Genomic DNA, 144,179 nt, shown 5'->3' with positions numbered 1-144,179 from the left:
TCTAGCAGGGGCTGAGCAAGCACAGTATCAGCCCAGGCCCTTGGTTCAGGCGGGGCACCAAACACAAGTCTAGTTAGCTCTGGCCCTCTGGATCAGGACAGAGCAGTGGCAATAGGCAGGAAGAGGGGGAGTCTGCCACCCGGTTGCGGGTGGCAGGGGGAACGCAGGCCCTCCCACTCCACTGCGTTCCAGCCCTGGGCCCTAGCAGCGGTCAAGACCCGCTGCGGTCAGTGGGGATCCTGGCTGCAACACACTGACATGGGTTCAGGCTCTTCAGGAGCCAAACCAGGGTTGGCTATCCCCGGGCTACTTCCAACCTCCCCCTCTCTGGGTACTTGGTCCTTGCTAACATCATCTGGGGGGTCCCAGAGCATGGGCTCCTCCGGGTACCGGTCGTGGGGAAGCTCAGGCCACTCCTCAGGGCATCGGGTACACGGCAGGTCAGGCCAACATTCCTCCGGGTACCAGATCTGAGGCAGGTCCAGCCAGCGCTCCTCCGGGTAGTGGGCGCGGGGCAGGTCCAGCCAGCGCTCCTCCGGGTAGTGGGCGCGGGGCAGGTCCGGCCAGCACTCCTCCAGGTAGTGGGCGCGGGGCAGGCTAGGCCTGGCAGGAGCCCAGGCACCAGTATCTGTCCTCTCCAGCAGCCTACACCCAACTGAGTGCTGGGGCCGGGCTTTTATACTTCCTGTCCCGCCCCTTGACTTCCGGGGGGCGGGGAAAGGCAGTGCTGGCTCCGCCCACTGAGGCACCTGCTCTGGCTCATCCCTCTCAGGCGTGGCGGGGAGCCAGGGCGCCTCCTTACAGGCCCCTTCTGATTATTTAGAGGAGGGGGTTTTATGAAGTGACCATGTCCTGAATGCCAGTTTCATGTTTACCCATCACAGGAAAGGGTAATGACTTCCATGTGAGAGGTGAGCCTGGTCCTTCCAAGATATCTTGTCCAGCCCTGCAGATCCTGCATCACAGGGCAGATATGCCAGCCAGCACAAAGGCAGGGAATAAATCAGCAGCAACACCTAGGACACTCAGTGTACTTGTGGTCAGAGCAGTACAGCTGCAGGTACACAGCAAGTTTCCCTAAAGATTTATTTCAAATCTACATCACAAGAATAACCACCACAATTTGTAGGTTTGTTGGCAGTCTCATCTTAGAAACCAAAGATTTGAATAAGTATGGAAAGGGAATTATGCTTCCACTCCAAGGCATGGACCCTCCAGGTGAAGGCTGAGACTCTGACATAAACATGGTCTGCACTGGAACTTGAAGAGTTACTTACACAGTGTATCCAAGGCAACCCAGGGTTGCACTTTCCCCAGCACCTGGCTGGAAACTACTTCTAAAAAGTAGCCTGGAGCTCCTGCTGCCTGTGACTTGCTAGTGGGAGTCTGGAGCTGGAGACCACACCAGCGAGAGCCTAGTTTCTATGACTTGCTGAGTTGGTGGTAGGAGAGAAAGGGGAAAAACTGTGATATCCTAATCCAGGGTTAGAGCCCAAAACTAATTCTTTCCTTCCTGAGGATACCAGAGACTTAAACTTTTGAGTGTGTGGGGGGAGACAGTTAAATTCTCAGTTGACTCAAACAGCTGCAGATCTTATGTGAAATATTTTCTTTATTTATCTCTGGCAAGGTGCAGTTGCTGTGTGTAATAGAAATCCAGCTCAGAGGAGTTTATTTCCTTAGACTCCATTTTAACTGAGGTAAGGGATGCAGTTTCAGGTCAAAATGATCTAGAATTTTATGTAAACATATCTAATTCTTAATAGGGCCCTACAAGGAACAGGGGAGACCATCATTTTTCTCTATCTGCTTCAAGCTCAACTTTTCCCTTGCAGGGGAAGTAGCTATATACTGAACATGGCTATATACTTACAAGTATTGCAGTTGTTTGTGGGTATGTACATATGAGACAGTGGTGGGACACAGTGAAGCAGGTGTGTCTAGTCCTTTTGCAATGGACAGAATTTATCTTATTTTAAGGAGCTCATCAAGAGATTCTCTCCTCATTTTCTTGTCAATGACCAGGAAAATTGCTGAGATCATCAAACAATGTATAGTTTTAAATTTACAGACTCTTACTGTCCAGCTTTAAATCCTTATATCTGGCTGAAGGTGCACCACAATACAAAAAGGTCAAGATGTAAAATAATTAATTTGTATTGTTATGAAAAACCCAGTAAAGCTAATACAAACCTAAAAAAGATAGATTGATCATTAAGTGCCATTCTTCCTTTTTGGATTGTTGAAGCCATTGAAATTCAAATGATTTAAAAATACGTAAAGAAGCTATAACTAGAACAATATAATAAACACTTCTAGCTGTATATGCATAAGAAATGAACAGGGTAAAAACAGATTTTTTTAAATCTTGGCTTATGTTGTTCAAAACAGCATAGATTGGGATTGATACCGTTTTTAAAATCTAATTTAGTGTTCCCCATACCTGCTCTTTGTCTTTCACATTTCATTCAGCTTAGACAATGAAACCAGACAAATCCAAGACACTTTCTGGTTCTACTGCATCAGTACAACACAATAGACCCTACCTTCAATAGGGTTTAAGTGCATGTTTCAAGTGCTTTCATGTTCAGGGCTATAGTTTTCCAGGCTTCAGTAAAGAAGGAGCATGTAAAGGGCAAGAAGCATGGTCTAGTAGGTTGGGGTTGGACTTTCACTCTGAAGATTTAGATTCAGTTCCTCTCTTAACTAAGAGCTCCTGTGTAGCACTAGGAAAGTCACTTAATCTACAAAAAGAACAGGAGTACTTGTGGCACTTTAGAGACTAACACACTTATTTGGGCATAAGCTTTCGTGGGCTACAGCCCATTTCATTGGATGCATGTAGTGGAAAATACAGTAGGACGATAGATATATACATAGAGAACATGAAACAATGGGTGTTACCATACACACTATAAGGAGAGTGATCAGTTAAGGTGAGCTATTATCAGCAGGAGAGAATAAGAACTGTTTGTAGTGGTAATTAAAAAGGCCCATTTCCAGCAATTGACAAGGAGATGTGAGGAACTGTAAGAGGGCTGGGGGGGGAATAAACATGGGAAAATAGTTTTACTTTATGTAATGGCCCATCCACTCCCAGTCTTTATTCAAGCCTAGTTTGATGGTGTCCAAGTTGCAAATTAATTCCAATTCAGCAGTCTCTCACTGGAGTCTCTTTTTGAAGTTTTTTTGTTGTAATATTGTGACTTTTAGGTCTGTAATCAAGTGGCCAGAGAGATTGAAGTGTTCTCCAACTGGTTTTTGAAAGTTATAATTTTTGACATCTGATTTGTGTCCATTTATTCTTTTACATAGAGACTGTCCGATGTACATGGCAGAGGGGCATTGCTGGCACATGATGGCATATATCACATTGGTAGATGTGCAGGTGAACGAGCCTCTGATAGTGTGGCTGATGTGATTAGGTCCTATGATGGTATCCCCTGAACAGGTATGTGAACAGAGTTGGCAACGGGCTTTGTTGCAAGGATAGGTTCCTGGGTTAGTGTTTTTGTTGTGTGGTATGTGGTTTCTGGTGCGTATTTGCTTCAGGTTGAGGGGCTGTCTGTAAGCAAGGACTGGCCTGTCTCCCAAGATTTGTGAGAGTGAGCGATCATCCTTCAGGATAGATTGTAGATCCTTGATGATGCGCTGGAGAGGGGGCTGAAGGTGATGGCTAGTGGAGTTCTGTTACTTTCTGTTAAGGTGCCACAGGTACTCCTTGTTCTTTTTGCTGATACAGACTAACACGGCTAACACTCTGAAACTTAATTTACAGTGTGCCTCAGTCTTCCATCAGGGAGGATAAAATCCTTTAATGATCATGAGAAGCTCCAATGATGGAGGGGGCATATAAGGGCCGAGTGACAAACTTTAAATCAAATACACTGTTTTCTAACAAAAATTAATCCACTTCTGTTTGTAATTGACTTGGTTCATCCCTTTTTCTTTTCAAAATAAAAATTAAAATGTGGTCTTGACAGCTTGGCAAAGACCCCTGAAATACAAGATTAGTGATTGTTGAATTTCCCACTCTTGACCATGAATGAATTTGAAAAACATAAATAGAAGACATGAACATTGAAATAAAAATTGCTCTCAAGTCTTAGGTAAAATAAAACAATTATTTGGCAATTATTTAATTGCCAGTTAATCTACAGGTTGGTTCCAGAATAATAAAATATAGAGAGATTTAGTCCATGAATTAGATTAGTCCAGCAAATACAGTTTGCTTCTTACTCCAACTTCTGTTCCAGACAGCAATTTAACACAACTATTTTTATGTGAGGATGCCCTCTTGGGATAGTACAGTGAATCTAGCCAGTTGCAAAAATGAATGCTTTTATTCTTCAAGTAAAATAGTGTCATGGATCTTTCAATCCTCCCTGCAGACAGAAGCTTGATTCAAAATGTCATCTAAGAGATCACATCATGAGAAGCACATATTATTTCCTAGCTCAGTGCTTGGCAAAATGCAATAAAGGCTTCTCAGCCATGACATGAAGGTAGATACTATGGGACCTGAGGCAGATCTCATGTTCCATCATTGCTTCACAATACTTGGGCATTTGATCCACAAAATATAAGGGTATAGGACCAGGTCCTGCATTCTTTGGACCATGATTACAGGATGGTCACCATCCAATGTACTGATCTATTATCAGAGGGATAGCCATGTTAGTCTGTATTCACAAAAACAAGGAGTCCAGTGGCACCTTAAAGACTAACAGATTTATTAGGGCATAAGCTTTTGTGGGTAAAAAACCCACTTCTACAGATGCATGGAGTGAAAATACAGATACAGGCATAAATATGACTTATGCTCTAGTAAATCTGTTAGTCTTTAAGGTGTCACTGGACTCCTTGTTGTTTTTGTGAATTTATCTATGCTATTTGATATAAATCTTCTTTTATAAAGAGATAATAAAGCTGAAGCCTTCATAATGCAGCATTTACTAAACTTTTTGATAATGTAATTTAATTTTCCCCATAAACAAAGTGACTTTCAGCTAAAGTTAGTATTAATATTTCAAGTGTAAAGTTCCTTAAGTAGATAGCTCTCTTAATTATTTACATGCGCCCCCCTCCCCTTCAGAACACCCTTCTCTAATGAGTCCAACAAACCCTAGTTTCTCCACACTAAGGCCCCATTCAGCCAGGGACTTAAGTTCATGCCTAACTTTAAGCATGCCAGTAGCGCTGTTGACATCAATAGAACTACTCATATGCTTGATGTTAAGCAAGCTTCAGCCCCCTTGCTGAACTGGAGCCTAAAGAACTTTGACAAAATGTATTTTGAGTGGGGTAAAAAAATCAAAGAGGTTGTGGGCTCAGTAAGATGCCAAAGGTTACTTGCATTTCTCCATCCCGTCCTTCTACTGCTCATTGTCTATTAAGAGACTAAGCACTTCAGGGCAAGGCCTTTGTCCTCACATGTCTCTGTAAAATGCCATAGTACACATTTGGAACTGTATAAACAATAGTATTTCATTATTTGTACAATGCCGGCAGTGCGTAGATTCTAGTGTCTGCTTGGCGCTGTATAGGTCACAAAGAAGGGCTCTGCCTTGAGAAGATAATAAGATAAATGCAGAAAACCCAAATCAAATGCAGAATTCATTGGGCAAGGGAGGGAATTCTAGCCATAGGGAGCAAGATGGAAAAAGGACAGAGTTTGAGGAGGAGATGAAGGGAGAGGCAAGGCAAGCATCATGGATGGAGAAATGGAGTCAAAAAGGATGGTAATAAGAAATTAGGCCAGAGATGTAGGTGAAGACTAGATGTTTGATCTTCATGTTGAAAATGAGAGGAAACCAGTGGAGAATTCAAAGATAGTGGCAAAACTAGTCTGAATGAACATCAGAAAACTAGCTAGCTAGCTGTTGGCTGTGTGGGATTGAGGATGGGTGAACTGGAGCGGACGTATTCAAAACACAGAAAACATGAAACGTTTGCTGTGCCTCTGCATTCTGGCTTCAGGCCTGTCTGCCAGTTGAAATACTACGAGAAATAGCTGTTTGCTGTATTTCTGATCTGCAAGCCCTGCAAAATCTCCTGAGAGAGACACTTCTTTCTGTGTTTCCAGTCCAATTTCTTGACACTCTGGGAAGGGATGTATCTTGTTATGGTGGGTTGGGTGAACCTTAGGGGGCAAAGTAGGGGGAGTGGGGGAGAGAGAGAGTGTGTGTGTGTGAGTGAGTGAGTGACTGGTCACTTCATAGGCAGCAATGTGCGGGGGGGGGGAAGTAGGCATATCCTGGGGGAAACAGTTCTTTGTGTTTGCAGCCTGGTATATTATTGTGACCCAGCACATTGGTGGGGAGTGACTCAGAGTTGCTCAGTTGGTAAGTAGTTCACAGATGAAAAATTTGAATGCTACTTAGTGACTTGTAAGTAAACTTCCCATCTATGGGAAATTGGCAGGGTTGGAATGAATAGGGTACATGTTCATTTACACTTGCAAACATGCTAAACAGTTTTTAAGGCTGGTCAATTTCCATCCCCTGCTGTTTCTCAGGATTTTTCATGTTAGGCAGATCACACTGCCCAGCCCTGATATTAGCTTAACAAATTCTGGAATTACAATATTAAAAATAGCTTTAGTTTTAGCACATAAATCTCTGCTATAGTGTAGAAATACACTGACACACACACACACACCTGCCCCCACTCCCATCCCTCCACACACACATTAAACAATCTTAGTCCTGAACTTTGCAGCAGATATTCATGGCTCCTTGCCCTATCTGAGGTGAATGTTTTTTTTAGATCAAATTCTTTTTCTGTTCAATGCATTCATGTTCCTTTCTCCCCCTTCCCCCTTTTCTCTTTCTCTGGTAATCTGGTATTTTTAACACTAGGTCAGGAGTACTCACTTAGCACATGGCCTCAGGGTCGCATGTGCTCTGTAAAGGCTTCTCAGGTGACCTGCAGAGATGTTTTAATGAAATAACTAAGCTGTTTCAGAGCATTTTCCTCCAGTTCTGATCTGCAGTGATTTGCTAAAAGGAAGGCAAAAAATAAAAACGAGGAAGAGATGAAAGCTAAGGCAGTTATTTCTGGTAATATTGAGGAAGAAGAGCTGGGAGGAAAGCTAGCTGATCTGACGGAATATTAAGACCATTCTTCCAAATTTTTATCATTTTAAAAGAGATGGTATTGGCTTGGCAATGGTTCCATCAGGCATAGGTAGTAGGCTGATTGTCCCTTGAGCAACTTTGAGGTGAATACCAGTGTACTAAATCACTGTGGTGTTCATATGCACTGACCACTATCATTACTAAATGTAAGCAAGAACTGGGGGTGAAGGATGGGGTCAGGAAACTAATGATTAAATCAGAGCAACAAAATTAGGGTGCAGACTGCAGTAGTAAGTTCAATTCTGATTCTGTTCTCACATATTTCTTGGGAAATGACTACACACTGCAGGCAGAACTTGCTGTCCACGATCAGAAAACAAGTTTGATTTACCCCCTGTATTCCTGAATGCACGGTTGTGCTGAAATACAGCACTCATTTTAAATTGACTACGGTGAAATAGAAGGCTTTGAGAAAACAAACTCCCTCCAAACCAATCCTTAACTTCATTTCCTCTGATGGCTCTGCTTATTTCTGAACTGGGTTTCATAGGTCACTGGGGGGGAGGTTCTTCTAATTTTAATTTTTGTCCCATCAGGGGTTGTTCCTTTATAGAATCTCTACCATGAATTCTCACATGGAGATAAGGGTCAAGAAGGGTACCTGGCTACCTTTTAAGTTGCAGGATCCTAAAATATTCCATATTTTATTCATTTAGGAAGTTTCTCTGACATAACTCTCCTGGAGCAATGAGATCACACTAGAAAAGTATATTATGGGCATCTTCTGGTTTTTTGAAGAAGATAACACACTTTTTTTAATGAACTTGGTTTTCACCAAACATCATTCCTATTGAAATGTAACAATTGTAATGCCAAATCTTTATCAATGTTCCAAAAATGCAAGCAGATAATCCTTTATGAATAGTTTATTTCTCAAATAAGTATACTTAGTGTATTTTTCTGGTTGCTGAATAATAAAAGTTGTGGAATATATTTATGAAATAACCTGGATATAGCATGGAAACAATTGTGAAATGTCAAGGACATAGGAGTTTTGCCAGAATAACGGCTGCAGAATCAAGCCCTGTATATTTTTTTTTAAATTGTCCAAACAATCAGACACAAAGAATGTGTATGAAATGACAAACTGCCCTTTACTCTCCTACATTTCCTCCATCTTCACTAGATCAGGCATTCACAGACCGAGGTGACCCAGATGCTAATTTGCTTAATCTGCTTTTCCTGTCTCAGAATCTTGCTCCCTGGATTCTGCCAACACTTGCTGTAGGTTTTAGAGTTGGTTTTCATATGGGCTTGTCTACATCAGAAAGTTGCAGCGCTGGTGAGGGAGTTACAGCGCTGCAACTTAGGAGGTGTACACATCTGCAGGGCACCACCAGCGCTGCAACTCCCTGTTTGCAGCGCTGGCCGTACTCCCGTTTTGTCTCGGGTGTAGAGGATCCAGCGCTGGTGATCCAGCGCTGGTAATCAAGTATAGACACTTACCAGCGCTTTTCTTGACCTCCATGGATAAGCAGGTATCCCAGCATACCTGAGGAAGCCTCTGGTAATCAAGCTGGTCTCCTTCCCCGGCTTGCTCTCGCGTTCCCCGAACCCCGAGCAAGCAGGTCTCCTTCCCTGAGGTTTGCTGGGTGGTTCCGGGAACGCGAGAGCAAACCGCGGCGAAGCTGGTCTCCTTTCCCGGTTTGCTCTCTCGTTCCCCGAACCCCCGAGCAAGCAGGTCTCCTTCCCTGCGGTTTGCAGGGTGGTTCGGGGAACGCGAGAGCAAACCGCGGTGAAGCTGGTCTCCTTTCCCGGTTTGCTCTCGCGTTCCCCGAACCCCCCTTGAAGCCGCCCAGCAGCGCTGCAGTGTGGCCACATCTAACACCACTTGCAGCGCTGGTTGCTGTAAGTGTGGCCACTCTGCAGCGCTGGCCCTATACAGCTGTACTAATACAGCTGTAACAACCAGCGCTGCAAAATTTTAGATGTAGACATGGCCATAGACACTCAGCTTGCTTAGCACGGGCTTAGTTATAAGGCAATGGGATAAATCATTCCCTGCCATAAGTGCATTGCCATAAATAGGGTATTTTGGGCCCAGGCTCTCAGGTGATGTAAACTGAGATAGCTCCATTGAATTCAGTTGAATGGAATAAACGGTTGGGAAACTGAAAGACTCAGCATCTCCTCTTCCCTCAGACGAAAGCTGCAGTTCACATTTCTGCCTTTTACAGCATGTCTCAACCTGCAGCTCCAGTCTTGCCAAGAGTCCTTTAGCGAAACCAAGGACATTTGTTTCTATTATAGAACACCAATAACCAAAACATTAAGTAAGATGAAGTTTTGAGGCTTTCCTCCTGCATCATAAAGAAGCAGTAAAGGGGGCAAACTTGTCCCATTTGCAGTTTACCTTTAACTTTTTTGTGCTTTAGTTCCCCCATCTATACATAGGCATATCCTCCATTTTAATAAAGTGTTCTGAGGTCCCCAGATTGAAAGGTGACACAGGAGTGCACAGTGTTCTCACTGTGGAGCAGGATTGTCCTCTCAGATGCACTAGAGCTGGGGCAGTTATATTACAACAATTATGCACTGCATTCATTTGTGAAAGATGTGGCATATAAGAAGCCTCCTTCCTGCCTGAAAGAGGAAATGGGATTGCTTCATTGTGCTCCTAATATCTTCTGCATAAATATGATGGTTGGCTGGATTAGGTTTGCTATAACTCAGACAGTGCCCTGGGAAATGTAGTGCCCTTTTTCCTTATGATCCTTTTTCATTTGACTGCCAAACACCCTGTCTTCCCATTCCTGCCGCTGCTTGCAATTAACTTATTGATACGACTTCTGTCTGGTTTCCTTCACTTGCAGCTGACTGCATCATTTTTTGAGCTTTCATGCATCAGAGGAATCAACTTTCAGGCTGTTCAGACTTCTAAATACAGCTTTGAAGCCTGGACATATCCTGGAGGCAGAACAGAAGCTCTGCAAATGAATGAATGCAAGAGGCAGAAACACTGACTATAAGGGCACAGGATTTAGTAGATTTTGCCAAAACTTCCCAAACCTGGCTAACCCAGAGTGCCAGCTACTTCACCCATGTCCTAGAGTTCACTCTGTGCTAGCCTTAGAAAAACTTAGGGAGTGATTTTGGTCTACTAATCAAGAGTAAAATCTGCAGCCTTCCTTGATTGCAGCTACCCATTGTTTGATTTTTCACATACTAATGCAATTTTGCTCTGAATTAATCTGGCCCGCTGAGTTGATGGAGAGAACATTTTTTCTAGTAAGTTTTCATTTGGTGCACACGCAGCCTGTCACCATGAAAGTTAGAACTGGAAACTGTATTCGTTGGATGGCTAAAGGAAAAACACATGATTAACTAACCAACCACTGGGTGCCACTATTGCTCTACGTAAATGAAGCTGAAAGAGTAAAATAAACTAAAGATTTTTGAACTGTCACTTTGGACACATTCAGCGTCTCCACCATGTTTAAAATGATTTAGAAAATTCTAGGTTACAACTAAGTTTGTCCAAAAGTGACACGTGCCATTACAAAGAGGAATATCCCGCTCCCACACACACACCTTTACTACATGATCACCAGACTTGCTGAAAAGTTCACGGAGGCCCACTTACCTTACAAACTCATCCCCCAACATGTTATATTGTCAACGCAAAACACTGCTGATTCAGTTTCTCCATGGTATGTATATTAGAGGTGGAGGATGTGAAAAGCTATTGGCTTTGTGTAATTGAGACCAGTTGGCGTAATTGATGGTAGAAAGATAGACTTCTTCTCCAAGCTCCAGTCTGTCAAGAGTCTGTTGGTAAATATATTGGAACTCTATTAATAATACTTAGCACTTAAATAAAAAAAATCTGTCAACCTGAAAGTACTGTACGAAAGGCGAGAGATCCCTATTTTACAGTCTGGGAGACTGAGGCACAAACAGGTGAATTTGCCCAAGATTCTATAATGTCATGGTGGGACCAGGAACAGAATCCACATTGCCTGAGTCTGACTCTAGTACCCTATCTAGTGAACAACACTATCTCCCGCACTGTGTTATAGTGAAGTTTTAGCTCAGAACAACTGAGAGGAGGTTCACTATAACAAAATTGCAGTTTGAAAGAACTGTTGAAACAATAGAAAAACCATCCTGTGGTAAAGACACTGGACTGGACAGCAGACGATCTGAGTTCTATTTCGTCTGTCCCACTGACATCCTCCATTACCCTGGGCAAGTCCACTAACTACTCTGTGTCTCAGTTATCCATCTGTAAAATGAGGATAAAAACAGTTCCTGACATTGAGGATAAATTAAAGAATGTTTGTGATGCATTTAGCTACTAGTAGTCTTGGAAAGATTAGATTTTATCGGTAAATGTTAATAAATGTCAATTTCACCCTAGACACACAGGAAAGTATTTTCATTGATAATTAAAATTTAAAGGCAAAGTAAGAAATGCTGCTTGAGAACTTATGAGAGTCTGATTTAGGGATAATTACTGTGTACATTTTGACATGTGATGACATTTTGTGTTCTAACAATTATGCTTTAGCTTTTTGAATCTCAACATCTATCAGTAAATAATTAGTCTGGTCCGTCTGTCTCCTCCTCCCCCACTGCCTGACTGCCCCATAATTTCCTGCAACTGTGAAAATTCAAATAGATAAAAATTGAAAAAATGCTTAAAACTCACAATTTTTGAACAATAGTGAAAATTTAAATTAATAAATACCAGAAAAAGGTTTAAAAATAAACAGAGATATTATCCATCAAAATTATTTTAAAAAATCTAATTCTGCCAAGCCTAACTATTAGTGAGGCCCATTGAAGTACATAGATATGTACACCTCTAACTGTTTCTATTACTTCACTGTCTACCAATGTGATATATGTCATCATGTGCCAGCAATGTCCCTCTGCCATGTACATTGGCCAAACCAGACAGTCTTTATGCAAAAGAATAAATGGACACAAATCTGACACCAGGAATCATAACATTCAACCAGTAGGAGAACACTTCAATCTCTCTGGTCACTCAAGAACAAACCTAAAAGTGGCAATTCTTCAACAAAAAAACTTCAAAAACAGACTCCAACGTGAAGCTGCAGAACTGGAATTAATTTGCAAACTGGACACCATCAGATTAGGCCTGAATAAAGACTGGGAGTGGTTGGGTCATTACAAAACCTAACCTAATTTCCTCCTACTGTTACTCACACCTTCTTGTCAACTGTCTGAAATAGGCCACTCTCATTACCACTTCAAAAGTTATTTTTTCTCCCTTGATGTCCTGCTGTCAATTGAATTGTCTCGTTAGATTGACTTCACACTTGGTAAGGCAAATCACATCTTTTCCTGTATTTATACCTGTTCCTGTGTTTTCCACTCCATGCATCTGATGAAGTGGGCTCTAGCCCACGAAAGCTTATGAACAAATAAATTTGTAAGTCTCTACGGTGCCACAAGTACTCCTCATTGTTATTATTTCACTATAAATGTTGCTGTACTATATGAATTCACCATAAGTGTTTCAATTTCACATGTTATCCTTTGATCATATATGTATAACAATAATAATTTGCACTCAAGCCTTCCATGTAAGGATCTTTAAGCACGATGCAAACATTAATCCCTATTTTCATGCCCATAATATAGGTATTATCCCCACTTTACAGAGAAGAAAATGGAGGCACAGACATGTTAAATGACTTTGCCCACGGTCACACAGAAAGTCTGGGGCAAAGCCAGGAGTACAGTCTAGATTTTCAGACCTGTGCTTTAACCACAAAGCTATGTTCCCTAGTTGAGGGGGCTGATATGATACAACAAGGCAATATGCATCAGATGATGGCAGTCAAGGTTGGTGGTTCATATTTGTTTGAGTTCTCACATTTGAAAGTTGAGGATTCTTACACTATGGCTACATGTGATGGGGCATCTGCCCCACACTGGCCCATCAGGGGTTAATAGAGCCCTAGGGGGGCTGTGCAGGAGGCAACCAATTAGATAGGAGCTGCAAGGAACTGCCAATCAGGGCCAAGTTGGCCCATATAAGAAGGGCTGCGGAGCAGCTTCAGTTGCCCCTTGGAGCTTGAGGAGGGAGAATTGGCTGCCTTGCAGGAGGAGAAAGATAGCACCTTGGACAGAGCCGTGCTGGGCAGGATCCGGGGCCTGAGAGCGAGCGCCTGGCTGACTGCTGATACTGGCATGCTGAGGCCCTGAGATAAGGGCAGAGATGGTGCTGGGGCTGTGGGGAAGTGGCCCAGGGAAGTAGACTGAGGGGTTGGAGGGGATGCAGCATGTGGCTGCCATCTACAGGGTCCCTGGGCCAGGACCCAGAGTAGTGGGCAGGACCAGGACCTCACCCCCATTTGCCACTGAGGGAAGTGACTGGAATGAGGGACTGTGATGCTGTCCCTCAGAAGGGGGAGCACAGAGTGCAGGAGAGCTGGAGGGCTGTGTCCTGAAGAGGATGCTGCAGTCCTTGGAGCGACACGAGTCCAGGAGCAGAAGTGACAGTGGGCGAGACACCACCAGCAGAAGGTGCACTGGCTACCAGAGCTAATCTCCATGACAACTGGCAGGAGACAGTGCAGGAGACGGTGCAGTGATGAATCACACCCTGTTACACTACACTACAGAGATTGCAGCTGCACCAATTGTAGCACTGCTAGTGCAAATGTTCTAGGCCAGAGGTTGGCAACCTTCAGCACACGGCCCATCAGGGTAATCTGCTGACGGGCCATGAGACAGTTTGTTTACGTTGACTGTCCGCAGGCGCGGCCCCCCACAGTTCCCAGTGGCCACGGTTCGCTGTTCCTGGCCAATGAGAGCTGTGGGAAGCGGCAGGCCGCAGGAACGTACCGGCAACCACTTCCTGCAGTTCCCATTGGATGGGAACGGTGAACTGCAGCCACTGGGAGCTGCGGGGGGCTGTGCCTGCAGATGGTCAATGTAAACAAACTGTCTCACAGCCCGCCAGCGGGTATCACCCTGGTGGGCTGCATGCCAAAGGTTGCTGACCCCTGCTCTAAGCCCACAAGAGAGCTCTCTTATCAATTTAAATACCCCAGCTCCTGCAAGCAGCAGTAGCTATGCCGGTGGGAGAAGCTCTCCCACCAACATAGCGCTGTCCACAGCAGCAAAGTCAGTGAAACTTGCATCGCTCAGGGGGTGCTTTATTCACATCCCTGAGTAACATAATTTATACCAACTTAAGCTGTACTGTGTACATAGGCTTAGATCCATCTTTAAAATAGCAACAACCCAAAAAACCTGTCTCAGGTGTTGAAGCCCTTTTAATTTAGTGGCATTCTTTTATGGGGTCACGTTCTCAATGGCCAATTGGGTTCATTTGTCATCCTGGTAACTTTACTTATTGCAAAGTGAAGTTTGTTGGGTTCAAAGGACTTTAAAAATATCTGTTGTGGATTGGGGAGCATCAAAATAATCCTGTATATACATGGACATCTTTCCACATTACTTTGTTTTTTAAGTGGGAAACAATGGGTGGGTTACCTAGGGAGGTGGTGAGAATCTCCATCTGTACAGGTTTTTAAGGCCTGGCTTGACAAAGCCCTGGCTGGGATGATTTAGTTGGTGTTGGTCCTACTTTGAGCAGGGGGTTACACCAGATGACCTCCTGAGGTCTCTTCCAACCCTAATCTTCTATGATTCTATGAATACAGTTTAGAAATTGTCAACTACGGACACAAGATATTGGCAGGAGTAGCCTGGCAATATATTATTTCAAAGTTGGTAAAACAACTTTTTAGGATTAAGCATTTTTAATAAATATATTAGAATAAACGTCAAAAATATGAACTAAGTTAAATTCCTTTTGGCATTTGCCATGCATTTATAGCTGGAGTACAGTAATGTCCTGTAAACACTAAGGATTAAGATTAGCTACTACATTTACATGGATAGTTTTCCTTCTAAGGAAAAGTATAAACAAAAGCGTAGTCATGAATCCATGTGTGTAGCCTTCAGATTGAAAATTTATTGAAAAAATTCACTTCTGTGACAAACAGGGGCAGCTCTAGGAATTTTGCCTCCCCAAGCATGGCAGGCAGGCTGCCTTCGGCAGCTTGCCTGCAGAGCATCTGCTGGTCCCGCGGCTTCGGCGGACCTCCTACAGGCGGCTGCGGGACCAGCGGACCCTCTGCAGGCAAGCCGCCAAAGGCAGCCTGCCTGCCGCCCTCATGGCGCAGGCAAAGCACCCCCCGTGGCTTGCTGACCCAAGCACGTGCTTGGTATGCTGGGGCCTGGAGCCGCCACTGGTGACAAAGGCCTCATAATCTAAGAGTGAACACCCAATATACTACATCTTCTGAGAACCTTAGGGAGTCTCTTCTTTACCACATAATTCACACTGCAATGAAACTTCCCTGTGCCATCATGCCCATAGTTTAACATATGTGTTTTTCTCATGTTGCTTTTACCTTATTCAGACATGAGGCTTGACTCTCATTGATTTTGATGGGCTTTGGATCAGGCCTTCGGTGGTTTAAAAGATGACTTATTGAAGGAAATGTTTTACAGACTTCTCACAGAGCTCTCAGGCCTTCTTTCAGTATAACATTTTTGTCCAATTTACAATGGCACACAAGTGAAGATTACATAAATGATGTGTCTTTCAGTTCAAAGTAATGTGGAGTACATTGGATTTGATATGGTGTAAAATTAACCTCCGTTTAAACCTCATGTCAGAGGATGTTCTCTAAAGAAAATGTTCTGTCTTCAATCTCTCTCATCACCTTTCTCTTAAAATTATTTTCCAAATAATTGTTTGTAAATTAAATCAGTGGTCTCCAAACTTTTTTGATCGTGCACCCCTATCAGTAAAATAAAATTTGAGCATGCACCCCCTGCCACGCCAGCACTATCATTATTGGCAAAGCGCAAAAAAAATAGGCGCTCACTCCCGCCCGACAAAGCAAAAAAAAGCACTCCTCCTGCCACGCACCCCCAAGGATCCTCTTGCGCACCGCACTTTGGAGACCACTGAATTAAATGATGCATCCATCTGGGATACAGACAGATATATCCTCATGGGCCAGAAACTACACTTCCTGCAAAGAAAAGTTTAGCCTGCTCAGTTGCGTCAAGCATTGCGGTAAAAGGAGTCATCCAGAGAATGGAATCACCTGTGCAGGGGTTCCTGCAAATTAAAAGGTCTAGATCCTGCCATCAATCTGTGTGCAGAACTCCCTGCTGAAATCAACGAGGAGCTGTACTTGAAAATCAGTGGCAAGCTTTGGCTCTATCAGAGGATCTCCAAAAGCTGTTTTAAAGGCCTCGGAAGCACTTGCTTGGAAAACTCGTTAAACTAGTGGATGTTTATTTGCATATGCAAAATTGCCTTTTATTGCACTGGCCACCTGAATTTTTCTCTTAATTATTAATAATCTTGTATATAGCTCTGAAAATTAACACAGTGCTTTACAGACCAAATGCCCTGATTCTGCTTTCATTGAAGTCAGTGGGAGTTTTGCCATTATTTACATGGGAATATGATTCAGCCCAAAGAATAAAACAGGTTTTTGCCTCCAAGGAGTTTATAATTGTATGTGAAATAATAATGTGATGTGGAATATGTGCATTAATACTGACCAGCTGATGCTTAGCAACGCGGGCTGAATAGCATTTGTGTAACCAAATATTCAGGAAATACTGGGAAAGATTTCGGTTATAAGCAAACCAAAAATGTAGCCCTCTTTTATTTTTAGATAATTGGAATCTTTCCTAATACTGCTGAATGTTTTAAGTATTCTCTGAATAATTTGGACAAATAATTTTCATCAACTGCTCATGCTCACTATTTGTTACTGCATTTATTGGTCATATATTTTAATACTTCCTGACTGAATGAGATTTCTCCCAACAGGAGAGGAATGGACACTGAATCCCAAACAAGCAATAGTGTATTTCAAATGCAAATTATTAAGTTTACCAGATTTGTAAACATTTCCGTGGCAATCCAAGGTCTTCTGAGTACTTTGTGACTAGTATATAGTATGACCCCATGTATACCAGCAAATTGAATTTGAATTGTTTATTCACAAATGTAATAGTGAAGCTATTTAGCCAGCTCTGTTATTTAGGCAGAACTTAGCAGTGGAATTTTTGTTTCAGCTGGTTATGTTTTAACCACACACTTGATCCATGCCAGGTCGATGCAGATTTGAAGATATAGTCTAACATAGTTCCATGTTAGAATGAGCTACTTTTATCTCCTTCCTTTGTCTTTCTCAAAATAACATTGAAAGATAAGGTTATACATTCGTTCTTTGATCATTAAGCTCCTTGTCTTAAACAGTGACCACAAAGGATAAGTATATATTGAACAAAAGATCTAATGGTCAGCACGTGGTACTGTTTCCAGGAGTGAGAAAACCTTTTTAAATTTTTTTTTAAAAAAGAGTATAAGTACTTTGAAAAATCAGCATGAGGGCAATAAAACAAATACAGTATGTGCATTTTCTTCTGCATATTTCTATTTTCACAATATATCATATTGCCAAATTAGTCTAATTGGAAAATCGTAGTTTCAAGTTGTAAACTCTGAGAGGCAGGAGTTGTCTCTTAGTTTGTATAGCGTCTAACACATGGGGTTCAGACCCTAGATGTTACCTTAATACAGATAAATAATCATAATAAGGTTGAACAGTGTAGCAGCAAGTCATGAGGATGAAGCAATAATGATACAGCCTAGTGCAGGGGTCGGCAACCTTTCAGAAGTGGTGTGCCGCGTCTGCAATTATTCACTCTAATTTAAGGTTTTGCGTGCCAGTAATACATTTTAACGTTTTTAGAAGGTCTCTTTCTCTAAGTCCATAATATATAACTAAACTGTTGTATGTAAAGTAAATAAGATTTTTAAAATGTTTAAGAAGCTTCATTTACAATTAAATTAAAATGCAGAGCTCCCTTCCAGACTGGTGCCCAGGACCCGGGCAATGTGAGTGCCACTGAAAATCAGCTTGCATGCCACCTTTGGCATGCATGCCATAGGTTGCCTACCCCTGGCCTAGTGTAACACAGGATATAAAGACTACATTCTATTTTTATAATTATATATCTTTATAAATTATATACTTCTACAGTAAAGATAACTTTTTTTCACACCAGATAATGTATTGCATCACAGCAGGAAACCCCATTGTTGAGTCACCATGTCCAATCTCAGATTTCTTCAAAAGTTTGTGTTTTTTCTATGCAACGTTACTATCCTAATGATAACTAATAAATACCGATATAAAATTCATATCTAAATAACCTAAACAACATATAACTGCAGATTTTTCCATGTGATGGGGACTCTAGCTAAACTGGCATTCATACTAAATTATATTTAATTTACTCTTCCCCATAGCAAGAATGTTTCTCCCCTGTCAACCCTAAAGTCAGCAAGTCTGATAGTGTTTCTATTGAAGTCAATGGGAGTTTTGCTATTGACTTCACTACATGCAAATTCATGCCCACTGATTAGACTGAATATGAAAAATCACATTCAAGAATCTGCTGATTTATATATTAATAGCAATCTTTATGCGCCTGATTTAATGTCCACTGAAATCAGTAAAAAGTTTCTCATTGACCTCAGTGGGCTTTGGAACCAAAGTTATATTCTCAGCTCGCCAGACCTTAATATTCTCTTGCATATGCCATCTACCCAGTTAGTCTTTCTAAAGAGCAGGACAACAGAGATCCTTCTTTTTCGAAGGACACAGTAATTGCTTTATTATCCAATCTTTTGTATAGCAACTATGCACACTAAAAGATAAAAGCGCGGATAATGGAAGCCAGCATGTCAAATGGCCATTCCTCCCTTCACAATTTAAGGAACAGGTCCTAACAAGATACATCCATCTTGCAAGAATGAAGGCAAAAATCTCTGGAGCAATGCTCACTTTAGAGAAACAGTTCAGAAGATAAAACTGTAAAAGAAATAAGAGACAAATATGCTTGACTCAATAATAGAACATTAACACCTATTTTCCCAGTAGTTGTATTCGTTTGGGCCCTGGTCCAACAAGGCACTAAAGCACATGCTCAACTTTGGACATGTGACTAGTTTCAGTGAAATCAATAGAATCGTGCATATGCGTAACGTTACACCAGTGCTTAAGTGCTGTGCTGGATCATGATCTTAAGAAACAGAGGAGTCTGTCAGATGAGTGATGAGGAGGGAGATAGTATCCTTATTTCAAGGCATTAACATCCAGGGTTTTGTTTTTAATGTGACATTATTTAAAAAACACAACAACATTCACTTTCCCTGAATGTATAAACTGTCTTGTAAAGCTGACTGGGTAAAGTTCTTTCTACAAAGCTTTTCTAAGGATACAAGAAGTTTATGGCCCAGATTACCTGCTGATATAATTCCATTGACTTCAGCCAGCAGACATTTAGCTTTTCTCAGAAAGGCATTTGAGATTAGATTTTTGTCATTGAAAAATTAGAAGAAATTCTGAATTTCATTTTGTTGGGAACTGAATTAGCCCAAGAAAAGAAAAAAGTGTTCTGTTTGTGAGTACTTGGGGGTATAAAGAGCATTCAAAGTACATGGAGAAAGGGTGCCAGTACATATGCCATATTTAAATGAGGGAATATCCAGAAATCATTCCTTAAGGGAAACTTGACAGACAAATCTCATTAACATCACTTGAAGAGAAGATGCTCTTAAATTTGTATCCTCAATAAAGGAGACATTTCCCAAGCTGCAATGGGAATAGGACAGAGTTTGGGTCCACTGCACAGGATAAAATAATGGTAATATAAAATTCCACATTCTGTCTTTTGTCAACTTTTCTTTTCCTCCCTACTGTTAATGCTGCTCAAACAGATCTCTGTCTGATCCATAGATCTCAATCCATCATAAGGTAAGAGGACAGTCTCATTTCTATGTACTACTATATATTTTCCACCATGCAGCACAGAGAAGCTTCTTCAATTAACTCTTCCATAGTTTCAGGAGGTTGGCTTTCTAGGCTTCATATGGAATTGCATATTCTGGCTACTCCTGGGGAAAATCTGAACCACTGCACAATGCAAATATTGCAGAAATTGATGGGCGTGCAGAATTTCCTTTTTTCTCCACAGAAATGGGCTGCAGAGATGCTGGCCACCACAGGGGACCGCTGGACCCAGCAGAGCCCTGCATGCAAATAGAAGACACTGCTGGGGGGAGAGGGAGGTAGCTCAAGGTTTTCCAGAAGCTGTAGTTCCCAGCATTCCCTGAAGAAAGGAGGTGGCAGTGCACAGGAAACTCTCTGCAAGGCTGGTACCCAGCATCAGGCTGTTTCTCCCTCTGGATCCCTGGGGTCTAGGAGGGTAGGGTCTGTAGGGGTATGTCTACATCTACAATTTTGCAGCGCTGGTTGTTACAGCTGTATTAGTACAGCTGTATAGAGCCAGCACTGCAGAGTGGCCACACTTACAGCACTGCAGCGCTGTTGGGCGGCTTCAAAGGGGGTTCGGGGAACGCGAGAGCAAACCGGGGGAGGAGACCAGCTTCGCCGCGGTTTGCTCTCGCGTTCCCCGAACCCCCCTGCAAACCGCAGGGAAGGAGACCTGCTTGCAGGGGGGTTCGGGGAACGCGAGAGCAAACCGGGGAAGGAGACCAACTTCGCCGCGGTTTGCTCTCGCGTTCCCCGAACCCCCCTGCAAACCAGGGAAGGAGACCTGCTTGATTACCAGACGCTTCCTCAGGTATGCTGGGATACCTGCTTATTCCACGGAGGTCAAGAAAAGCGCTGGTAAGTGTCTACACTTGATTACCAGCGCTGGATCCTCTACACCGGAGACAAAACGGGAGTACGGCCAGCGCTGCAAACAGGGAGTTGCAGCGCTGGTGATGCCCTGCAGATGTGTACACCTCCTAAGTTGCAGCGCTGTAACCCCCTCACCAGCGCTGCAACTTTGTGATGTAGACAAGCCCTGAGTGTCTGGGCTTGAGGGGGTTGCAGCTGGAGGGTGGAGGTGCCTGGGCTCTGGGGAACAGGGGGTGTGAGTGTCTGGGCTGGGGGGCCCTGCGGCTGGGCTTGGGGGGTGGGGGAACAGGAGTGTGTGTCTAGCGCCCCCGACTGTGTTCTGGGGCAGAAGAGGCAGAGAAGCAGGAACTGGGCCGTAGCAGGGTTTTCTTTAACTCTCTACTCCTGAGGGAATTTCTGTATACGTCTGTATTATTACAGATATACTTGCTGACAGGTATTTTGAAATAAATTACCAAAATAATTGAAACTGGTGTGATTATACAATATTATTCTGACAAATAAAATGTGCAGAATTTTAAAATATGGGATGCAGAATTTTTAATTTTTTGGTACAGAATTTTCCCAGGAGTATCTGGCACAGGCCAGTGGTGATAACAGTTCTTTTGTATGATCTAGCCTCCACACTATGGGAATTAAGTTTCTGTCCAAAATACCTTTTCGGAAGCAAAAATCATGTTGGGGGATGCACCGTCAAGCTTTACATTCTACTACCTGCAGGTATAAGTACCTCACCACCTTAACCATCATTCAGTTCCTCTTTACTGCAGTTTCACTGGCCGGTGGATAGAGATCTTTGTCTTCCCACTATATAGCTAGCTTATTGTTTGCTCATAGCATTAGTATAGCATTAGTTGTTAGTTTGTAATTGTAGGAAAGGGACTACCCCCAATTTGTTAGTTTTTTAAATACCAGACAAGACAAATTTTGTGCAAAGATTATTACAATAGTGTGTCAGGTGTGAATACAGGGTTGCTTGGAGTCACAGTACCTAGTGCATGTTAACATAGTTTGAAACAGGACTGCATTGTGAACTAAGTGTGCCTCACCTTTTAGTTAGCTCTTTGAGGGTCTATACAGGGTGGTTACAGCAAAGTGCAGCATGCTAGTGTGCTCTGCAATTCACACACCCCCCATAGTCTGAACTGCAGAGCCATGTAGACATGGCTTAAATCCCACTTTCAGAAGTGATGTAGGCACTTAAGAGATGAAGTCTCACTGCAATTCAAAAGGATGTAGCCTCATAAGCACCTACATCCCTTTTGAAATGGGATTTAGACTCAGTCATATAAGTACTTTTGAAAATGTTACCAAAGATCAGGGATATTCTGGATCTGTGACTTTTTTTATCCCAAGCCAGGGATGAGAAGAGCCCCAGCCTCCTGTTTTTCCAAATACAGGAGACTCTACTGGTTCATGGATCTGCTTAGGAATTCTCTTGAAAGGAAGATTGAGTCCTGGCAGGTCTGATCCATCCTGACGTCGTCTTTGGTTGCTATGTCTACTCTTATTAGGAAATGTTATACTTCTAAGTGGAAGTAGATCCAGAGATTTATTTAAGCCAAAAGGAATTGACCTTATTTTTTAAACTCTCATTCTTCTCATATTGTAATTATTTTATTGGTGAAGTCTTCAAAATTATCTTTATCTAAATGGTCCTCTGAATATATACCTTTCAATTCCCAATCTTTGTGCTAGGATACAACAGTGTAGAGGCATGTCTGCAGGGTGGGGAATGCAGTAGCCCATCATGGGGGAAACCTGTACTCAATATTATCAAATAAGGTTCTGTAAATCAACTGAATCTAGAAGAGAAACTCTGATTTCAAATCTGAGCAGTCCAAGTTCATTGCCTTGGGAAGACAAGCAGATTAGGGCGGGGTCACCCAGAGGATTCAGGGGACCTGGGATAGGTCTGGGTTTTCGGCAGCAATTCAGTGGCGGGTCCCTCTCAGAGGGAAGGATCCACTGCCGAATTTCTGCCAAAGAATGAAGCGGCGGCAGTAGAGCAGCCTAAGTGCTGCCGATCACGACTTCTCCCTCTCCCCCACCCCCCCGCTGCTAGCGGTGCTTGTACTCAACGGGCGGCTCTTCAAGGCTTCAGCAGCACTTCAGTGTCGGGTCCTTCTCTCGCTCTGAGTCTTCCGCTGCACTGAAGGACCCGCCGCTGATGACTCAGAGCGAGTGATGGGCCCGCCACCGAAGTGCTGCCGAAAACACGACCTGGCTTGCAGGGCCCCAGCTCTGGGGAAAATTGCCCCACTTGTCCCCCCCCCTGGGTGGCCCTGTTTAAGTGAGATGAAACTTGGGGATACTCAAGACAAATCAAACTTCTGAAAGGGATATAGTAGTCTGGAAAGTTTAGAGCCATTGGTATAGTTGTCATATCGGAGCCCAGTCACGTTAACTATGGCCCAATTTCCACTGTAGGTGAGTCTGAGATTAGTGTCATTTTAAGTTATGTGGTATGTAAAATGCTGCTTGCATTTTGGGATAGGTTTTGAAATCCTAGCCTTAATGTTTGGCTAGCTAGGGTTTTGAATGAACCAATTAGTTTTGTTAGATAAAAGATATTTGTTCAACTTTAGTTCTGTGAATGTAATGGCTTTGCAGATCCAAACTGTATGAGACAAACTAGCAGTAATATTCCTCAGGAGGTGGTCTGAGAGCCTATACTTAAAATAAGAATCAAGCACTGTTCTCCTGAAATAGCATCTGATCTTGTGAGAAATGAGCAGAGAGAGAGATCTGTAAAGCTATAAACTGAACTCCATCTGCAGGCTATAGATTTCAGATAAAGGCAAGTTGAATGAGCCTTAAGGCTTTCAGGTACAGAAACCTTGGGCAGTTTATAAGGCTAAAATGCATAATCTGATCCACCTCTAGGTCAAAATAGCCTGACCTTTAGATTTTCCTCCAAAGCTCTTGAATAATGTATTACATTTCCCAAAAAGCTGAGTTCTAGCGAGGCAATAACTGACAGCTCTCTTGACATTGACTAACTGTGTAAGCTGGCCTCTCCTGGAAGGTTATGAAGTTCTGAGGTGAAAAAAACAACACAGGCAGAAAGAATGACTAATGTAAATGGAAGCCAGAAATCATCTTGGTTGGGAATTAGGAAGCAGGTCTGAGCCCTATCTTGTCTTTATACACAATGATAATAAAACGGGTTTGCAAATAACATTTGCAGTTCTGAGATTCTCCTGGCTAAATAGTTAGCAGGGAACAAACATCAGGAATTGATGATGATAGCAAGAATTGTTGACTCAAAGAGCCCTTCCACAAAAGTAGTTTATATAGTCCATAGATTAGGAGGTTTGTGAATTTCTTCTTCTCATCCCAAAGCATCTTTCAGACATACATGGGGAGCAGTACAGTGTTACCATTCATTCCTGTCTATGGATTGTTCCTTTATTAAGGCCTGCCTGATCATGCCCCTACATAAAATGTCCCACCATCTAGTCGGTGGCTGGCCCCTAGAGGGGACTAACCGTTGGTTGTGTTTGCATTATTTTATTTGGCATCCTGTATTCTGTTTGTCTTTGACAGTGTCCTCACCATCCTAATCTTTTCATTTGCAGCCAGTCCCATACTGTGATTTCACATCCTGCTCTCCTTTTAACTTTGTCTTACAATCATTCCACTTTACAGCTACCTCTTCCGAAGAACTCTCCTCTCTACTGCCTCCAGACATCTGATATCTACTTCATTTAAGGTAGCTGTTTCCAGACCATAGTACTCTGGTTTGATACATTTTCACTTTGGTATCAAAACACATTTGTTTTTATCAGTCAATTCTTTCGTCAACTTCTGGGGCGATCTTGTAGCTAAAGTGCATCTCCTTTAAAATATCCTCAGTGGAACCACTGGCACTGATCAAGCTTCCAAGGTACACACAAAATTACTTGTTCTACGATTTCACTGCTGCTGCATTTCAACAGTTTATCTATTGTCCCTTTCCCAAGGTGCAACCACTTCGTCTTCCTTGACTACATCAGTTTTAGCGAAGAGTAGAATCATTAATTCAAATGTATCTACCAGTTGCACAATGTCATCTCCATGAGCTAAGGAACTTAATTCTAGATCACCCAGTAACACACTTACCAACTTGTCTGCCGTTCTTCACATCCAAGATAAGACTATGATGAAAAGCAATGGCAATTCCATGCCCCCTTGTCTTACACCAAACTTTGACTTGAACCAGTTCTCAATTTTCCACCAATTCTAAATGTCACTACAGAAGCCTTCATATATAACTTTTTATAATTGCAGTTATCCTATCTGGAACACCATATGATTTTATTACTTTCTGTAATGCTTCCCTCCAAAATCGAATCAAATGCCATTGTGAAGTCAATGAAACAATCAACATCTTTAATCCTCATTCTCGCTATTTCCCCCACTCCTCCTCCATCAACTGTCAGAGTGTGACTATGCAACTTCAGTCCGGTGTGAAGCCACACCGTTCCTCGCCCACTACTTCATGGATTTTCCCAGTACTGGTAATTATTCAGATTGAGCAGAATCTCCTTTTTTCAGGATTGGTGCAACTGTTTCCTTTAGCCAGTCATCTGATACCTTCTCTTGCTCTCACACCTTATATATATTTTTCCTAATGCTTTGACAGAACTTGTCCCTCTCTGGCTCTTAGCAGCTCAGCTGTTATATAAAACAGTTACTCACCTTCTCATAATTGTTGTTCTTCCAGATGTGTCACTCAGATCCATTCCAATTAGGTGTGTGCGTGCCGTGTGCATGGCCGTCGGAAAGTTTTTCCCCTAGTAGAACCCATCAGGTCAGCTGTGCTGCCCCCTGGAGTGGCGCTTTCATGGCACTCAATGTATGACCCTGCTGACCCAGTGCCTCCTCAGTTCCTTCTTGCCTGTAACTCTGACAGAGGGGAAGGCAGGTGGGTTTGGAATGGATATAAGCAACACATCTCAAAGAACAACGGTTATGAGGTGAGTAACCGTTTTTTCTTCTTGAAGTGATTACTCATATTGATTCCAATTAGATGACTCCCAAGCCTTACCTAGCCGGTGGGGTCAGAGTTATGGAATTGCAGATTGGAGCACCACTCTGCTGAAAGCGGCATCATCTCTGGCACGCTGGATGATGGCATAATGAGAGGAGAACATAGGACCAAGTTGCTGCCCTGCAGATTTCTTGTATCAGGACCTGGGCCAGGAATGCCACTGATGAAGCTTGAGCCCCTGTAGAGTGTGCTGTAAGTGCCAGGGTTGGTATTTTGGCCAGCTTGTAACACATGTGGATGCATGACATGATCCAGGAGGATATTCTTTGAAATGAGACCAGGAGTTCTTTCATCCGGTCTGCCACCGCTATGAACAACTGGTTCAACTTCCTGAATGGCTTAGTGCGCTCGACATAAAAGGCTAGTGCTCGCCAAACATCCAGAGAGTGCAGCCTCTGCTCATGGCTACTGGCCTGAGGCTTAGAGTAAAAAGCAGGCAGGAAAATGGCCTGACTAGTGTGGAAGTATGACACCACCTTGGTGAGAAAGGCCGGGTGAGGTCTGAGTTGCAGCTTATCCCTGTGGAAAACCATATAAGGTGGGTTTGAGGTAAGGGCCTTTCACTCAGACACCTTCCTTGTAGATGTAATGGCGACCAGAAAGGCTATCTTCTGCGACAGATAGAAAAGGGAGCAAGTTGCCAGTGGTTCAAATGGGGGCCCATTAGCCTGGAGAGAATCAGGTTAAGGTTCCACATGGGAACAGGCTGTCTGATTTGGGGATGTAGGCATTCCAGACCCTTGAGGAACCGACCAAACATAGGGTTGGTGAAGACTGAGCATCCAGATGCTCCAGAGTGGAAAGCCAAGATAGCAGCGAGGTGTACCTTTATGGAGGATGCTGCCAGGCCTTGCTGTTTCAGGTGCAGAAGATACTCTAGGATGAGAGGTATAGGTGCTGGAGAGGGGGTGTGAAATGCTGGTTACACCAACAGTAAATCTTTTCCATTTTGCCAGATATGTGGCTGTAGTGAAGGGCTTCCAGCTGCCAAGTAGGACCTCCTTTACTTGTTCTGAGCACAGAAACTCCATGGGGTTCAGCTATGAATCTTTCAAACCATGGGTTAGAGGGACTGGAGCTTGGGGTGATGAAGACGACCATGGTCCTGAGTGATTAGGTCGGGGCAAAGAGGCACCATGACTGGGGCATCCACTGACAGTTCTAGGAGCATGGTGTACCAATGTTGTCGAGGCCACGCTGGTGCCAACCAGAATTATCCCTGCCCCTTTCCTGTGGACCTTGTGTACAAGAGGGAACAGGGAAAAGGTGTAGAGCAGGCGGCCTCCTCAGGGTAGGAGGAATGCGTCTGGGATTGAGCCTGTGCTGTGTCTCTGGAAGGAGCAGAACACTGGGCACTTTCTGTTGCTTTGGATGACGAACAGATCGACCTGGAGAAACTCCCACTTTTGGAAGATGAAGTGTATGACATCCGTCTGGATTGCGGAAGGACTTGCTGAGATGGTCAGCCAGCATATTCTGAACTCCTGGTAGATAGGATACTTCCAGGTGAATGGAGTGGGCTACGTAGAACTCCCACAGCCGGAGGGCTTCCTGACATAGGGAACGGGCTCCACCCTGCTTGTTGATGTAAAACATGGTCATGGTGTTGTCTATCAAAACTGCTACCCATTGACCTTGTAGTCAGGCCTGAAAGGTCTGGCATGCTAGTCACACTGCCCTCAGCTCCTTGATATTGATATGCAGGGAGAGCTCATCCTGTGACCAAAGGCCTTGCGTTTGGAGGTCTCCCAAATGCACACCTCATTCCAGAGCTCATGCATCCATTACTAGGGACGAGGAGAGCTGAGGACTGCTGAAGGGGACTCCTTCCCACAGTGTCGGAGGGTCAAGCCACTATTGAAGGGATCCGAGCCCCAGCACTGTGACCACTGAATTCAGGCTGTCGTGTCCTGGGTGAAGCGAGCCACTCCTGTAGGGGCCCGAGTCTCAGTCTGGAACGCCACGTCACATAAGTGCAGGCTGCCACGTGGCTGAGGAGACTCAGGAATCCCCTGATGATGGTCGGGAATTGCCTGAGGCCTTGAATGATGTCCATCTTGGCTTGGAATTGTGACTCTGGCAAAAGTGCTCTTGCCTGAACCAAGTCCAACCCCGCCCCAATGAATTCTATTCTTTGTGTCAGTGCCAAGGTTGACTTTGGCAAGTTTGAGGAGGAGACCCAGTCTCTCGAATGAGGATCTGACCAATCAGACTTGAGACTCCACCTGTCCCCTGGTGTGGCCCCTGAGCAGCCAGTCGTCGAGGTAGGGGTATACTTGCACCTGCCTCTGATGAAGGAAAGTGGCCATGACTGACACACATTTGGTGAACACTCAAGGAGCTGTTGAGAGGCCGAATGGAAGGACAGTAAATTGATAATGTTTGTGGTCAACCATGAACCGTAGGAATCGCCTATGTGTCGGGCGAATAGCTATATGGAAGTACGCGTCTCATGTCAAGGGAAACGTACCAGTCTCCCGAATCCATAGAGGGAATAATGGTGCCCAGGGAGACCATGCAGAACTTCAACTTTGCCACGAACTTGTTGAGTTCTCGCAGATCTAGAATGGGTCTGAGACCCCCCTTGGCTTTGGGGATTAGGAAGTATTGGGAATAGAATCTCTTGCCCCGAGCTCCTGAGGACCCTCCTCTATTGCTCCCATGGCGAGGAGTGCCTCCACCTCCTGGATAAGGAGTTGCTCATGAGAGGGGTCCCTGAAGAGGGACAAGGGTGGGAGGGAGGGCAGGATCAGAACTGGAGAAAATATCCCACTTCTACTGTATGGAGAAACCAGCTGTCTGAAGTTATTTGGAACCAAGCACAGTAGAAGTGAGATAGACAATTCAAGAAAGACAGGTCCTGCATGGTCCGTTGAACCTTGGGCAGGAGTCCCAAGGCCTGCAGCCATAATCTACGCCTCATGGTGATACCAGAGGATAAGGTGCACGCTGCCAAGTCCGCAGTGTCCAGTGAGGCCTGTAAAGAGGTCCATGCCACCGCTTTGCCCTCCTCCTCCAAACTCCTCCCTGGACTCTGTTGGCACCAGCTCCTTAAACTTGAGCATCAAGTTCCAGAAGTTGTAGCTATACCTACTCAGAATTGCCTTCTGGGTGCATAGTGAGCCAACTGCTCGCACTCCCCCAAACCCGGCTCCGCCTCGACTCCACCTCTGCCCTGCCCCCTACCGCCCCTGCTCTGCCCCCATTCCAACCCCTTCCCCAAAGTCCCCACCCCAACTCTGCCTCCTCCCTGCACCTATTGGACCCTTTCCCCAAATCCCAGCCACCTCTTCCCTGCCTCCTCCCCTGAGCATGCCACGTTTCCACTCCTCCCCACTCTCCCACAGCTTGTTATGCCGCGACACAGCTGTTTTGTGGTGGCAAGTTGGGGAGGAGAAGCAGGGACGTGGTGTGCTCAAGGGAGGAGGTGGAGGTGAGCTGGCGAGAGGAGATGGAGAGGGGAGCTTGGCTACACCCACCACTTTTTCCTCGTGGGTGCTCCAGCCCTGGAGTCGATGCCTATGTCTGGTTGGCAATCCTGAGTTGCAAATTCCTTCCTCCCATGAAATACTCTTTGTACTCAAATAAATCTAGGCACTTGGCATCCTTGTACTTAGGTGCTGAGGCTTGTTGTCCTTGCCTCTCCTTTTCATTTACTGCAGCCATTACCAAAGAGCAAGGCTGCAAGTGTGTGAAGAGGTATTCATACCCCTTGGATGGAATGACATACTTCCTCTCCACACTCTTTGTGGTGAGAGCGATAGAGGCCAGGGTCTGCCAAATGGTCTTAGTGTAGGCCTGTATAGTCTGGATGAAGGAAAGAGCCATCCTCAATGGGTCTTCCGGGGCCAGGATGTCGACCTTCAGGTCCTCCGACTCCACCACCTCCTCAGCCTGCAAGTCCATATTCCGCGCCACCCTGTGAAGGAGGTCCTGGTGGGCATGGCTGTCTAGGGGAGGTGGTTCAGAGATGGAGGTGCCTGCAACTGCCTTGTCCGGGGAGGATGACAAGGAGGGTAATGGGGGAACAGGGTCCTCCTGACCCTCTTGGTCTGCAGGGGCATCCTGTCCCGCCTCTCTGTTGGGGCCAACCACACCTGGATCAGGCTCAGGAACTGGGGTTGGTTCCAGGGGAGGTAGTGTGACCGGTACCTTCTCAGCACCCCAGGGGTGGGGTAACTGGCTGATGCCTTTGGCACCTGCAGTTTAGAGGTCACCGAACAGAAACCTTTGGATTGGGTGCCCTGGGCCTGGTGGTATGGCCACGGGGTCCAAAATGGCCACTGCACAGGACATGGCTCTGCCCCCACCTCAGGCCTTCCACAGTCTGACTGCTGCTGGCCCGCTCTGAGTATCTAGAACCTGTCTCTGAGTCCAAAGACTGGGACTGGGACTGCCAGGGCACTGCTGAGCAGCTCAGCAAGGCTGGGGAGCGGCTCCACGAGGCTGGGGAGCAACGCCACAATTGGGATCTGTGCAGGGACACTGATCGGTGCTGGGATGACCGGTGCCGGGAGCAGGACCTGCTGTGCGATGGGGATTGGTGTGCGGATTAGTGTTGCAATCGGGAGCGCTAGTGCGACCTAGAGTGGTGCTGCGAGTGTGACCAGTGCCGTGAGTGCAAGCAATGCTGGGACTCTGAGCGGCGGTGCTGAGGGACAGAGCATCACCAGTTTGCCTCAAGATGGTGCCACACATTGCGGTACCGGAGGCTTGGCTTGAAAGACTGAGGACCACGATGCCATAATGGTGATGAGGTCCCTTTCAGCCTCAAAGGTGTCCAGTATGGATGGCAATTCCACCTGCTCAGTGACCTGTCTCGGAGAGTCCAACGGCACCGGACTCAGTGGTCCCCTTTGTGGGGCCAAAGTTGACCGTGCCAGTTCCAAAGTCTTTGGCCCTGGGTGCTGCTCTCTGGGATGTGCCCCATTGGTTGGCTCCAAAGAGGTGGGTCTCTGAGTCACATATCCACTCCTCTCCTGCTTCCGGTGCTGCTTCTGCACTGGGGAATGGGACCGGTGCTGGGTTGATCCTGCCAGTTTCGGTGCCGGGGAGCAGTGGTGCTGCGGGTCTCTTCTAGAGTCCTTCTGCAGTGCCACTTCTACCACTGCCGCTGGGGCGCTGCGCACTGATGAGCTTGGTGCTGCATCTTGCCGCGCCGATGTAGGTTGTGGTTTAAGTGCTGCCTCCATAAGGAGCTGCTTGAGGCAAAAGTCTCACTCCTTTTTTGTTCTGGGGTGAAACCCTTTACAAAGCCTGCACTTGTCTGCTTGGTGTGCTTCCCCTAGACACTTTAAACAAGTGTTGTGGGGGTTGCCTCTTGACATGGGCTTGTTGCAGGACTTGGAGGGTTTGGGACTTAGGCATACCCCAAGTCCCAATGGGGAACGTGGTCAGGGTGATCGGGAAGACCCCCTACACTTCCAACACTGTCTGCTGTAACAACCGAAAGCACTAAAACTAAACTTACCCAGGCTAGGAATAACAGTGAACTAAACACAACTGAAAAGTTAGGGAAACCAGGAGAACTTGCTAAACAAGTCACCACAGTTCCAATGACCATCACTGGTGGTAAGAAGGAACTGAGGAGGCACTGGGTCTGCGGAGTCATATATTGAGCACCATGAAGGTGTCACTCCAGAGGGCTCCACAGCCGACCCGACAGGTGCTGCTAGGGGAAAAACTTTCCGATGACTGTCCGCGCAGCACACACACACCTAATGGGAATCGATATGAGCAATCACTCGAAAGAAGGTCTATTCCTGCAGCTTTCCCATTTTTTAACTGCTTCACTACTCTTTCTATTTCTTCTTCTGATGTGATTAGTGCTGATATCCCTTCTTCCTGCAAGATGCCCTGTTCATCTCTATCCGATCTATAATGCTTGCATCTGGATGAACTACAAGGCTCAGCATTTTATCAAAATGCTCCTTCCATACTTCCAGCACCTCTTCAGCATTTGTTGTCAGTTCACTGGTAGCCTCTCTTACTGCTTGCATTGCTGGCCTGATTGTCTCCATACAACTTGTAAAATGATTTTTCATATCTTGTTTTCTTCATGCCTCCTCCTTGTTGAGCCTTTACTTTCCAGAACTTCTGTTTGTCCAGTCTTGGTGATTTCTTCACTGCTTTGTGAACACTTTTACTTCTTTCCCTTTCTCAATAGTCTTGGCTTGTTTACACTTCTCCTGTTTTGTTCTTGTTTCGTTGCTTGTCCAGCTTTTCCTTGTTTGCCTATGCCTTGAAATAATGCCCTCTACTGTATGTTGTGCTGTATTCCATTCAGTCTAGAGTGACATTTCTTCATCACAGCAAATTAATTGCCTGAAGTACCCTGCAAGCATTACCTTGTATGTCTCCCTCACAAAAGAAGGGCCACGAAAGCTCATGCTCAAATAAATTTGTTAGTCGCTAAGGTGCCACAAGTACTCCTGTTCTTTTTGTGGATACAGACTAACACAGCTGCAACTCTGAATCCCTCACAAAGCTATCCTTTAACTCAGGGGTCTCAAACTCAATTTACCTTAGGGCCAGCGCCAGTCCTCAAATCCTCCCAGTGGGCCAATGTCACTCATGTCGCCCAGAACCTGCCCCCCAAAACTCTGCCCCCCACCTGCCTAAGGCTCTGGGATGAAGTTTGGGTGCAGGAGGAGGTCTGGGGTAGGGAATTGGGGTGCAGGCTCTGGGAAGGAGTTTGGAGGTTGGGGGGTGTGGGGATGGAGTGCAGGCTCTGGGAGGGAGTTTGGGAGTGGGAGGCGGTGTGGCTCTGGGATGGAGTTTGGGGGCTGGGTGTGTGGGAGGATGGGGTGCAGGCTCTGGGAGGGAGTTTGGGAGTGGGAGGGGGTGTGTGTGGGAAGTTGGTGCAGGCTCTGGGAGGGAGTTTGGGGGCTGGCGAGGGTGTGTGGAGAGGGTGTGTAGGCTCTGAGAGGATGTTGAGGGTTCAGCGCTTACCTGGGGCTCCAAGGAGGGGCAAGCTGGGGGGCCTCTGTGCGCTGCTGCCCCCAGGCACCCCCCCCAGTGTCCCATTGGCCACAGGGGCACTCAGGGCAGGGTCAGCACACGGAGGCACAGCCCCACCCGGCGGCCACAGGGAGTGGCCGGTAGCCACTGGAGCAAGCAGGAAGATGCTGCTCAGCTCTGCTGTGCTGCCGGGGCCCCTGAGAGGGAGGCACCCGGGGGCAGCAGGTGGGGCCAAGGAAGAGACCTGGTCCGAAAACTGCTGGAGCCCCATGGGCTGGGAGTTTGAGACCCCTGCTTTAATTTATCAAGATAAAATTTGGCTACAGTTGCACCCACCCTTTTCTTGGAATTTAAATTAATCTTTCCCATTAGAAGTTAATGATTATTGCCACACTCAGCACTTCTATACTCTCATCATTCAGCAGTGATGGTCTATGCCTTTTACATATAATAATTTGACTAATATGGTTTTTGGTTTGACCATCTGATGAATTCCATATAAACCTTGTGCGTATCTTTGTGAGAAAACCAAGTACTGCCAATAATCAAACTGTGCATCTCACTGCAAGTTCTTAACCTTTCCCCATTATTGTTTGCTGTCCCAATATCATTGGGTCAAACAGTATTCATTTGCTTATCATGTTCGCTATCAAGCTTTGCGTTCATGTGATTTTGGTAATGGGAACTATCGTGATCAGGAACCTCATCTACAATGCTACCAATTGTTGATAGAATCTGTCCTTCTCTTCCACTTCTGCTGGTGAGTAAGAGCAGATCACAGTTAGCCATAGTGCATTGTAGGCAGTAGTAAACTTGGTTATAACAATCTTCTCAGACTCTAGTTTCCAGCTGTTTATTTTCATCTTGTCCACTGCCATAGCAACCCCATACCTGTGCTTTGCCTGTCCATTTGAAAGTCTGGAATAAAGGAAAGTATAATTTCCAACAGAGAACTTCCTTGTAGCTGGCGAATGTGTCTCCTATATGGCAGCAAAAGAAACTTGTAACTTCTTTAACTCTTCCGCTAATAACTCAGTCTGACAGACCTGGGCTGAAACCATATTAGTCAGTCTGGCTTACTGTACTGTTTGCATAACAAGTAAATTTCAGATGTAATAGCTTGTTAAGCCAATTCTCCCTATGCAGCTCATGGGCATGCCATGTTGGCCTGCAAGGAACAGGTATTAGTGGTTCCACCCTAAACCAGGGCCGCCCAGAGGGGGCGGGGGCAAGTGGGGCAATTTGCCCCAGGCCCTGGGCCCAGCAAGGGCCCCGCGAGCCACTTCAGGTTTTCGGCAGCACTTCGGCGGTGGGCCCATCACTCGCTCTGAGTCTTCAGCCGCGGGTCCTTCAGTGCAGTGGAAGACTCGGAGCGAGAGAAGGACCCGACACTGAAGTGCTGCTGAAGCCTTGGAGAGTACAAGAGCCGCTAGCAGCAGGGGGGCAGAGGGGGAAGCCGTGATAGGCAGCACTTAGGCTGCTCTACTGCCACCGCTTCATTCTTTGGTGGAAATTCAGCGGCGGGTCCTTCCCTCTGAGAGGGACCCGGCACTGAATTGCTGCCGAAGACCCAGCACTGCCCCAGGCCCCCTGAATCCTCTGGGCGGCCCCACACTTAAAATCTACTTGCTTACAAAATCAGACATAAAAATACAAAAGTGTCACAACACACTTCTACTGAAAAATTGCATACTTTTATTTTATAATTATTTGATAAAAATGAAAATCAATTGGAATACATGTAAGTACAATATTTTTCAGTACAGAGAGCAGTGTAAACAAGTCATTGTCTGTATGAAATTATACTTTGTACTGACTTCACTAGTGCTTTTTATGTAGCTTGTTATAAAACTAGGCAAATATCTAAATGAGTTGATATATCTTCTGGAAGACCTCTGCATACCCCCAGGGGCACTTGTACCCTTGCTTGAGAACCACTGATCTACCACTGCCATGCTTTAGTGCCTTCATAAACCATCATTTCCTATTCCCCACCTCAAAAAGCGATTTGAACTGTGAAATGTGTTGGCCTGTCCACAACAAGAAAGTTGCCCAAGTGTGTTTGGAATAGTATATTCTGGAAAAATCTGGGCAGCAATCCCATGCTGCTTAAGATGTTGTTGTCAGGAGCAGAGAATTTTGGATGTTTTTCTGAGACACACGCTTTCCCATGAGTGAACAATATTCTGGGATTTTTGTTTTAGAAGTCCCAGACTGTATCACCCTCACTAGGCATACTTTCCATCAATATCCACAATATCCTTAAAAGGAAAATGTGAACATCTAAAATGCATAAAATGTTTCCACTTCATAAGCAAAATGTTAGAGAGACGCTTTCATAGTTATGTATTAAGCTATACCAAAGTGAGATACAAATGTAACTCCAAGAATTAAGATTCAGTCTAATGGGGATTCCAAAAAACACTCAGGAAGGAGGAAAATGGGAGGGAGACTGGCTCCAGATTATCATCACAACTAATTATTAGAAAATATTGCCTGCATACCAGATGCATAGAACCTCAATACCTCCAAAAGCATCAACATAATCTTCAGCCACTTTGACTGTCCATGTTGTTGTAGTGGGGAAGGCACCCTTCTTTACCTGTTTGAAGCATGCCCACATTTAGGCTTTTTTAGATCAGTGCTTCTCAAAGTGGTGGTCTGCGGACTGGCGAGTTTCTTCATAAGAGCATCGAATAGGATAATAATATGGCACCGGTCCCTGGCACATTGGAAAAAAAAACTGCTGGTCCCTCACATCAGATAGCTTGAGAAGCACTGTTTTAGATCACATCAATTAAAAAAAATTAATATCCTTCCAGATCCAAAGCTATGGATTTCTTGCTCTATATGGACTATGTATGCACAAACAGGAAAAGGTAAGAGGAAGTTCATACACATCAGATCACTACCCACAACAAATAACATGTATGCTATTATGTCCTTTGCTTCTACTGGAGGAATACCTGTGAGCAGTTGGCAGTTTCCTCAGATTTAGTTGTTTGAGAAATGTATTTAACTCTCTACATTGACCATAGACTGTACTTGTCAAATTTTGTGGTTTGAGCTGTGTTGTGTTCTGTTCTTTATAGTTCTTACAATGTGCTTGTCATTGTGGCATCTGAGTACCTTTAGTAGTTAGTCAAGTTCCTTATTACACATTTGTCACTTGTGGTTTGGTCTTTCATCCTCTACCCTAGGGGAGAAGTGTACAGTGGAGTGTAGGATCATAGGCATGTGCAGAACATTTCATTAGGGTGTGCACCCAGGGATTTTTTTTTTAAAGGCGAACATTATTGAATACTCAATCATAAAGGCCATTATTTTTTTAAATTAACAATTAAACTTTACTTAAAAAAAGACACAAAATACCAAATTTTTGCTGTAGTGATAACCAAGCATATACAAAGATACAGTCAATTTTCATGATCTTTAACCAGATAATGAGCAAAACAGATTAAAGTTTCTTCATCTTCCTGTCCTAGAGAATGAGATGTCACTCACCAGGTGTTATGGACTTAAATTCCCCAATCACATCTTTGTAATTAATTGACTAAACCAATTCTTGTTCAATGTACAAAATTATGAGTGAGTTGAGTTACTGTTGGGACATTGTACTTCTCAGTTTGTTTTTTACACGTGCTAGTTTCGAAAAGGCTCTTTCACATGAACAGCTTGTAACAGGTAACACTGCAAAGCATTGAATAGATTTGTAAAAGGCCTGGAACATGGAAGACCAATCCAATTCCTTTAGCCAATCAAGCCACTCTCTGGTGGTGTTCGTAGTGCTACCTTTAGGAACAGATCCATCATAACCCCGAAGCAATCTGACTTCAGCTTCCAACTCATCCAAGGACACTTTAAAGTTGTTGGCAATGATTCCCATATCGTCCCTGCAAATGTTTAAGCTGAGCAGTTTTCCTATTGCAGTCACAAATTTACAAGTCTCCTGTTCAAATTGCTGGTCAATGCTGGTAATCATTGAGTCTAAGAGCGGGTAAAATGAAGTTATTCTCTCTTGCTCCTCTTTTGTATCAAAATGATGCTGGGACTCAAATGTGTCATCAATACGAGTGGACGTTTTTCTCTTCTTAACTGGGGGAATCGATATATCATTCTCTACACACATTTTCACACTGTCATTGAAAATAGATTGAAAATATTCTGGGCCACTTCTCATTGCAGCCAAAAAGTTATGCAAGCTTTTCACCCCTGTTATTGCAGTAAGTAAGTTGAGATCTGGAGCATGAAGAGTCTTACTCACTTTTACCACTATCTGGAGAATAGGGTGGATCATGTGAAGGGCAAAGATGAACTTGAATGAATTTAGTTCATGGATAAGGCCCCTGGCTTTTATTTTAGCATCAGCAAGGTGAGTTGTTTCGATAATCTCTTGTAAAGCTTGTAAAATGATGGAGTAGTTTTGTTTTACAGCAGCCACTGCTTCTGCTCTGCATGCCCATCTTGTATTTTATAGTGACTTCAAAGTCTTAAACTGGTATCCTACTTCTTGTGAAATCTTCTCCATTCCTGCATGTCGCACAGGACTCCCCTCCATGAAAGCATAAAGAGTCTGAATAACACCAAAAAAATCAAAGACAGTTCTGTTTTGTTTACTTGAAGTGCATGCATCTACTAGGACAAGGTTCAAACAAACAATGTGCATGGCAGTGTTCATAGAGTATTTCACTGTTTCTTTCTTTACATTTCATTTGAACTCTCACAGTACATCCAGACATAGTAGATGTGCCATCAAAACAGACAGACATCACTGATGACCAGTAAATTTTAAGAATGCCAAGGATGTCATTTAAGTGGTCAGAAATAGACTGAGCACCAACTAAAGTGACTCGGGGTGGCAGCAGCATGCTCCCTATCTGCCTGCCCTGGCCCCATGCCGTGCCACTCACCACGTCCCTGCACAGCCCCTGGGGGACGGGGGACACAGGGCTCTGCGCACTGCCCTTGCCATGCCTCCAGGTACCTCACCCAAAGCTCCCACTGGCCATGGTTCCCCGTTCCCAGCCAATGGGAGCTGCGGGGGGCGGTGCCTGGAGCAACACACAGAGCTCTCTGCCCCTCTCCCCACCCCGGGGCGCCAGGGACATGGTGCTGGCCACTTCTGAGAGTGGTGCGGGGCCTGCGGCACCATGGAGGGTAAGGTATGATTTGTAATAGTCCTTGGTGCCTGTGGGAGTTCATGCCACAGTCTTGGACTGGCCCCTGAGAAAGTTCTGCCTCCCACACAGACGAGCTTTATCCATATTGTAGAGAGTTCCATGGTGCCAGAAGAGCATAGCTGTCAACCATGGTCTTCATCCTGGAGACTTGGGTGGTCTTTTAAGATATCCTGGGACCACGTTGTGGAAAGTTTTGAAGATCAGGAAACTTGATTCAGTATTCTATGGGAAGCCAGTGTAGAGAAAGGAAGACAGACTTCATGCACTCTCAGTAGCCTGTGTTGCTGAGGAGACATGCTGCAGTTCTGCACCAGTTGGAGTTTCCTAAAGGCTGATGGCTTCACATCAATGTATATTGCATTGCTGTAGTCCCACTGAAAACTGACAAAAGTGTGAATAACTGAAGCAAGGGCATTGTCCGCTGAGTCTCCTAGCCAACAGAAGAGGATAGAGAGCACTAATCATGGATGCTGCTGTGTGGAAGCAGCAAGGAATCCAAGAGTACTCCTAGATCAGATTGAATTGAGCAATTGTGGATGTGTACCTTCTACCAGCAGAGACTGCACTCTGGCTGCAAACTCTTCAAAATGCTTTCCTCTGACCACCAGCTACTTGTTGTGCATCCATGAGCTGATTTCATCCAAGCACAGGGCCATCTTGTTGGTAGTGGTGTGGTTGTACCTGGTGAAGGATAGGTAGAGTTGAATCATTTGCATATTACTAGTACTTGAGTTCATGTTGTCTGACCAGTTCACTTAGTGGTCATATGTAGATGATGAAAAGGACCAGAGAGAGAATTGATCCCCATGGGACTCTACAAGTGAGGATTCTAATGGTAAAGGGCCAGTTTCCCATCACTGGCCATTGGTATCTACCTCTATTTTAGCTCAGTACTATGGATCCCTGCTACCTCTCTTGTGTGAGACAGCAGTAACTCAGTGTTGGTTAATTGTCATTGGTCTGCATACCCTTTTTGGCCTGTGTGGTTAGCCAACATTTGGGGCCTTGCCAAGTTGTTTCTATTAGGAGTACAAATTGATAATACGAGCCAGGTATTTTTTGGTGCAATTCTATCTGATTACAAAGAATGTATACCATGTCATATTTCCCCGAATACAGTAGGCACTAGAAAAAAAGAGGGTTTGGGGTTTTTTTTAGAAATCCAACTGTGCCTTTCCAATGAGTACTGTTCCGAAAGATGTTCTGTCTTTTGGCTTGCTCCTACTGCCATATTCATCCCTGCTTCTCTTGCCATCTACTGGCTTTCTCTCGCTTTCTGGTTGTTTCTGGCCTCTCTAACACAGCTGCAACAAATCAGTACCCCACCCCCTGTATTTGCAATCAGTCTCCTGGGAAACCCCTCGGCCCACATGGCTCAGCTTCTCCTCAGGCCTTTCCATGTGGGCAATGCCTTGGATGGTGACTTCTGCTTCAGTTGTCACTACTCAAAAGGGCATTTAATTCTCTTTCCATTTAGCCTGAATGAAGGGTGCTTAATATACCCACTGACTTTAACCAGGTCTGTGATTGATCCATGGAATAAAGACTCACTTAATGGCACCCATTAGGATCTTCCAGCATAGCAGTCTGGTTAGTTTGGATTGGTCAACAGGTAACATGGCATTGTTTCTTTTTTTCCTGATGTACAAGCTTATCCCTATCCCTGCCCCATGGTGGGGGGACAGGAAGGACAACCACAGCTTCACATACATGGACCCATGAGAGCCACAGTTGCGGTAGATGCAGGTAAAATGGACATGTACCTTCTTTCCCTTTGTTAAGTTCTGTTCCACTAATTAAGTTTTTAATGTATTTGTTTTTAACTTGCACAACTTCTTCTTTGCCCTGGTTATAAAATTCTATAGTTTGGAAAATAAATTAATCTTTATTAGTTCCCACCATATGCTGTAGAGTACCTAGTGGTACTGAAACCACCCACTTACTTGTTATTGTAAAGTGTGACACAAGTCATCGGATCAGTGAATGTAATAATCACAAATGTACAGCAAGCACCACAAAATTAATAGATGCACTGATAGTGTTATATTCACAGATATATACCAAGCAGCACACAATTCCTAACAGGCCCCAAAACATCAGAACCAGCTAGATCACTGTGGTTCACTGTCTTTCAAGGCCTCTCTAATAGCCCTTGTGTCTGGCTGTTCAAACTTAGCAGACAGCTACTCCACCTCCATCCTCCACCACCCCAGCAGCAATTTTTCCTCATTTGCTTCACAGTTATCATGCAGGATAGAGCAGATAGCTATAACTATTGGGATGCTTTTTTACTGAGATCCAATATTTTGAGTAAACAATGCTGGCATCCCTTCAGTCTACCAAAAGCACATTCAACTGTCATTCTGCACCTGCTGAGTGGGTTGTCAAATCTTTCCTTGGTCCTGTTGAAATGGCTTGTGTGTGGCTTCTTGGGACCAGGGAGCAAGAGGTATGGTGGGTTCCCAGGATCACTGTTGGCATTTCCACATCGCCAATGATAATCTGCCAGTCAGGAAATGAAAAACCCCTGTCTGTAGCTTTCTGAACAGTCCTGTGTTGTTTAAAGATGTGAGCATCATGCACCTTCCCTCACCAGCCAACAGAGATGACAGTGAAGCATCCTTAGTGATCCACCAATGCTTGCGTAACCCTAGGAAAAATAGCCCTTTCTGTTGAACTCTGGGGCAAGGTAGTCTGGTGCCAAAACAGGGCTGTGTGTGTGACGGGATCCCAGGGGTGCAACCTGAACTGTGGGACTGCTGAGCCCTCCGACTCACCAGCCTGGGATCCCTCTCACACTGTGATGCTGTATCAAGCTGCAAATCTCTGGCAGGTGCAGCTCATATGCAGATATCTACAGGAAGGGACACACACAACTGAGTTACATGAATGATCTCCCAGCCAATCATGAACTAACAATAGGGAAGCTTCAGCCACTTCCTCCAAGCTCCTCAACCTTGTACCCATGCACTATACCATCTTGCCCTGGTCAGAAGCTTGGCCAGTGTAAGTTTATTATCCAGTATGCCCCTCCCTCAATACGGAAAGGACATGCACCAACCTTGTAAACTGAGCTGAGATTTCCCAAGCACTTCAAGCAAGATATACTGTTTTAGGTAAAGCATTAAACAGATTTATTAACTACAAAAGGATAGGTTATAAGTGATATGCATAAAAGATCAGAGAAAGTTACCAAAGAAAACAAAATCTTAAACCTTCTTACACTAGGCAGTATTTAGATCAGCAATTTTCTCACCCCACTGGATGTTACATTTCTTAATCCACAGGCTTCTTCTTAAACTTGGACCATTCTCCTCAGATGACCTTTGTCATCTCGGTATTCCTGTTGCTTCCAGTGTAGGTGGGGGAGGAGAAAGCAAAAGCATGCAGCAAATGTTCCCTGTTCTATATCCTTAGTCCAGGTGCCTAGAAAACACCAACGTGGTGTTGGGGGTGCTGTCTTGAAGTGGATTCCATTATATACAGGGTTTAGAGTTTAATTCAATGGCTCTCAGTATCCCTGCTATACAAATTGGTCCAGCACCATTGCTTGCCCAGATATGTCCTGGTGGGCTTTGCTGAGTCACTCGGTTGAGCAATCTCCCTGGTGTAGTCTTGTGCAACTGAGTCATAGAGTTGAACAGTCCCCATTATGTGGTGCTTGGGAAGCTATCATTGAATTGTAAATCTCTTGATTACAACTCCCCTGCTGATTAATGATCGTTGAACACCTCCTAGAAGGGGTCCTTTGTATGTCATTAGCAAATTTACAGCATATTTCAGTAACAACCATACAACAAAATCCCATAACTTTATACACACTAATGATATGCATATTTGGACAGAATAATGGGTTTCAGCAGATCACGACCATTCATGTACTATCTTATATGGCGTGCTTTGTATGAAATATCACAACTATATGTGAATGATGAATGAGTGTTACTGGGTGCCATTCTGAGGTACAGCATGTCACAGTGTACCATCTATTGCCCCACTGCAGTTCAGGAACCCCATTGCTGCAAATCCATCCATATGTCCTGCAAGAGTCACAATCCTGCATAGCAGGAGACTATTCATAGCCCTGCACACTTGTATGACAATGGCCCTCACAGTGGATTTTCCAACTCCAAAATGATTTCCCACTGACCAGTAGCGATCTGGCATTGCAAGTTTCCACAGTGTCAATGCCGTTCACTTCTCCACTGTTATTGTATTATCCCAAAAAGAGTTTTAGGGCACTGATACACTAACCTACCTATTGCCTCTTTAATCTGTTCTTTCCAAAGTACAAGTTCTCAGGGTTGCTAAGGAAACACTGAAGGACACAAATATAACCTTTTGATACAGTAATTGACACAGGCATTATTCTCCTCACAATAATGTATCTTTTTATTAAAGTAACTAATAATCCCTAATACAGTATATCCTAATAAGCCTAAATAAGGTACAAAATCCCTGAGACAAATCCCTTTTTGCAAGTTAAAGAGCATGTAAACTACAATAGCATGCAGTTTAAATGATTCAAAGTGAAGCAATTTATTGCAAGGGGCCAGTTTGCAACAAATTGCTGATAGCAGATCTTAAATTGCTTTCAAGTTTACATAGATATGGTGCAATTAATAACAGAATTGTATTCATTCTTATCAACACAAACACACAATCCTATATATTCTCCTAAACTATACTTATATTGAACTATAATTAGAATAATATTAAGGTGTGATGCATGACCAGAAAGGGTTAAGCATCCTTCAGGATAAATGATCTAAATTCAACCCTTAAAGACATTGTGGTAGATAATGTTTGTGTTTTTGTGTATTTACATATATAGTGTTAAAGGTTAACAATGTAATCAAACAGTCCCTGTCTATGCTGTATTCTGTTAATTCAGAGATCAAAAGGATATATTAACATTTAGATGAACTGTAAACAGAGGATATCACTTTATTCATCTTTGAAATGTATAGCAAATCACCTCAGAATGATGGAAAACAGGCAATTGCCTTATGTTAATCTGTGTAGATAATTACCAGTGATGCTTAGGAAATGGATCTACTTCAATTGTCTATTGTTTGCTGAAGGACTCCGAGCTGTCACAAGAAGGCCTGAAACTATATAAAGATGTTTGGGTCCCAATCCTTTTTATCTCAGATCTGCTTGAAGCTTCATGCAGGGGAAGCCTAAGCCATAAGGACTGAGATCCCAGTCCTGACTGGACCACCCTGAATATAAACATTGGACTATAACCTAAGAACTATTTCTGAAAGAGCTCTTTGCAACTTCAAAGCTCACCATCTCTGCTATGAATCTAAATCTCAAGATTGTACTCATGTCTGTATGTACACTGATCTTTTAACCAAGACACTCTCTTTTCTTTTAAAATAAATTTTAGTTTAGTTAATAAGGATTGGCTGTAAGCCTGTATTTGGGTAAGATCTGAAATATTCATTAACCTGGGAGGTAATGTGTCTGATCCTTTGAGATTGGTAGAACTTTTTTATATGATGAAAAAGATTTTCAGTAAACCGCCTCATATTTGACTTGGGAGTCTGGGTGGAGGCCTGAGGCTGGATTACTTTAAAAGAACTATGTTGTTGGCTTCTGGTAACCAGTGAGGTATTATAGAGGCTGTTTTCTGCTGGCTAAATCTAAGTATTGGAATATCCACCAGCTTTTTGGAGATTGGCTGCCTCTGGTCTTATTGGAAACCCCCGGGGCGGGGGGGGGGGGGGGTGTGTGTGCCTGCCTGTGGTGGGGCAGCTGCCCCACTCCTGGAGAACAGGGGAAAAGCAGTCAAGCAAGGCTGATTGGGGAAGCAGCCACAGCTGGGACCACACCCAATCAGGGTCCAGCTGGCCCTGATAAGAGGGCTGGGGGCCAGGAGCTGAGGATCCTCTCTCTAGCTGTGGGAAGAGAAGGACCTGACTGCTTGGGAGTGCAGGGAATAGATCAGTGCTGGGGAGCACCAGCCTGGTAATTCCCTAGGCTGCAGGCCTTGGGAAAGGCCAAACCAGGTACTGGGGCTGCAGAAGCAGCTGGGCCGACCTCCTTGCCAATCATGAGTGGCCTTTACAGATTGCAGTTTGCCCCAGTGAGTGGGGGCTAGAGGACGACTGGCAGTAGCTACTGACACAAGGTGGGGGAGAGGGTTCCCCTGGGAGGAAAGACCCAGAGCCAGGTGGGGTACTTCTGGGGCAGAACCCTGAGGTATAGGGCACTGGGGTCCGGGAGAGACACGGAGCCAGCGGCAAGTGAGACACTGGCCTGCAGAGGGTGCTATGCATGCTGGAAAAGAGCTAATTCCCAGACAAACAGCAGGAGGCTCTGCATGGGTGAGTCTCAACCTTGCTACACTGCCCAATTCTTTGCAGTTCACTCTAACTGAGTGGGCTCCCCTGGAACCCCAATCACATAAGCTTACTCTATAAATCCGTTGCTGCTTTCTTCTAAAAATCACATCCCTGCTGCTGTTCAGCTCCTAGTCCGTCAGCTCTGCCCTGCTCCAGCTTTCTTTTCTCTCTTTGCTGCAGCTTTTCTTTGCTTTTCTTACTGTCTCTCCGGCTCTTCCTGCACGCCTATCTCCTTTTCGGATGCAGCCTCTGCACTCCAAAACTGTTGCTGACAAAGGGCCTTTTATGCTCTTTCTTTATCCAGCTTCCTATTCTTAGAAACAGTTACTAACTCACACATGCACAGTCTTGACCATTATATCAGAATTCTGATTGGCAGCTCTGACCTTTACAACAAGCTGTGACTGGTATGAGTGGGTTCTGACCAGCTAGCTGCTTCTCTGACTGACCTGTCACCCCTTACTGCCCATGCTCAATAGTTGCCATTATTGCATATGCTCACTGTTGGCCTTTAACTCAAAGCTGTGATTCTGCCAAGCCACACCCATACCCACTTGGCTCATAGACTCATAGACTTTAGGGTCAGAAGGGACCAATATGATCATCTAGTCTGACCTCCTGCACAAAGCAGGCCACAGAACCCTACCCATCCACTTCTATAACAAACCCCTAACCTATGTCTGAGTTATTGAAGTCTTCAAATTGTGGTTTGAAGACCTCAAACTGCTGTGCCAGGGCACTTTATTTTTTTCTTTTAAAGAAATCCTATGTTCTCACTGAGCATTCTCAGGGTCAGCAGTGTCCAACCCCCAGTGGAGTGATTTTTGTTTATTCAGAATAGGGATCAAAAATACAAAGTAAAGACTGGAGATTTTTCTCTGGTAATAAGTGCTGCTCTTGTTCTGGTGTTCATGCACTGCAGGGCTGGGGACAGTTTAGTACACACATCCAGAAATGTGGCCTTGCTCATCCAAAAGTTCTGCAGCCCAAGCCTGCGTTATGATAGGATCCCACCAGTTAATGCCCTTTTCTCAGGCCCAGACGTGGTGCTACATCATCTGTAGCTGCTCTTTGAACACTATCAACAACCTTGAATTGGGTCTGGCTATGTCCCACAGCCATCTGTCCTCCATGAAACTGTCATTTTCTGCACTGATTCGGTGGTTCTTGCAGCTCTGCAAATACCAGATGATTGTGTGTCCTGTGCTTACAACGCTCATGACAATCAATAGTGCAGAGGTGTGCAGGCTCCATACTTCTGACAGAGATGGAAGACAGCAAGGAGGGCCATGGAGGTTCATGGGGAATTTTAGCAAAGGTGTGAGAATTATGGGATATACAGGACATTATGGAATGGAGAAAGTTGCATGCTGGGAAGTTGATCCCTTGTTCCCAGTCATCCCTGTGAGTCTTGTTTCTGCCCCTACCCCCATCCATTGCCACAACTTATAATAAGACAATGCACTGCACGGTGGCAAATTGCATGCTGGGTTACCTACTCATGGCGCACCACACACTGTACATCAACACAAGCTCTCCTGGTGAGCACACACAGCGCCGATGCAAGGAGCCAAAGCATATTCACAAGTGATGTACAAACTGTGGTGGCTTTATGCCAACATATGTTGTGGGGGCAAAAGTTTGTAATGTAGAGCTGGCCTTGATCTAGTTACCCAGCACAGCTCTTCATGGCCTATGTCTCAGATGGAAGCTGCATTTTGCATTCCTTACACTCCTCAGATTGCACGAGAGATGATGCCATTGTCATCACCAAACTGTGATGGGCGAGCTGCAAAATTAACCTAGAGAACAAGAAATTCAGGGATACTGTGTCTAAACACTTTCACCTGACTCAATTCTTCTTAAAGCCCGTCAGGAACCATAGTAACAAACTGCACTGTCTATTGACTAAGGGCTAAATTATCCCTTAGGAAAGGAAAAGCCATAAATGGCCTAGAAGGGATTTAGGATGGAAACACAGGGAAAACAGTACAACACCATGGCTAGCAATTATCTGACATTCTGAGGTGTGGGCTAGATTTTGGTTCTATTGAAATCAATGGCAAAACTCCCATTGATTCCATTAGGGTCAGACTTTGGCTGTTAGTAAAGGCAATACAAACAAAAACTGCTTCGACTAAGTTATTAAAAAAGCAGCCTGTCTAGTGAAAAAGAGCGGAGCCAGAGGGAAAGGATGGAATATGAGATTATTTCCAATGGCTCACACAGAAGTATTTACGTAAGACTTCATCTAAATTAATGTTGGCAGAAATTACTTCAACAGGGTTTAATGTGCAACCGATAATCTGCCACATACTTCAGTGAGGTAATATCTTTTATTGGACCAACTTCTATCTCTCTCACCAACAAAAGTTGGTCCAATAAAAGATATTACCTCACCCACCTTGTCTCCCTAATATCCTGGGACTTACATGGCTGGAGCACTGTAAGATACTTCTGCAGTCCTTAATGCCTTGAAATGCTACTATTCCTTCAAATGGTGCTGAGGTGGAATTTGGATATATAGCTTTGTCATCACAGTTGCAAGTGTGGGGGACCCCTACCTCCAAACACAGTGGATTTATTGGGCTTCAGTAATTTCTACTACTGCTCTTGGGCTTTTTGCAATATATCTTATGGGGTTTTTGACAAATTTCACTCTTCAAACAATGGGGTCAAGACCACAGATTTTTCTTCCACTAACTTTAGTCCCCTAGTGAGGCTTTTCCATCCAATAGAATCTGGGCCTATATAATATAACCCAGTATAATGTACAACTTGTGGGAATTACTGTATAATCATTTATTTTAATGCAAAAGAAGTTGCCTGCATATTCCTATTAAAATTATTGTCACGCTCCTTGCAGAGGGCTCTACAAGGCCAGAGCTGCTACTTTCCTGATGATAAAAATAATCACTGCAAATTAATCTTTAATGATTTTTCAGCTCACTAAATAGAGCAAAAAAAATTTACCTTGAATATATCCAGTTCTACAACATACTCTTATTTTGCTATACAGGAAAAGAATGTGGTGCCTACGGCACAACTTCCCAGTGAATTCCCCATGTGTCTTCTCTCTGGTTAATGGCAGAGATTGGCATCTAATCTATATATAGTGTAGCATAGCACAATAAAAACAATACCTGCATTCAGCACATATAGTTGATGTCAGCAGTTGATATTTCATGGCATCATGGGAATTGGGAAGAGAAAGAAATGGAGAAGAAAGAGAGAAGAGGCCCATTGCCCCCTCACTTCACATAACTTCCTTTGCTGCCAGATGGGAAAGCATGGGAATCCTTCCCCTGAATCTTGAGATCTCCATTCTCAGATCCTGGCATAGTCACATCTGTTTCCCTGATTTCCTGCTTTCCTTCACCTGCACTATACCCACTGTCTCTGTAAAGCTTCCTGAGATGCAGCTTCTGCCATTTGATTTTGCTTTGTGATTCAAAGCTCTCTCCTTCCTCATGATTACTACTGATTTGCAATACCACCCAAAAGATGCTAGGCACTTTTAAAACACAGAGCAAGACAGTCTCTCTCCTGTAAAGCCCTCACAAGCTACTTAGCAGTTTTTGTTTCAAAAACAACCCTCCTCCCACACGCACACACAGCTATCCTTAAAGTTACTGGATAATAGAAGGGTCTGTTGGATTTTACATAACCCCAGCTCTCTCTTTTAAATAAAATAGATACAAACAATCTGTAGTGCGCTAGCAGATAAATTTATTTTTCCTTTGAAAGGAAAGGCTATTTCTTCTTTGTGAATGGTGTAATCGATCAGTTATAGTTTCCCAAGATTGAAACTTGCAGCTGTGACCAGATAGCTGATGTCCTGGATCAGTAGCTGTAAAGTTTGCTTGAATGGGGAAGCACTGTCTTTCTTTAATGTTCTTTCACCTGAAATGTATATCTACAGCCCCCTACATTTTCAGAAAGTTTCCCTTTGTTTTTTCAAATAGCCTAGTTATATCTCCCATGCCAGGCCCAATCAAGGTGTTTCAGAATAGGAATATGGAATGATTTTATACCACTATTCCTGTTTGCATTTCTGTACACAAATTAAAAACACAAGAAACAGATGTTTAATATCTTTCCTAAGAACAAGTGTATACATATGTGCTTAAAACCTGGGCCAAATCATTCACTTCAAGGGAGCTACACAAATTTATACCCATTGAGGATCTGGCCCTTATGTTTTGGAAATCATACATACCATACAAAAAGTTTTGTACTGTACATGAGTATCCTAGATTATTAGTGTTAGAAGCAACCTCAGGAAATCATCTAGTCCAACCCCCTGCTCAAAGCAGGGCCAATCCCCAAATGGCCCCCTCAGGGATTGAACTCACAACCCTGCGTTTAAGCAGGCCAATGCTCAAACCACTAAGCTATCCCTCCCCCAAGAGAACTTTGTGCTTAAGACAGGTGAAAGCACAGGTCTGAGAGCTAGTAATTGGAGATACACCTATCTCCTAGAACTGGAAGGGACCTTGAGAGGTCATCAAGTCCAGCCCCCTGCCTTCACTAGCAGGACAAAGTACAGATTTTTTGCCCCAGATCCCTACGTGGCCCCCTCAAGGATTGAACTCACAACCTTGGGTTTAAGCAAGCTAATGCTCAAACCACTGAGCTATCCCTCCCCGATATAATTCCTTTTGAAATCTCTGTCATAAAGGGAAACCATGCTGCCCACTCCGGAAAAATAGTATTGAGGGGACACTGCCTGAGCAGGATTGCCTTGCAACACGGCTCCTTTGGAACCAAACTGTCAGGAAACTGAATCAGGGGCCAGGAGAAGGACTGACAGCCAGGGCCTCTACTCAGTTCACCCTGTATCTCCAGAAAACCTCTGGAGATCCCTGGGACTCAGGGGTGGAACCCCTTGCATGGGTGTAAATACCTCACCTCATTCCCTCCTCAAACAGGAATCTGGAGGAAACTCTACAAGACTAACCTTGCAAAAACTTCTCTCAGTCCCCTTTTTCTACAGGAGCCTGATACTATAAGATTACACCAGAAGACTTCAGAAAACTTCAGCTAACGCAATATGTGGCTCTCTGTTTATTAAGCAGTATTTCACTTAATGAGCACGTTACATTTATGTGCACTAGACTGCACTGGCTTCCAGTTGAAGTTTAAGGTGTTGTTTTTGACCTATAAATCTTTAAATGCTTTTGGACCTGATTATCTCAGAGACTATACCTCTAAGAGTATATCTGTGCTGCAGAGTTAATTTAGCTCACTCTACATTCAAGTTATTCCCCTCAAGTTGGCCTACCTCAAACGTAAGCAGCCAGACTGTGAAATAATTAGGTGAGGAAGGATAATTGAAATTTAGAACTTATTAAAATTTGATTTAAGGACATTTACTTTGTATATTTTGATATGTGATACTGACAACTTGTGTTTTAATGGCTATAAAGCTTTCCCTCTTTGAATCAACATCTTTCATTAAATAATTATTGTCTAACTCTCCCCTCATGATTTTCAGCAACTGTGAAAATTTAAATCGATAAAATAAAAATTACTTAAAATCCAATTTTGTGCAACTGAAAATCTAAATTGATAAAAATTGAAACAAATACTTGAAAATAAATATAGATATCTGTCAAAATTATTTAAAAAAAATCAAATTCTGACAAGCCTAGAAATAACACTCAGGTTGCTACATCCACACTCACCTCTGTGTGGCACTAAGACTTCTGGAGGCACATCCCATGATTGTTAGCATAGCAGTAAGCTGATCTGCACTGAATTCTTTCACAGTGCATTATGGGAGAATTAGTCTGGGCACACGGGGGTGGGAGGGAACAGTGGGAAGGCTTTGGAGGAGTAGCAGCACTTAGTAGAACTAGTCTGGATTCACACTGTGGTGTGTGGATATGTTGGCAGCTGATAAGCTGTATTAACTCACTGCTTTAGCCCATAGCCCCTGATTGGGAAGCCAATTTGAGTTTAAAGCACCACCACACTCAAGTTAAGGATTTGTGTGTATGAATAGGAGATAAGTTAGTGGCACATTTGAGTTATAACTTGAGTTAACTGTGCAATGAAAGCAATCCCTAAGTGGGATACCATAGCAGTTTCAATCTCCTGGAGTGCTTCAGTTGATAGCCACCTCTGGTCCCCTCCCCCTACCCCATGCACTTTAAACACCAGGGGGCTGGCAGCAATACATTTTCAATTATAAGCCCTCAGTGCTGGAACCTGCTCTCACCTGCTGCCTGCCAAAAGCCTGGATTTCTTGACTTTCATGGTATGTTACAAGGCCTATCTGTTCTCCCAGCCTTTTCTTGAAGTGAACTGAAATGTGGGTTGATTGACATAGAGGGAGAGATCTTATTTGGGGTGACTGTGATGTTTGTTGAGTGAGGGGGGAGTGACATGAAGGGGGCAAAGTTTATTTGGGGATGGGCTTGGAAGCTTTTAAATATTAATCTAGTGGCATTTTTGTATGCATTTTATAAATTGTGAATGGCATCTAGTCAGTGGGACTGTGCGCAGTTGGTATTTGAAAACCAGGCCACTTATTTAGGAATCTAGATCTTAATTTAGCCATACTTATCTTTAGGCACCCAAATTTGAAAAGTGTGGTGGATTAAGTGATTTTCCCAAGGCAAATCACTGGTAGGTCCAGGATTAGAATGTAAGGAGTTCCCCAGCTCCTAGCTTTGAGCATAATTTGGAGAGGTAATGGCTACAGTGCAGTCACCTGGGATTAAAGCCAGTGCAGGTGTTCAGTTTAACAGGATGCTCAGTTTGATCACAGGTACATAGTAAGTATTAGAGAGGTTATATAAGAGGAAATTGTGACAACAGAAATGCACTCAGTGTTAGAGATATCTGGGAACAGAGGGGATAGAAGTCCTTGTGAAATTAACTCACAATACATTCTCAGCACTGGATGGCACTCATTTGACAGTTCTGAGGGACTTTCTGAAGCATTAAAAAAAATCTGTATTTTCTCTCTCTCTCCCAGATTGTGTGTATCTCTCCCCACCACACACACAGTAGTAGCAGAGCTGGATGGTGACCAATGTTGTTTTCATGTTTGAAAAAGGTGCTCCAGCTGATTCAGACATTACAGCCCAGTGAGCCCTTTAGAACACACACAAATGCAGGCTGTTCACTTGCAGGAGACAAGAAACTGAGATTCTTCTCATTAAATTCCCTACGTGTTCTTAAGGGGAGCAAAGTTTTACTCTCCATGGAAGAGAGGAAAGGGAAGATTAATCACTAAAGCCAGTTGATTTTAAGGGACAAAGACATCAGCCACCTGGATGAAGGCCCTGTCTCTCTGGACTGGCCCCTCTCTGCCAAGTCAGTATGACTTGCACAGGGGCTATTCTGAAACAGGCTCCCTGCTGGCCCCTGAAGGGTGCAGAGGGGGAAGGTGAATATGCTAACTTACTCTCCACAAAAGTTCCATAGACTCGGTGTGGGGGAAAAGGCTCTGCCTCTCCAGCCATCTCTCTTTCCCAGCTTGCAGCCTAGCTCTTTCCCACAAACAGATCCCAAAGCCCACTAAATCCACCATAGAGTCTTGGGGACTTGGATAAATCATGCTGAGTAGACAGTTCCTGCAGATTCAGGAGAATTATGTTGTGTAGGCAGCACTTGCCATTTATGTGCCCCTTAAGTCAGGATCCACTGGAGCTTATAAGGTAACTGGAAAGTCACTTATGGAAGTATCGCAGAGAAATATAGAGAAAGTTGGGGATATTACTGTACTTGCTCATGGATGGATATGTAGCTGAGCAAGAATCAGTGTACCGATGGGGAAATCTTGTACTTTCTTAGCTGACACAGTAAATTTGGAATCTGGAGTCACTTTAGCAGTTGTGAGGATCAAGCCAGAAAGAGCTCAAACCAGAATTGGTTTGGCTGGATTTAGATGGTGCAACTGGGACGATCAGTTGTTCAAATGGTGTGCAAGCCAAGCAGAAACCAGATACTTTTCATGATATTGTGCACTGTATCCACCACAACCATATGCCTGCTATTTTGGATCTCAAAAATATTATCCCTGTTTAGAGTTAATTTTGAAATATGGTGTAAATTTTTATTATTTAAATCCCAAAAGATGATGCCAACTTTGAGCTCTTGCTGAGGTCTTTGGAAACAGATATTTGGATTTAACCACCAAATATATTTGGTTGTTATAGCATTGAAGGAAATGATAAAAAGCTATGAGTTGTCTGTCACTTATTTGTAATACAGTGAGTCAGGGGCATTCTTAAGGGGATCAAGACAGGCAGGTTTGTGGGCACATTGTGTTTCATGATGGACTTATTCTCCAGGACAGGATCTCCTAGAAGCTAGAAACTATTATACTAGAACTCAAAGCAGTGAAAGGCAAGCCTGCCTTTTATGTCTACAATCTTATCTCCATGGATAGATAATATGAAGGGGTAAACGTTTCTGAGTCTTTGGAGATAGAGAAGCAAAAAAACAAAAACAAAACCAATCAAAACCAAAAAAATCAGTATGCTTGTAGATGTATAGAGATCAGATTCCCAGGCTACAGCAATTACCATTCACATGGTTTCGGTGCTTTGACTCTATATACTGTCTTGTTGCTAAAATAAGAATTGGTCCAGTATGGCAGTGTACAAATCAACAATCGGCTGGACTGCTTTACATAGGTGTTGAAGGAGGAGGAAAAGGAGAGCTCCCTATATCAGTGATTGCCTCTAAAATTACAGTTAAATGCCACCAAATCCATAACAAATTACAGTGCACATTCATGTTTACAAAAGCTTTTAACCAGCAGGTAATCTGCCTTTCAGGATGTATTAGAATACAATAATAATTGTCCTGTAACACTGCAGTGTTAGAACATGGGCTTTCCATGATGACATTAATCAAAACAAGCCTCCGCATATATTAGCAAAAGCATACTCCAAGATGTTATGCAGATTCTAGTGAACAGCTCACGTGCAGTTGCTTTCCAGCCCCATCATGCTATTCTCCACCGGTTTGAAGAGGGAACGGAACACAACATTCATAGATAGAGTTATGATGAGCACGGGGAGACAGCACAAATGGAGGACTAGACAAGTGCTATTGTCCATTCAGTTGGAAATCTATATCTGACATTAATATTGTTTAGGTATTAGAATTTGTACTTTAATTCAAAATAAATTATTACATAGTTTAAATTCTAACTCATGGTCTCAGATTAGCATTGGTAATGATGTTTTAATTTATATTTAAGTCAGGACAAAATATAATTTAAGACCAAGTGTGAGTCAAACACATTAAAAAGAAAAAAAAAAAGGGAGGTGGGACACTGGCACAATAGTCTAAAAGAGAATTAGAAGAATGCAGAGAAACATCTTTAGACAAACACAGAAGCATCAATATTTCATTTTAGCTTACAGAAGAGAATGAGACTGTGTCCTGAAAATTAGGATAATTTTCATAAGCAAATTTTAATTACCTGCCCATGAAAAAATTAATAGAAAAATGTTTCCAATCCTGTTTTCTACCCATGAAAGTGGAGGTTCTTAAGCTGCAGCCATCATCTTTAGACTATTACATCCCCTTTTGCAAGATGAGGGTTTTAGTGAACAGTAGATGATTTAACACATTAGGGGGAGGAAATGTTTTTAAACGTAACAAAATTTGCTGATTCAAAAATGTAAGGGCAAGCATGTTCAGCAGAAAAATCCATTAAGCTATTAACTGTGCAGTTAAAGATAGATGAGGTGTATATGAATGATCAGTTAGCTAATACTGGAGTGTGGATCTCACCACTTTTAGAACTAAATGCAAAACTAAGTTTAGCTTTACTTCAATATTTTTTGTACTCAAAATAAAAACCCATCCTTAATCAAAACAAGCAACTTGCTCTGATCTTTAAAGGGTGAGGGGGAGATACAATTTCAATTTAAAAAAAATTGTAGATGTTCAGCTCTGAAGGTGATGATTGTAGCATAAGAAACACTATAGATAGCTAATTGTTTACAGCAGTTTAACAGCTCTGTTGCTGAAACAGGAAGAAACAGTGTGCTGTAAAGCTTAGAAGGTTTAGCACAAATGCAGTGGATCTTGTAAGTGTTGAGGAGTTTACAGAATGTGTGTGTAACACCGGGACCCTATTAGAGGCACTTGGAGCATGGAGGAGGCAAAATTCTTTGTTCAAGTTTGTTAGCTGAAAAAGCTAAATAGTGTCAACGTGCAAAGCATGGGTGTAAGCTGTACATGGAAATAGTCCACCTTGGAAATTCTGTCTGATTAGATGACTATTTCTGAATGAAGAAGCTGACAAGATCCACTGAGGAAGCTGGTGGAAGCTCTTATCTGAGCAACCAAGTGACCATGTTAGCAAGTGTTAGCTGTTTGGTGAGCCAGTGCACCTTGCAGTATGAATCAGTTAACTAGCGCTACATTAAACAGAACAAGCTCCCCAGTAGTAGAGTCCTCTGGTGGTCCAGTAGACCTAAGCTTGTTCAAATTTTGGGGGAGACAACTGACTTTCAGATAACAGAATTCTGGTCAACCAGACTTCAGATAATAGAGGTTTGACTGTGGCACAATGATTTTGTAATCTCTCCTGGTCAAGCCTATAGTGTGTTTAACCTGTACACAATTGATAGCTCAACATTTTTCCTTTTATTCCTTTGGGTGAAACAAAACAAACAACAACAACAAAATGGATGTCTTCTGCAGTATTAACTCAACAACATTGGACATTTGTATATGTAGTATAAATGTATATAGCATCAGGAAGTGTGCTAGGTCCTTTATAAATATGACAAATCTCTGCTCTGAAGATATTACAATCTAGGGCCATGATCCTGTACTGCAGTGGAAACATTCGGGCCTATACATAGATTAATGCACGTGAGCAGTCCCATTGATGTTACAGCCCATTCCCATAGTCTGATCTGTATGTGTGGACTTTTATGTTCTCAGGGAGTCCCACTCTTGTCAATGCAACTGTGCAAGAGAAAGGGTCCTCATTTTGCAAATCTCTTTGCAGCATCTAGGACCATACAGAGTAAAGCCCCTGTTCTCCAAATACTTAAACATGTGCTTACTTCTTGGCACAAAAGGAAAGCATGTGCATAAATATTTGCAGGACAGAGCTAAGAGGAGGGGGAATGACCTACAATCTGTTTATCCTGTTTTTCTTTTTCCTATTTTGCTCATTTATTTCATTAGCTTTTGCCTTTTAGCTGTTTGTTTCATACCCTGTTTATGTCATGATTTGACAGTTTCAGTACTTTCCTAATATTTTCATTTATATATTTGTACCCTTTTTGGCTTTGTAGCTCATTTCTAACTCTAACCCTACCTCATTTTCATTTTTTAAAATCTCATCAGTATTTTGTTTCCCTTATTATTGGTAAAACATTATGTATCTTTTCATGTCTGGTGCATTAAGCACACCATATATACAGAGGACAAGCAATCTAGCTGAGTTAACAGTGAAGCAGCAACTTTAACTCTTGGAATTTCCTGCCTTTTGAGAGCTTGGTTAAAAAACTAAACTTTTATTTAATTTTTTTTGGGTGCAATCTGTATATTACATTAAGGCTAGTTTTGTGTATTTACTTATCTTCTTAAAGAGCTCTTAAATACTAATTCTAGAATCCTTTCACCCACCCCTTATATTTTGATACAGGATTCCTTGTTGTTTTAATTTTAAACTGGACCACAGGTATGGGGTTTAGTCAAAAAATAGTTGCCCAGGACATAACAAAAGGGGTTATTTAAACTGAGTGATTTAAGGCTTTGAACTATATTTTAATTAGATGTTTTCAAAATGTAATCAAAGTTGTATAATTGTCCTCTCCATAGCTTTTAATATCTAGTCGCTCCTTCTTTACAATTGAGAATCACATGATTACACGTATAAAAGACAAAAAGTAAAATAATCACAATTAATATATATAAACATATCTCGCAGTTATAGGACTAATTAATATAAAGACTAATTAATTAGAAGACTTAAAATACTATAAGCAGCCCTCGTAGTCTTAAAAAGCCGAATTACTAGAAGATTCAGGAATCCACGGCTGCTAGGGAAAGAGGCAGTACAGAAAAGCCAGCACTAGTAAGAGGGTTAATGTTTCCTGTTTGCCTTTAAACCCCCCTCCCCCTAGCCACCCCCTCAGAGCTCAGGCGGAAGTGAGTTCGCTCCTTTGGAGATTAAAAGGATTCCGAACTCTGATCAGTTTCAATAACAGGCGTCCAGAGAGAGGGAAAAGGAGAGTGCGCGTACCCAGAGCCCCTGCAAACGCCATGCTCTCAAACTCAACCTGAGGAGAAAGCAACTACCCCAAGCCCCACCGCGACAAAGAGGGGAAGGGGAGAAGCCACCCATTTCCCCCCCCCCTCCCCCGTGCGATGGCTCTGCTGGAATCCAACATTATCTGTATCACTTGGGATTCTGCTGCTGCTGCTGAGTGAGTAATTGCTATTGCTGCCGCTGTTGCTAATTCAAACCCGGTGCCAATTGCTAGTGGATTTGGTTGTGCAAATTGCGGGGGAAGTGTTTTTTACTTTTGTTTCTTAATAAAACACTACACGAAGAGGCGAGATGACAAAGGAAATGTGATCCCAGTCGTTGCAGAGGCTCAGGCGAGCGAGCACCGGAGAGGACGAGGGGGGTGAGCGTGGGACTCTCAGATAGCATTGCACAGCGGCTCCAATTTGTGCAAGCGAATATAATACACCCTCCATGAATAATTCAGGGCGGCCGGCGGGGACCTGCCGCTGCTACTCTACCCGGCGGCTACGGCTGCTGCTACAGCGTGTGCGAGCCACCCCGAGCCTGCCCGGGCTGCGAGTCTAGAGGGGAGACCGCGTGCTGGAGCGAGCCGGTCTGGGGCTGACCCGGAGCGGGAGTGGAGCCAGCCCAGGAGGGCGTGCGGGCAGCAGCTCAGAGCGATCCAGGGCTGGGGAGAACGTGCCCACCAGGACCGGGGAGCACCGAAACGACCCCCGCTCGCTGCAGTGCTGGGTGTCTCTCTTTATTGCATCCCACCAGCCTAAGTGTCTCGGGGGGGGGGGGTCCGGCACCAACACCGCCCTCCATCCCCATCCCCCAGTCATGCGGTGGTGGAGCAGGCGTCGGCGGGGGAGGACTGGAGCCGGAGGAGTCTGCTTGGCCACTGTGTTTCAGTGTCTCTGCCTCTCCTAGAGCTGGACTGAGCCGCCAAAGGGGGAAAACAACAACATTTTTTTTTCTCCCCACCCCTAACTTGGAAGCCCTTTGCCTCGCCGCCCAGCAGGCCCTCGGGGTCAGAGGGGAGCTTGCCCGGCAGACCCCCCGGCGCTATTCTGCTGCTGCTGAGGAAATCGGAGCCGAACCTCCCGCAGCGCTAGGTCCAGTTCACACTGGATTGAGGGCGGGGGGGGGGGAGGTTACAGGAGTGGCGCCCATGCACTTGAAGAGAAGCATAGTCACCAACCACGTTGTAGAAGTGCCGACCCCAGGGGGAACCAAGCAGACTCTGTGTCAGCCAGTGACTAGTTTTGAGGAATCGATACAATTTGTCCAATGCCGACCGGGATCGGAAGCTAAGTACGGGGAGGGAAGGCAGACTCCATTGGCCAGCAGCGAACGGGACAACCGCACCCAGCGCTCTCCACCTCTCCTCGGGGGCGAGGCGCTCCGAAGATCCGGCTGCCTGCAGCCACCGACTAATAATCGATGCCAAGCGATTTGCAACCCGGCTTCTCCATGAGTCTCTGCTGCTGAGGCGCTTGCACCCCGCGGCTCGTGCCCCCCTCCCCCCGGCAGCCAGGCCGCTTGCAAATGGCTTCGTTTCCCGAGGCGGACTTCCAGCTATGCCCGCTGTGCAAGGAGATGTGCGGCTCGCCGGCTCCCATCTCCTCCAACTCCTCCACCTCCTCCTCCTCTTCGCAGACCTCCAACTCCTCCTCGGCGGGGGGTTCGTCCTGCGCCCCGTCCCGCCGCCTGCACGTCCTGCCCTGCCTGCACGCCTTCTGCCGCCAGTGCCTGGAGGCGCAGCGCCAGCACCCGGGCGCGGGGGACGCGCTCAAGCTGCGCTGCCCCATCTGCGACCAGAAGGTGGTGATCTCGGAGCCCTCGGGCATGGACGCGCTGCCCTCCTCCAACTTCCTCCTCAGCAACCTGCTGGACGTGGTGGTGGTGGCGGCCGCCGCCGCCGAGGAGCAGAAGAACAACGGCCGGGGAGGGGGAGGCGGCGGCGGCGGCAGCAACAACCGGCACCATCAGCCCCGCCCGCAGCAGCAACAGCAGCAGCACCGCGCGGCCGGCAGCGGCTCGTCCCCCGCCGCCGCCTCTGCGGCCGCCCAGTCCCCGTCCTCCTCCGGCGGGGGCGGCTCGGCCTCGCTGCTGCTCCGGCGGCCGCACAGCCGGCAGGGCGAGCCCCGCTGCAGCTCCTGCGACGAGGGCAACGCGGCCAGCTCGCGCTGCCTGGACTGCCAGGAGCACCTGTGCGACAACTGCGTGCGGGCGCACCAGCGCGTCCGCCTCACCAAGGACCACTTCATCGAGCGCTTCGGAGGGGCGCCCGGCGCCGCCGCCGCCGCCCCCGGGCCGGCCGCCCAGCTCGCCCTCGGCCAGCCCTACCCCGCCGCGCCCTACAGCATCCTCGCCTCCGTCTTCCCGGACCGGACCAGCTACTGCCAGCACCACGACGACGAGGTGAGCCGCCCCCCCGCGTCCCCTGCCGCCCCCCCCCGCCTCTGGGCGGCTCCGGCGCCTTTGGCAGCGCTGGGCTGGAGCCCGCGGGATTTCACTCCCTCGGGGCTGCCCCGTCCCTGCGCTCGTGGAGCTGTCCGCGCTCACCCGACTGAGCCGCCTTAGAAACCTTCCTCCGGGGAACGCCGGGCTCAAGCGTGCGCCGGCCGCCTGCGCCGAGCTGCCCGCTCGCCCTTCTGCCTCGGGCCCCTTTCCCCAGCTCTCCTCGTTGGGTGCCACGGAGGCCCACCCTGAGCCCTTCTGGGGCTCCAGGTTCCCGCCGGCTGCTACTTTGCCTGGACTCTGTTCGCCCCGGCCAGCGGGTCCCCTTGATTCCTTTCCCTCCGGCTGGCTAGCCCTGTAAGCCCGTGGAAACCTAGTCGGGACTGTTCAAGGGGGTTGGGGGGAGCTGGTTAGAGGGGCTTCATTTTCCCGTCAGAAACATCAGTGTCACAACAAAGCGTCTCTCGTGTAACGCTGGCTACGGCAAACGGGGAGAGGATATTTGCGTTCAGAACAAGCACTTCCGAATGGGCCTGAAAGCCAGATGAGCCTTAAGTTCTTCCTCAGAAACGTGTTTACTGGTGGGCAGGGGGAATGTGCTGATTCGCTTTAGACTGCTGTATGGGAGGCTTCCCATCTCAACTGCACCCTCCTGCCTTAATCAAAGACCGAGGAAGAGAGGAATTCTAAACCTTCTTCCACTTCCATTTGGTTTCACTTGGAGATGGGCTCATTGTTTCTAGTCCCCATGAGTGTGGTTTCGTGTTTTTTTTTTGTTTGTTTTTTTTGTTCGATTTGTTTAAGAGCGCTATCTATGAACTCTTATCGTTTCATTGGCTCCGAACTGCTAGAAGACCCACCAATGTTCTTAACAGTTCACTTGGTATTGTAAATATAAATATTTCAGAGGAAGAAGTATTGACTTTAGGGCTCTAACATCTATTTTTGCTAACCTAAAAGTAGATGAAAGTTGTCATTGGGTCCCATTGCTTATTTCAAAAGATTGGTGGTGCATTTTTAAAAGTTTTGTTTTTATGGTGGGGAAATTAGTACACATAAGCAAGGAGTATGATTGTGAATCTGCCTTCTGGTCAGACCTGTGAGATGGGGAATGTGTATAGGTTTTTTTTTTTTTTTTAAATATGTAGTGTTGTAGCCCTGTGGGTCCCAAGATATTAGAGACACAAGGTGAGTGAGAGAGTTTTATTGGGCCAACTTCTGTTGGTCTCTCTCTCCCACCTTGTCTCATTTATTTATTTGTGGAGGAGGGGGCTGGTTGGGGATAGTGTGTGTGGAGAATGTATCCTTTCCACAGCACAAACTGCTTTTATAGGCTTAAATGGTTTGGGTAATGGATTTCCCCTAAAACTTGAAAGTGCATATAGTGAAATTAGAAACAGGGTCTTAAGAGTCTCTGAATCTCATGTTTATAGCTGATCAAAATTTTAGAATACATGGTAAGATGGCTTGAAGGGATGGGGAATCATACACTTGGTTTTCCAAAAGTTTAAAAACCACATAGCATGTAGAACTGCATTTTTAAAATCTGGACAGATTTGTTGGAATGTAGAGAATATTTAGTCAAATTTACTGTATTTAACTCCAGGAGTAAGATTCCGTACTGTCAAGACTTAACACCTTCAAAATGGATACTTAACAGTAAAGACAACAGACTTGTCTACAAGATATTGATGTTGCATTAGCAAGACTATGAATACTCCACTGCAGAAGCAGAAAACCATTAAAAGGTATTGGGAGAAGAGAATGTGATGCAGCAGGAAAAACAAGCTTTCAAAGGAAGTAATCAGTTTTGGCAAATGTATTCATACTTGTCTACAAACTCCTGGTTAAGATTATAGCCATATCTTTATAATAGGAGATAGGAGTTTGGTAATATCAAACTCTTGCTTAATCTAGTCTAATCTTCTTTTTTTAAATTATCTCCTTGTATTATAATTTTTGGTGGCTATATTTTCTTTCTTAAAGGCGTTAGTTGAAGGCAAACATTTTCAACATACAACTGAATGTCTATGCCTGTTCTAAAATAGTAGCAATGTGTTGGCTTGGACTGACTGAATTTAAAAATGGAAAATGGCACTCCTCTCTTTTCCTTCCCTCTTTGGAGCTTCGCATGATGCCTCAGTGGAATTTTCCTTTAACTTCATTGTTCAGAATGATTTACTCCCTTCTAGTTTTTTTTGTTGATTCTGTACTACTTTTGGAGATAAGATCCCTGCCTGAAGACTGAATGAGTGCAGAAAAATTCCATGGACGCTGCTGAGTAAATATCTTTTCAATTGGTTGAAAAACTGGATGCGTTAGGAAGTGTTAGTTCTATTTAGTAGAGACAGCTAGGATACTAGAGTTTATGCCAAATCAGTTCTAACTGATTTATTCTCTAGTTCCAGTTCTTTGCTCCTATGACAACCTTATTTAAAAAAGAACAGAGCATTTAAATTTAATAGAATGAGTGTTTTTTAAAAAAGGCATATTTTGGAGAAGGGGGAGGGCCAATGAGAGGAAATGCAAAAATCTTCTCATTAGCACTTGGACCTCCTGTAGTGCTTGCAAAATTCCTCTCTGCCTACTAGTGGATGTCCTAAATAACTATCAGTGTAAAATCCAGAATGGGGTAGCTGATGATTACTCTTTGAAACAATACTTGTTCAGTGTTAAGGGCCAGATAATTTCCTTCCTTTTAAAAATTGGCCCATAGTGCTTTAGTTCAGACCAGACTTATTGGAAGTGTGATAATAACTGTAGTGAAATTCATTCACTCTTTTAAGTGTTCTAAGTTCTTTGTCACAATTTTCCTACCAAAGAACAACCACATGCAGTAAGACTATGAAAAGAGTGGCTTTACAGCTTGCAAAGGGAGTGCTCCATACTGTCCAGGAACAGGCTAAGGGCAGTTCAGGAGCTCGAGCTCCCACTTGGTTAAATTCCAAGGGAGGAGTAAGCCATTTTGCATTCGTCTTATTTTTATTTTAGATGTATATCTCTTCTACATAAAAACATTTTCTGGGGTACTTTTAGAAGTTTATTACGTAAGCAATGGAACTCCTCCTGTGATGGTCATCCTCTTCTATAAAACGTCACTTTGACTTTTTTGTAAAATGTCAAATGTTTCATTTACTTTACAGCTTCAAATGTAGGAATATGGATCTATGAAATTAGTAGTATGTTTGTAGCATTTCATTATTGAACAACTAATTGATTAGCTAGATGGGGGGGGTGGTATATTAACTAGTGTACATGTGGTGTCTGATAAATGGAATAATTAGAACTTTGAAAATACTAAGACCATCCTATGGAAGAAACCTCGTAATCATTCTACAGAAATATAACTGACCAAGAACTAAAAATATACGGTAGCAGAACTATACTGCATGGGGAAGAGTGGCTGAGAAATGGTGATAATTGTCATGTTAACAAAATACATTGTTAAATGAGGGTTTTTCTTTTGGTAGCCTCTAATGGCAAAACAGCCTTCGGAGACCACTATTTAAACAATCACTTAAAAGAAAATATTCAGATAACTAATGACGTAACTAACAAAAGTCAGGAAACTCCAAAGGAAGACTAGAGTGGCAGCCTCATCTTGGAATATTCTTGCTCTAGCAGTGGTTTTAAAATATAATACACATGCATTAGAGTTAGGATAGAGGTGAGTATTATGGATAGTTACATGTTTCGTTTCAGAATTGAAGTACCCAGGTTCCTTTTGACTGGAAGTTAAAGTTACAAGATCAACATAGTCATTCAGCCTTTTACTGTAGATACGTGAAGTTTCTTGTAGTCTGTTTGGGAGGGTCTCCTTAGATAAGTTGGGTTTTGTTCTGCTCTGTGCTGTTGATGCACAGAAGACTACACGGTTGTGTTGTGTACTATGACTATTTCTAAACAGTTATTGATAGGGCCCTACCAAACGTATGGCCATGGAAAATGCTTCATGGACTCTGAAATCTGGTCTTGTGTGTTTTTTACCTTATACTATACATATTTCACGGGGGAGATCAGTGTTTCTCAAATTGGGGGACCTCACCCAAAAAGGCATTGCAGGGGGATTACAAGGTTTTCTTTTAGGGGGGAGGCATTGTGCTATTGCCATTGTACTTCTGTGCTGCCTTCAGAGCTGGGCAGCTAGAGGGTGGTAGCTGCTGACTGAGGTCCCAGCACTGCAGGCAGCAGCACAGAAGTAGGGGTGGCAATATCATACCATGTCATTCTTATTTCTGGTCTGCTGCACTCTGCTCTGAAGGCAGCGCCGCCGCTAGCAGCAGCACAGATGTAAGGGTAGCAGTACTGCAAAAAACACCCCCCCCCCATGCTTGTGACCACCACACCATTCCCTTTTGCGTCAGGACCCTTACAATTACAACACTGTGAAACTTCAGATTTAAATAGCTGAAATTATTAAATTTAGTATTTTAAAAATCCTGTGATTGTGAAATTGCCCAAAATGGACTGATTTTGGTAGGGCTCTAGTTATTGACAATTCAATGAGACTTTATGGCAACACTGAAAATTGCTTAGAGCCCCATTTTCTTAATGTTTTAATGTGATGTACTGAAGAAAAATAAAGCAAACTGGGCTTTAATCTCATTTACATAGACTGTTTGTGTTCAGGACTAAGGGTGTGTCTAGACATGAAGTTAAGCCAAATTAACTACAGGTGTGAATTTAAAGTGCCTCAAATCCCTGTGTGGATGCCCTCATTAAAAGTAAAATGGCCTTTGTTTAGCTTCATTCACAGGTGAACTAAAACCACTTTATTTCAGAATAAAGTGTTCACGTAGGGGCTTAATGTGCTTTGCTTTGAAAAATGCCTTGATTTGTGGCTGAAAGATGCTATGTAAAAACCCAATATGAAGCAAAATTTAGTGTCTGGGTTTGCTGACAATATCAAATTTTGAAGAATTTCTTGGCTATAGTAGTTTTGGCCATTATTATAATTTTAAGCACTGCACACAGACGCATGCTTTTTAAACATGGCTCTACTTCAAGAAGTAACTTTTTAACAATGCACTGTGGGGTTCAGTGTTTGGGTCCCAATGATAACTGTATCAGGTGAGCTCAGCTGATATTCCTTAGTTGGCCTACTATTTAGGAGACCTTTTAAATTTTTTCCCCCACATAATTGACAGTTGTTAAAGTTCTTCACCTCAGATCAGAATCTTGGCTATACTTCAGCTCTCCATTGTCTCCTAGGGTTTGCAGAGGGCTAACTAATTGTCACTTAAACCATTCTCATGAAGCACAAAATTGAAGTGGTAACCACACCTCACCCGTAAAGGATATTTACACCAGTGTTGTTTCTGTTTCATGCACAAAATTTTTAATCACTACTACCATCTACCATGAGTTCAGAGGTGTTGCTGGTAAGGATTGGTGGGTTAGTGTAGAGACAATACCATCAATTGCCAGGAGCCATCTACATTAGTGTCCCTGTTATTACTGGCTTTGTTGCTCTCACTGGCTTAGCTCCATCTGAAAATGGGTCTGGGAGAGAGAGGGGGAAGCCCAGTTTAGTCAAGGTCTTTGCAATTTTGGCTCTTTGATGATCACAGGTGCCTTAAGTATTGTCAAACAAACAAAAAATAGCAATATGATTATTACTCAAAAAAATCCATTTTTCTTTTATCAGAAGATCCTATTTTAAATTTGAACTGGAACCCCCACCCCTTACTTTCTGTAGTCTTATGTTTTTCCTTATTTTAAGACTTTCTTTTCCCCAATGTTTCACGTGGGAAGTTACTCCAAATTAACTGAAGATGTGACTTTTAAGCACATTTAAACCCTCGTGTGAACAGTTACTTTCAGAAGAAAGTATGTTTGTGGGTTTTTTTGTTTTGTTTTTTTGTTCACTTCAGCTCAATTCACAAAGGCCACCTTCATTTTGAATCAGGGCATCCACATAAGTGTGGTGGTGTTTTTTTTAAATTCACCCCTGGAGTTCATTCAGCTTGTCTTCCTGTGTAGACATGCCCTTAGTCCTGAACAGAAATATTTTACATAACACGATTGTAATCCACTAGGGGCAAATTTTTGTTTATTACTCAGTATGTACTTCAATATAGAAGAATATTAAATCCGGACACTGTAGCCTATTCTCTCTCCTCCCAGTGCACATGTTTAGAGCAGTGCTACCCTCTTCATTTTACAAGTGTAGAAGTAAATAACTTTGGCTGCCCACTTTTGTAACATAATGCACAAATTTTACTCATTGCAGAATAGTGCTCTGATATTACCGTGAAAGAATCCTCTGTTTCTGAGGATTAGATGGATATGTATTGGACTGCTGTGTTGCTTGCTGATTCTTCCAGAAGTTTCTCTGCTCCCAAACTTTTTTCATACCTAACATACAATGACTTCAAATAAATCTTGTGTTTTAAACATCAGAGGGGTAGCTGTGTTAGTCTGTATCCACATAAACGAGTAGTCCGGTGGCACCTTAAAGACGAACAGATTTATTTGGGCATAAGCTTTTTGTGGGTAAAAATCCCACTTCTTCAGATGCATGCTCCATACTGTTTTTGTTTGAAACGTAATTTTTCCTCTTTCATGCTTCGTCACACTGAGATTCTTACTTTTTACTAGTAAAATGTGGCTTTTTTTTTGTTTGTTTTTAACATGACTAGTTTGCTTTCCTTGTTATGGTAGCAAGCACCATATGGTCTTTGTCCAAACATTCCTACAGTAATTCTCAGCATTTTTGGCTAAACAAACTGGAAATCTTATTATTCTGGTGTCAGTAAATTCTGATATCACTACTTTATTTGCCTAATTAAGCATGACTTCAGACAGTTTCCACTGAAACAAAACTTGAAGAAACTGTCCCTGAAACTGTTTAGATAAGTGGTGGGTGGGTGGGTTTTTTTTTGTTTGTGTGTTGGTTTTATTTTATTTTTTTTATATATATATATATATATATATATATATATATATTTTTTAAAACTGAGTGTCTCTTTTAGAAGCTGGCAACACTGGCTAGAAATTGTATGCAGGCTAGAAATTGTATGCAGACTAAACTACAAATTGCTGAGTATGTAATAGATGTGCATGTACAAGTCGCTCATTGGTGTATATTGAAGTTTTTGCTGCTCTGGCAATGCTTAAATTCTGCACATCTCAAGAGATCAAAAATCCTGCGTCAGCCTCCCTCTCCCCCCTTCCCCAATCATGTTAAAGAAAATTATATTGTGGGTTTTTTAGTCTCTTGAATTTTTTAAAAAATTCTATTTGGTGTATGCTAGAGAGTTAGTGTTGCTCTTCTCTCAAGTGTATTGGGAAAGGTGGGTTGTGTGTGGTTGTTTTTTGGCTCTGCTGCAGGAGCTCTCATCCTCACATCTGCCCATTCCCTGACCAGCAATTAATCGTGGCCGCCATTCTCTCTCAGTTCAGCCCCAAGCCTCGTCGCTCCTCCTCTTAAAGTTCTTTTGGTGGAGAAGGAGAGGCACTGTTCTGAGGCACTGTCCTGTCCATGTTTCTCTAAGTAGGGGAAGAGGGAGTGGAGCTGTGCTGAGCTGCTGGTTTGTTCTCCCAAGAGGGAGCAAAGAATGAGCAATGGGGAGAGACTGCCAGCTTCCAGCAGGGCTGAATTTCGTGGGGAGATCAACTCCTGCACCCTCTGAAATTCTGCTGTTTGCAGGAGTTGGCAGCGCTACGTATTTACCACACTCATCAAAACCAATGGCTTGCAGTACAAGTCCTACGCTAGATGGACAATGCATGGTGACATCAAGACTGATGCGTATATGTGTAAGATGTAAGGGATCATCTACTATCTGGGCCTCAGTATGGCATGAGTATGCAAGCTGTTTTTAATACAATATTAATTATTTAGAATCTTTGTTTTAAAAAAAATCAATGTGTTTATAAAATGTTTTTTAAATATTCTACTTTTTTACAGATTATGCAATGACAAATCAAATGTTTAAAATAAAATTAATGTAATCATAACTGCAAATAGCTAGGTGTAATTTTATTCTTGTTTCCCTGGGCGCTCCCACAGCTTCCTTTCTCCTGCTGCCATGACCCCTCTGCTCCGTACATAGGGATGAAGGCAGGGCAGTGGCAAGGACAGGTCTGGTCCTCCACAGGGTCTCTTGCCCCACAGCTGTGCACCTCTGTTTTCATACTAACTCTGAAAATCACAGGAGCAAAGGAGCTATTTGCATCTTCACAAGAACTCCTGCTGCAGGCTCCAAAACTGTGTGACTCATAATTAATTTGCAAGAGTTGGCAACATTAATATCAACACTGAACTTCTGTCTGATTCAGTACTGTTTAACATTAAAACCTGTGAGTTCAGATGCCTTTGTTACAATTGTTTTTTCTTCTCTTCAAAAGAGAAATGAAGAGATGTCAGAACTGTGGATTTTGCGAGGGTTAGGTTTCTTTTGCTGTAGCAGTTAATCTTATATTGCGTTACGGCAGGGGTAGGCAACCTATGACACGTGTGCCGAATCTGGCACGCAAGCTGATTTTTCAGTGGCACTCGCACTGCCCGGGTCCTGGCCACCAGTCTGGGAGGTTCTGCATTTTAATTTAAGTTTCTTAAAATTTTTAAAAAACTTATTTTACATTCAATAGTAGTTTAGTTATATATTAGACTTATAGAAAGATCTTCTAAAAATGTTAAAATGTATTACTGGCACGCGAAACCTTAAATTAGAATGAATAAATGAAGACTCGACACACCGCTTCTGAAAGGTTGCCAACCCCTGCATTACAGTTTACCTTTTTAAAGGTTGTTTTCATACATAACTAGAAAACTCAAATGTATCTGCATCTGCTACATTAACAGCTTAACATCTTTTAAAATTATGTCAGCTGGTTGTGTGGTGTAACTTGGGCTCCCCCTAGGACATGCTAGAACCAGATAGCTTATGTTAAACTATGCCTATACTAGGTGCTAAGTTGTTTCAAATTTAACTTGAGTTAAATACATTTTTATGTAGGCTAGGAAAAAAAAGTTTTTAATGTCAAGAGTGTATGATCTTCAAATGGCTTGCTATGTTGCTGTTATGTAGGCTTGGCAGTATTCAATTTTTTTTATTTTTTATTATTTTGATGGATAATAGAGACTTCTTATTAAGCAATTAAAAAAAAATCTCTTAAATTCACAGTTGCAGGAAATTATGGAGGGGGCAGACAATTTAATGATAGACATTGAGATTCAAAAAGTTAAAGCTTCATACATCCATTATAATGCAAATTTGTCCACATCACATGACAAAATTTACAAAGTAAATATCCTAAACTCAACAAATCATACCTGTTCTACTATTAATTCACTGGTCCATTTCGAACCAGCCTAATTCAAAAGTCTACATCACTGGATTTTGACTAAGTTCTGAAGCAGCATTTTTTTGTCTACATTTCTGTTTCAATGTGTGTGTACAGTGAAATTGATGAGTACCAATTAAAAATATGTAATCCTTCCAAGCCTACTGTTACTGCTTTCCTACCAGATCCATTGCTTATCTTTTTTCAAAAACAATGCGCACACATGCTGATGAACTGCAGAAACTGTTGCAGGTTTTTTTGTTTTTTTTCACCCCTGCTGTTGAATATGCAAAGAAACCGTGTCTTGGGATTTTTGCCTAGGGTGGCAGGCTGATGCAGGTAGCCTTTTTCTTTTTACCCCTTCTATTTAGTTTTTAGTTTTCTGCTATCTAACACTATTCGAGTTAATATAGCTACAAAGATTAATATTTCCCCCCAGAAAGTAGCTTTAAAAATAAATATATATATTTAACACCCCATCACCCAAGCAATCTTCAGAATATGCTGCACTAGAGAACCACTTATTTGTCTCTGAAACATAAATTATGACTACATAATACAACCTACTATCATGTCAAGGGACCTGGTAACATTGTTTTCTTACCATATGTTTCATTTAGTAGTATGGATGAATTATGAGTAGCCATTGGACTAGTCAGTATTGGTCTCTATAATGGGACAAGCTTAATATTAATCTTTTGTGATCTTGATCCATGTCATGTCAGGTAACTGGGTGCGGAGTGTCAAGATAAAGACCTTCTAGCACTTCTGTGTTACAACTTTTACATGATACTGGAAGTAAACTATATGCTTACAAATAATAGAGCAAATGAAGCCACATGAATCTCTCACTGTGGAAGGGAACTTGTTAGAGCTAGTCTATATCGAATTTTAATATGCCCATTGCTAGGGCCCTACCAAATTCACAGCCATGAAAAACACTTCACGGACTGTGAAATCTGTATAGTATAAAGCACATACAAAGACCAGATTTCACGGGAGAGACCACAGTTTTTTCAGATTGGTGGTCCTGACACACAAGGGAGTTGCAGGGGCGTCACAAAGTTATTTTAGAGGGATTGCGGTATTGCCAGCCTTCCTTCTGCACTGCTTTCAAAGCTGGGGGTGAGGGTAGAGAGTGGTGGCTGTTGGCTGAGTGACCAGCTATGAAGGCAGTGCCATGCCAGCAGCAACTCGGATGTAAGGGTGGCAATACCATACCATGTCACCCTTGCTTTTGCGCTGCTGCTTTTAGAGCTGGAGAGCCATAGAGTGGCGAATGAGGGCTCAGCTTTGCAGGCAGCAGTACAGAAGTAAGGGTACCAATACCATACCATGCCATCCTTACTTCTGTGCTGCTGCTGGCGGCGGCTCTGCCTTCAGAGCTGGGCTCCCAGCCAGTAGCTGCTGCTCTCCGGCTCCCCAGCTCTGAAGGCAGCGCAGCTTCCAGCAGCAGTGCAGAAGTAAGGGTAGCATTACCACAACTCTATTCTTGCTGCCTCCCAATAACCTTGTAAACCCCACCACAACTCCTTTTTGGGTCAGGATCCCTACAACTACAGCATCATGAAATTTCAGATTTAGATATCTGAAATAATGAAATTTGTGAATTTTAAAATCCTATGACCGTGAAATTGACCAAACAAAGCCGTGAATTTGGTGGGGCCCCTACTCGTCACAGGGATGCTGCCTCTGATAGTAAAGAATCAGTCTGAAAACAGCAGTAACTACAGGAAACGATGCAAAATAATTACTGAAACCATGAGAGCCGTGAAACTCTTAGTCCAAAGTTGGCACCAATCTAATTTTAAATAGGAATGATTACAAGTGTCTTAATACTTGACTATTTTTGCTTTCCTTTGTAGTAAGTGTGACCTTCAGTGGCTTTGCCACATGGGCAAAAAGGTGGTGGCTATTGACAAACCTTCAATAAGAAGTAGCAGAATATATCTAATTCATTAGAAATTCAGGTCATCTATCCTGATCTCCGTCTTTGATGCTCCTATGTGTACTTAGTTTGTGGTGGGTTTTCTTTCTCCTGGCTCCTAAGCTACTGGTTTCCTTTTTAGGGACTGTACAGAGATTCTTAGGGTATTTCTACACTGCAGTTCGACACCTGTGGCAGGCCCTTGCCAGCTGACTCCGGCTCATGGAAGTTGGGCTGTGGGGCTCTTTAATTGCAGTGTAGACATCTGAATTCAGGCTGGAGCCCAGGTTCTAGGATAGGGGTCGGCAACCTTTCAGAAGTGGTGTGCCGAGTCTTCATTTATTTACTCTAATTAAAGATTTTGCATGCTGATCATACATTTTAATGGTTTTTAGAAGGTCTCTCTCTACAAGTCTATATGTTATGTAACTAAACTAGTGTTGTATTGTAAAATAAACAAGGTTTTCAAAATGTTTAAGAAGCTTAATTTAAAATTAAACTAAAATCTTGATCTTACGCCACCGGCGCGCTCAGCCTGCTGTTGGTCTGGGGTTCTGTTCACCTAGGCCTGCAATGGGCTGAGTGAGGCCTGCAGCTGGGAAGGGTCTGGCAGCCACAACCCCAGACCAACAGCAGGCTGTGTGGGGCTAGCAGCCGGGACCCCAGACCGGCAGTGGGCTGCGTGGCTCAGCCTACAGCCACTCAGAGGTTCCATCTTCCGGCTCCTGCCAGCCAGGATCCCAGCTGCCAGACCTGCTCAGCCCGGTGCCGGTCTGGGGTCCCAGCCCTGCCCACATAGAGTGGGTACCTACCTTCTCCCTGGTTCTGGCCCATTCTCTTCCTCTGTCTGCACTGAGCTGAGAGTGGGAGTGGACTGAGCACAGGGCTAGGGGTGAAGGGTCTGACCAGGAGCTAGAATGAGGGAGGGGGCTCAGGGTTGGGGCAGGAGGTTTGGGTGTGAGGGCACTCACCTGGGCAGCTCCCATTTGGTGTGAGGGGTGCAGGGGCTCCTGTTTGGTGCTCAGGATGGGGATGTGGTGGGACTGGGGATGTGGGGGATGCAAGAGTTAGGGCAGAGGGCTGGGGGCATGTGAGGAGGGTGCAGGTGTCAGGGTAGTGGGGCTGAGTATGTGTGGGGGTGCCAGTCAGGGCTGGGGTCAGGTGGTGGTGGTGGTGGTGAAGGAGTCAGAGGGCTGGGTGGTACAGGGCTCAGGGCAGGGGTCTGGGTGACTGCCCCCCACTCCTTGTCCCAACTACTCCCTCCTGGGACCCTTGCCTCCCATCCCCTGACTGCTTCCTTAGGACCCTACCCCCTATCTGTCCCCTAACTGCCCCAACCCTTATCCACACCCCAGCACCCAGATAAGCATGGGAGTCCAGGGGGTCTATCTAACTGCTCCCCACCACCTGACAGGACCCCCAAACTCTGGATCCATACAACCCCCCTCATGCTTCTTGCCTGCCCCAACCCCTCTCCACACCCCTACCTCTGGACAGTCCCCCCCCCCCAGAACTCCCAACTCATCCAACCCCCCCCAGCTCCTTGTCTCCTGACCACCCCCTCCAGAGACCCCCCTCCCCTCCCACACACACCTTAACTGCTCCCCCAGGACCCTCCTTGCTCCCTGACCCCTATCCACCTCCTAACAGACCCCAGGACTCCCATGCCCCATCCAATCTCCCCCACTCCCTGACTGCCCCCTTGAGAGACAACCACGCCCCCCCCGGGATCCCGCCCACCCTACTCCCTGTCCCTTGACTGCCCCCACCCCCCCACCGGGCCCAGACCTGGCCCCCTTACCATGAGGCTCCCTGCTCATCCGGAGCCCTGCCCCGCTCCTCAGAGCGCTATGTGTGTGGCAGCAGGGCTCCGGATGAGTGGGGAGCGTCTTTCCCTCCCCACAGAGCCAAACGCTGCCCCACTGGAGCGCCCAGCCCCAGAGCGCTGCGCCTGCATGGCAGAGCTCTAGGGGAAGGCAAGGGAGGGGGTGCTGGGACTGCGGACCCCGCAGCTTGCTGCGTTGGCAAGATTTTTAATGGCATGTGGAGTTCCAGTAGGCAGCCACGTGCCATTGGTTGCCGACCCCTGTTCTAGGACCTTGCAAAGTGGGAGGGCCACTGAGCTTGGGCTGCAGTCTGAGACCAGAAGCCTACACTGCAAACAGACAGCCCTGCAGTCTGAGTCATCTGGCATGGGCCAGCCACAGGGTTTTTTTATTGCAGTGTAGACGTAACCTCAGTGTAGAGAGGTGCTGATGAATGGCTGCAGGCAAGCTCATTTGGTTGGCGAAGGCTTCATTCAGGTCTCTTAGATGTTGTCATTATCTACTAAAATGAGTAATATTTCATCATCAAACTGTATCCATTACAGGGCTTACTTCAGGAGTGATGAAGTCGGTCTTCCCTCTCCATACATGCCAAACAGCAGGGTGTAGTGACTTTGAGTCAGATTTTTCAAAGATATTTAGATGACTAAAGATATGGATACGTGCCTAGTGGGACTTTTAAGAAGTGCTTAACACCAATCTGAGTTACACTTGTAGGTGCTTCTGAAAATCCCATCTTCCTCTTTAGGCACCTAAAATGCCTTTGAAAATCTGGCCATTTGTTCCTGAAATGGTAAGTAGTCTGAAATGAAATAGACTGCTTGAGAGAAAGTTCAGTCAGCAGAACGTAAAAAAAATGAGTGAAAAATTCTTGAGAATCTTTAGATGAGGCTTAACCAGGAAAAACTATTAATCTCACTGGAGAAGGAATTCATTTACCTTCCTTCCTGGTGGACAGAGGTGACTTGAGATCTTTTGGAGGTTGAACTCCTAGTTCCCTATTCTAGCAACCATTGGCAACAATCAGTCAACCACTGGTGCCCCTCACAGATTATCTATCAGTCTGAGGGCTTGTCTACATCAGAAAGTTGCAGCGCTGGTGAGGGAGTTACAGCGCTGCAACTTTGAAGGTGTACACATCTGCAGGGCATCACCAGCGCTGCAACTCCCTGTTTGCAGCGCTGGCCGTACTCCCGTTTTGTCTCGGGTGTAGAGGATCCAGCGCTGGTGATCCAGCGCTGGTAATCCAATGTAGACACTTACCAGCGCTTTTCTTGACCTCCGTGGAAGGAGAAAGCCTCTGGTAATCAAGCTGGTCTCCTTTCCCGGTTTGCTCTCTCGTTCCCGGAACCCCGAGCAAGCAGGTCTCCTTCCCTGCGGTTTGCAGGGTGGCTCCGGGAACGAGAGAGCAAACCGCGGCGAAGCTGGTCTCCTTCCCCGGTTTGCTCTCTCGTTCCCGGAGCCACCCTTGAAGCCGCCCAACAGCGCTGCAGTGTGGCCACATCTAACACCACTTGCAGCGCTGGTTGCTGTAAGTGTGGCCACTCTGCAGCGCTGGCCCTATACAGCTGTACTAATACAGCTGTAACAACCAGCGCTGCAAAATTTTAGATGTAGACATGGCCTGAAAAAAGTTAAAGAACATTGGCTGCATGTCTGATAAAATGCTTAGCAGTCACATAATTACTGGTGCTGACATTTTATATTGTCGTCATTCGACTTCAGAGTTAAAATGAATGGGAGTACTCCAGGACTAAAACAATATTCCAAGAGGTAATTTGTAGACATGAGCAGATGGGATAGCAGCAGTCAACAGTCTGAAAGTTATGTTCTTGGGCTTGAAAGCTTAATTTTGTAAATGAGAGCTTCCGATGAGACATTCTGCTTACTGTTCTGTGGCAGGATAATTACAAGGAATGTAGGCCCATTGCCCATCTTGGTATGGGCCTTATGGCATTGGCTGCATATTGGTGAGTTCAACATGTGCAACCTAAATAATGCTTTGTGGTTGGCCACTGAAATTTGTAGCGACATGCTGTACACAAGGGTTTGGACTGGTTCCAAAGACTTTTTTTTTTCTTACACTTATCCGTTCTTTCATCATCGTGTCATGTCCATGATGGCCGGTGATGTGAGATGTCAGATTGCTCACAATATATACTGGTATTCTGACTTTATATTCCTTGAAATAGCCACACTGAGAGTTGTAGATCTTTTTGGTGTAAGAAAGGGGGAACCGTGTGTGTGTGTGTGTGTGTGTGTGTGTGTATATGTATGTGTATATATAATATAAGCTTAATGTTGCATCAAAATGAAAAATGTATTACACTTTGAACTAGGCTTAAACAATTAGACTAATGAATATTCTAGTTTTCATATCACAATTCTGTTCATTAATCATGCATGTGGCAGAGTAATTGCATACTGCATTGTATTAAATGGACCCTTCTGTTTGTTATAGTCTGTTGCATTTGGAGGTCATTCAGGGTGTCAAAACTGCTTTCTAGCTTTTTCATTACAAATGTGATTCCAGCTGTTGCTTCAAGCCCATACTTATACAGAGCAACACAGCTAGAACCAAGACCTAAGACATAGTAAACAATAAATTTCTTGAGAACCTATGTTTAATTCTGGCTTCTCCAAATCAAATATAGTTACTCACAAAAAGCTTCATTTTGTAAAAACTAGTGTCCATGCTTAAATCTATAGTGTAACCCTTTGATTGCGTCTTTTCCAAACTGAAAAGTCGTAGAAAAGAGGAGACTAGGTGGGATATGATAAAGGTATATAAAATCATGAGTGGTGTGGAGAAAGTGAATGAGGAAGTTATTTACTTCTTTCCAGAATATAAGAACTAGTGGTCACCAAATGAAATTAATGGGCAGCAGGTTTAAAACAAATAAAAGGAAGTTCTTCGCACAGTGCACAATCAACCTGTGGAACTCCTTGCCTGAGGAGGTTGTGAAGGCTAGGACTATAACATGGTTTAAAAGAGAACTAGATAAATTCATGGAGGTTAAGTCCATTAATGGCTGTTAGCCAGAATGGGTAAGGAATGGTGTTCCTAGTCTCTGTTTGTTTGTCAGAGGGTGGAGATGGCTGGCAGGAAAGAGATCACTTGATCATTACCTGTTAGGTTTACTCCCTCTGGGACACCTGGCATTGGTCACTGTCAGTAGATAGGATACTGGGCTGAATGGACCTTTGGTCTGACCCAGTATGGCCATTCTTATGTTCTTCTTAACTGGCCTGATTTTCCTAGCCAGTTCTCCCCTGTTACATTTACCCAATGGGGAGCAAAGGGAGCAACTGCAGAACTAAAGCTGAGGGAATCTCAGTTTGAAGACTAGGTGAGGAAAAAAGATAAAGTGCAGGATTCAGACAGGAAGCTGAAACTAACTGACAAATGTCTCTGAGCAAGAAAACGTTTTGCTTGCTTTGATTGCTATATAAAATAAAAGGTAAAGGTACCAAACTATAGTTTCCTTCCTCTTGTTCACCTCTTCTCCCCATCCCCCAAATTGAAACCTAGTCCCGAAGGCCAGGAGAAGGGAGTAAATGACTCCTCTATTCTGAAATAATTTTTAGACAAAGGAGCCATAGCTTCCATTTTTCTGTCATCCTTTTTCTTTTTTTTGTGTGGGGAGGCATATTACTTTATGGGATCAGAAATCAATCAGCAGAAAGTCTACTTGATCTTTACTGAGGGCTTGGCTACACTGGAGAGTTGCAACACTGGTGGTGGGTTTACAGCGCTGCAACTTAGTAACTGTCCACACCTGCAAGGCACATCCAGTGCTGCAACTCCCTGGCTGCAGTGCTGGCTGTACACCTGGTCTGCTTGGGGTGTAACAATTGCAGCGCTGGTGATGCAGCGCTGCTCATCAAGTGTGGCCACCAAAAGCGCTGTTATTGGCCTCCAGGGTATTAGGAGGTATCCCAGAATTCCTGTCCACAACAAACCGGAAGAATGGCTAAACTCCAGCTCCCCGGAGCTACTTATCTAAACAAACACAGCTGCTCTTTGCTCCAGTGAGCAACGAGCAGAGGCAGGGGAGTTGCTTTGGAATGTTCACAGCTGTTTGCTTGAGGAGAGAGGGGAGTCCGTGTTGAGCAGCTGCTTATGTGGTCTGAAGGCTATTTAGGAGTACATAATTTGCATTTAGTGAATAAGTGTGGGTGGGGGAAGGGGTCAAAACTTTTAAAATGATTGAAGGTAGGTGCTGTGTATCTTCCAGTCCTTAGAACTTGCAAGGCCTGGAGCTGAGAACAGTGTCAGCTCCAAAAATCCACACTCTGTCTCCCCCACGCTCCCTGTCACACTCCACCCCACCCCCTGTTTTGAAAAGCATGTTGCGGCCACTCGAACGCTGGGATAGCTGCCCACAATGCACCACTCCCAACAGCGCTGCAAATGTGGCCACGCTGCAGCGCTGGTAGCTGTCAGTGTGGCCACACTGCAGTGCTTTCCCTACACAGCTGTACGAAGACAGCTGTAACTCCCAGCGCTGTACAACTGTAAGTGTAGCCATACCCTGAGTATTTTGTTACTTCTGTGTCCTCCTTGCTTGAGCAAATGACTGGAAAGATTTGCTTAGTGTATTAGAAGCTTCAGTCATGGACCAGGTCTTCATTGCACTAGGCTGTGTCTACACAAACCATGCATGTTCCCTCTCTCTCTTTAACCCCAGTTATCTTTCCATCCCAGCTATCCCTCCTCCCCCCACCTCGCAGCCCAAACACAAGATGTCAGCTCAGACAGAGGCCTCCAAGAGGCTCTGGAAGTCCTACTGTGACCCGTATTGTGGGGTTAGGGATCAATGGTACCCTGCTGGGGCCAGTATCTGTTCCCTTATATACCTACCCCCTGGCCACATGTGGGCCCAGGGAATCTATACTTTTGGGACCCAGACTATGAGAACCCTGGGCACTGTCGTCCAAAGATCACCTCCAAGGGAGGAGTCTCAGCCCTCTGTTGCTTACCAACTGTTGTTGTTGTCAGATTCACTGACAGCATCTTCATTGTCGTGTGAGGTGGTGGCATCAGTCTCTCCTCTCTCCTAGATGATTATAGACATGCCAGGAGCTCTTGAGGAGGATTATAGAAAGCCTCCAGATCCCATTGGAAAATGTTCAGGCTCCTTCCACCCATAAACTTCTAGACATTCTCCCAGGGCCGCCCAGAGGATTCAGGGGGCCTAGGGCAAAGCGGGGGAGCTGTGGTGCTTGTACTCACCCAACGGTGGTCTGGGTCTAGGCCTTTGGCAGCACCGAAGGGCCCCCCGCTGCCAAAGACCCAGACTGCCACTGGTCGAGGGCTCGCGGGACCCCTGTGGGGCCCAGGGGAAATTGCCCCACTTGCACTCTCCCCTCCCCCTGGGCAGCCCTGCATTCTCCACTCTATGGCTGCTTCTGAAGTGGTGCTCACAGTCAATGAATCCATGTGGGACCTTGCTAAAGCTGTTTAGCACACACCGGTCACCTGTGCCCTGTTGCTAAAGAGGGCTGAGAAGAAGTACTTTGTGCCCTCTAAAGGGACTGAATTCTTGTTCTCTCACTCTATCCTGAGCTACCTTGTGGTCCAGGCTGTAATGGAGCGACAGTGGCTGTACCAGTCCAGTCCCGCTCCCTTGGTCCATGTGACAGTTGAAGATCTCCCCTTTGAGGGTAACAGCCTGTTTCGTGGAAAGACTGTGTTGCTTCACTCTCTCTCTCTCTCTCTCTCTCTCTCAAGGACTCTCATGCCATGCTCTGCTCCTTGGGAACATACATCCTGGTACCTTGCAGGAAAAATTCTAAGCTGCCACCTCATAGGTACTGACCAGCCCCCAAGGACATGCCAGACATCTCACACCATCACAGTTCCCTCTTCAGATCCCAGCCCTGCCTATCAAGAAGGCATTTTGACAGGGCACTTGAGCCATCAACCAGTCCTTGCACAACCAGTCTCCTATGTCCCCTTTGGTGTCTCCCTGATCTGTGTTCTTCTAATGTGGCAGCATATAACTTCATGCAGAGCAGTCTTGTACATTTATTTTAATCAGCTACACAATCAAATTCCTGTCTCTCTTCAGGGACCCCACTCATGAGACGATTCCCAAACAGGAGGCGGGCTCCTTAATCCAGCTGTGAGCAACAGAGCCTGTATAGCCTCAACACAGGCAGAAGGGCCCTTAATTCAAATACTTCCTAATCCCGAAAAGGAAGGGGATCAGGAGACCTAACCTGGACCTAAGCAGCCGGATATCTTAATCCATCATTCAGGATGGTTACCCTGGCTCCTATAATTCCTTTCCTGAATGAACACAATTGGTATGCAATCCTTGGTTTGGAGGATACTCGCCCAGTGCACAGGAGATTCTTCTGCTTTATGGTGGACCTGGAACCCTTCAGCCTATGGACTGCCCCTAGAGTCTTTCCAAAGGGTCCAGCTGTGGTAGTGAAGCACCAGCTCTGACAATGCAAACCAATATTTCCTTGCCCAGCTGACTGGCTCTTCAGAGGATGGTTGTATCAGAAGTCTCCTCCTTACTTGACCTATTTCACTCCTTGGGACTCTAGATAAATCCAGAAACGTCCCCTTTAACCCCTACAAGAGTTTTATAGACTTTATTTGGCATGAATCTGTTCTCAATTGAGCTAGGGCATACTAGCCTCAACCGATTCCTCTCCATGAGTGACCTCATTACTCAACTTGAACTCAGTCTTCAATGAGAGTTTGGTCCTACTGAGCCATGTGGCCTGGTGCACTGACCCCCTTTGCAAGGCACTGTCTCCAGTGCCTCTAGGCATGGGAAAGGTCTAGGCCCCAAGCAACGACCCCTCTGGAAAAATGGGTCTTTGAACATCTGTCATCACTAACCTGAGGGGAAATACAGAACAATGTCTGCATCGGGGTTCCTTTTGTTACTGTTCCACCCATAAAGAGCGTTATGACGGATGCCTCCTCACTGGGTTGGGGAGTGCACCTGGACAACCATACACCTCAGGGTTCCTGGCTGCACAAGAGTCTGCACAGCCAGATTTCTGCCCTTCATCAGGTCCTCTCATGTCCAGGTACTATCAGACATTTTGACCACTGTTTTGTTATAAACAGGTTGGGTAGGGATGCAAAACCATGTTCTGAAGTGTCCCTAGCCTCTGTTTGAAAGCTGGGAATGGGTAATAGGGGATGGATCATTTGATGATTACCTGTTCTGTTCATTCCCTCTGAAGTACCTGGCATTGGCTACTGTTGGAACACAGGATACTGGGCTAGATGGACCTTTTGGTCTGATCCTCAGTATGGCTGTTCTTATTATATAAACAAATAAGGGGCAGCACCCCTCTCTGTAGAGAAACAATGAAGTTCTGTAATTCTGTGTCCAGCATCAGAGCCCCTTTTTCTGCAGTGAATGCTGTGACAGACAACCTCTGCAGATACTTTCATGAAGATCGCAAGTGGGAGCTCTGTTCTTTTCGTGGTCCAATAGAACTTTTGGACAGTGGGCATTCCCATTATGGGACCTCTTTGCAACCTAGGGAAACAGGAAATGCCTGGCCTATTGCTCTTGGAACACCTGGAGCAAAATTCCAGAGGGGATGCCTTCCTAGTGCAGTGGCTGGACTTGTTGACGTACATCTTCCCTCCCACTCCCCTGCTACCTCACGTCCTTCAGAAGATCAAGCAGGACATGGTGCTATCAGGATTACAGCTGCCACAGTGGCAGAAACTGTTTTGGTTCTTCACTATCCTGCAGATATCTTCTTACCTGTGCATACACCTACAGGCCTTCCTGAGTCTGTCCCAGAACAGAGGCAGAACAAACCATCCCTACCTGGTGTCCCTCCATCTGGTAGGCCTAGTTTTTTGGATGGGCAAAGGCCTTGTCTTGCTCAGAGGAGGTTCAATCCATCTTCTCAATAGGGGGAAATCCTCTAAAAGGAAGTGCTATGTTGCCAGGTAGAAGAGGTTTTCGCTGTGGCCTCAGCAGCATCGCTTCCCTCCTATTCTGGACTATCTCCTCTCCTTGAAGTCACAGGGCCTATCCATCAGTTCACTGCAGGTACATTTATCAGCAATTAATATTAATCCTTTCTATCTGTCAGTGGGAAAACTGCTCGGTTTTCACCCATTCCGCAGTGGTGATGGTCTTAAAAGGCATCATCAGAACATTCCTGCTGGCATTGAAACCTACACCTGTCTGGGACCTGAACCTGGTGCATGACCCCTCCATTTAAGCCCTTAGCCTCCTGGTCTGTCTTACACTTATCATTGTTTTGTTTTAAGGTAGCCTTCCTAACCCCTATTACCTTGGCCAGGTGAGTTTGGGGCCCTTGTGACAGACCTGCCTTATGTTTTCTTTCATAGAGCTGCCTGAGATTATACCCCAAGGCTTAAAAAGACTCCTTTTGATGTTTTTTCACTAGAACCAAACAGATGACCTCCTAGTATTCGACCCAAAACCTCAAAGTAGTAAAGACAGGAGCCTCCATTCCTTGGATATATGCAGAGCTCTGGCCTTCTATCTGACCGGGACAAAGGCCTTTCAAAGATCTGAGGCTGTTTATCTCTCTGAGAGAATGAAAGGGGAAGCAGTCTCTTCCCAAAGACTTCCAAAATGGATTTCCAACTGCATCCTCCTCTGCAATGAATTTAAGGAAGTCATTCTTCCCCACTACCTCTCTTGCCGCTGGTTGGGAGCATAAGGATGCAAAGAGTGCAGGCACGGACCAACAACTGATGCTGCTGTTGAAGAGTTTTCAGTCTCAAGTGTGTGCACACCCACAGTGAGTACCCCGCGGGATCATACATCTCAAAGAACTCCAGTTAGTATGATGTAAATAACCTTCTCTTTTTGGAAACTGATTTAGCAATTTTCCAGTTAATTGTGTAGCAGGCTGTGCTGTGAGTGTTAATGATCTAATAGCAGCACCTATGCTAGCTCTCATTGGAGGAGGTAGAAGAAATGTCCATGGTTACTTCTAAGGTATGGGTCCAAAAACCAATTTTTTTAAAGTTTTTTAATTTAAATTATTACATGTAAGTCCTTTTTAAGCAAAAAATGGATTCATGGCCCTGAAGGGGTGGGTGCAGGGAAAGAAGAATACTACTTTTGTTTAGTTTTTAAACGAATTGAGAACTAGGAAAAGCAAGTGATCAATATCTAATGCTCTTAGCACTTGCTTGACAGTGCTGCCTGCTGCCATGTGGCTAGACAACAGGAAGGCTGGTTTTTGCCTACAGAAGTACTGCACAGCTTTCAGTTGTGTGCTCTCTCATGTTCCAGGGGGTTGGGGGTGGGAGAGAGAAAGTAGTTTTAAGTTCTTGCTGAACATGAGCAGTGTAACTCTGAGTTACTATAGCAAACTTTTGTGGTTCTCTTTCCTTTTTCTGAGCATGTAAGGTAGAACTTTTTGAATGGAAGCCTGCCCATTTTGAACACACTTTTTTTAAAGCTCCCTCCTAGTCCAAGAAACTGTTTTTCAGAGTAAGCTGTCCTGCCTGTCATGTTCTTTTTCCCACATGGTGTTGTAGAGGGACCCCATTCCTTGAGGTCTGGGGTTCTTCTTTGTTAAATATCCCTGTTGCCATGAATTAATGCTTCCCTGAAATGTTTTTGATTGTGGTGTGGCAGGGCTTGTGACCTTGAAACCTATGGCTGAACATGTGAATTGAAGCTGCATCTTCCAATATATGGTAGCCACAAAAAATGTACTGGTAAGGCAGCCTTGGGCTTTCCCTAGACTAGCTGTTTAAAGGTTGGGTTTTTAATACCTGTTTACACTACTGCCCTTTCCTTCCGTTTGTCATCCCAACCCTAAGCCACAAGGAAGAGAATTAAGGGAAGATTAACTTGAGAGAGGTTTTTTTCATAAAGTTAATTGAGAATTTTCCTTGTCTGTCAGACTGACATTCAGATGATGTCATGTGACATTCATATTTACTAGACACTCTAAGGAATAGCAAATTGCTGTCTTTATCTTAATATACTGTACTTTTGTGTTACTGTTATTGTATATACTTCTTTAGAAACCAGGAAGCTGAAGTTCTGAAAAACACTCTGTTCATATTGTGGTAATGCTGTTGTACTGATGCATTGTCTAAAAGTGCTGCAATCTTTTCTAGCTGTAGCATAATCTAGGTTTAGAAGGGACAAAAGAGAGTTGAAAACTCTCATCTCATGTTGCATCCAGCTACAGTAGATTAGATAGTGGTATTAATTCTTGTCTCATCTACTATAAAACATGTAGAATTCAGTAACACTGTGGCAGGGCTAGTGAAGGATTTAGCTCCTTGTTTACAGGCTAGCAACCATGACCCCTTTGGGGTGTGTGTGTGTGTGTGGTGTTTTTTTTTGTGTTTTTTTTGTTTTTGTTTAAATATCCACTGTGGCTCCTAAATGTACTTCCGTTACTACATTTCATGCCATGAGATGGGACCGTTCAGAGTCTTGATACCAAATCTTGTTCGATCTTGGGTAAAATTTTCAAAAGGACCTAAGCCCTGTTACCCAGAATAAGATGAAGTTAAATATTAACGGGGTGGGAGGGGAAGTGCATTGCCTGTTTTTGGTGCATCTGGTAGACTGAGTGATGGGGAAAGTTCCATGTGGACTCTGAGAGGATCAAAGAGAGAGGTTGAGATAAACTTCTACAGTGGCTAGATTAGAGGACCAAGCAGGGCTGTGTGAGCAACTGACCATGATCCTGGTACCATGACAGTAATAAGGGATGTCTGGAATGAGCTAGCTTGTTCACTGACCACTAACAAAGGAGTATTGGCAGCAACTGGCTACAGTCCTGGCCACCCCAAAGCCCATTGTCAAAAGACCCTGCACGTTGAGTGATTGAAGGCTGATAATTGCCTGTTTCATTTTTCCACACTTCAAATGTTCCTCTCACATAATTCAGGATGGGGACTTTGCCTTTACTGAAAGGATTGAATCCATCACAGGGAATCTGGGACACTGAAGTGTCAGTATTGAGCCATGTGATTTTAACCTGTCTTAACTTTATGCTGTTAACAAACGCTGCTTCCACTATCACATGCGTGGGGAAGTATGACCACTGTCATTCAGTAAGGGTTGGTGGTTGGGCTGGAAAAGTACTATTAACACTGACAGTGATGATCTAATCCTGTCAGGAACATCTGGGTAGGTTGACTCCATCTCCACTCCTATCCCTAGTGCCATCCATGCCTCAAACTATACACTTCAACAGCTATAGCTTCAGATACCTGAACTGAAGGTTTCCTTCCACCTGTTGCTATATGGGTTCCTCAGCCTACTGTTTCCATCTCCCTCCTGAGACCTTGGGTTTAGGTTTCCCACTTCCACAAACTCTGATGTGTGTTCTGAGCAGCTGATAAATCCCCTTAAAAGAACAAGTTGCTTAGAGACCTTTATTTGAAGTTTTTCTCCATATCATATGGACTTTGTTGTAATTTATCTTGCACATCTGTTCACTGGTTCCCATTCCCAGGAAGGTGACTTTAGGGATTTGCTGATAGTTTTGTCCATTGACTGAATTCAGATTTGTCTGGCTACGTGGAGCAAGGAGAAAACTATCTCCTCCTTGGGCCAGGTATATTTTCTCCTCTTCTCCAAGCAGAGAGATGGTTCATCAGCTGGTCACCACTGTTGCAGAGTGGTGTGTATCCAGACAGTGGTGTGAGCGATATGTTCAGCAAAACAACCAATGTTCCCCTATTAAATGTACCTGTGGCTTTTAGGTGATGTAGCTATTTAAGCTCCATGGAATACTTTGGGTGCAGGAGATAGGCATCCCATAGCACCTTTTCCCACATGCAGTGGATTCCACTTTATAATCTGACCTCTGAGGACTAACCATATATTGTAGTCTCTAAGGTGCCCCAAGTACTACTCATTGCTTTTGCTGATACAGACTAACATGGCTAGCACTCTGAAAGTAGATTAAAAAAATTATTCCTGATTAATCTGTTTTAATAGTACTATTAAACAATAAGTTACCAATTAAATTTATTGTAAATATTTTGGATGTTTTTCTGTTTTAAAATATATTGATTTCAGTTATAACACAATACAAAGTGTATGCTGCTCACTTTATATTTTCATTACAAATATTTTCACTGCTTAAAAGAAACAAAATATGTAGTATTTTTCAATTCACCTCGTACCAGTACTGTAGTGCATCTCTTTATTGTGAAAGTGCAATTCACAAATGTAGATTATATATAAATATAAATATAGGTTACATAACTGCATTCAAAAACAAAACCATTTAAACTTTTAGAGCCTACCAGTCCACTCAGTCCTACTTCTTGTTGAGCGACTCGCTAAGACAAACAAGTTTGTTTACACTTACGGGAGATAATGCTGCCTGCTTCTGATTTACAGTGTCGCCTGAAAGTGAGAAAAGGCATTCACATCACCCTTTTGTAGCTGGCTTTGCAAGGTTTTACATTTTTATTTTTGAGTGTAGTTATGAAAAAAGTCTACATTTGTAAGTTGCAGTTTATTGTGAAGATTACACTACAGTACTTGTATGAGGTGAATTGAAAAATACTATTTTTCACAGTGAAAATATTTGTAATTAAAAATACTATAAAGTGAGCAGTGTAAACTTTGTATACTGTGGTGTAATTGAAATCAGTATATTTAAATATATGGAAAATATCCAGAAATACCTCTACCTCGATATAACGCAACCCGATATAAGATGAATTCAGATATAATGTGGTAAAGCAGCACTCTGGGGTGGGGGGAGGGGGTTGCATGCTCTAGTGGATCAAATCAACTTCGATATATTGCAGTTTCACCTATAACGTGGTAAAACTTTTTTGGCTTCCGAGGACAGCGTTATATCGAAGTAGAGGCGTATTTTAAATAAATGGTTTTCTATTAGTTTTAATAGCACTGTTAAACCATATGATTTAATCATGATTTGTTTTTGTTTTTTTTTTAATGGTTTGACAGTCCTAATTTTACAGTAGGAAGAACAGGATAGAGTGGGATGGTTCAGGATATCCACACAGCAAATGGAGTGAGTGTGTGTGTGTGTGTGTGTGTGTGTGTGTGTAGCCACTTAGAGGAACTAAACACTGTGCTACAAGAGGCCTCTAGCAAGGACAGCACACTTAGGGCTTGTCTACATCAGAAAGTTGCAGCGCTGGTGAGGGAGTTACAGCGCTGCAACTTTGAAGGTGTACACATCTGCAGGGCACCACCAGCGCTGCAACTCCCTGTTTGCAGCGCTGGCCGTACTCCCGTTTTGTCTCGGGTGTAGAGGATCCAGCGCTGGTGATCCAGCGCTGGTAATCCAATGTAGACAGTTACCAGCGCTTTTCTTGACCTCCGTGGAAGGAGGAAGCCTCTGGTAATCAAGCTGGTTTCCTTTCCCGGTTTGCTCTCTCGGTCCCGGAGCCACCCAGCAAACCGCAGGGAAGGAGACCTGCTTGCTCGGGGTTCCGGGACCGAGAGAGCAAACCGGGAAAGGAGACCAGCTTCGCCGCGGTTTGCTCTCGCGTTCCCGGAGCCAGCCAGCAAACCGCAGGGAAGGAGACCTGCTTGCTTGGGGTTCCGGGACCGAGAGAGCAAACCGGGAACGCCGCGGTTTGCTCTCTCGGTCCCGGAGCCACCCAGCAAACCGCAGGGAAGGAGACCTGCTTGCTCGGGGTTCCGGGACCGAGAGAGCAAACCGGGAATGCCGCGGTTTGCTCTCTCGGTCCCGGAACCCCGAGCAAGCAGGTCTCCTTCCCTGCGGTTTGCTGGGTGGCTCCGGGACCGAGAGAGCAAACCGCGGCGTTCCCGGTTTGCTCTCTCGGTCCCGGAACCCCGAGCAAGCAGGTCTCCTTCCCTGCGGTTTGCTGGCTGGCTCCGGGACCGAGAGAGCAAACCGCGGCGAAGCTGGTCTCCTTTCCCGGTTTGCTCTCTCGTCCCGGAACCCCCCTTGAAGCCGCCCAACAGCGCTGCAGTGTGGCCACATCTAACACCACTTGCAGCGCTGGTTGCTGTAAGTGTGGCCACTCTGCAGCGCTGGCCCTATACAGCTGTACTAATACAGCTGTAACAACCAGCGCTGCAAAATTTTAGATGTAGACATGGCCTTAGAATCCACCAGTTACTAGCTTTGGAGCTGCAGACAACTAGGGGAGAGTTGTGTAAGATTCTCCATTCCTGTCAATCAAAAAATCCTTAGCATGGATACCAGCAGTAGAATTCTAGGCTCTGTTTCTATCTTTTTCATTGATCCACTGCTTTGGGGAGGGGGAAAAGGCTTTTTACCATAGAGTGAGTAATGCACATGAGCTGTCCTGAGATGATAAACCCAGAAAAGGCATTTTAGTTTTACTCGTGAGGTCAATCCCAGGCTGGTGTATAGCACTGACTTTTTGCCTATTTTTATTTCATTAGTAAAACCCCAAAGTGCTTTGTCTTCACTGTGGCTTTTACCTTGGGATAGCTTATGCGCCTCAGTTACACTGAGATAAACAAAACAAAATTATGCCCCCTCCTTTTTTTAAATTGCAGTGAAGGCAAGGTGTTGTGTGGACCTGGGAAAGTTGCTTAACACCCCTGTATCTTTGCCTAGCATCCTTACACCTCTCTTCTTACAGATGGAGATGCGGCAGGGGGAATAGAGGAGTGGAGATGATACTGTTTTAAAACACACACAAAAAACAAAAGAAACTTTCGCTATACTTTTTCCCTCAGTTTTGACAGATTTCTGACCAGTTCAAACACTTATCCACCTTTTTGAAGCACTTTTAATATCAACGTGCTGTGAGAGTGCAAAGTATTTAAAACAGAGATATAAGCAAGTAGCCATATTCCTGATCTTAACAATCTCAATTTTCTTCAACCAACGGTGCACAAGTATTCAAGTATTACATGTTTTCTTCCACAAAACCAAGTGAAAATAGTAGTGTTCTTTTAAGAATCTGTTTTTAAAAAATGAGTGGTGTATTGAAGTGCTGTATTTGTCTTGCTGATATTTGTCCTCTTCTTCCCAATGTCTGTGTTAATATTATTAAACTAATGTTGCTGAGGCTTTCACATAATACAAGCATTATAAACTTCAGTTTCAAAACGGGGTTTGGTGGGGGATGAAGGATTTTAAGGCTGATGTTTAAATCTCAAGCAAATTACTCAAAAAAATCCATGTTCTCCCAAAAGATGTTTCCATAATGGAACACTTGTTCAGTAGCTGCGTAAATGGAATTAGCTTCTCAAATTCTCGTAAGTATTTATCTGTGGTGGATTTAAAAATGCAAAATGTTCTTAAATCTGTTTTAAAGCAACTGAAAGTAGCTTTGAAACTATTTTGAAGGGGGAGGGGGGGGGAAGAACTAACTTCTTGACAAATAGAAGGACAGGAGTTTAACTCTTCAAACATGTCTGACCTCCCACCCCAAAGCCATTTTGACATACATTCCCTTCTGAATTTGAAAGAAAGATCCTTTTTAGTAGCCAAATGGCTTCCTCCTCTCTCCCCTCCCCCAGTCCCTGCTCAGTGTTTTTGCAATGCTCAGCTTTCCATTGTTGCTGCCTGGTTGTGTATCTTAAGTTTTCCTTAGGATCATTTAAGCATCAACGTAACTGTACGGAGTGTGGCTGAAAGAATTATCGCAAATGCTTCATGTAGTCCAAAACAGAGTTTTCTTGCCTCTCCTACTCTTCCCCCCTTTCTTCCCCCCCCTTTCAAATTTGTGAGACTCCTAAACCTAGTAGTCATGCATATAGAGCTGGTTGGGAAACATTTCCCATTTGTTACTGCAAAAAATTCAAAATCTTTTTGTTGTTCAGAAAAACCTCAATGCAAAGGTTTTATTGGGAAGCCAAAAATTTTATAAACTGAAAAGCTTTTCTTTTTGACAAAAATGCAGTTGAACTCTTCTACAGAAACTTCTGTTTTGATGAAAAAGCAGTTCATTGGGGGAGGGGAAAAAAGCTTCAAACAAAATTTGTTCAGGTCTTTGTTACGTATGGCTTTTCTCTACTGCTGGTGGTGGTGATTTTTATTTAGTTGCACTTGCATTTATGAAAGCCAAGCTAGGTCTTTTTAACACCACCATTTAGGGGGCTGAGATTAAAATTGGTTTTTCCATAAATTTGGTATGTTCTGATCAGGTGAGGAGACGCTTGCCTGGCAGCCATCTACTACAGAGAGGGAAAATTGTGTGACAGGATATTGGGGAATGGGTCTCGGGCCCTCATACTTCTGCGGATTGATTTCCTGTTTAAAGTAAGGGGATGAGAGGTTATTGGGATTCCATTTCTGACTGCTGCAGACTTGCTGTGTGACCTTGGAGAATTAAGCTACTCAGTTAACCTGCCTGAGTTTGCACCATCTGTAAAATTACAGGAGTGAGGACTGGTTTGCTGTTCTGGAAGAGTTTTTGGCACTTCAGAAGTGCAAAGTGTGGTGGTCTATGACCTGGCATTTGTGGCTGCTTGCTCATGCTCTCCTTACCTTTAATGAGCAGCCACTGTTGTGAGCCCAAAAGTACTTTGCATATCTTGTGAAGGGTGTGAGCAACAGTGGACCTTGGACTGTTGTGAACCCCAGTCACAAGACAGGGCAGCAGAGCTACTAGCACTTGCCCGTTAAACCAGAGTACTGTTCCTCCAACGAATGGTAAGACTGATCGGTGAACTACAGGGAACAAATGGGAGAATATCAAAAGTAATGAGAGAAGATGGTTTAGTTTGTACAAGGAAATCACGTGTTGTCCTGCCACCCTCATTTTTAAGTCACCTTTTGTCCAGCTTGTCGCGGTCCCTCCACAAACACAAGTTGATGCCCCACCATTCTGTTTCGTTGCGAACATGTTCTTTCCATTTCTGGCCAAAGAGTTTTTTGTCATTTTAAAGTGGTCACTTTGAAAGTACAGCTTAGATCTTTCAGAATGCATCTGTGAACCTATAAAGTTAACACTATAACCTCTTCAAAGCAAGATAAGACCTCCATAACTATTACAAATACACTGACACAGTTGGAAGTTAATTTTTTGTTTTTAAAAAAAAAAAAGCTTGATGGAATGAACATGAATTATTGAGTATGTGGGGCCTGTGGGTTAAGCCTCAGTTGTGGTGACTCAGCTGTCTGGAAATTTCAGTGCTGTGTCTCTAGTCTAAGGACTTGCTAGCTTAGATCATTTAAAAAAAAACAACAAAACGGTATTTAAGTCAGATGTTGATTCTCCTCAATAGCAGTGCTGCTTATTCTTGGCTGAAATCTGCTTCCTTTACAGATGGGGAGGGAGGCAGAGCAAAGTGAATTTTATGTACTTGAGCTTGTGTGGTGGAGTCAAGGGTGTCTGGGTTTCTAATGTCCCTGTATTTGGCATGCCAGGTCACAATGCCATGCCAGTCCTGTGCATCAGTACATTGAGACACAGAAAGGGGTAGGGAATTCTAGTTATCTGGTCAGTTTACAGATGCTTTAGCTTTCATTAACCCCCTGCTGCTGGAAACTCTTCATGACACTGCAGAGATGGAGAACTAGCTCCAAGAAGCATCACAAGAATAAAAAAACAAATCTGAATACACCGTAGATTCTGGGATTTGGTACGCAAGAGATCTGTGTTGCATTTACTAAGGCTGTCTAAACTATAGCCTATGTTGGCAAAATGTATGTCACTGAGGGGTGTGAATATTCCACTTCCAAGTGACGTAAGTTACACCAATATAAGAGTTCCCGTGCACTGCACTATGTCAGCGTGAGAGCTTCTCCTGCCAATATAGCTTATGCCACTTGCAGAGGGTTTGTGGTGTGTGGTTTTTTTAAATGCTGACGGGAGCTTCCGTTGGCATAGAGCATCTTCACCAGACACACTACAGTGGCACAACTGCGCCGCTGCTGCATTGTAGATATAGAAATACCCTTAAACTGCCTATATTCCTTTACACAGTCTCTATCTTGAATTGGTCACCTGTGTATGTGACTGAGTTAACCCTGAACAGCTCTTTCACAGTGAAGACTTAAAAAGGAGGTGTTTTTGTTTGTCACTAGCAAAACCAATGCTCTTCCCTGCCTTAAGTTTTAAAGGTAACAATGAAAACTAGAGGGAATAATTTTTGTTATAAAATTACTGAATTATTAATTCTTAAACGTTTTATCAAGCAACCTGGAGTTAAATTGATTCATAATGATTTAAACATCAGTGCCTTGACTTCTCTGCTGCTGCTGCTTTCTTTTTTTTTTAAGGTATGCTGAGCCCCCATAGAAGCCCCCATTCCTTCTTTTAACTGCTTTAGTAATGCTGACATCAGAGTTTTGCCATTTTAACCTAACTGTAAACAAGCCATAAGTTTCCCTTCAGAACCATAAAAGCTGTTGACCCTTCCAAACGTAAATAGGATGCAGTGTTGTCGTCTTCAACCAGGAAATCTGCGGACTGTTCCAGAGGTGTGAACTTCCCCAACGCCAATATTTAATTCTGAAGCACCCCCATACCGATCTGCCAAAGCCTCCAGCTTTGCCTTGCCCTCTGACAACTGCTCCAGTGAACTTGTATTGGGAATGCAAAAATCTGGAATGCTGAAAATGTTGGCACCGTAAAATGAATGCACATCACAATAAATAACTGGAGGATTACTCTACTGTTAATTAAACAATATGAATGAGGTTAAAACTTGGGTGCTCTGAAGCTGCCACAGTCTTCTCTCTAACATTGCACAACCCCCACCAAATAAAAAAATCAAGACTTTCCTGTGAATTTTAGGTCCAGCTTTCCAAGGTCGTTGTCGTCATGTTTTAGGTAGTTAAAAGCAGTGTTGACTCCTGTTGCTTGGAGTGGTATGATACAATATTCAGGCTGGGGAAGGAGTGGAACAAAAAAAAAATGTAAGCATTCCTAGGGCTTGTGGAAACAGAATTTTCTGAAATTCTCACCTTTGCTCTGGCACAATTAAACCCTACCACCATGCCCATTTGTGTGGGAGCATTAAATGGACCAAGCCTATAAGTTTCCAGTGACACCTACAAAGACCAGACTTGTCACTTCTGAGGTTTTAAAGTGTGTGTGTGTGTTGTGTTGTGTTTTTTTTAAGCGTACACCTTTTTGGCAAGTCATCTTTTAAATGTTGTCTGCATTGAATGTTCTTTAAATTGTTTGACACCACATATATTTATGTAAATAGGGAAGAGTTTCTGTTTCCCTAGTTTACAGTCACTTGTTACTCTTCAATATGTGGAAACATAGCAGTTGCTTGGAACTGAAAGTCCAGATGAATTATTTTAGCTACTTCCTTCTCTCCTGATATTTCTGCCTGATTTCAAAGCTTAAAAAAAATGCAGCAGTTAATGTACTTAAGATCAGTAATGATACAATGCTGACAAAATTATTGCAAACATACCTTAACTCTTCTAACTTGCTGGTTGCATTTGATACCAAGTTAAATTTTGCCTTTCAAAATACCTATATTCTGATGATAGCTGGATTCAAATAAAACAAGTGTCTCTTTTATTCACTATTTCTAATACATGTAACTGTTGGGGATGAGAAGAATATTAGTGTACAGTGTAACTAAGGCTTCTGTTCATTATAAGGGTCTTTTGACCTACGTATTAGTGAGGGCATTGTTTGGTAAGCTAGTCCAGGACCCATCCTGCCAGGCTTCTGCACACGAGTAATCATTTCCTCTTGACCTTCTGCTCTTTTTTTATAGCAAGCTGCATTGATCAGAATCCTTAACTCTCTCAAGCCTGCTGCTTTTTTTTTTTTAAAGCAGAATGCCAAGAAATCATCTAATAAAAGTTTCCTGCTATTAACATTCTCAGTAATGTTCCTTTAGCCACTCATTCTCTTCCCCCTTCCCTGTCTGTATCAGCTTTTGCTCAAGAAGCATTTGGGAGCTGTTGTCTCACTGGATAGCTCCTTTAAATAAGTTCAGTTTGAAGGAATCCTGTATACTCAAAGTAGCAGCATTTTAAGGCCTTGTGTACCCTGGGGTTTTTATTCACCTGTGTAGTTGTATAGGGACTGCCTTCATATTGCATCTTACACATACTGCCAACACTTAATAGTAATAACTGTGCATGCCAAAAACTACTCCATTGTCTGGAGTTCTTTCCTTCTGCATCGGTGCAAAGAGCTACCAGGATTGAAGAATGGATAGTGCCTTCAACTGCAAAAGACTTGCAAGTTCTTGCTAGTTAACCTCCTTGCTATTTCTTTATCATGGTATAAGACCCAAGAAAGCTAGGGGCAATAACCAAGTCTATTTGTCACCAGCACATATCTAGTTTTATCTGCCTCTCTAGTGGCAGACAGCTCTGCTGCTGAGCTCTTCTGGGGGCAATTCCAAGCCTTGCATCAGCTTCCAGAACATTTTTGGCTCAATAATTTGTCTAATTCCCAGCTGTATTCTAGGTCTGCATTTGCCTTTGGGGGAGATTTGTTTTTTCAGCTCAGTTCCCGGTCTGAGACATTTGCCTCCTGCAGGATTTGGGGGAAGTGAGGCAAAAGGAGGGTCTGTGTCTCCTGCTTCATTCCTCTCTTTGAGGAGCTCAGCTGGCATTGGGCAGAGGTAGTCCCAACCCCTTCCTCTATCAGACTAGGCCTGATGAGGTTGCCTTGAGCCCCTTTTCCTAGGCCGATTAAAGAGCCAGACAAAATTGGGAATAGGCTGGCTTCAGGAGCTAGCAGGTCCCATTTTCCCATCTCCATGAAAGGAACTAGGACAAAGGGCATGCCAAATGGAAGATGGTGCCTATTTCCATAAAGCCAGCATCAGCAGCCATATTCTGGGCTAGGGAGCTAGACACTGCTGATGCTAGAGTGTGTGGCTAAGGGGCTTCAGTCTCAGCTCACTCCCACTTCTGTAACAAGCCTCCTGGGCACCTTCTGATCCCAGGCTAGGGCCTCCAGGGGCGAACATACCATCTGGCCCATGTAGATCCCAAGAAGTACAGAGAGGTGGAGCTTCTGCGGAGTCCATCCTTGAGGCCCAGAAGGGACCCTGTGGATGTGAGGGACACAAGTGCAGCCTTAATAGGGAAATTGTTAGTTGCTTGAAATATACATGGAGGAATCTGTCCCCCATTTCACACTCACTCCCCAAAGCAGAATTATCAGAACAAACTCTCAAAAGAGAGAGAAATAAAATAGCATTGTTTCACCTGCAGATTGCAACAATAGTTCTGGGCATGGGCATAGCTGCATACTTCCTGAGTGAGCAAAGCTAGCTGTCTGAATCAATTAAGACCTAACTGATTGGGGGGGGGGGGGGTCAGATGATAAATACCTATTTAAAAACAACTCCCATCAGAGGATAGACACTTTCAGGCAGAGTACTCAGTACTGTGAAAAACAGCTTGGGAGATCTGCATTTGCCTTAGACAAGCTGGGTAGCTATAGATCCCTTCCCATACGCCCTGGGAAAATGTAATAGCAGGATGGGAATTTCCTCCCACATGTAAGACTGTGAAAACATTGGGCTTTTGTTCCCAGCTGCTGCTGTGGGTCACCGTGCCTGAATATCTAGGATATTGTTCCAGCTTCTGCTGCAGGTAGCCATTCATTGACACTACCTCCCCATAACAGCTAGTGAGTGTGGGAAGAAAGGAGCAATACTCAGTGGTGGAAGAACAAGTAGGCAGTAAGGCACCATTTATTTGTTGCCCCTCAGCTTGCATTTTAGAAAGCCATAGGTTTCCCCATGCTATTAATTGGCATTAGAGCAACCCCCCTTTCCATCCCCCAAAATGAACTGTCCTCTGACACCAAGTGTCTTAATGTTGCTTGTGAAAGCATGCAGACATGGGTGGACAGCACTGAAAGTATGGTCTCTCACAACCTAAATAGCACATGGCCTATGGGCTTCTTGGGAACAGATAGTGGGATACAAATCTTTTATGCACATGCACAGTAGGGCCTTTGAGATAAATGCTCAGGCAAATCCATTCCCAGATCTTAATGATTCAGTGAGCAACTTTGTGGAATGAGGTTATTCACAGTTACCTGGAAAATCAACTTGAAATCCTGGCCCCTACCAGATAGAAAGGAGTAACAGTTATATGGCACATTAAAACAGACCATGAAGTACAACAGGAGAAGATATCACTCTGCAGCTGGTGGCCACAACAAGGGCGATGTGCTGAGGCGATGTCACTGGCTGCCTCAGGGCTGGTTGGGAGTCCTATCTGAAGTTAGACCCCTGATTGGTGCCAGACTGTCATTTTGTGAGATCTAGACAAAATGGGGCCACTGGAATTAACCTGGTTGGTGGTGGGAGAGAAGAGTACTGTATGTGGAACTGTGTAAGAATCACAGAGACAGATTTGTCCTATTCCTAACTCAACCAACTCATGGGAATGCTGGGTCATGAAACTATCCATCTCCTTCAGATTGGAGCAATACAACCTCGTTCCAGATCCTGTTTATAGCCTCAGACAATCTAACAAAAAGAACAGGGGTCTGTCTAAAACATCTGAATAAATGCCTGTAGTGGCGTAGTCAGTGGAGGATATTCCATTCCCATTTTACCATTCTACAAACAGTTCTTCCATTTTGAACATGGAGGGCTGCTTTTTGTTTTTCCAGTTGTAATTGTTGTCACTTGATCCGACAGGTTATCTCAAGAGTCTCTTCCAAGATTATGGTAGAGTTAATATTGACTCTAAGAAATTCACTTCTCTCTTCCTGGACCTTTTTTCTGATAAGGGTTTTCAAAACCCTTAAGGAAAGGCACAATTGTATTGTTCCTGGAGTACCTTGGATTCATAATAAACAGACGAATGGCATTAAGGTAGTCAGTCATAGGCCTGGGCTGAGGGTGAATGCCATCAGGATACAAGGTTTCATCTCAAAAGACTGTTAATGGATAATGAAAATGGCCTCAGGAAAAATAAGTGTCAGAGTAACAAAAATCTAGTTCCTACTGGAGCCTTTTGGGAATGCTGATCTTGTACACAGGCATACTTCACTGAATCAGATGGCTCATAAACTACCTGGCCAGTAATTTATGTTGTCTCTACCTATAGGGCCAACAGAGTGAAATGTGACGGAAACAAGGTCCCATTGTATATTCTCTGCTCTCTCAACTGTGTGCACACAGTCATACTCTGAAGAAATCCACTCATTGGTGAACCAGGCAGTGATTCTTCTGTCAGATGCCATCTAAGGCTATTGGAGGTGGGTTATTCAATTCCCACTCCCTATTAGGGAAGTGGTACCAGAAAGAGAACACAGTGTCCATGGGCTGGAACACAGTGATTCATTAAGGTCTCAAAGCACTGTTCCTATCATGGATATAATAGACTTGTTTTGGTTGTAACAGTTGTCTTTGAGGTTTTTAATAAATAAAATAAGGAAGAACATGATCAGCCTGATTCCAGAATGAAAATCAACTTCTCCTGCCCTTGGGGGAGCAGAGTTTCCTATCTTGCTGCACTGCCCATACCAGAGATGATACATGCTAAGATTTACATGGTAGATGTTGGATTCAGCAGAGTAGAACCTGCTCCCAGAACTATCTTCCATCGTAAGTCAGTTTAGGCTGATGATTGATTTAGCTGCATCTGGAAACAGCAATGAAGTGTGGCCTCTTCTTGTGCCAGGATATGGAACATGAGGTGGTGAATGTCCCTCCAAAGCTGGGCCATATCTCTGCTGTATGCCGTCCCACCTTTTCCTCTGCACCCCAGGACCATTCAAAAGATAAGAAAGCAATGACTTCTGGTCTGAAGAGGCTGTGGCTTTCAGGTCTGATTAACCTAGCATTAGACCTTCTTATGTTCTCCGTCTCTGAAGAGGTCTTCTATTGCAAAATCAATCCTCCATCCAGGACTAAACCGATCCGAAAGAATAATTGGATGAAGTGATTATCCTCAGAGAGACATCAGATAGAACTTATTATACCATAGCGAATCATTGCCTTGAGCTCTTCTGGAAGGGCCTCAGTGCTGGTGTCTGAGTGCCCAAGAGAAAAGCTCAAGTCGCTGTAGTATAAGGTTTGTGTCCAAGCAAATGAAGCTTGTATTCACCAAGGTAAATGTTTCCTTAGAGGAACAATCCTCATTCCATCTCCATGAGGCCACAGAACACCACCTCATTAAGTGCCCTTATGTTACTTATTCATTAAAGTAGACCTCCCTACTTTTTCCAATCAGTTGAGTTTTTCGAAGTTGGGAATTTCTTAGATGAGACACAGCATTTTACTTTCAGTTCAGATAAGTAGCCCTTACACTGTCCTCACTTTGATTCCCAAAGAAAATTCAATAAATATCCATCCTTCTGTTAAGCTTCAAAAGTCCAGTGTGCAGGAGCATGGATAATTAATTCCAGGGGAGAGAAATCATGTCTCCTGTATTGAGATGTATTAGGTGGCTTCTGGGACAATACATAAATTCACCAAGATTCTCCAGATTGTACTTTTGAGGGTGGAATTCTGCACCACTGTGCAAGCATAGAATTATTGCCTCCAGCAGATTTTACTATTTCCCCGCAGACTAATTGATTCACATGCCCCTGCCAGGAAGTGGCCTTGAGCAGGTGTGTCTGGTCTGGTCTGGGCTTCGGGAACAGCCAGGGGGAGCTGTAAATCATTGCCTTGGGGAGCAGGGCAGTGTGTGCATGCAAGACTCCGTCTCTCTTGCCCATTATCATGGTGTGCCTGGGGATGGACAGGGCTGGTGCCTCCTACAATGCTGGGCTCCAGCTGCTAGTCAGGGGGTGGAGTGGGGAGGAATGAGACTTCCTCTTTCCTTGCACAGGCTGCTCACGGAGACTGGTCAGATCCACCCCAGGGAACCTCCCCACAGCTGTAGGAAGGCTCTAAATCCTACCCAACACCGTTCCCTGTCCCTATCACTCTGCAGCGGTACAGGGAGGGGTCAGTTTACATGAAGCTTCCCCATCACTACCCCACATCTGCCCAACTTTGTGTATCCCAATCCCACCAAGCTCCACCCCTGCGTCTGGACCCCCTGCCAGCCCTCCAACCCCCCCGACTCTCCCATACTTGAACTCCCACCCTGCTGAGCCCAGACCCCTCTACCAAGCCCCACACACCTGCATCCCCACCCCACTGAGCTCCAATCAGCTGAACCCAGACCCCCACACTTCCCCATTGAGCCCAATCCCCCTGCATCTGGATCTGCATCCAGACCACCATCTGCTGAGCTGTGACCACCTTCACCTGTACTCCTCTCTGAGGCCCATTTGCCCTATACCCAGAATCCCCAATGAGCCCCTGTGCATCCAAATCCCTTCGAACCTGGACCCCCCCACTAAATTGCTCACACAGAACCCTCTCACCTCAGACATGGATCCCCTCCCCACTGAGCCCCTGCACACTTGGATCCTACTGGGCTGACCCTGCCTACACCTGGATTTGGGGTAAGGACTGGGCATGCAAGCAAGACTCTTGGAGGGGCAGGGCCCTAGGGCATTCTTGGGGCTGACCTGATCCTTGTGCTGTGCCTTACTGCTGAGTCTCTGTCCTGGGAGGGTGGGGGAGAGAGGACTGCAGGGTGACCTGCACTCCCTATTGCTGTGCTAGAGCCTCCACTCCCATTGCCTTTCTAACTTATTGTCTGTAACAATTTCAGTTCTAGTCCAGTGACTGTACAGTGGCATGCTAAGTACTACTAAGGGTACATCTATACTACGTGTTCGATGTATCGGGGATTGATTTATCGCATCTCATCTGGACGCGATAAATCGATCCGCTAATTAATGTCCGTACTCCACCTTGGCAGGAAGAGTAAGTGTAGTCGACAGGGGCTCCGTGGCAGTCGACTCGCCGCCGTGAGGATGGCCAGGTAAGTCGAACTAAGATACTTTGACTTCAGCTATGCAAATAGCGTAGCTGAAGTTGCATATCTTAGTTCGAAACACACACACCCCCTCCAGTGTAGACCAGCCCTTAGTCATGCCATTCACTAAGGCCCCAATCTGACAAAGCACTCGTTTCAATGTGGATACTCAGGTGCTGAACTTTATGCACATATTTAAGTAGTGTGTCAGAACATAGCCTAACTTTACTCCTATGGATATGCTTCCCTTTAGATTAGGTGACCATGTTCTGAAAACCAAATCCGGGGAGACACAGGGTGGGAGCACAGCAAAGTTGCCAACACTGAACATGTAAGTTGTGGAGCATAGTGAGGAAAAATTTTTTTAGCAGTGACTGTTTTAACAGTTGCACATATACACTATAAATACAAAACAAATATGCATATCATCACCCACAGATGTGACATCACACTAAAGATATGCTTTCAGACACTGGTTACAAATAATACGCACTATTCAGGAAGAAGAATGCTTCATCCCATCTGCCACATGCTGTGATCTTTGTAGTTGTGTCATTGCATTCATGTGGTTTCCCTGTCACAAACTCATTTAACGGAGTTTCTTCATCAAACAGTGCATCCTCATTAATTGTCACATTTGGGCATTTCTTCTGCAATAACTCGACTACTGTTCAAATCTCTGATCTTAAAGGACATTTATTTAAAAGCAGACGCTTCAAATCGCCAGTATGCTTTCCCCATGCACATATGTATTCTATGGATGTATCGAAGAAAGAAAGATTTTGATACATTAAGCTAGCACTGATGTGTCACGACCCCCACTCCTTCTAGGTCTCCAAGTAGTTTTTTGACTAAAACAGGCACAAAGTATTCATACCTTGCAACCAACTTCTTTTTGAGATTAAGATATTGGCTAACCCTACAGCATAGCAATCATCTTCAGTCGATTTGATTGTGTGATGAAAAAGTATCATGTTTGCATGGATAAAAAGCAAGCCAGAGTTTGGTACATGGTTCTTCAAATATTTTGTGAAGAACTGCTGGGCATTTCACTTTTCCTCTGACAAGAAAAATGACTTCAATCACTCAGTTGAAGGATTCTCTCCAAAGCAGGTAACATTGTCAGCAATCTGGCATTATGGTATCCTAGTATATTCCAGTATTCTTGTCCCATGTACTCTCAAACTTTTCTCTTTCCACAGAAATATGAAAATATCCAAAAATCATAATTAGAATCTTCTCAGTGTCCACTAGGATTGTATCCTTTGCATTTTGGGCATAGTTTTGTACGACGAGCAGGGAATCCAAGGACAATTACTTCCCTTTTTAAACTTTGTCTTAGAAGAGAAAATTTGCACACCAATGTCTGCATAGGCCGCCAAAGTTTGTGTTCATATTACCTGCTGAGAATGCTGCAAACTTATTTTCAGTTCCTTATTGATAACATAGAATTTATCGTTCTGATGTCTCTCCTTCAAGTTTGGTAAAATCCACAGTTTAATTTGCACACATACACTGCCGTCATAAATCTTGAAATAGTGAAGCAAGACAGGAAGCAACTTTACATGTCTGTGAATCTGATGCATCAGCAGTATCTTTCCAGTCATCAATTTGTTCATCATTTGTCCATGGAGCAAAAACATATACAACAGTTGCTTCACACATTGTCCACATACATGAGAATTTTGGGTTGCTGAATTTTATTTAAATTGGAAGTAAAGTCCATTGACCTGTGAACTGTGATTTTTATCTAATGATATGATATGTATATATTTCTTCTTGCAAAGCAAGGTCATACTCTGTCGGGTCAACCTTGCAAAAAAAAAAAATCAGTAACAGAACTTGAACTACCATGTGCTGTTCAAACAACTTTATGGTTCATGGTACCTTTGTGTTCTTTTGTAGATGTCCTCCCTCCACTCAAAAGGGAATATACTAACTGGCGTATTGAACATAATACAGATGTTTCTTTTCTGGTTCGTTGTAAATATGGAAAATCTTTTTGAAGCTGGTTGTTAAAGCAATATTTACGCTTCTTTGGCAATACCGTATTCACTTTGCACTCAAAGACTGCTTCAGTGCCTCTGATGCAGCCCGTATCTCTGTCAAGCAGCAGTATTATAAAACTTGGCTGCAGTGAAACTGCCCACTACCTAGAACCAGGTGGGTGGTAGTGGAACTGACAGCCATCCAGCACAAAAACAAAAAGTGGAACCAAGTACAACAACTCCACAACCCACAGAGCACCACATCTGGGAGAAACCATGACACGAGGACCCACCACATGGATGCCACATGACAGCCCGACATCATCACTTTATCAAGACTACCTCTAACCAGAGGTGAATTATGTGTACTCCCCAGATTTCTGCTCCACCACAGAACCTGATACCATATGAACATTTGGAGAACTAAAAGAATTTTCGCCAACTGTGCCTCAAAGAATTCTTCCACAGCAATGAGGACATCGCGTACAATTACCACATCCCTGCGACAGTCATTATTCACACTTGGAGTTGCAGTTAGCAAGAGATGTTAAGAATAACAAGAAGAGTTTCTTCAGGTATGTTAGCAACAAGAAGAAAGTCAAAGGAAGTGTGGGTCTCTTACTGAATGAGGCAACCTAGTGACAGAGGATGTGGAAAAAACTAATGTACTCAATGCTTTTATGGCTTCTGGTCTTCACGAACAAGGTCAGCTCCCAGACTTCTGCACTGGGCCTCACAACATGGGGAGAGGTGACCAGCCCTCTGTAGAGAAAGAAGTGTTTTGGGACTGTTTTTAGAAAAGCTGGATGAGCACAAGTCCGTGGGGCTGGATGCGCTGCATCTGAGGGTGCTAAAGAAGTTAGTGGATGTGATTGCAGAGCCATTAGCCGTTATCTTTGAAAACTCCTGGCAATTGGAGGAGGTCATGGGTGACTGGAAAAAGGCTAATGTAGTGCCCATCTTTTAAAAAGGGAAGAAGGAGGATCTGGGGAACTACAGGTCAGTCAGCCCACCTCAGTCCCTGGAAAAATCATGGAGCAGGGTCTCAAGGAATCAATTTTGATGCTTGGGAGAGGAAACTGATCAAGAACAGTCAGCATGGATTCACCAAGGGCAAGTCATGCCTGACTAACCTAATTGCCTTCTAGGATGAGATAACTGGCTCTGTGGATGAGGGGAAAGCAGTGGATATGTTATTCCTTGACTTCAGCAAAGTATTTAGCACAGTATTCTTGCCGGCAAGTTAAAGACATATGGGCTGGATTAATGGACTACAAAGTGGATAGAAAGCAGGCTAGATCATCAGGCTCAACGGACTGTGATCAATGGCTCCATGTCTAGTTGGCAGCCAGTATCAAGCAGAGTGCCCCAAGGGTCAGTCCTGGGGCCGGTTTTGTTCAGTATTTTCATTAATGATCTGGAGAATAGCGTGGACTGCACCCTCAGCAAGTTTGCAGATGATACTAACCTGGTGGGAGTGGTAGATACGCTAGAGGGTAGGGATAGGATACAGAGGGGCCTAGACAAATTAGATGATTGGGCCAAAAGAAATCTGATGAGGTTCAACAAGGACAAGTGCAGAGTCCTGCCCTGAGGATGGAAGAATCCCATGCACTGCTACAGACTTGGGACCCAGTGGCTAGGCAGCAGTTCTGCAGAAAAGGACCTAGGGGTTGCGGTAAATGGAAAGCTGGATATGAGTCAACGGTGTGCCCTTTTGCCAAGAAGGCTAACGGCATTTTGGGCTGTATAAGTAAGGGCACTGCAAACAGATTGAGGGACTTGATCGTTTCCCCCTCTATTCAACATTGATGAGGCCTCATCTGGAGTACTGTGTCCAGTTTTGGGCCCCACGCTACAAGAAGGATGTGGGAAAAATTCGAAAGGGTCCAATGGAGGGCAACAAAAATGATTAGGGGGCTGAAGCACATGACTTATGAAGAGAGGCTGAGGGAACTGGGTTTGTTTAGTCTGCAGAAGAGAAGAATGAGGGGGGATTTGATAGCTGCTTTCAACTACCTGAAAGGGGGGTTCCAAAGAGGGTGGATCTGTACTGTTCTCAGTGGTACCAGATGACAGAACAAGGAGTAATGGTCTCAAGTTGTAATGGGGGAGGTTGAGGTTGGATATTAGGAAAAACTTTTTCACTAGGAGGGTGGTGAAGCATTGGAATGAGTTACCTAGGGAGGTGGTGGAATCTCTTTCCTTAGAGGTTTTTAAGGTCAGGCTTGATGAAATCTGGCTGGGATGGTTGAGTTAGGGATTAGTCCTACTTTGAGCAGGGGGTTGGAGTAGATGACCTCTTGAGGTCCCTTCCAACGCTGATATTCTATGACAGCCAAAAGAAAAAAGACTCATCTGACTGGACGCTCCGCAGTGGACAAAGCCCCGCATTTGATCATTCCTTTGCTTAAGGATTTCACAGATAATATTTCTCCTGATCAAACATTACGTCCATCACAGTTTCTCCTCCACCGAGACGACCGCTGTACAGTCTCTGAAACCCAATCATCAGATAATGATCAAACTAGCAGACAAAGGAGAGCCAATGTAGTTCTCAACCTTGATGACTACTACATCAATGAGGCCAACCAACAACTCTCTGACTCCACCTACTATAAAGAACTCGAAGACCCTATAGCATAGCTCACACAGAAATTTAAGGATATCAGATCTTCCCTAGACAACTCCAAGAGAAGCTCTACCACCTCCTCCCCAATGAACTCACCTCAGGGAACTTCTGCACGCTTCCCAAGATGTATGAACAAAGGAATCTAGGTAGACCCATCAAATCTGGTCAGGGCACTCTTACTTTAAGAATATCCGCATTCATAGAAACCATGCTCAAACCGCTGACCACACAAAGGTTCAATTTCCTTCAGGACACAGCGGATTTCTTCCTGAAACTCCACAACATTAACAACCTGCCTCTGAGCACCATCCTTGTCACCTCCCTATAAGACATCATCCCTCGTGATGTTGGCATCACTGCCTGCCTGAAATATCTACAAGACAATGGACACCCTCAGATATCCATCCCAGACATGCTGCCCAACTCATCCATTTCATCCTTGCTATAACAGTTTTACATTCCTCAACAAATGCTTTATCAGTACCATGGAAACAGCCATAGGTACTGGGATTGGGTCCCCAATATGCCAACTCTTCATGGGCTACCTCGAGGAAAAATTTCTGGACAATTGCACTATGAAACCAATGATATACTGAGATACATCAATAATATTTTCATTCTCGGACAGGTGATGTAAACTCCCTCATAGGTTTCCACCACACCTTCAACCACCACCACCCATCCAGGAAACACTCTCTAGTACATTCCCACACCAGCATCAACTTCCTGGTCAGTGCAATCAACCTCAACAAGGAAACCCTGCAGAAAGTGATGTGCAGGAAATGCATGGATCACCTCCCTTACCTCCACAGATGCAGTAACCATGACAGATGCCCCAAGAAATCTGTTATCTACAGCTGAATACACAGATACCACAGAATATTCTCAGAGGAGAAAGTCTGGGATATGCATTATAACACACTTAAAACAGCTTTCAGTACACAAGGACACTACACCAGAGAAGTAGACTGCATCATGGAATGAGCCACCCAAATACCCTTAAAGAACCTTCTTCAATACAGGAGTTAAAAAAAATAAATCCTCACTGCTCACACTAGAACCCATACAGGACCGCATTAAACAATTACAACCCGTACTCAATAGGTCTTGAAAGAAGTCTTTCCAAGACTCCTCTTCTGGCCTTCAAACAATTCCCCAGTTCATCATCCGAAGCAGTCTCTTTGCAGACCAGAACCCACCAACTCGAAGCATCATCAGACCCTGCCAAAACAACAGATGCAAAACCTGCAGACATCTCTCCGCTGCTACAATGATCAATGCTCTTCACAACGCACCTTTCAAGATCCGTTGGTCCCCTCTCTCTCGCATATATGCATGCCTATTACAACATGTGGTGTACCTCATCCAGTGCACTAAATGCCCCAATAATAACTGTGTGTGTGTGAAACCAGACAATCATTATACTCTCAAATGGACGTTCACCTAAAAAATAAGACAAAAACACCATATAACCTCTGGGGAACACTTTTCACAAAATGATCACTCCATATCTGATCTCTCAAGATATGCCTTAGACAGCCACAGTTGGCTGATAGCTCAAGCTCAAGTCTCCTGCAAAGGGGCTGTTTAATTGGACTGCATTCCGAGCCCAAATGTCTCCGTTGCTCGAGCCCTGTGAGCCTGAGTCACCTGGCACAGGCCAGGCATGGATTTTTACTTGCAGTGTTGACATACCTTCAGTTCTTATCCTGAATGAAATCTGCCCAACATCTTCAAAAGAGCCTGGGAGCTTAGTCGTAACTTTGCTAGAAACTAAAAATCATGATATTTTAATAAAGGCACTGGATTTGGGGCTTATTACAGCAGCCTGAAACCCACTAACCCTCCTTTTTTGTCCTATGACTCTTTGTCTTATGTTAAGGAGACATTTCACCTTGAATGGTCTCTTAAATACTTTAACTACTTATGCTAAATAATCTATTCCAGCTTGTATTTAGCTGTGGCACTCTGAGGACTTGTCTATACTTAAAATACCACAGCAGTGCTGCTGTAGTGCATCAGCGTAGACACTACCCACGCTGACCGACAGGAGTGCCATTGGTGTAGGTAATCCACTTCACCAAGAGGCAGTAGCTAGATCAACAGAAGAATTCTTCCAGCCACCTAGTTCTGGTCTACACCAGGGGTTAGGTTGGTATAGTTAAGTCTCTCAGGGGGTTGGATTTTTCACACTGCTAAGAGACATAGCTACTTTGAAATAAATTTCTAGCGTAGACTAGGCTTGAATACCTTTTCCAGACCTGAAGAAGTCTCAGGCCACATCCAGACTAGGTATTAAAATCGATTTTAGATACGCAACTTCAGCTACGGGAATAACGTAGCTGAAGTCGAATTTCTAAAATCGAGGTACTCACCAGTCTGGACGGCGCGGCATCGATGTCCGCGGCTCTCCGTGTCGATTCCGGAACTCCGTTCGGATTGATGGAGTTCCGGAATCGATGTAAGCGCACTTGGGGATCGATACATCGCGTCCAGACTAGACGCGATATATCGATCCCCGAGCTATCGATTTTAACCCGCCGATGCCGCGGGTTAGTCTGGACGAGGGCTCAGTGTAGCTCAAAAGCATTTCTCTTCCACCAACAGAAGTTGGTCCAATAAAAGATGTTACCTCATCCACCCTGTCTCTACTATCCTGGGACTGACACAACTACAACACCTGAACAACTATGTCATTGTGTCTCTGCTGATGGTTGACAGAACTGTGAACAACAGCAGCAAAGACAGGCATTGTTGCTATTCCCAGGAGAGGGGACCCAAAACAATAGAAACTAGGAGAAAGGTAGAATAATACACTACCCTTCCTTTTCTTGACTTCAGTGTGTCCCAAGTACACCGCTACCTCGATATAATGCCACCCGATATAACACGGATTTGGATATAATGCAGTAAAACAGTGCTCTGGAGGTAGGGGGTGAGGCTGAGCACTCCAGTGGATCAAAGCAAGTTAAATATAATACGGTTTCACCTCTAATGCGGTAAGATTTTTTGGCCCTCAAGGACAGCGTTATATCGAGGTAGAGGTGTATATGAAAAACTGCCTGTACAGAGGGACTAGATACAATGTGCTAGTTTTCCACTTAATTTCTTCCACTTACATTAGAATTAGGTGATACTTGTAACAATAGTAGGTTTTAAAAAAAAACAGAAGAGACTGTTAACTGTCATTTTTATACTCTTTTTGACAGATTAAGAAAAATCCCCACCACAAAAAATTGACTGCACATGATATCTAAAAAAGCATAGTTACTTAATTTACATTCTGCCCCGTGTTTCAACTATGCTGGAAAAAAGACAATCCCACAAGAGTTGTGACTTATTTTTACATGTAACTTACCCTATGAATATAAAGATAGTAACATACCTTAATATGAGGCACATGAAAGATTGGTGCCTATGTGTTTGAATGGAAAGGTTATAGTTTAATTTGTGCCTTTAAGGCTTTTCCTTCCCCCCTGCACTCTGCCAGATTGTCCATACTGCCATCAGAAAATTGCTTAGGCCACTTCTTACAAAATCAAAGGTCATCTCTATGCCTTGGTGGCAGCTGGGAAACTAATGATTTAATGCTGCTTTGACCTTTTGGCTTTCTAGTTCATTTGAATCTGACCCAGTGTTTTAATTTTCCAAAACGGCTGGGCATTTGGCTTTTGTCTGTTTCCAGATGTAACTTGCATTTTGACTTTGTAACAGATGTAACTTTGCGTTTCTGAATTGAAGGCAAAACAACAAAATCCTCTTAGTTTAAAAAAAAGAGGAGCAATACAGAACTTTGACTCATTTTTGTAGCTACAGATTGCATCTTTCCAGTGAGACTATAGATTATTCTACCACCTAACTGTAATTCCTGGTATATGATGGTAGGATTTGAACACTTGCCCTGCATTAAAATCCAGACTCAACAATGCATCTTAATGATAATATCTCTTTAAAGCACCATTTCTTTTAGGTCTGTTTAAAAACAAAACATAACTGAATGTAAAAACCTACCTTCCATTCTCTTAGTTTTTACTGCATTTTACTTAAAAACATCTGTAGCTTTAAACTCTTAATGTGTTTAAACTTGTGGATGAAAGATTATCTTGTTGGGTGTAAAGGGTATGTCTGCACAACATTTTAAAACCCAGGGCAGCAATTTCCAGAGCCCAGGGCTACAGGCTGGAACATGGACTCTGAAGCCTGGGAAAGGCGGTTGGGTTTCAGAGCCTGAGCCTGAATGTCTACACAGGTGGTTTTAAGTCTGTAGCCGTGGGCTCTGAGACTCACTACTGCGGGTTTTAAAATGCATTGTAGACATGGAGAATGCAATCTTGTGTGAGTCTGTGGAGGGTAAAGGAAGTGTGAGGTGGCAGAAAACTGTCTCTGAGAACTTGCAGGATGAGCCGGCAGTTCATGTTGTAAACGTTTTTCTGTTGCTATGTTTAGTAAAGGACCAGAGTTATGCATAATGGTTTTTCCTTTTAGGATTAGAATGATATACACTCTGCATATTCTAAATGTGAGGTGAAAGTTGTATCAAGTTGATCCCTAATGATCATAAAATCTATAACTTGAGCCTGCTATTAAAGGGGTGATAATGGAAGAGGGAAAGCAGCCTAACATGACCAGCCTTTATACTTGCTGTGAAAAGACCACTGAGGGGTTAGATAGACAACTCGTCTCCCTGAGCGCTATATTCATATGAAATCTTTTTCTTGTTTTCTTAGTAACACAACTAAGTAAATTTGTCAGAATAAATTGGCAGACCGTGCTTGGTCAAGGGACCCAGGTTACGTGGCTCCTTGAAGACCCACAGTGTGACTCTGAAAGCTGGGTTCAAACTTGATCCTTTAAATAAGCATAGGACGCTAATCTTGCAGAACAGATGGGCTTCTAAAATTTTTATTGGTCTTTTTTATGGCCTGTGGCTATATCACCTCAAGCTGTGATCTTGTTAAGTCTTAAGTGAATCAGGATTGGGTCTGATTATTACTGGGAAAGGGGAGTTCCAGAAGACGATGTTGCTGATTCTGTAGCTGTTCTTTCTGATGAAATAATAACAAACTAGTGCCCTAGGATGGTTTTAGAGAGCAGTGAGCCACAGGAGCCTGAGGGTGCAGGTGTGTTTTTTGGCTTGCATTGGTTGCTTTTTAAGTGAGATGTAGTTACTTTAAAACTCAAAATCCTCTTCCTCCCCTTCGTCACTTTTTTTTTCTTTAAAGGTATTAAATTTGGCTAGAATGCCTGCCTTCGTAAACTGTTGGCAGGATTTAGATGAGCTTAATGTTGTTTGGATTGAGTAACTTTCCTTACCTCAACTGTGTACTGTTTTTGCACTGTGGAGTGAGGCAAAATGATGCTGGTGTTTAAATATATACGATTGTAATACTCAGTTTTTAAACCTTTTGTTTTTAAAACAACAAATCTTAATTAAGAACTAGGTGGCTAAAGGGACTGCAGGATAAGAACTGTCAAGATGTGGGGAAGAGGATAGCTGCTGTTTGCAAATCCCATTCAGAGACTCTTATGCCAGATGCAAGAATGGTTTGAAGAGAGTTTGAGACAAGGCAGGTTGCATACTTAAAGGGCCTTCAATGAGGGGACTTGACTCAGTAGCTTAATTCTACTGTGCTGGGGAGCCTGGTTTATATATGTGGCTAACCCCTGTCCGCACCACAGAAACCATTTGTTTTTCCTTTTCCTTTGAATGTAAACTGCTAACAAAGCATTTTATATTTACACATTTAAGCCCATAAAGCTTACAGCTAGTGTTCTCATTAATTTACACAAACTGTGTCCATTCACAGTAAAATACACTTAAAGTATCTAAAGTAGTAAATGCAAATATGTGCAATGTGGGAGAAACAAGGTTGCTGTGGAAGCATTTAGCATTTCCTCATAACATCTCCCTCCGGGGTGTGGAAGTTTAAATAGATAATATCAACATTGTACTAATAGTATTATTTTTAATTAAAATATTGTTAGGATTGGGTTTCTGGCCCACCTTATATCGTATGCAGATATAGATGTTTGACAAAGTAGCTGGACCTGTAAACCTCTTTTCACGCTGAAAGGTGTATGCTGTTTTCTTGTTAAAAATGTTAATACTTCTGATTACTGTAACAATAGAACCACTTTAAACAAGTTGACGCTTCGTTGAAACTGCTTACAGTAACAGATTGACATTAAACCCATATTTGCATTTTCTTTGTACTGATCAGAGGCCATGATAAAACTCCTAAATGTAAATGATTCCAGTTAAGTTGACTACTGCCTCCTCTCCTTTTCTAAACAAATAAAACAAACTAACTCCTGGCTCCCTCAGATTAGTCTCCAACTGTTTCTAGGGTGGAATTGTTCTACAACCTTATCTGTGCCTCTGAAGAAGATACCTGTTGATCACAAGGGTGTCAGCAGTGGGTGTGCTTGAACTGTGCTGAGCACACATCTGATGCAGGAATTACTGAGTGAAATTCTCTAGTCTGGCTAGATATAATTGTCCTTCTAGCCTTTAAAAGCGATGACTAGATTGTCCTTGCCTACTGTTGCAGATGAGCTCAGCACCATTTTAGCTGCACTTATTGCTGATCCTGTAGTAAGCAAAAGGTATTTTGTACACTAGACAAGGCTTAAGATCAACAAAAAAATCTGTCGTAAGACCTGGATTGCTATAAAGGCCATGGGGCGGGGGGTGGGGGGAGGGAAACACTTTTAAAATCAAGAGAGCCAAAGGAGATATTCCTGAATCATGCATTATTACTGTTTCTAAAAACATTGTTCAGCAGGGATTTTCTTTTCCTTGCTGATTCAAAATACATGTAGGAATTCCATTCCCCACCCCCCCCAAGCCAACTTCTTGATTGGTGTATGTGTGGGATATATTTTAGGAACACTTTTAAAAAAGTAATTGAATGGGCTTTTTAATTTACTGCCTGTGAGTGACAGAGGGAAGGCACTAGAGCTATCTGTAGAATGACTAGTTTCAACATGCACTAAATTTTTATGGTGGTATATTGAGGGGGGTGGGGGGAAATCTGTAGTCCATCGCCCCTTCCCCACCCCAGTCCAGAACCAAAACTGCCTTCACAGTAGCATTATGAACAAAGTGCCAAAATCCAGGCACAGCTAGGGAATTGACAGGGAATGCTTGCAATAAATGTCTAACTTAAAAAGTTTGGGGAGGGAGGAGATGTGTAAGATTACATGACTGTACTAGAGGAAAGTAGCAAAACTGTTACTCACTCAAAGAAATATTTTTGTTCTGAGAAACTTTGACCTCACCTTGTTTAAATCTAACTGCCTGCTATTTGGCCAAGGGAGGGTAAATTATTGCTGCTAGTGTATATTTTACAGTTCCTCTTATCAGAATATCTCCAAAGTACTTTTAAGATTAATGAATTAAGATTTACAACTCCACCCTGTGGAGTAGATGTGTTAATTTGTATAGATTCAGGCCAGAAAAGTCTACCTAGATGATCAGCATACAAACCATAGAATGAGGAGTTCGTGTGGCACCTTAGAGACCAACAAATTTATTTGGGCATAAGCTTTTGTGGGCTAGAACCCACTTCATCAGATGCATGAAGTGAAAAATACAGGAGTAGGTATAAATACATGAAAGGATGGGGGTTGCTTTACCAAGTGTGAGGTCAGTCTAACAAGATAAATCAATTAACACCAGGGTACCAAGGGAGGAACAATCTCTTTTGAAGTGGTAATAGAGTGGCCCATTACAGACAGTTGACAAGAAGGTGTGAGTAACAGTAGGGAGAAATTAGTATTGAGGAAATTAAGTTTAGGTTTTGTAATGACCCAACCACTCCCAGTCTTTATGGTATCCATAATTTGCAAACTTCAAAAGTTATTTTTCCTCCCTTAGTATCCTGGTGTTAATTGATTTATCTCGTTAGACTGACCTCACACTTGGTAAAGCAACCCCCATCCATTCATGTATTTATACCTGCTCCTGTATTTTTCACTTTATGCCTCTGATGAAGTGGGTTCTAGCCCACGAAAGCTTATGCCCAAATAAATTTGTTAGTTTCTAAGGTGCCACAAGGACTCCTTGTTTTTGCTGATACAGACAGACTAACAGGGCTACCACTCTGAAACCTGAAACCATAGAATTTCACTTGGTAACACCCAAATTTTACAAATTTGGAAGCAGTTACAACAAAAGGATAAAGTGACTTGTTTGGTTTTGACATTTCTGAAACTGACACCTCCAGACTCCCAGCCTGTGATTTTTATTATCTATTGTTGGATTGTTCAGGAAATTGAGCTCTTCAGCATGTACCAGTTCATCTTTAATATTTGTCTTTTTTAGAAGCTATTAGTGGTTTTTCCACCAAAGACCTTTTGATCTGGTATTTATAGTCAAACAACTCCAATATTTATTCAGTATAATTGCTACATGGTGATGGGGTGAAGATGTTTGAATAAACAATTGGTGATTTCTGTGATTAGATCTTTTTATCCTTAGATCTATTTTTCCTTTGATTTACAGTACCTTCTTGGCAATAACCATATGTTGTGCCATAAAATGATAGATGGACAAGAATTCACTCCTTTAGTCATACACAGGGGATTAAAGAATAAACTGCCGTAATGCTTGTTGTATGATTATTGAAATGCCCTTCTGGCTGCTGAGACAGCTCTGTCTACCAAAACAAACATTAAGTGTAAGAGCTCGCTTAGAAGGAGTTGAGCACAGTTGCTCATCACCAGAAAATGCTTTTGTGAACCATCCTTCATACAACACACAAGTATAATCCTCCTAAAAATGAAGAGTAACAAGCATATTAATCAGAATAGATAAGCGTGGTCTTGGGTCTCTTTTACAAAAACTTGTTCTCAAAGAAGAATATCTTAATTTGTCTTCCGTGAATAAGATGCTCTGTGATAAGTTAAAACCCAATATTTATTTTACATGGATAGTATAATTCAGCATTGATCTAAGCAAGCAATTGTGATGTAATACCTTTATACTGTATGACTGCTTTTGTATTACTGCTTTTCTCTGGTGCACATGAAGTCATCAGAGATATTGTTTGAGGATATAATTGCTTTGTTTAAGTGATACCCAAACTATACCATCGAAGCCTGTTGAGTACAGACCTGGCCCGAGAGATCTAAAGAGCTCAATTTGTTAACTTCTCAAAAAAGAGTGAGAGGTGATTTAATAACCATGTAGAAGTATTTTCATGGGGAGGAAATACCTGGGTACTAACATGCTCTTTAATCTAGCAAAGAAAGACAACCAACTGCTGGAAGCTGGACACAGATTTTTAACAGTGTAGGTGACTAACCACTGGAACAAACTACCAAAAGAAGTGGTGGATTCTCCATCTTTTGATCTTTAAATCAAGACTAGACTTTTTTCTGAAAGATCTTCATTAGCCAAACACTGGCGGTTGGATTCAATACAAGAGTAATTAGATGAAATTCTATGGCTTCTGATAGACAGAAGTTCAGACTAGGAGATCTGATCACCCCTTCTGTCCTTAAATTTTGTGGATCTTTAAATGGAGACTTAAAGAGCATTATTTTGCGCTCAAGTTGCTGAGCAGCACTAAATCATTAGCTGGTATCCCTCCTGATGCTTAACTTCTCTTTATGTTGGCGTGTCTGGTTTAAGAGTTTTAGCATTTCCTAAGATGCTGCCAGTATTCTTGTAAAAATCCTACTGGACAAAGATTAACCCTAATTTTGGAGTGAATGCTCTATAGATCTGATATTCAGTTTTAAAAGCAGACTTGAGCTCAGCAGTTATTGAGGAACAGCTCACCTTGGGTGCAAGACAAAGACTGTTTTTTTTTTTTTTAATTTTCAGGTGTCCTGCCATGGATTTCATGATATAGTTTTCTGTGGATTTGTTCTGTATTCACACTAAGGAATTCCAAGGTTCTTAGTTTTTGGTTTGTGATGTAGGTTCTTACGATGGTATAGAAAATACTATCTTAACATCAGAGTTTTATTGTCAAACTAAATATTTACATTTCAAAACATTCAGACATACAAGGTAATAGGTGATTAATAAAATTATGTACTTGAACATAGAGCTCTGGATATGTGTGTTTTAACAGCTTTAAATTCTGCTAATCTGTATTTAAAGAAGATTGGAATGTAGCTTACAATTGGACACTTCCTTCGATAATGCCAGTAAGGTAAACTAATCACCCACCAACAAGCTCAGCACCTTCTCATATTATACATGCATATAATTTATTTTAAAAACATAGTTTGAAGGTTGCTCCATCGAAAAAGTTAAGGACCTACAAAACCAGCTTTACCACTTTTTAATGACTTAACAGTGTCACTAACTGCCAAATATACCAGAAGTGTAAACTTTGAGGGCCATGTTCTCTCTCTAAACCTCCCCGGGTGTACAGAATCATCAGATCTAGGGCCAGAATGGACTTCAACAGACCATCAAGTCTGGCCCCTGTGCAGAGACAGGAGCAAGTAAATCTAGACCATTCACCTGACAAATGTTTGTCCAACTGGTTTTTAAAAACCTCCCGTGATGGAGGTTCCACAGCTTCCCTTTGTAAGCCTGTTCCAGAACCTAAGTTAAAGTTTTTTTCCTAATATCTAACCTAAATCTCCTTTGCTGCAGATTAAGCCCATTACTTCTCATCCTACCTTCAGTGGACATGGAGAACAATTGATCATCATCCTCTTTGTAACAGCCCTTCCTTACAATATTTAAAGACTGGTAGCAGATTCCCTCTGTCATCTTTTCTCAAGACTAAACATGCCCAGTTTTTTAACCTTTCCTCATAGGCCAGGTTTTCTCAACTTTTCATAGTTTTTGTTGCTCTCCTCTGGATGCTCCAGTTTGTCCACATCTTTCCTAAAGTGTGGCACCCAGTACTGGATGCAGTACTCCAGCTGAGGCCTCACCTATGCTGAGTAGAATTAATAATTACCTCCCAAGTCTTGCATACAGCATTGTTGTTAGTACACTTTAAAGTTATATTTAGCCTGTTTTTCAGCTTCCTGTTGTTGTTGACTCATTCAATTTGTGATCCACTGCACCCCGCCCAGATCCTTTTCAGCAGTACTATTGCCTAACCAATTATCTCATTTTGTAGTTGTACATTGATTTTTGCCCCCTTCCTAAGTGTAGTACTTTGCACTTGTCTTTATTGAATGTCCTCTTATTAATTTCACACTAATTCTCTAATTTGCAATGGTTGTTTTTAATTCTAACTTTGTCCTCCAAAGTGTTTGCAACTCTTCTCAGTTTGGTGTCATTTGCAAATTTAGACATGTACTTCCCAGTCCATTATCCAAGTCATTAATGAAAATATTGAATAGTACAAGACCCAAGACTGAACCCGGAAGGAACCCACTGATACGTCCTCCCAGTTTAACAGTGAACCATTAATAACAACGTTTTGAGTAAAATTGTTGTAGCTCTATTGACTGTAGTTGAGCTATGACTATTCACACAAATTTGAGTATTGGAACCCAAATCTTCATTTTTCACATAGCTTGATTTTTATTTTATATATATGCTTCTTTTTTCTCCCCCACCCCCAAGCAAGGGAGGATGGAAAAATATGCTTCTGAAGTCACACAGCCAAAAGGACTTTTCTCAAACTCGTCTAAAACATTGTTCTTAAACAGAAACCAAACACATTATTAATTGGAAAATGTGTTTACAATGTTTGTAGTATTTTAAAACTTTCATAGCCTGACAACCTTAACTACTGCACTTGCTACCGAGCAAGCAACAGCAGTAATAGATGCAGTAGTCAATACAGCTAAAAGAAGTGAAATGCGTTTTGCTCTGTGAACTTCCAGAGTTCTGGGCTGAATGGAATAGGTATGCTTTTTGCCTTTTTAAATTGATATTGGACTCCATAAAAGTAGCGTTGAGCTTGTTTTCAAAAGTGTAAAACCTTAGGTGCTTCATTTCCCCCCCCCATGCTGCTATTTTTCACCATATATTTTGTAGCCGTTCCTAGAGTAGAATGAGAAATAATGTGTAAACATTACAGTAAACTTTAGAGCCCTAATGTCTGGCTTTCTTTAACTTCCAAATATTTTGTCTCCATCAGTAGGTTCTTAATGTCGTAGGTTTAAAAACTATTCTTGTCCATCACATTCAGTGTCAATATTGTTTGTGTATATGATGCTGGGATAGCATAAGAACTTGAAGAAATCTATTTGTTCCCTCTTAGAGATATAGCTACACGCAACCACATTATTAAAAATACACATTTTTTACAGAGAGACAGATCAATGTTTTCAATGTGAGCTGTGGGGCGAAAAGGCACCTACTGGCTTCACCAAGAGGACACTTTTTAAACACAAGTTCAGAGAAGGCTCCTCAGCTGCTGTTTTCACCGAATTTTTCCTCGTGGCTACTACATTCCAGTGCTTTTGTCTGTGCCTGGTATTTCGGAAATTTTGGTGAGGGGAGGTAGGTGGGTGGGGCATTCTGGAAGCTGGTCAACAGTAAGAAGGGGAGAGCTGGTGTGGGAATTGTAGAGTCGGGTCAGAGTTTAACTTTAGTAGCCATTCATCAGATGCTGATTGATTGCTGTGGAATCCCAGGGGACATTTAACAACATCTCCGCCCATCCCCCCATCCCCTTTGAAAACAGAGGGACCAAAAAATGGGGAGGACGACACCCAGGAATCTGCTGTTGTAAAATGTTTTTACAGTGCACTGTACAGCCTTTCCTGAAGCAATCATGTTTATTGTCTTGCTGTCGTATTTCTTGGGCTCCTGTGGCTGTAAAAGATGAATAGCTCTCTGATAGGGTTCACTGACTGTTTAATTTGAAGGAGGCTGCCTTTATTGTTTTGTATTTAAAATTGTATGCCACCAATTTAAGGAAATATTTTCTATTTGGAAATAATCAACCCATGGTTAACTTCTTTTGGAATAACTATCTGTTAACCATCTTTAAAATCATTCCCATCAACACCTTCCTGCCTTTCTCCTTCTCAGGATGATGTCTTTTTTTTTGAGGGAGCTTCTTAAAATATTAATTGTGATAATTTGGAATTCTCAAAGTGATAAGAACATTTGTTACTCTTCCTTTTTACATATTTCATGTCCATCTTTCCAGTAGTCTTACAGGTAACTGACTAAAATTGCCCAGAGCTTAACAAGTGGAGAATGGTATATTTAAAAATAAAAAATAAAATCTCTTATTCCTTAACTGTCTTTAGAGCAAAACAGCCCAGTAATCATTACAAAACCAAAAGTAAATCCAGTAAACGTAGTTCATGTGATCCCTAATTAATTTTTCTTTTTTTTTAATTTAGGAGGAAAGGGGTATCTTTTATCTCCTATTTTCCTTCTCTACACTGCCTGCTTCACACAAGATGGCTGTTTATTTCTGAGGCTATATTCACATAATATTTGTTCTTAAATTGGGGAACTGCGGATGAATGGGCAGCAGTTAAAAATGCTATCATGGCTTAGAGGTCATTCCAAAATCCCATCCGTTAAATTACAGTGTGGCAATCTGCCCCTGCCCTTTCATTATCTGTGTATCTTCAAGTGGGACAAAAAATGAAGTCTCTCAAGGGAAAAAAACAATCGTATGCTTCCCACCCTTACGGTTTTTAAAAACAACAAAATAACAGTTTAAGTGGAAGGCACCCTCAAATGTTAAATATACAGCAAGAAAGAACTTTTTGCCGGGTAGCTATATATGTTTGATTTTAGGGGATGTGGCTGAGAACTTGAAATCTTTTGAAACTTGTCTGAGGCAAACATCAAACCTAATTCTGTTCTTAAAAATTAGATTAAATGAATACATTTTGTCATGATAGAATGCTCTTCTGTAATGGAAGATTAACTTTTTATCCTTATACAGATTGTGTTTTTATTAATCCAGGACTAGTCATAGTTTTTTAAAATGTATATGATGTCCAATAATCATGAGCCAAACCCTTCTGATTTCAGTCTGGTACGCCAGAAATGGGAATTGGGGGTGGGGGAGCAGCAGATTAGGAGGGTCTTTTATATGTGGTTCTCTACAAATTTAGTACATATTTGTCTGCTTGAAACAAAACCCTTATATGTATCTTTCTTCTGCAAGAAAAAAGTGGAATCTCTACTGTTTTGTTGCAAGATTTGTTTAGATCTTAATCCTTCCCAATTAGAATCAATACAAAACTTTATTCTGAGCTACAGATATCACAGTCCATTAGATTTAGTGGTCTCAGGTGGCCCTGTTTGGTGGTGGGGGAAGCAAAATAAACACCACCAAAAAACAAGCGAGGGACAGGAAACGCTGCTGGCCCTGAACCTTGGGTTTGGGTTCAGAGAAGGAGACTGTGAATAATAAATGATGGCAGTCAGTTTTCTTACTAATTCATTGTGGAGTTGGCTGTCAGTGGGCATGATGCTGTGCTTCTTCTGCCCACAGAGCCCTGCTGACACAACTCCCTTCCGTCATCCAGATCTGAATTTCTTACGGTAACGAAGGGGACAGTCTGGCCCTCTTATTCTTTGCAGGTACATTGGGGTATATACAGACTCTAACACTCAGATAAATAAAGAAACCAGTGCAGCTAAATTGCCTCTAATATGTTGCATTATGTTGTATGAAGGTATAAGAATTAAAACTGAAGTTGGCTCCCAAATGCACTTTTTGCCTTTTCCAACTTGTGCTTAGAGCAGGGGTTCGCAAACTTCATTGCACCATGACCTCTTCCTGACAACAAAAATTACTTCATGAACCCAGGACAGGGGACCGAGCCTGAGCCCACCCATGCCTCACTGCCCTGGGGGTGCAGGGGGCGTGAAACAAAGCCCAAGCCCCACCGCTCCGGGCAGGGGGGCCAAGCTGAAGCTCAAGGCTTCAACCCCAGGCCAGGGGGCCTGCAACCTGAGTCCTGCTGCCAAGGGCTGAAGCAAATTTAAGCCAGCCCTGGCAACCCCATTCAAAGGGGGTCATGACCCACTTTGGGATCCCAACTTACAATTTGATATATATATTTTTTAAAGAAAAGCTTAACTTTATTAAAGGGTGGTGGAGCTGGAGTAAGCATGGTCATATTAAGTGGTGGTCCACTGTTGATTCTCTTTCTCTTGTAATTAAATCTAGAGTGCAAAGCCTCCTGATACATCACCTTAGAATAGCGGTCCCCAAACTTTTTACCTCACGTACTGCACTTCACCCCATCCGTGCTCCCTCACTCCCTCCAAGCCGGGGCCAGAAGTGGGGTCACAGCTCTGGAGCGGGGGAGGGGGAGGACATGGACGGGGTAAGGGCCTGAAGCTGGGGGTGGGGGCAGAGCTGAGGCTGGGGCCCCAGGCATGGGGCCAGGAATCTGGGGCTTTGGCCCAGGCCAGGAGTGGGGCTGGGTGGCGCTTCCGGCCTGCCACAGGACCCTGCCCCTGCCACTGCCACAGCCCCTGGAATGTTCTTCCTTGCCCCATTAGTGGGGCGTGCCCCACAGATTGGGGACCTTTGCCTTAGAAAATTGTCGACAGCTTTCTCACTCGAATGAGAAGGTTGGCTTTTCAATTCTGCCTTAAGATTTTACCATGTTCCCTATGTAATCTGCATATCTGAAATAAAATTGTCAGCTTTGTTAGTTGGTTTCATTAAAAATGTGATTACTTTATTTGCATCCATATTCTGTCAGGAGAGGGAGAGCGGGAGTGGGTTGATTGAGCAACTGCTTAATTAATTTCTCTGTCCGTGGCCTGAATGACTCCTACGTTAGGCATTGTGTTCTGGGCAGCAGCAGCATCTGGATTTGTGTGACAGGACAGTTCCCTGGCCTTTGCCCTAGCTTTCCTTCTGGCATTAGCAGTTTGAGAGAGCTAATGACAGGTTTAACTTGCTGCTGGACTCTTGCTCATATGATCGCCATTTTCTTTTCCACTGTTGTCCTTGATAGTGAGATACATAATCCCTGTTTCATGTTTTTGAATAATATCAGCTTCATTTGACTTGATACCTTGCATGGCTTTTCATCCCCCCCCCCCACCCGCCCCAGTTGTTTAAAAGTTGGATGGCCCAGCAGTATTTCATGTATGTTCTTTGTAAGCTTACATTGAAAATACAGTGCTGCAAGAGAAAACTATAATACAGTAAACTGACTTATCACATTATGCACAAAAGGAATTTTCTAGTACAGGAAGATGCACAGTTCCAAATTTAATATTTAGAACTTACAGCTGCTTGATATTTTTCAAAATGTTCAAAATATTTAGAATGTTTGAGGTATCAGTCTTGTTCAGATGTTAATAAGGATGCTTTAATTTCTGTAACAGAACAGTCTGTGTCCAGAAATGTAACTAATTTTTTAAAGGTTTCAGAGTAGCAGCCATGTTAGTCTGTATCTGCAAAGAGAACAGGGGTGCTTGTAGCACCTTAGAAACTAACAAATTTATTTGAGCATAAGCTTTCGTGGGCTACAGCCCACGTCATCGGATGCATAGTCCACGAAAACTTATGCTCAAATAAATTTGTTAGTCTCTAAGGTGCCACAAGTACTCCTGTTCATTTTTAAAAAAGGTTTTGTTGAAAACCTCCTTCAAAAACTTACCCAGAAATAAAGATTAACTGCACGCACGCAGCCTTGTTTACTGCTACAGATAATGTTTCTACATAATATGAAATGTGTCCACACGAAGTAGAGGAATGAGCCTGTTTGCCTGGCTTATTATGATCAATAAATTGAGTAAATTTTAGGAAAAGGGAATCAGGATGGTGGTCTCCTTCCCTCGAGCTGCCACCTCCAAAAAACAAACAAACAAAAAAATCTAGTTGGTACAGGAGAATGTTGGTTGCCATTAGATTTGGTTGCCTTGCCTCCCACCCCACCACCGTTCCATGCTCAGATTAACATTACCTGGTTCTTGTTTCTGTTTTGCTTTTGGTCATTCCTGTGGAGTAGATTTTCTATCATGCAATGGAAAACCTGACTTATGGTATAAGACTTTACTTGCATTATACAGTGAATTTGGTTTTTTGACAGCGTTTTGGATTTTGTAGGACTTTTTATGATCTACTATGTCAAGAATGCTTTGTGTAGGTATAAGTTAGAGTTTTAGATTTTACTCTGAACTTTCTTATTCTGAGATTGTTTGGTGGTTTTTACACTCCTCCACAGATCTGTTTTTTGTTTGTTTGTTTGTTTGTTTGTTTTTTAAAGCCCAACTGATTTAACTTCTAACAAAACACAAATCGGTATAGGATGCTACATCTGTGTACCACTTCCCTCTGTTGGATGGAATGCAAACATGCAAGCAGTTACTGCTAGTGAATAAATACATTATATGGCGTACAGAGTTTCATTCTGAAGTGAATGTGGGTTTGGGATTTGGTTTAGTTTTATTAACCAACATGGTCCCATTTGTCTTAAAAATGTGGACAGGCTAATCTTTAAATTCTGTAACTTACTGACAGGGTATAGTTTTCTTCCGCCTAATTCCAGCTTCTTCCCAGAAGCTCCACTGACACTGAAAGTGCAGGCTGGCACAAGAGAATTGCCGCAGTTCTTGGCTTTGACACCACCTTTGATGATGATGGCAAGCTTTTGCATCCAGTTTGCCTTGTATGTTCTGTCTTGCGATTAAATTGAAAGATTAGAGAGAGGATTGTCCTTGTTTTTTTGCTTGATGTGCCCAGTGCAACAATAGTACAGTAAATTTAAATGGCTCAGTAACTTTATGCAATGTTTGTATATGCAAGAAAAGTTATCCGAAATATGCAATAGGTGACATACCCAAATGGGTGAGTGTTGGCAGATGGTTTCCGTTCTTGAGAGAAGGGTGGGATGGACATCCTGGTATTGTATTGCAAAGAAAACAATAACACTTGTAGTTTATTTTTGTCCATGTATGAGTGGCTGCTTACAAGAGGGATCGCTTTTCCTCTATGGAAGCTGTTATGAACACTTCATAATATCTCCTCTTATGGTTCTTCTGTGGGTGGCTTTGTGTCATACAATTTTTTTTTCCTGTGTCCTTTTCTAGGTGCTACATTTCTACTGTGACACTTGTTCTGTCCCTATCTGCCGGGAATGCACCATGGGACGACATGTGGGTCATAGCTTTATCTACCTCCAAGATGCCCTCCAGGATTCCAGAGCCCTCACCATTCAACTTCTGGCAGATGCTCAGCAAGGACGCCAGGCTATTCAGGTAAGTCGCTCAAGTGGTAAAGAGAATCTTCCCTTTTGTCTACCACCAGCTGTGCCTGCTGCTACAATGTCCCCTGTGTGAAGGGCAAAAAGCCTCTCCTTTCAGCATCCTCTATCCTCTACCCCACCCTCTCTCTTGTTGCACTAGGTGATGCTTTTTCATTATTCAGGAAGGAACTTCCTTGTCAGCAGCAAATCAAAGGTAATGCCAGCACTATTCACATGCATCTTTGTTGCATCATCCTGTCATAAATAGGGACATCATGCTGTTTCCACGTGAGACTGTGCACAATTTGACATGTAACTTGTTCTAGGCTCAAAGTTCTAATCTTGTAAAGCTGTCTTGGTTTGGAGGTGGCACATGCCTCATTGCTGCTGTATAACTGCCAACAACTATCTCCAGCTTTTCAGAACAGGGACTGTCTCTTAGTATGGCTCTGACCAATGCCTAGCACAGTGGGTTCCCAAGTATGGTTGGGAGTTTTGGGTAGTGCCACGTGACAAGTAGTAAGCATCAGCTACTTGGATTAGAATGATCAGAATTCCACTCTGTGGGTGAGTGGGGATCTGTTACAAATATAACCTTCTCAGAATAGGAACACAGATGAATTTAAGCAGAGCGTGGGTGAAGGCATTTCTGCATTCAAGGATCATAAAGCATTTTGTACGAAAGGTGTTACAGAATTAAATAGTGCCACTTCTATGGTGGAATGCAGCAGCTGTTCAACAGTGCACAAGAAGTCTAAATACAGGACAAGGGTGGAAGAAAATTACCATACCCCTTCAAACTACAGGAAGACTTTTGGTTGACAGAAACGGATTTGACCAGATACACAGGTAAGGACCCAATTCAGCCATCCTTACTCTCCCTGAGTAGTACCTGACTCTGCATGTAATCCTGCTGATGTCAGTAGAACTTCTTGCCAAGTAAAGTATTGGTCAGCGTGAGACACATGACAGAATCAGGCCCTAAACTACTATCTTCTCCAAAGTTGTAGTAAGTAACAAATCATTTATACAGTACTGCCCACTTTCAAAGCTCTTCAAATATTAATCTTCATAACACCCTTGTAGGCAGTTTAGCCAAACTCAAACATCTAAAAGTCATAAATCAGACCTTAAACCAGATCTTAAAAATGAGATTTAAACCATCCTCCTTAACTCCCCGAAAATTGAGTGCTTTTGATTTGCCTTCTGTTTGGTTTTAACCTTTAGAGTATATTTAGTTCATGTTTCCTCTGGAACTCTAAAGGCTAGAGAATTTTTCTTTTAAATGAAAGTCAACACTCACATGTAATCATTTGTCTTCTGTAGCTAGGACTTTAGGTACCATACCAAATATTGTGAAACTCTCAAAATCAAGAGATTCAGCAATTCTTGGTAGTTGTATTTTGTTTGCCCTCATCTTACAGATGGTGATACTGAGGTTCTGAGGATAAGTTGCATTTTCAAAGATGGTCTCAATTTGAGTGCTTAATTTTAGGCATCTAGAACATGATTATCAGAGGTGCTGAAAACTACAGTGTGTAAGTGAGACGTCAGTTGGAACTGTTGGTGCTCAGGACCCTCTGAAAATCAGTGCCTGGATTCTTGCCTTAAAGCACAAACTTATACGAATGCCATGAATTCGTAGCAGAGCTGGGATTATCATTTTATATTCTACTTCCGAGCGTCTTGGCCTGTGCAGTAAACCTGCTGCATTTCCTTCTGGAGATCACAGCTCTTGTCAAAGATACCAAGGGGAGAAAAGCTTAATGCTTTCACAATAAAAATACAAAAGGAGGATAACAGCTACTTAATTAGAAACATATTAAAACTCTTCAGTTTATTTTAAATATTAATAAATATAGTTTAACTAATGGTAAGTTAAAAGTAAAAACAGAAACCCCATCCTAAAGAGGGTATGTCTACATCTACAATTTTGCAGCGCTGGTTGTTACAGCTGTATTAGTACAGCTGTATAGGGCCAGCGCTGCAGAGTGGCCACACTTACAGCAACCAGCGCTGCAAGTGGTGTTAGATGTGGCCACACTGCAGCGCTGTTGGGCGGCTTCAAGGGGGGTTCGGGGAACGCGAGAGCAAACCGGGGAAGGAGACCAGCTTCGCCGTGGTTTGCTCTTGCGTTCCCCGAACCCCCCTGCAAACCGGGGAAGGAGACCTGCTTGATTACCAGACGCTTCCTCAGGTATGCTGGGATACCTGCTTATTCCACGGAGGTCAAGAAAAGCACTGGTAAGTGTCTACACTTGATTACCAGCGCTGGATCACCAGCGCTGGATCCTATACACCTGAGACAAAACGGGAGTACGGCCAGCGCTGCAAACAGGGAGTTGCAGCGCTGGTGATGCCCTGCAGATGTGTACACCTCCTAAGTTGCAGCGCTGTAACCCCCTCACCAGCGCTGCAACTTTGTGATGTAGACAAGCCCACAATAAAAATACAAAAGGAGGATAACAGCTACTTAATTAGAAACATATTAAAACTCTTCAGTTTATTTTAAATATTAATAAATATAGTTTAACTAATGGTAAGTTAAAAGTAAAAGCAGAAACCCCATCCTAAATGCAGTTGATGGCTGGGGTATAGGAAGGATCTTTGAAATCTGGGTGTGCAGAAAAGCCACGTCTAGTTCAGTGCCTGAGTTTGAAGAGAACATTAGGAAATCGTTGCAGTAATACTGTGAATAAATATATTCTGTATGTTCAACTCTCAGATGTTAACTCTGATCTTATACATTCCTTGTGTTGTTAGGAACACAGGTTACAAATCAGAGGTTAAGAATCAGAGGGGTAGCCGTGTTAGTCTGGATCTGCAAAAGCAGCAAAGAGTCCTGTGGCACCTTATAGACTAACAGACGTTTTGGAGCATGAGCTTTCGTGGGTGACTACCCACTTAGTCAGATGCATGTAATCTGACAAGTGGGTATTCACCCTGATGAAGTGGGTATTCACCCACGAAAGCTCATGCTCCAAAACGTCTGTTAGTCTATAAGGTGCCACAGGATTCTTTGCTGCTTTTACAAATCAGAGGTGGTTTGGTGTATGCGGAATTAACTCTTGATTTATTATTTTTAACGCGGTAGTACCTAAGATCCCTAGTCGTGGACCAGTGCCCATTGTGCTGGGTGCTGTACTAAATGCAAAACAAAAATACTGTCCCAGTCCCAAAGAACCATATGATGTAAATCTGTTGTAATTCTTTTAATCTGAAAATAGAGTATTGTGACTTACCGTCTTGCATCTAAGTGAACTGAGTAGCAACATGAAAAATCTTTAACCAAAAAAAACCCCAAAACCACCACAAGTAGAGCAGCCAGAGCATACCAGTGAATCTTGACATAAGTTAGAATTTCTTAAAAATTAAAAAAAGTTGATTTTACTTGTATTCAATTCAAATCATTACAGAGACCACATGGTAGTATTTCTTTCAGTTCCTTGTTTGGTGCTAATGTGTGAGGTTTTTGTCTGGGAACTCTTTGTAATTAAAAAACGCCCTCTAAGTTGGAGCTACGTTTGAGAGTTTGGAGAGAGGATGGGAGACTCTAGTTCCTTTCTGTGCCATAGGCTTCTGGTGTAACTTTGAGCAAGTCACTTAGTTTCTCTGTGCCTTAGTTCCCTGACTGTAAAATGGGCTAATACATCCCTACCTTTTAGGGGTGCAGTGAGGATAAACATGTTAGATTATGAGGTTCTCAATATGGTAATGGGGGCCATATAAGTACCTAAGCTAGAGAAATAAAGAACAAAACTTCATAAATATGCTAATTAAGTTCTCTTGGGCAGCAGCTGCCACTTTTCCCTTCATACTGTGGGTAGCACAAGAAGTACTGCTACAACATAGATATTAAATTGTAGGCTGTTTCTCCCTCTCCCAGTTTCTGGAGGCTCATTCTTGGGGGTTGTGCACTGTAGTCCTCTAAAAGACACATGAACCAGAACACAGAAAATCATTGGGGTTTCTGGAGCTCAGAGGTGAGTGGCTCATGGAGGGTCTAGCACATCACAACTCCTTCCAGGCCTGCTTAAGATGTCAGCTTTGTTCCGGAGCCAAGAGTTGTCAGTTGTCAGATGTCAGATCTGTTTCATAGAAACCATGTAGAAATATTTAATGTGCCTCAAGTTTGAGCAAAGAGGAGGATATGGTAGTTAATAGAATCCGAGTAGTACAGTAACACTGAATTTCTTCAAGCTGGCACACACAAGGGTCTGTCTTAGTAATTAGATTATTGTTTTTTACTTCCATTGATGTTGATGCTTTATTTGCACCAGTTGGATGATTGAGTATCAGACTGTGCCTCTTAATTATTTTTTAAAGCAGAAATTAGCCACATGGCTTACAGTGCCAATCTGCAAAGAGTCATATGTATATTATCACATTCAACCTTTTCCTTCTAACTCTGCCTCATTCTTTTCTCTGCTTCTTTTACTTTCTCTCACCATTCCTTTCTAATTTTTTTTACACTTAAAACAGCTGGCAGAAGACACCTAATTTCATGATGAGTGAACCTGTTAATGACGGTTCTGGACTGGGGAAGTGCAAAAAGTGTTGGATCTGCAAGATCTTGTAAATGTGAATCCTACAAATAATTCAGAACTGAGGGGAAAAAAAATATATAAGTGAAATTCAAAGGGTGAAGGTGAAGCTGAAAGGTTAGTGACACTGCCACACAGAAAAGCCAGTTATGGAGGAGAGATTTCTTACTTCCAGACTATAAGGAAAACGAAGCTATGGATTCAGCACGTGGAACAGGGAATGCTTCCCACATCTTTAGCAAATCCATGTTGACAGGTCCAGAAGAAGCTGAATTCAGACCTTGTAGACTAGCTTGGTTGAGTTTCTTTTCTAAAATGTTGATACAGACTGCTTAAATGATTGGTTTTTGAGACTAACCCCGTTGTCTAGTACACCTCTACCCCAATATAACGCTGTCCTTGGGAGCCAGAAAATCTTGCTGTGTTATAGGTGAAACCACATTATATTGAACTTGCTTTGATCCACCGGAGCGCACAACAACCCCCCCTCCCACCCCCTGTACCGCGTTATATCTGATTTCGTGTTATATCGGGTCGCCTTATATCATGGTAGAAGTGTATCTAAATAGCACAGGGAGGGTTGTGGACGTGCAGTGCTCAATCCTTGGAGAATCAGTTCATGTTCCCGTTTTAGCAATCCCGCTGGTTGGCTGAAGGATTGGTGTTGACAGGCTTTAAAAGGAATGTTGCCATGACATTGGAACGTAAGGATAGATAGAAGTGGTAGGTTTCTGTCATGCTGATGAACGTAGCAACTTCTTAGAAAAGAAAAGATGAAACTGCTTAAGTGGGGATAGGAGTTAGGATATTGAGCCCCCTATGTTGAGATGTCTGGAAAGCATGCAAATAACCCCAGTTGGAAGTTTTGTAGAGAGGTAAATTTATTTAAAAACTCTCTGAGGTTTTGGAGGAAACTCATTTACAACATCCTTTTCAGATTTTTAACTGAGTTAATTCAGTCTGCCGCTCCTGCTGACCTGCATCTCAGGGTATGTCTAGACTAGGATAAAAGTGGGGTGGGTTTTAAAAAACATGTTAGTGAACTTGTTTGTAAAACCCTATCTCAACAGGGCAAGTTGTATTTTTAATAGATATTTGAGGTGAGCATTAATCTGCCTTAGCATTGGCCTCCAATGTGTTAAAATATAATTTACGCCATATACAGTGGTTTCAAAACATGTTGATTCAAATAAGTTGGATAACGAGATTTTAGGAAACACAATCCTGCTTAGCCTAGGCAATCCCTTAGTTGCCTTTGCTGTGGTGTTTGACAGTAAGTTGTTTACAGCTGAAGACTGTAACAGGCCTCAGTCATTAGCAGAACACAGAGGAAGTGGTTCTGTTATCTTCCAACATCAAAGACTTCAGAGTTGGTAGTAGGCAGGGCCATTAGGGCAATGCCTTTTTGTCTTTCTGAAATAAATTGAGAGGATTGCTGAGGGGATTGCCTGTTGGCAAGGTAATAAGTAGCACCCAGCTGGGGAACAGATGGGGTGGAGTCTGACCACCTAACACTTAAGAAATTGAAAGGAATCTAGAAAGACCAAAAGCAAAACAGATCAATCTCCCCCTTCCCCAACTCACCAGTGAGTCTGGAAGGCCACCCTAAATCTTTACAATCTTATCTTACATTAGTAGGAATTTAATGTTTGAGAGAAGTGGAACAATACGCTAGTTGGTGAGGTTTTGGGGGAGAAAGGGATTTTTATTTTATTTATTTATTATTTTAAAGCTGGAATTGATGTCTTAGGTCAGCAGACATAAATTTTAAATCTGAAAACTCTAAAATGCTGCTGCCAATCCCCTGATGGAATAAAATGAGACTGATTTATCGGGACAATATTGTCAAATACAGATGCTAACTTTTTTCAGTTTGATATAACATACTGGTAATTATAATTTGATAGAGAATTGTCTGCACTGCCGCTGCTGCTGCTGAACTGATTTGAGTGCTAATGTAGGCAAGACGACAACATTTGCTCACCAGCACTGTTGCCTAGACCTACTCTGAACTGTGTAAAATGGCAAAGGGGTGAAAATGCTGGTGCTGTGTCGCACCTAGTGCTCTCACCAGTGAAACTGCATAGTTAAGTATCCCAAAAAAAGGTCCAGTATCCTCAAGGCCTGCTGGGTGTATCTTTTTTCATCACTGTTTTTACACTTCTCTTTTGCAAGGTCCTGCCTTGTGCAGGCTCTGCACTAGTACTAAGCTAGTCACTGTGTAAGAAACAGGCTTTTATTTCTAAGTTTTAAGATGCTAGGGGCTTGTGTGTGTGCTGTAAAAGGACACTGCAAACAATAGCGATAAACTTTTAGGTCAGCCTATATCTGCTCCAAAATATCTTTTTTGCAAACTGGAGCTCCTTTTAAAGCCTAGGACGAATAGAAACATGTCAACAATTTACAAATAAATCCACTTGAACAGCTTGTTTTTTAACTACCATCCCCATGCACTGAGAACCTGAAACTGACACTGATTTTGCCAGTGAAACTGGTTTGATTTTTTTATTGCTCAAGCTGAAAGAAATGTAAAACTGTAAACTCCATAATTAGGGTCAGGTCAAACAGTTTTATTCAAATCACTCTTAGATTTAAGATTTTACTTATAAAAATGGTACACCTCTATCCTGATATAGCGAGACCCAGTAATTTGGATATAACACGGTAAAGCAGTGCTCGGGGGGTGAGGGTGAGGGGGGCTGCGCACTCTGATGGACCAAAGCAAGTTCGATATAACGCGGTTTCACCTATAACACAGTAAGATTTTTTTGGCTCCCGAGGACAGCGTATCGAGGTAGAAGTGTAGAAATGTTTGTTTACCACATTAGGCTGATTTGAATCCCTTCAAGTATTTAATATTATTCCTTGTCCTGCTGTGTTTGCTAAATTCCTTGAATTAAAATTTTAGGATGGGAGGAGCGTCAGGAAAAATGAATGTTGCTAATGCTGGCATTTCTGCAAAATTGCTCATGCCTAAAAGTTTTTTGGGAAAAGCTTGTATGTAAAAAATATACAAACTAAAGTTGTGTCTGCTTTTTGCTCTAAAAATGGAGTTTTGTTGCTATTTCTAGTCTGCCAATTTTCTTGCCTTTTTAGCCTTATGTCCATCAAAACTCCCTGTTTTTGTTTTAGTCCCCTTTCCTTCAGCTCCCCTCCCAACTCAAAACAATTCCCCCTCCCCCCATCTGGCTGGTCTCTGCTCACCAGCGCTTTAACGTTGCTAGTGAAGATGTGCCCTAAGATGCTGATAGCATAGGGGAGCCACCATCTTAGTTGACGCCAGGTTGGCTTCACTTGTGTTGGGAACAATGGGAAGCAGTAGGCATCTTTGAAAGAGAGCACCTTTTGCAATAGTCCGCACTGGCTTCAGTCCCTCTGACCCCAGTATGAGATGGCAGCCATTTTGGAGGAGGGCAGTTCTTAATATAATTATCTGTAGGATACCTTTAACTGTCAACAGAAGCTGAAGAATACACTTTCCATTATGAAGGATTACAAAAAATGTCCGTTAATCCTAAAACGTCTCAAACTACTTGTTGCACCAAATCTATGCAGTGGAGTGGGTAGAAGGAAAAACTGTAGTGAGGTGGGTATGTGCACAAGGGGAAAGGGAAACTGGCTGCTTTGCACTGCTCCAGAGTGGGATAAAGCAACCATGTGGCACTGGTGAAATTAGCCCTTAAAGCTAAAGTAAAAAAGTCTTAAAGATGATGATGCGTATCTCCAAACCATTAGAAATACAATGTGTAACATTCTCTGGCATTCTTGTTTGGGGTTCATTTCTGAACATTTAAATAATCTTTTACAAAAGGAAACTTCCCAGACAAAACTTGCTTAAATTGGACCCAAGGTGGAGGGTACATATCTGTAGTTCACAGCATAAACACATTACAGGGGATGTTGTTGTAATCATCACTAAAACAAGCGTTACTAATTCAGGAAATTCAGAGTTAGGATCCCAGTGTAAATTTAAAATAAATGTAAACATATTAAAATTTGGAAATGCTGTAGTAAAGGCACTTAGAAAACTTAACTCCGTCTGTTGTGACCACATGAGTCAAAATTGAAAAATCAAATATGTTTTTTAGAAACCATTGGTTTTGAATTTAATCCAGACCAGCTAATACCATAATATACTAATTATAATTCTACATTTCTTTTGCATGGTGTCATTATAGGCTAGAATTAAAGTTACTTGCAAATGCACAGTTAAGACACCTATACCTTAACATGTTTGGATGCCTTCTAAGTTTCCTGGTCTGGTAATGCTTTTTGTGATGATAGTTATGACATCCCTGTAAGGATTTTACTCTTGAGTTCCTGATACATACTTTCAATCTTAACTCTATTTTAATGTATTTTCTATATTCACAGATAACATCTACATTAGCCAGATCCTTGACTTACATAAATTGGTATAGCTACATTAATTTCAGTGGAGCTATGCAGATTTACAAGACCTTATATCTGGCTCTTGAGTGTCACATGATTCAAAAGGGACTGGAGCAAGTCCTTGTCTTTGAAAGATCTAAATTGTTTTCATGTCGCTTGTCAGTGGGATTATCAGGTAATCCTTTTATGTAGATTTTAAATAGCATATCTCTGTCAAATCTTGGAACAATAGGGAAAAAATGGTTCTAACAAGTCAGTCATTTTTATGCTGTTGATATAGATTAAATCAGTCTGATGGGAAATAATCAAGATGGAACTGTTTCTAGAAATTTATGCCAGCATTTGGCGCAGTTTCTAGCTTCTCGTATATTGATAGGAGAGAAGTAAAAACTTGATGCAACATAATGTTATAGCATTTTATAATGATTTTATAATGATTGGATATTGTTTTCTTCATATATTCATCTTGTCTCCTAAAGAGTGGAAAACAGATGTGCTCTGAGCTACGTTTGAATAGTCCTCATTGTACACAACACAGTTCATAAGCAGATCTCTAATGTTCCTTTTCTCTTTTTAAATAAATGCACCTCTTTTACTGTGAGTGTCAATCAGTTTCTAGTTTCTTCCAGCATCCAGCTGTGGTACCCATGCCTTTATATTGCAATGAATGTAACTGATACCCTTTAATATCGAGACATCTCTGAAGTCCTAGTCCCATGGTCTCTTGAGTGTCACAGTAGTAGCCTGTCTCTCATTAAATTGGAGAATGCGCTTCCTCAGTGTATGTAGTCCAGCCAGAAGATGCACTTCTCTGCTAGAGCCTGAAGTGTCCTTGAATGCCTCTGATACCAGTTTACTGTTCCCCCTTTTTGTGGCAGCTCCACTCTGGCTATGGAGTATAGGAACTGGTTGAGCAGGTCTGGATCTGTTGTCTCACCTTGGAATGGAATGTTTGATTCAAGCATTACACATTGGGCTCCTGAGCCCAGATCCTGCCTCTCACTATGTTTATATATGCTGGGGTGTTCCTATAGCACAAGTGCTTTGAAAATGTAAAGAGTTGTCTGTGTAAGTACTAAGTAATTATGGCTATTAATAATAAACTGAAAAATGACACATCCTCTTAAAAACTCCCAGGCACTTGGAGAACAAAGACTATCCAAATAGAAGCTATTGCAGTGTATATATCAGGGGTAGGCAACCTATGGCACCGGCTCCAAAGGCAGCATGCAAGCTGATTTTTCAGTGGCACTCTTGCTGCCTGGGTCCTGGCCATCTTTCCGGAGGGCTCTGCATTTTAATTTAATTTTAAATGAAGCTTCTTAAACATTTTAAAGCCTTATTCACTTTACATACAACAAAAGTTTAGTGTTATATTATAGACTTATGGAAAGAGACCTTCTAAAAACATTAAAATGTATTACTAGCACACACAACCTTAAATCAGAGTGAATAAAAGAAGACTTGGCACCCCACTTCTGAAAGGTTGCTGATCCCTGGTATATATAATAATATGTGCTTTGAAATCTGAAAGTATGAATAATACAGTATGCCCGACATTTCCTCTGATACTAGAGTTCTGTACACTTTGCACAGTTGCTACTATACAAGTAGGTTTGTGGCAGAGAGCTGGCAGTATTGAAAGGTTGCTAGCAGCAATAGCTCAGTGACTGGCAGTGTTTCAGTGCTACAGCCATCCTTCACTGAGACTATTCTCACTTCCACAATCATCTGGGGTTTTGGAGTGACTGCTTTTTACACCCGCACGCGTTTTATTGTGTGTGGTGTATTTTAAGGTTTAGGCTATGAAAACAGAAATAAAAAGACAACAAAATCTGAGGCAGGTCAAATCCTGAAAGATCAGTCTTTGTCTTTTGAGCACTACATTTTCATCATCTAGGTAGATCACTCCAAACTAACTAGAAATGATCAATAAATAGTACGACTCAGTAAACCACATTTTGGGACTCTCTGTAGGAGGCGATGTGTTCTATGGATCAATAGTCAACCAAAAATGGAGCTTATTCTTTTGTGGCCTTAACAGTAGAGTATTCCTGAGGTACTTATTGAAAACCAAGCTGAGAAAAAGAAACTAATACCTGAAACGAAGACAGATTTACAAATAGAGCTTTGTGGCTGCCTGAACTGTGATTTCTAGAGAAGATGGAAGTGTCAAAACAGTGGGTGGCAGAATTTTGAAGTCTATGGAGAGCTAGGAGAGTTTTATTCAGATAAGAGTTAAAAAGATTTCTACTTGAACTGGATAATTAGATTACAAAATTGGCCTTGATTGTGTGGAGGATTCATTTTGTCTTGGATTTGTTCCTTGACTATCTTGAGGAAAGGTAACCTGTTAGAGGAAAATACAAAGATCCACATTTATCTTAATTATACACCATGTTTAACAACAACAACAACAAACACACAAGGCTCCTAGCAGTATTAAAGTGACAGTTTTTAAAATGAGATTACCTCTTGCTGTAGCTGGTGAAGCTCCAGTTTAATTTCAGAAACACTCAGCTTTTCACTGCAGCAGAGGAAGCTGATAAATATTTAGATTATTTGGCCAATCACAGGTGAGGTAGAAGATGAGCAATTCATTTTTCACACCTCAGACTAGGACTGAATGAATCTGGGTCTGCCTCCCATAGCTTCACAGGAGAGTTATGTGTGCCTTCTGCTGAGCACTTGCTTTCAGACCCTCTTTAGTTTTATTGTTTGTTTGTTTGTTTGTTTGTTTGTTTGTTTGTTTGTTTGTTTGTTTGTTTAAATGCAAAACTGGAATCATCATCTTCTAAACTATTCAGTTGGCCAACACAGCTGGTTCTTAGAACAAATGAGCTGGTTCATAGTTCTCAGAGGCCACTTGGAAGGCTGTCTAAAGCAGACTCCTAAGAGGAAGTAGAACTTGCTTCTCATCTAACCCAGATATTGCAGCCCTTTCATTGAAGGGGAGCTCTTTCTTGTTTCTGTGGGAGAGCTCACAGACAAGCAGACTGTGATTACAGGAATAAAAATGGGCTGCTCCCATCTCCATGCATCTTTCTCAGAATCCTCCTCATCACTCCATTCTCTCTGAGGCTGCAGTTCCTTGACCTAATCTGCTGAGCCACAGAATCTCCAGTGTTCCTAAAACACAGACTATTTGTTAATTTGGTCTAAGTTATCTGGGCTTTGAGAGACTGAATTTAGGTGCCTGGAACTTCAATATCCCTTTTTTTTTTCTTTTCTTTTTTTTTTTTTTTCTGTTTCCTTTTTAAAGTAACTTCCTGTCTGCTCTTATCAAGGAGATTTTCTACCAGTCAGGAATATTGCTTCCCTTGTCTTAAATTTAGATGTTACCCACATTTATAATCAGATTATAAAGTTCTAGTATGACAGTCTTTTACTGAAAGTGATGTTCTTAAAAGTTCGTAACCCAAGTCAGATTTGATCCAGATGTCATAAGATTCTATAAACAATTTCCCTACCAGCCCATCCAGTGACTGTTACCACAAGACTCTATACCTAGTTTGAAGCCCTTACTAGATAGACAGCTACTTACAACACTTTTTCTCTATTCTGTTTCTCAGGATTGCATTTCTGAGGATTATTAGCCTCAGCTGTCAAAACACGAGGCCCTAACCATACAACCCTGGTGTATTGCGCTTTCCAAGCTTCTGAAAATGGTATTTAGAAAGGAGTTCGCTCTTATTGTGAAATTGAACGGTCCTTCACAGATGGAAGGAAATTGCCTTGCCTGCATTCTGACTATCTTTGTGTCCCTAAAGAAAAGTAATGATATCTAGATGTTCACATGGCCTTCAATCTGTACATTTTTAGAAAAATAAACTCTTAATCTATCACACAGTGATTACGTTTTTTTAAATGAAAGTGGGTGAAATCTTTGATTGTGAAGTTGCTATAGTGATGTATATTGGAGGTCAGCAGGGCCACAAGTGCCAACTCTGACCATATCTATGCAAAAACTCAGAGTAATCATAAAATACCAAAACTATAGTACAGGGTAACAGAAGGCAGATTCTTTTGATTAGGATAAACGAGGCACATTGTAGTTTCAGTTGGGTAAACTTAGAGCCATGATTGTCAGAAATTAATACATCTTCATTATTACCTTATTGATTTGTTGTCTAAAAGAACTGACCATGTTAAAAGAACCTCCAATCTTGGGGGAAATATATGGGTTTTGCTTGTTGTTGTAAAATATAAGTGAAGAGGCACAAAATAAGTTTCTGAAAACTACTGTAGAACTGATATCTCCATGATAGGTCACTGCCAAAAGTTTGACCAAAAAATTGTCATTTTGCTTTATGCAGGAATGGGAAAAAATGGTGGTGAGTGGCAGAGTTAGGGAGAAAAGGGGAATAGTCATTTTAATCACACAGCTGAGAGTAGTGAACTTTTAATATTGTGATCTTTAGGTACATACTGGAATAGTCTTGGAGGAAAATAATAAACTGGAAAAACACTTCTAAGCATGCTCAGTGGGCATTAACTTTCTTAAAGCAAAGCCTAAGCTAGCCCTAGCCCTGTGACAGAACAATGCATGTTTCCCTGTGTAGTTCAGTAGTGACCGAGGCTTTCTGACATATGCCAGGATTTTTCTCTGTATGAGAGATTGTACAATACTTCTATTCTGACCCAAAGCAAAAACTCCCCTATCTGCAACAGGGACAAATTGTGAGCATAGGAGGATCTGATCATATATTTTTTTTTTGCTTTATTTTGCAAATGCTAAGCTTTCATTTAGTTTTTTTTTCTCCATTTCAAACCTCCGGCTATCACAGGGCAGAGATTTTGCTGTCTAGTAATCCAGACTTGCAGAAAACTATCTCTAGCCAAATAATAGAAGCCCCAAGGTTCAGAACGTCCCAGCCCTACCACCACCACTATAGTAATTCTCTTTTAAGGAGCCTTGATTTTAAAAATGCAGACTTGTAATTCATGAACTTCTGGGTCTACTTCAGGCTTTGCCACTGGCCTTGCCTATGTTACTTTAGATTGAGGTCTCCAACGCAGTGCCCACAGGGGCATCTAAATGTGCCTGCATCCTGGCCTGTGGTGGAGCATCTGCCGAAATGCCGCCGAATTTCTGCGGCATTTCTGCGGCGCTGCCTCTCGATGATGCTGCTTGCTGCCGACAAGTGACGTCATCAAGAGGTGTCTCCACTGAAATGCTGCAGAAATTTGGCGGCATTTCAGCGGATGCTCTACCACCGCCACGGTCCTTCATCTGGCGCCCGCCAGACGAAAAGGTTGGGGACCACTGCTTTAGATGGCACAGCTTGATGGCTCCTGACTTTCCTATTGTAGATGCAGCCTCTCAGTCTGACTTCAAACATATCTTTTACCTACTGTGATTCACCACCTAGCTGTAAAATTGGTACTTAACTTCCTTGGGATGGGGTTGGGTGATGTCTCTGTGAGTTAATTGTGTGAGGCTTAATTTTTAATCTTATATAGTCAAATTAACTTGTCTGGGGATTTTGTTTTTCTGGTACTACAGACGCCCTCAAGTTGCCCTGCCAATTTTTATTTTCATATGTTTAAAGATACAAACCCTCTTGGTGTGTGAACAACAAATAGGGAGAAACAATTGACCTGCTATATTGGGGAGACATTGAAATGGACTTTACACAAAGTGATGTCAAATGCACAGATAAAAGACATTTTTTCAAAATTTTCAGTTACAGTAATTTTTAGGTGTCACTTGTCTGAATTTTTTTTTCTATCTCCTATGGGCTCCAAGTATGCCTTCTAAGTTTCTCCTTTTTAATGTTTGCACACCACTTCCGTGACTGCATTGTATAAATGCTGATAGTTTCACTTTATTAAATATAAAACAGGAAAGTTGACTACACTTGTGGCGAGAGGACTTGAAGTTTCAATCTCTCTCTAAGATTTGCTCATGTCTCTCCAGTTTTAAAGTGTCAATAGACTTTATTTTATTTTCATGTGCCAACACTCCTTTCTCCAAATTATATATAAAAAGTATTGCTGTCTACATACAATTGACTTGCATAGAAATGGCGTACCTTAGTACAGTGGTCCCCAAACTTCTGAGGGTCACAGTCCCCTTTACCCATGTCTGGGCTCCCACCCTGCCCAGGGCCAGGAGAAGGGCTGTGGCTCGGGCTGGTGGTGAGGGAAACACAGACAAGGGTAAGGGGGCTGAGGTTGGGGTTGGATCTGGAGCTGTGGCCAGGTGCCGAGGTTGAGGGTGGGAGCAGAGCCAGAGCTGGGCTGCAGTGGGGGCCAGCAGTCTGGCCTGCGACAAGGTGCAGCTCTGCTCCCAGCCCTGCTCCTAGCCTCTGCTCTGGGCTGGGAGTGGGGCTGGGAGCCAGGGACGGCTGGGAGCAGGATCAGAGCAGAAGGGCTGGGTGGTGCTCCCTCCCTATCCCTGTGGGGGCTGGCCCCCTGCCCACTGCACCCCCCCCATACATTCCTTCATGCCCCCCTATGGGGGTGTGCTCCACACTTCGGGGACCTCTGCATTAGTGGAAAACAGAAGTCTTACTAGAAGACTTGACTTGTATCCTGTAGCAAATGTATTGTTAGTCTAAAATACTTGGGGATAAGGAGGTCATTTTGAATTCTCAACATACATGTCTAAAGAATGTAGGTTTGATATCGGATTTAATCAACATTGTGTACATACTGGACCAAATTGTACATAACTTGAATCCTGTGCAACTCCACTGGTATCAGTGGGGTTTGCACAGGCTATGTTGGGGAATAATTTGGTCCTATGTAGTGAATTTCGTATAAATTCCAGCATCTAATCTGTGAAACTGACATGCACTCAGGAAAACTACATAAAAACAACTGCCTTGAACTTTGTCCTACAGCAACATTGTGAGAGCACATTGACCTGTTTCTGTTGTAGTGCTGGAGGCATTGGGTTAAATGTAAGAGCCATCACCTAATGCAACTTAAATTGGTTTGACTAAGCAGTATGTGTGTTCTGTTTGTTCTCCAGCTGAGTATTGAACAGGCCCAAGCTGTGGCAGAGCAGGTTGAGATGAAAGCAAAGGTGGTGCAGTCTGAAGTCAAAGCTATGACATCTCGACATAAGAAGGCCCTGGAAGAACGAGAGTGTGAGCTGCTGTGGAAGGTAAAAAGCTTTTTATATAAGTATATTTATCTGTTCTAGTTACTAACAATTAACCTTTAAGATGGAAATCTGACCTGTCTTTAAATTAGAATAGGGCCATGTTATGATGAGTTGTATTTTGAGTGGTATTTACAACACAGGTAGTCCCATTTTAAAATCAAGTTGAGGATTAAGTTATTTTCACCATGAATGAGGATGGTAGAATCTGGCTCATAATAAATTAGATAAATAATTTAGATTCGAAATGTGTACTCTTAAGAACAAAAATTTACTGTCACAGTGGAATGAATAGGAAATGCAGTAGCCCTGATTATTGCTGGATCTGCAAACAGAGCTGGCCAAAACACAGGATTTCTGGTTCACAGTGAAATTTTGAAATTTGGTTTCTGTTAGACTTCTGCATGGCCCTGCAGCAACACAGCACAGCTCTGGGAACAGGACTTGTTCAGTTATTAAACAGAGGAATTCTGACAACTTCTTTCAAGTGATGGTCCCTATTATATTCCACTGAGGATTTATGCATGCCCACCATGCATCTGCAGCTGGAGATTTTAAAATTAATAGTGTCCATTGGTCCACACTGAGCCCTTGTCTTGCCTCGTGGTTTCATCCAAGGTGATAAAGGGCGGGGCAGACCGACTGCATTTCCAGTTCCTTCTCACTGCTGCATTGTCTGGGTTGGAACTATTACTGTCCTCTTTTATATGTGATGCACTTAAAAAATATACAGTTGTACATAGCTAATTTGAGGGGTTTATTGTTTTTATAGTCGTGTTATAGTTTTAGGAGTAGAATTGGGTTTTTTGGGAGGGAGTTTTGCTCAGCATGAGTCATTTCTCTCTCTCTCTTTCCCTGTCCCTGCCCCCGCAGTGCAGGTACTGGATTATGTGGAAACCTTAGGCTTTAAAATATGCGCCTCCTGCCTGTGTTCCTTCTCAGTTCAAGCCTCCAGGGTGGTTACAGACAATTTAGTGGAGGACTGTAAATGACACAGTGATAAAATTAAAGACTTTGCTCAACTAACTATTTTATATGAAATAAACAGGCTTCGCTATGTAACCATTCGCTGCTTTTATACTCCCGTTCTAAGGTGAAACCATCCATCTAGAGGTGATCAGTCCCTGAATGACAAGAATGGGTATAAACCTTTCTCTGCTGGATGGGTGTGCCTATCTAAAATCAGTGTAGTATTCTTTTTATAATCAATTATTACAATAGCTTAATTAGCATTACAGCCACCTTTTTTTACCATAATTAAATATTTTCTATTTTCTCATCGGCTATTTAACATTAAACACATTAATTAGCATCTGAATAAATACATATCAATAACTATCAATGTAACATTTTCCAAAATTTTAGCATTTTATCTAAAATACTTGTAAAAAAACAGTTAGGACCAAAACAAGTTTACAGCATGACCTGGGGTTATTTCCTAACTTATCTCCAGCTTGCTTCTGAGCTGTCTCACTCAGCATTACTCCTCACTGTTGTCAAGCCCCAAACTTAGGCCCAACAACATGTTCTTCACTTACATTTTAGCATATTTCTATTTCAGAAAAACAAACATCACTTCAATAGGCTACACGTCTCTAAATTTTGAAAGTTGCTATTGTGACATAAACTGAGATTTTGGTTTTCCTCATTTTAAAAAACTAAAAAAAAAAAAAAAGGCAGAGAATATCTTTTTACCACTTCCCAGCACTCCTTTGTACAGGTGTGATTCCACATGTTCACAGACACCAGATTTATTTTCAGAATTAATTTTAAAATAGCTTGCTTTTTTGAAATGTATCTGTAAAAGAGGAAATGACCAACTGCTGACAGCTTTGTCAAAGTTTTTCTTTTAACTCAGTACATCCAGAAAAAAAATGCAAGTAGCGTTTTAGGCCTAACTTTTCAGAGGTGATTAGTGACTTTCTAGTCACTTTTGAATATTAGGCCTTAGGGGGCTGTTCTAAGGAAGGGATGAGCATCTTTTAAAAACGTCCATATTGAAAACACACTTGGCAGAAACTGCATACCTTGTAAGTTTAATAACACATGTCCACACTTCCATTGCAGAACTTCTTTCTTCATCTGTTAAACAGTCAAGGAAACCTATAACTGCAGTCTTCAAACATGATGCACATTGACCAGAGGGACACACTAGCTGAAATTTCTAAATGTTTGCTTGGCTGCATAACTGATGGTGGAGGTACACTCTGTAACAATGAAGTGATTACACATTTCATTAACTTTCCAAGGCATATGTTTTTGCCATTAACATCTTGAATGGATTTCTAAAGTACTGGAGAAAAGCACCCCACCCAACCCCCCACACTCCCACAAACTTGAAAAAAAATTGTCACTGTGCCTATAAATCCTATTATGCTAGACATTTAGTGCTCCCTGTGATTGGACGATGGGACAATTGCAAAGCAAGGAGACTTTTTTTAGTTAATAATGACCTTATAGCAAACTAATGCAGCAAAACTTCATAGCAGAAGTGTGTGTTGCTTTTAAGTAAGGCTGTATTTGTCAGAGGAGGGACCATGATTCTCAGCAGGTTCATTTTGCAATAAGCATCCACATTTCCCCTAATTATTTTCCACACATGGACCACATCTTCATAGAGAGTTTGTCCTGTAGATCACTTCCCCTTTCATTCATGATCTCCTAGCATCCCTGTGGCAACTACACTACAATTTTATGTAGGAATTAGGAAAGCAATACTAGAAAAATATTTCTGAACTGCTAGCTGTCTTTTAATATAAATGTAATGGGTTTGTTTTGTTCGTTTTTAAGGTGGAAAAGATTCGTCAAGTCAAAGCCAAGTCCCTTTACCTGCAAGTTGAAAAGTTGCGTCAGAATCTAAATAAACTGGACAACACTATTAGTGCAGTTCAGCAGGTCCTAGAGGAGGGTCGTAGCATGGATATTCTCCTAGCTCGGGATCGCATGCTGGCTCAAGTGCAGGAGCTGAAGAATGTGAGAGGCCTTCTACAGCCGCAGGAGGATGATAGAGTCATGTTCACTCCTCCTGACCAGGCTCTGTATATGGCCATTAAATCAATGGGGTTTGTCAGCAGTGGGGCTTTTGCTCCTCTGACCAAAGCCACTGGGGAAGGTCTCAAACGTGCACTACAGGGCAAAGTGGCCTCCTTCACAGTGATAGGCTATGACCATGATGGTGAACCACGCCTTTCGGGGGGCGATATGATCTCTGCAGTGGTGATGGGCCCTGATGGAAACCTATTTGGTGCAGATGTCAATGATCAGCAGAATGGAACCTACCTGGTCAGTTACAGACCACAGCTGGAGGGAGAGCATCTAGTCTCTGTCATGATGTGCAACCAGCACATAGAGAACAGTCCGTTCAAGGTCATGGTAAAATCTGGGCGCAGTTACATTGGTATTGGACTACCAGGGCTTTCATTTGGCAGCGAAGGAGACAACGATGGCAAGCTGTGTCGCCCCTGGGGAGTTTGTGTAGACAAAGAAGGGTACATCATGGTTGCTGATCGCAGTAATAACCGTATTCAGGTGTTTAAGCCCTGTGGCACCTTCCACCACAAATTTGGCACTTTGGGTTCCAGGCCTGGTCAGTTCGATCGCCCTGCTGGTGTTGCCTGTGATATCTCACGTAGGATTGTCGTGGCTGACAAGGATAATCATCGCATCCAGATCTTTACATTTGACGGGCAGTTCATTCTGAAATTCGGGGAAAAGGGAACCAAGAATGGGCAATTCAATTACCCATGGGATGTGGCAGTCAATGCTGAGGGCAAAATCCTGGTCTCTGACACGAGGAACCATCGGATTCAACTGTTTGGACCTGATGGTGTGTTTCTGAATAAATATGGCTTTGAAGGGGCACTCTGGAAGCACTTTGATTCTCCAAGAGGTGTAACTTTCAATCATGAAGGTCATCTGGTAGTGACAGATTTCAACAACCATCGCCTCCTGGTCATCCATCCAGATTGCCAGTCAGCACGCTTCCTTGGGTCAGAAGGCACCAGCAACGGCCAGTTCTTGCGCCCACAAGGCGTGGCTGTGGATCAAGAGGGTCGCATCATTGTGGCTGATTCTAGGAACCATCGAGTGCAGATATTTGAGTCAAATGGTAGTTTTTTATGCAAATTTGGCACTCAGGGAAGTGGCTTTGGTCAGATGGACCGACCTTCAGGTATAGCTGTCACCCCTGATGGCATGATTGTTGTGGTTGACTTCGGAAACAATCGAATTCTCATCTTCTAATCTGTGTTATCTGAATTAGGAAGAAACTGTCTCAGGGAAATTCTTTTTAAGAGAACGAAAAAATACAACGTTAATTCAAACCTACCTCATCTTTAATTTTTTACAGATGAATGTACTTATCTTTTCTGCAGGGAGTGATCCTGTAAAGTTATAAATTCTATCTACCTCATTATCTTTGTGTTCTCCCCCTCCCCCCTGTCCTCCCCCAGCAGTAAGTTTTACCTCTTCCCCACATGGGGCATCATGCACAAACATGTGTTGCTGTGCACAGTAGGTGGTTGCGTGATGAATTCTGTAGACAAAGCCAAAAAGGCGCTCTATAATTTTTTTTAATGGGGGGGGGTGGAATCAGTAGCATTAGATATTTGTAGAGGATTTGTGTTCTTGATCATACTGTGGTTTTGTGGGGGGGAGGGTTGTTAGATTTTTTGTTTTTTTAAATGCTGCTGCAGCAGAGAACTTTTTCCTGTTCTCCTTTTTATACCTCAGTGTGTTTGATTTATCGTTCAACATAGTGTCTTGTTCCCAGAAGACTTTGATCTTTTTGTGGAAGTGGGTGGGGTTCACTAGTCAGGAAAAGCAAGTTTGCTTTTTTGCATATGTGTTTTGAAAAATGCAGTAATCCTACAGCACAAAGTGAAACCCCTGTGAAAATGCACAAATTGCTTGTGGGGTGGGGGGAGGGAATCATTATTGGTGACTTAGTGTAGTTGTCATAAAAAGTTTAATGAAAAAAGCAGGACTTTCTGTAATGTGTTCTCTATTCTATAATTTCTTGATAGCCTTTTGTCTTATTATTAGTCTCATTTTAAAATAAGGTTCCATTCTTCCTTCCGTCATATGTATGTCACTGTTATGTGTATCGATGCCTGTTACAAGGAGCATCAAAACATGGAAGAATTGAACCCTGGAGTTAAAATGTGTTTCATGTGAAATGGCTGTAATTTGGTTTGGTTTTGTTCCCATAAAGGCTTTAGTCAGGGGAGTAAAGATTAATAGGTTTGTCAGGACAAAGTAAATTTTCCCCAAAATAAACATAAAGCACAACTTTGGAAATTCAGGGTGCATTTCAGAGAAGTCCACATTTTTAAAAAATCAGATCACAAAACCAGTCAGTGACATCAGCTGAACTTTTTGTTTTCTTTTTCCCTCATCCCTCCCCTAAAAAAAAAAAAAAAAAAAAAAAGTTGGATTGAAAGGTTCAAAGAACATTTTTTAATGTACAGGCATTCTTAATGGCCCCTGGTGAAAGGTAGCCAGCATGAGGCAAAATGGAGCCATATAAAGCTCTGCATCTTCATTCCATGGCATCACCGAAAAACTGCATTTAAAATGGGGTCACCATCTAAAAACTACACTAGCCAGATTCTTTAAACTCTATAAACTGCAAAACTTGGCTCCAGTGGGGATAGGAATTTCTTGTTTTTCTGAAAAGCTGAGATACTGAGGTGGGGCTTTGGTTTCCATGCCATGGGAATTTGATTCCTTACTGTGGATTACAGTCCACATTTCAATAGCTTGCATCTTAATATGTTAGCTATTGATGTTGACATGGACTCTTGAGAAATTGCCTTGCCTTCTGGATGGGACTGTTATTGGCAAACCATAAAGGCTAATATAGAGGATGGAGAGTTTTTGCCCTGTGCAGAAATTGAAGAGTTCATGCATCAATTAGTTTTTTTTCTTCTGCAGTGGTGTAAGATTAGTGTTATCAGTTCCAGCAAGAGAAGAGCCCTGACTGAGAAGCAAGGTTATTAACTAAAAGGCTGATGGAAACAGAGTTCATCTCTTCCCCCAGCCACCACATACGTAAGCAACCTGAAAAATTGAAGGCCTCTTTTCATATTAAGAAATTTCAAGGTGCACTTTCACTTGCTTCCACTGCTTTCCCTATTACTGTAACATCACCAAGAAATTCATTTCCTCTTTTTAGAAATCCTAATCATTTGTCCAGGCTAAGACAGCAGCCGCTTAGGAAGGTGAGGATTTTAAGAGGTGGACAATGAAGAGGGAGTCATTGAGATCACAAGAACCCTTTTAAAACATTATACAGGATAATGTAACCGTGCTACTTTCAGCTAACACCTCATGAAGCAAATGCTCAGCAATGGGTATCAGCTGGGCTAAATTTTAGGGATAGTGTTGTTTAAAAAAAAAAAATCCAAGATAATCTTTTAGAGAGATCTGTCATTAAACTTGTATACGGCTCTTCAGAATTTGTGTGTAATAGAAAGCAAATTACTCCTTTTAGCTTTCACAGCCCACTTTCCTTCCTTTTATGGTAGCCCATGGAAGTTGATATTGTTTGTTTGTGTGTGTGTTTTTCTGTGTTTTTTCACTCACTGAGAGAATTATTTGTAACTTGGCTGTGAAAACAAATTAGACTCAGAGACCTAGATACCAAAGATAACCGGTTGAAAGCTTTAATTTGACAACTTGCAGAATCTTTTCATTTCACCTCTTTGTCTTATTAAAAATGCTTGGCCTTCCTTTTTACCTTGACCTTTGTGGTTGTCACTGCTGGATTATGCCAGAAAAGCTATTATGTTTAATGCTTGTTGATGTTGCCCTTTTGTATTTTCTGTTCTCTGTGTGTGCCCCTCTCCCCCTCCAGGCATTTTTTAAAAAGTATTTAGCTGCTCCTGGCATGCTTTGAGTTGAATTGCAGCAAAATGCTTCTTGACTTATTTCCATCCCTATATAGCATAGAGATGTGAAGGCTGGTGGAATTTCCATTGACTTTCACCATGTCATATTATGTTGCTGCACAAGACTGGAGAAGGCCACACGCCTGTCTTTATTTGGGGGGAGGCACAATGTCTTCCTTCACAGTTGCTGTTTACTTAATTCACTGGCTCTGCTTACAGCACAAACAAGACTATTTGACTTCGAAGTGTTTCACATCTCGTTGGGAGGCTTTAAAAAAAAAAAAAAGGCTGTGTGACTACCCAAACGACTTCCTATACTGTTACTGTAATAGATAGTGCTAAGCACACTTGCTCTCATTGGGAAATATTAATGTAGCTTATAAAATGGAGTGCTTATAATGCAATGAGAGTAAGTAGTGTAATATTATAGGAAAAGTTTAATGCCAACATCATATACCCCATAGGGGCTTGTTTATTTGGTATATAATTGGTAGGATTTCAAATCTGGCTCAATGTTTGTTCTATGTATGTTCATGGACAATTGTTGGATAATGCCTCCAGTGTCCTGATACATGTAGAAAATAGGTGAATTGACATACAGGACTGGAGTGTAGGAAATGTAAGCAAAGGTCTGACAC

The 144,179-nt window shown here is 43.0% G+C and overlaps 1 protein-coding gene across 1 annotated transcript; it reads left to right on the top strand.

Moving 5' to 3' along the window:
* Window positions 1-56,718: 56,718 nt before the first annotated feature.
* TRIM71 (tripartite motif containing 71) lies at window positions 56,719-143,094 on the top strand. The gene is made up of 4 exons (XM_030551025.1): window positions 56,719-59,056; window positions 120,450-120,617; window positions 136,520-136,654; window positions 139,442-143,094. The coding sequence occupies exons 1-4, from the start codon at window positions 58,181-58,183 to the stop codon at window positions 140,891-140,893; spliced, it is 2,631 nt and encodes an 876-aa protein (XP_030406885.1). The 5' UTR covers window positions 56,719-58,180; the 3' UTR covers window positions 140,894-143,094.
* Window positions 143,095-144,179: the final 1,085 nt, after the last annotated feature.

The sequence above is a fragment of the Gopherus evgoodei genome, chromosome 2 (genome assembly GCF_007399415.2).
Source record: "Gopherus evgoodei ecotype Sinaloan lineage chromosome 2, rGopEvg1_v1.p, whole genome shotgun sequence".
NCBI classification, from domain to species: Eukaryota; Metazoa; Chordata; order Testudines; family Testudinidae; genus Gopherus; species Gopherus evgoodei.
The sequence above is the reverse complement of the archived record's forward strand: the minus strand, read 5'-3'. Positions and strand labels throughout refer to the sequence as shown.

Excerpts from the sequence above, each read along its gene's own strand:
- TRIM71 (XM_030551025.1), top strand. The coding sequence starts at position 58,181 with ATGGCTTCGTTTCCCGAGGCGGACTTCCAGCTATGCCCGCTGTGCAAG. Across the intron at positions 59,057-120,449 it reads GCCAGCACCACGACGACGAG|GTGCTACATTTCTACTGTGA; the intron begins GTGAGCCGCCCC and ends GTCCTTTTCTAG. Across the intron at positions 120,618-136,519 it reads AAGGACGCCAGGCTATTCAG|CTGAGTATTGAACAGGCCCA; the intron begins GTAAGTCGCTCA and ends TTTGTTCTCCAG.